Source organism: Aplidium turbinatum, chromosome 2 (assembly GCF_918807975.1).
Source record: "Aplidium turbinatum chromosome 2, kaAplTurb1.1, whole genome shotgun sequence".
Taxonomy (NCBI): Eukaryota; Metazoa; Chordata; class Ascidiacea; order Aplousobranchia; family Polyclinidae; genus Aplidium; species Aplidium turbinatum.
Window position 1 is genome coordinate 29207442 of NC_137473.1, and position 108420 is coordinate 29315861.

A 108420-nucleotide genomic window follows, 5' to 3' on the forward strand; every position below is an offset into this window, starting at 1 on the left:
GGGAAAATTATCTCACCAACGACGCAATCCTTGATGGCGCTAGGTTGCCCAGTTTAGAAGTCACCATATTGCAACACCGCCTTCGCTGGACAGGACATGTCGTGCAAATGGACCCAACGAGGCTCCCTCGAATAAGAATTATGGTGAGCTAGAAACCAGGAAAAGACCCCCGGAAGACCAAAAATGAGATACAAAGATCAGCTGAAAGTCTCCCTCAACCATGCAAACATTGATCTGGATTCATGAGACAACTTGCTGGTGACAGATCACTCTGGAGAAAAATAACTAGGGAAGGCACGAAAACTTTCGAAAAAAAAAACAGGACACAAAAAGCCCAAGAAAAACGAAACATTAGAAAAGAAAAGCTAAAACTACCACGCCTCCCACCCTCCATACAATGTGCCTTTTGCCCACGTCTTTTCCATCATAGGCTGGGCCTCCAAAGCCACATACGACATTACCATCCAAAGCCAAATTCGATTTGAAGACAAACCAATGCTCGGACACGAGCTGGAGCCGACGAAGACTTGGTTTACTTATTGCTATGGCACAAATTTTTGGAGCGTGACTTCATTGCGGTGCAGATACTCACGTGACCGCACATCAAGCACGCCACATCTTTGAGATTGCAAGTGGAGACGAAACGGGCTGAAAAAACACTCTGAAGAGGCTTTCTCAGGCTGACGATTGATGATTCCGCAATCAGTCACTTGTTTCCTGCACTTATCTTTTTTTACAGGATGTAGAATAGACCTTATGTACCTTGATGTATTTTTTAGTTAAAAAGTAAAATTGTTTTTCGAATTTTGATGATTACTTGACAGAAGTAGAGGAATAAAGCAGTAGTTTGCAATTCAAGATTCTATTACAGTAGGCTACTTAAATATTTTGACAGTAAAACCATCAATGCCTCTGCGAAGTTAAATATGTTAAACTTATCTTTAAAAAGGTGGTATGTTTCTTTTTTTTTCAGGTTTCAGGTTAATTGATTTTACAAATTTAGCACAGTGACGGACGTTGTTCAGTGATCTAACGTAATAAGAAATCGTCAGGGAGCACATTATTCATCTGACATTGGATACCAGAAATCGGGCACATATATTTCAGTAGTACGATGACGCAAGGCCGGTGTTTTTTTACTTTTGAAGACCAATAGACTACACTCCGAGACGCAATGTCCGCTGTAGCTAAAACAACAAATGATTACAAACACAAAAACGCAAGACAGGTTTGATGAAAGCGACCAAGATATCACCAACCTCATTGAAATTAAACGTTTGTGCACCACCCACACAGTGGCGTAGCCAGGAAAAAAATTTGGGGGGGGCCAAATATTTTATGAATTGAAGAGAACAACAAAGTGTTTGATTTAAGACATCGCCACCTGATGTGCAGTGGCGTATCCTGGTGGGTTGAGCAAGGGAAGCAATAAAAGTGGTGGGAGGTTAGAGCGTGCCGAAGGCACGCGTATTGTAGGGGGGTCCGGGGGCATGCTCCCCCGGAAAATTTTTTGCAAAATTACACTCAAATATTGGGTTATAACGCTTTCTGGAAACACTTTTAGGGTAATATTTATATGAAATTTATTAGCAGATAAACAGCTATTAACTTATTAAAGGTAGCTGTTACACACGAACGGGCAAAAATTAGAGAACACAAAAACTCAGCTACACAAAAACCCAACAGAGTAAGCGATTCTGAAATTGCTTCCACAGATTAGTTTAAAAAAGAAACGTAAATCGCGTGAACTTTGCGCGATTTAGGATTTGCAAAATGTATTAGTGTCTTTCTGTGTGTCTAAAACAAGTCCTGGGGGGTGATAATAGCCAGATGTCTTGGAAAAGTCGGCAGCCGTGGCCGAGTGGTTAGCGCGTTGGGTTCGCAGTCGAGAGCCTGCATGTTCGACTCCAGCCACCTGCACTTGCTGTTGTTTCTCTGGGCAAGAAACTTAACGATAATTGCCTCTACCTAGTGATCGATTTCGAGTAATGGGTAGTACCAAATTTAAGTCATAAGTAAAGTAGACAACCGGAAACTGACATTGCCGTCGGCTGCAGCGTGGGTCATGTGTATGTCGGAAGGCGTATCCCAGCCAGCAAGCCCATATGGGCCCCATATACTATTTTAATGGGCTTGTGGGCATGTGGGTTTTATGTGGGTTTTTTTGTTTTTGCCATATGCGCCCAATATGGGCTTTCTTGCAGAATGTGTTGCTAAATGACAAGGTGGAATATAAAACTTCCAATCTTCAAATGCGTGATCATATAAATGCATTTTAAGAAATTTAGCCACATAAAATTATTGATCATGGGCTAAGCATGAAATATTGATGGGCTTCCCACTTTGTTTATGGGCAGACCATGGGCTGCCCACATTTTTTATGGGCAGAACATGGGCAGCCCACATTTTTTATGGGCAGATCATGGGCTACCCACATTTTTCATGGGCAGGCCATGGGCTGCCCACATTTTTTATGGGCAGACCATGGGCTACCCACATTTTTCATGGGCAGGCCATGGGCTGCCCACACTTTTTATGCGCAGACCATGGACTGCCCACATTTTTTATGGGCAGACCATGGGCTACCCACACAGTGATTCAAAGGTTTGTGGGCAATCCATACTAATATGATATACACCTCGATCAGCATTTGTCTAGACTTTGAGATTTTTTAGTTGTCTCAAACGACTTTTGTTGCTCTTTTAAACAAACACAAAATGAAATTGAACAAGCAAAATTACTGGAGGCACCTTGCTATGCATTGCGCAAAGCTCACTGCTTGCAGTTGGAGCACTTTGGCAAGGTTAGCAGTAGTACTATTTTTTGTGCTTACGTACCACAAATAGGAAAATGTCACATGGAGCTATATACCTACTCGTGCGTTGTTGATCAAAATAGCATCGTGTGCACTGTCTGCAGTTGACGCTCTTGGCTTACGCCGATTGAGCACTTTACTGGGGGCACCTTGCTATGCATTGCGCAAAGTTCACTGCTTGCAGTTTGGCACTTTGGCATCTGTCTGCAGTTATATACCTGATATACATATTGGCAGCCTGTATTAGATTTATGGGTTACATATGGGCAGCCCATATTAGATTTGTGGGTTGAGTGTGAGCAACCCATAAATGAATATGGGCAGCCTATATGGGGGCAATGTGATGCCCGCGGACACAATGTGTATGGGCCCCATATGGGCATCTCACATGGGGCCCGTACATCAGCCCATATGGGTCCTCATGTGGGGCCCATATAGGCTTGCTGGCTGGGACACCGATGCATAGCGCTCAAGTCCGCTTTCCCGCAATGCAGAATAAAGATAAACAAACAAACAAAACGATGTAAATTTATACAAATTATACCATATTTTCAGCAAAGGGTTCAACTTCAGAATCCAAACTTTGAAAATTTGGGGGGGCCATGGCCCCTTTCGCCCCCCCCCTGGCTACGCCTATGCACCCACACTTGAGCACAACCCTTCAACCAACAAACCAAAGTATCGAATAGCTGCGCATGCCAAGAAGGAATTCGTAAAGCCTAAAACAAGTGGTGACAACAGAAAGCCGAAGATCTGAAGTCATCGGTGGGTAGCTTAAAAGACGCAGCTGTCTGAAACATTACACTGGTCAACAAAATATTTGTTATATTTATACCAACACTTGTTCTTAAATAATTTGAAGGCGCTGATTCCAAATCTGATCCCTATTTTTTTCTGCAAGCTCTAGACCAGCGGTTCTTAAACTGGGGGGCGCGCCCCCTTGGGGGGCGCGAAAGGTTCAAAAGGGGGGCGCGAGCGATGTCAAACTATGTGACTAAACGCATGTGACTAAACGTCGCGTAATGAAATTTTGAGGTTGTAATGAAATATTTTAATTTAGTCTAGTGCCGTTACCAGCTGCAATGAAAGATAAGCTTACAGTAATCATACGAGCCGTCAACTTCGTCAAAACCAGTGCCGTCAATACGAGACTGTTTACCAAGCTGTGCAAGGATATGGATTCGAACCATGAGACTCTCCTCTTCCATACATCTGTTCGTTAGTTATCGAAAGGTAATATGTTAGCCCGCGTGTATGAAATGAGAGATGAACTGATGCTATTTTTGGAAGCTCATGGGAAGCAAGATCTCCTTCTGCCATTTTCATCAGAGAAGTTTCAGCTGGAGTTGGCATACCTCGTGGACATTTTCGAGGCCCTCAATAACTTCAATCTTCTCTTGCAGGGCAGAAATACTAACCGGATTAATAGCTATGATTCCATTCGAGCATTTGTGGCAAAGCTGGGGATGTGGCACCGCCGAATACAGATAGGAAATGCAGCTTCATTTCCCAACCTAGATACTGCACTTGACAAATAGCAACTTGAACTGGAAGGTGAGCTTAAGGCTGAAGTGGAGGCTCACCTTCAGCTTTTGAAACAAGAATTCGAACGCTATTTCCCAGACTTGGGTGACACCGACCTTCCAGAATGGAAGATGACAAGAAATCCCTTTCGTGCTAACGAGGACATTCTTCCCGACGGTTTGCAAGAGGAATTCTTGGAAATAAAGTGTAACTCCACTGCAAAAGACGATTATGAAGCAATGCCACTAACTGATTTTTGGGTTAAATATTTGCACATATACAAGGGAGTGGGTAGCGTGGCGATACGCACACTTCTTCCATTTTCGTCCACTTATCTGTGCGAAAGTGGCTTTTCTACACTTTTGAACATAAAAACAAAACATCGAAACAAGCTTATTGATTGTGAAGCCGATCTGAGGTGTGCATTATCAGCTACAAAGCCTCGAATTAAACTTTTGGTTTCCGAAAAACAATTACATCCCTCACATTGATGAAAGCTAAATATAAATTCCTGCAGTCATTACACATTAATGTTTGCTAATTTGTAGTTTGGTGGGGCGCAAGTTTGGATGGCACGTCAAAGGGGGGCGCGGCTCAAAAATTTTAAGAACCCCTGCTCTAGACTCTAGAGTTTTTGCAAATTAAGATATAGTTGGCTACATTTTATTTTTACAATATTGGTCATTCCATACCATATACCCATGGAAATGTCACCTCTCAAATTTTTCTTAAAAGTTTCCATATTATTTCTTAGGTCCCAAGCGAGAAAATTTCAAGCTTTAGATCAATATCTCAAACGGTTGGTCAATGACGGCTATTTCAATACCCGGCGAAATCCTCGTTATTGACTGGTGGGGGTTACATGATTGATTGATTGAATCGTTATCCTCGAACTGGGAAAGCTTCTTGCAAAGCTTAATCCTGGCAGCTTCGCATACTTGTAGAGGCTTTGAATCACTGACGCAGGCCCGGTCACCGAGATTGTCAGAGTGAAGTTTCCGATTGTTGAAGCCTTGTTGCCGGGGAATTATTCCATTCATTAGGTGCCGCTGAATGGAGAGCAGTCCTTATAACGTGCGTTGCTCAAGCGCACACTCCAAGACTCGAACCAGCTCCGCTTGATCTTGAAGCTTGTTCGTTCCAGAAGTCAAGCGCTAACCAACTGAGCTATCGGGGGTGATATCTCGCAATTTAGATATTTTTAGAGCCTTACAACTTATATTGTAATAGTGATGAAGGACTAACGATTTCTGTGTTAGTTCATTATAAGCTATACCACACTACTACTGCAGCATCATAGCCGATGCGGCCTTTGATGAATTAGATGCTTAGTTTGCAAATTCTTCCAATGTTCCCTTTGTCGTGCATTGTCCCAAAGTGTTCTTGGTTGGCTGATGTTTTCGTTGAAAACTAGATACAAATGTTGTTCGTTGCCTGCCAGGAGCACGTCTCCCGAGAAGGCGATCGCTTAGACAAAGATTTTCGAATTCTTCTTTTCTGATGATGTGACCGCGAAATTTGATTTGCCTTTGAGTAATGTTGTTCAATAGTTCCTTATCTATGATGTACCTGGTTTAAAACTTCTGCATTTGTGATGTGATCGGTATATGAAATCCTGAGCATTCTTCTGTAAAACCACATTTCAGCTGCTTCAATGTTACGCCTAGTTTCTGTGTTGAAGGTCCATGTTTTACAACCATATTGGAGAACAGACCACATCACCAACACTTTCAGAAGTCGCACTTACAGAAGAATAGAAAGCTTGCGATCCAATAGATTAGGTCGTATAGTCTAGTGGTTCCCAACTCGTTTTTAAGGCGACCAATTTAAAACAAAATTCAGTTCGGTAAAATCTTGCGACCAAGCAAATTGTCGTAATATTTTAAAAGCCATAGCCTACAAGATTGTGTTGCAAACAAACAGCACTACAAAAGCAGTAACTTTTTCCGAAAATAATATGTTTATCAAATCACTAATGAGATAGCTGTGTTGGCTTGCTGTCAGTGAGTTTTTGAAATCGAGGCGTTATTTTGCTTAGGCATAGCCGCATGTCGGCTTTAACTTCCAGCCGGTTTCGCTGTTCAGTTTTCAATACACACATGGCGCTAAATCCAATCTTACAAAGCCAAGCTGTTGCAAATGGAATCTGTTTTTGAATCCCTAATTGTGAAACTGCGGGATACACTTTGTACATGGACGCCCAAACGTGGATGTTTGCCGAATCTTTGGGGGTACCTATTTGTCTTTGAAGGACGCAAAAGAAATACGGTTTGCTACTTCTGTCGTTACCGTATGTCCATAAACTATTCTGCAACATGGATGGAAAGTTGAGGCAAATCTTTTCCAACAAATGGATCAATTATTATTTATCCAATCATTTTGGTTATTAAGTGCTAGAGATTCTCCATAGTAGTGCACAAACTTTTTGGCAAACTGTTTCAGGTGTCTAATTATCGTTTGCTTAATATCAACTTCATTGCCACAGATATATTGCGTTAGCTGAGGAAATATATCGTAGTCGTACTCATCTGTGGTGATATAACTTTTCCAGAGTAGAGTTTTTTGTGGTAAGCAGAAACTTTTGCGGCGCGATCAATCACCGTAAAATCGTTAATTGCCTTGCATATATAAATTTAGAAAATTCAGAGAGTCAAATATATCGGCAAGGTAAGCAACTTTTGCATTGAAATCTTCTTGCAAAAACTTCTCGGCTAATCTCACACAGTTCTATTGCCTCAGGAAGATAGCAATCTCCTCTCGCAAATTACAAACTCGCTTCAGGACACGACCTCGTGACAACTATCGCACTTCTGTGTGCAACAGCAATGCTTGATAATAATCAGAATCCACATAGACGAAAACAAATGCCGATTTAGTGGACTTGTTTTGATGAAGTTTACACACTTAACATCATTCAACACTTCGTGCAGCTCTTGAGACAGCTTTTTTGCATCAAAGGCCTCTCTGTGGAGAAAGCAATAAGTCCATACAGCACTTGGGGTTTTGTCTTTGATGCGTTTTACCACACCAGACTATGCGTGGTCCAACGTGTGGAAAACTTTGTCATAGTTTGTCCAACATAGCGTTCGTGACATATAGTGCACGTTACAATATATATCCCGTAACTTTGTCAAGTTAATTTATGTTTAAGACTGAAATTTTTGTTGGGTTTACATTTAATAATCATAATAAAAATAATAAAAGCGAAAATTGTTAAAACTTATTGCACCACGATCATGCTACCAAGCTTTCCGATGTCTCGACATGAAACGCTTCATGACTTGTGTTTGTATTTTTCAGTTTTGTGATCGATCTCATCTCGTTTTAAATTATTTTTATTGTTATTTATTTTGCCCAAGATACAATATGCCTGAAAAACAAGCGACCCAAAAAAATTATCAGGCGACCCAACTTTGGGTCGCGACCCATGAGTTGGGAACCACTGGATAGTCTATTAAAAGCGTCTTTGGCTAGACCTATTCTTCTTCGTATCTCTTTCTTACATCGTGCGTCCGCTGTTAAGAGAGAACCAAGTGAAGTGCAAAGTGGAGTTGAGGATTTTGCTTTGAGATAGTCATGCATTTTGTCATTAATTTGGATTCCATATTTGAGCTGATGTCTGAAATTTTGTTAATTAGTGTTTGTAGACCGTCCGGGGATGTCGCTATGAGCACAGTGTCATCAGCATAGCGAATATTGTTTAATGAGATGCTGTTTACTAAAACTCCCTTATCAATGCCTTTTATTTCTCTGAGAACCATTTCACTATACAAGTTAAACAGATCTGGTGACACCACACAGCCTTGCCTGAGCCCACGTTGAATTTCAAAATATCTAGATAGACCTTCAGGTAAGCGAACTGTAGCTGGTTGTTGGTAATACACATTCTTAATTATACGCAGGTCCTTGTCATCAACGTTAATGTTGTTCAGCGTCTCAAAAAGCTGTTCGTGGTGAACTTTATCGAAGGCTTTTTTGAAATCTACAAAAACACTATCCAACAGTAAAAGACAACATTTTTTGATGCATACGTGTTAGGTATACTGTAGGTCATCAAATTTTTTATGTTTTTGCCCCGTAGCCTATATGTGTTTTTTTCAATTTTTAAATGCTTTTAAAACCATATCAATCGAAATATTTGTAAGCATGACAATATGTAATATTTGAAAACTTAACTTCTGCCTATTTAAATATGAACGTTGTGGTGCCATTAAAAGAGATCTTGTTGGCTTCCGAAAACCCTATCAGGCAGAAATGGCCCCCTTTTTAACTCAATGTTTGAGCCCCAAATGACTGTGTGGGCTTTTATGGTAGTCATGGAATTAATACTAGACAGACACGTACAGTACATTCATTCTTTCTTTTTTGCCTATATAATAAAATCTTTCACTATGAAATTCCTTCAATTTAAGTTTTATGTCATTACGATGTGACATTTTGGTCATTTTTGGCAAATAATTTCAAGTTCAGAATGTAGGGCTAAGAAAACTCAAGAACGATTTAACAGGAAAAAAGTGAAAATAAGTCCTGTGCTTAGTTGTCATAAACAGTTTAATGCTGACAGTATTGGTTGTTAATACATGTTCAAAATGATACTTTCACCTCTTCTCACCCATGAAAAGTACCCACTGCAATCAAGAAGCTATTATGTGGAGATAATATTGTATGAAACTCATCCAAATGCTTTAAAAAAAAAATTGTTATCAGTTTGTACAAAAACTCTGCATTATGCAAAATGCTTATAACTTGACTTATAATTAGTGATATATTTGAGGCAACATTTTTGGTTATGAAGTCTACAATATTTTTATAGTTTTGAGGAGTTCAAAAAACATTTCTACCTTTCAATCAATTGCTCCTGAAACTCGCGCACCTAATGTCTCGGTTAAGTTAATTAAATGGGCTTGACCTAGCAATACAAGCGAAAAAAATTTGGAAAACGGGAAAAAAATTACATCATGAGTTTTCTCGATTTTTTTCTAACCAAGTGCCCCTCCTGGAACATCTACTGAACGCCACCACGTGCAAGTCATTCTACAAGCTCTCATCCTTGCGAATGTTGCCACCATCCCTTCCAATGTTCTCCTTCCCCAAACACTACTCTGAGTCTACTGCAAAGTTACCATATCTGAAACATGCAACGCAGACGAAACATGCAAGGACTTCTGCAATGCCATAATAACTGAACCATAGGCATACGAAGCCGAGCAACGTGATCAAGTTTAACATCTTCAAGTTTATTACATTTACATAAACATAAAACTACGCAACAAATTAAGTATGGAATGTTTTCGACATCACAAGATGTCCTCTTCAGGAATAATATACATACAACTTAACTAGCCTACATCTGAAAAAAATACAATGGTTAACTAAATCTATAAGCAGAAAAAGACAAAAACTGCACAGTACTTCTGACCAGCTCAAACTCAACGATATAGGCTCCACGAGAATCAAAGGTAACTGCATCAAAAGGTGTTAAACAAGTCACATGATATGGTAGAAAGGCAAGGTGCGAAAAAACTAATTTTAAAATACAGAGAGCAAGAAAGACGAGCCGCAAGCATACAATTGTCTGTTTAAAAGTGGATTGTGACGTTTTATGTACAAGGCTTCCAAGATCTTAGTTTGATACTCAGACCTGCCTCTGGACATGATCTCAAACTGCTTGATAGAAACGTTATTTTGGCATTCTGTACATGAAAAAATGTGATCTTTAATTGCGCTTTTCTGTATAGAATTCAAATTCAGGTGTTCCCCAGCTCTGGTCGATAAATGTCTTGTTGACATACCGATGTATGTCAGGCTTGCATCACGCAAACAACTGAATTTATAAACGACATTAGAACATAGAGCAAAGGGCGTAGGTGACTTCAGCTGAAAATATCTGCCTACTTTGAACGTTCTATATACAGGGTAAATGTCACAATCAAATTTCTTTTTGACAATTTTAGCTAGATTTTTTGAAAATCTTACCGAATCTTTTCCCAAGAATGGTATATCAAAAAAGTTGCTAAAATCGTCTTCTTCGGGTTTATCTTTCGGTTTCGTATCCAAAAAAGCTTTTAATATTTTATCAAAAAAGTATGACGGGTATCCATTTAAATGTAGCATATTTTTCAACTTGTTAGTTTCATTGTGGAACAACAAGTCCGTCGAGCAATATCATAAAGCCGTACATTCCCAACACTTACATGCTAAATTCGACGAAACAATTTATGGAAAAACTGAAGGATTTTAAATGTCCTCCGAATAGTGTTATGATGAGTTTCGATGTGACATCGCTATTTACTAACGTGCCGCTTCGAGAAACCATCAATATTATTGCTGATCACATTTTTAATGACAACCAACCGCATCGACCACTCATTGAGAAAAAAGGATTTCATAAAATTGTTAAATCTGGCCACTGAAGGTATGTTTATGTTTAATAATCGCTTGTTGAAGCAGATTGATGGCGTCACCATGGGTTCTCCACTTGGTTCAACTTTGGCCAACTTCTTTTTAGCGCACTTAGAAACGAAAATGTTAGAAGTGTTCCGTGATTTTTACCCTAAAATGTATGTACGTTATGTTGACGATATTTTTGCAATTTTTGACAACGATCAGTTTTGTTCACAATTTTTAAACCTTTTAAATGCTCTCCATCAAAACATCAAATTTACTGTTGAAAAATCTGATGACACTATTGCCTTTTTAGACGTTGAGGTAAAAATAAATCACGACTCGTTTGACACACAAATCTGGAGAAAACCCACCAACACTGGCCTACTTTTAAATTACAATGCTTTTGCCCAACCACTTATTTGGGCAATTTGGGCTTTTGCCCAACCACTCAAGCGCCTGGCAAACTCCAGCTAGGGATGAGAGCTGACACTTTGCGTATAGCAGCCCTAGCCCTTGTCTACTCAATTACTGTGCACCTGTTTGGTGTCGAGGTACTCACTGCCACAAACAGAACCCTGCGTACAGTGACCAGATGCCTACGTCCTACACCATTGGACAATCTCTCCATTCTCGCTGGCATTCAACCTGCTGAGATTTGTTGTGAAGAAGCCACTCTGTCTCTCGGTCGACGAGCACTGAAGCCTAACCATCTTCTCTACCACAAGATCTTTGCTCTCCTAAACGAACACCCTTGTCAACTGAAATCAAGAAACCCATTCGTGCCAGCCGCTCAACTTCTGATCAACAAAGCTGATGAGCAAGACATCTCTGCGGCTACTTGGTCGGACCATAAATGGAATTCTGAATGGAAATCCAGTACCACCAGACTCCATTCGTTCATCTCCGACGCCGACACACGCCCCATCAGTCTGACACTACAAAGACAGGCATGGGTGCGCCTCAACCGTCTTCGTCCGGGCGTCGGATTTTCCGCTCAACCATGCACCAATGGAGAATGGCCTTTTCCTCCTCCTGTGAATGTGGTGCCGAGGAACAGACGCATACCACGTCATCAATGACTGCACCATCTTCAAGCCACCTACCGGAGTGGAAGGTCTGCTCCATAGATGATGAAACCAAAGACTGGCTGCTCTCTAGTAATCTTCCAGTGTAGTCCAGGAACATCGTGAATCTGGAGTGGTAAAAGGATAGGCCCTCGGCCCAGAGGCTCACACGACGACGATCTTATAGTCCGGTATTCAGATCTGCCTTGAGAGATGATTTTGAATAGATCGATGGATCAATCGAGACATCGTCTGTGCTCTTTAGTTTCACTTTTAGTTGTTTGTGTTTTAACATGATCTATGTAAAACTCCTCTGGTGCGCTGCAGGGATCCAAAAAAATTGGGTGGTATTTGGTCACGTGCCCCCCCCCCCCCCAAGAAAAAAGAACAAAAAAAAAAGTAAACCATGTATTTCTCTTAGTTTCTTTAAAACACTTTTAGCTCGTTGCGCTGCTCAATTACGTTTCATCTGCCCAACCAGTGGTACAGAAATCGGGTATTTTTAGCAGTATAGATAGCCTACTGTAGCTTTTTAAAGTTGTGCATTTTTGTGCCCTTCAAAACAGTGGCGGATTGAAGGAGCGATTGCCTCGTAAAACACAAAAAAGTAAATATTCATGGTGTATTTGCAAAGTCGGATTAATGCAGGCCTACACATCGTTATTTTTTGTTGAAGTCGCTCCCACACCCTAAGACCACTTGCTGGACCCCCTTGCCTCAAAAACGGAGCAAATACAGTTCTTCGTACTAAAACACATTGTTTACCCAACTAACTAACATATAAATTAATCTATTTCAGTGTTAATAAAAGTATGAGTTCAAATTTGCCTTGTGTATCTACACTTTGGTAAGGTGGGGCAACAGCGGATAAATATTACAAATTTCTTTAAAGGACTGTTTGATACCTACTATAGCCTACAAGAGAAGACAAAACTTCTTTGAAAAATAAGTTATTGAAATTCTTTTTTAGCCATGAAAAAGGGATTGGATAGCCTACTTAACTTCAATTTTAAATCCAAAGTTTGCGACTCCAATGTCTGAAGAAATTTTCTTTTTAGTTGGATGGATTTAATTAAATAAGCTACAAAATGTGACTTTTAAGTGAAAAAGTTAATGTTGGAACACAACACACGCAAAAGAACATCAAGACACAACAAAAATTGTCAAATTTTTCTGGGAGCTTGCCGCCAGGCCCTCTGTCAGTCTTTTCGTTATTTATTAACCACAGCATTCGCATTGTTCAATTCGCTTAAAACGTTTCCATACTTGAAAATGTAGTGCCACCCTTAACTGTTTTTTTAGATCTACTACTGCAATGGTTCGAGTGGTACGATTATAAACATACAAAGCAAAAATGAAGTAAATATAGATTATTACTACTACTACAGGCAAGCATGATTGACAAAACTTTCTGTTATGCACAGCAGCTTGTACTTCAAATGTTACATGATAGTACCTGCAAGAAGGAAAATAGGCCTACACACATTTTTGCAAAAATTTGAAATCAAAATTATAAAAAATGGAGGGTGGTGAAGAAAACGGAGTTCATATTCGTTCTCAGCGCTTAGAAAGTATCCAGAAACAAATCCTTGCTTTTTTGAATTTTTTTTTTGTGTGGTGCAGTGCTATCAACAAAAGTTCTGAAAATGAAAACAACAACTCACTTGTTGTAAAGCGTTTCATAAACTGTGAGTTTGTTGTGTTCTCTATTCTTTTCATTCACAAGAAGTAGAAACAGGATATTCACAGAGGCTTGAAAGATACATCAACGGGTAGTCTATAAATGTTTATCGGAAACTGTCCAAGACTCTACCAATCACTAATCTCATGAAACTTTATCGCGGAAAGCCATCGATAACAAATATGCTTGATTGTTAGAAATGATTCACTGTGTTTGTACCAGAAAACAACAAACAAAAACAGATTCTACTTCTCAACGCCGCAAATGATGATCGTTTCCATGAAATGTGTCACGAAATGACGGAAACATTTGAGACAAATTTGAGTTGATTTTTGGGAATTTTCATCTGCAAGCTCTTTCCGTTAGTGGCAGAACAATCAGCGGCTATTTTTGGTACCGGTACTTAATCATCTTCTAAAGACAAAGTTAAGTATCATGTTTCTACCCAGACTTATTAGCTTTGCAAACACAGCCAAGTGCTCGGTTTTGTAGCTTAGGGTTTTCCAAATACAAGATAAAAGATACATTTGTGCATTGCGAGTCGACAAAAACAGGTTTTTCTGCAATGTCACCAACTCTGCGCACATTCAACATTGTTGTTGTCTTGCATTGTGGTTTAACAAAAGGTTCGGAAATTTAATCTTTCAATATTCCATTGTCCTCACTCTTCTTGTGTTAAAAACCACTGCACGATTTTTTGTCTATGTTGACTGCTATAACCAAGTCTCACTCATACCATACCTTCAAAGAAAACTGCTTTTGATGTAAGTTATCTCCACACGGAGATACCACGAATCACTGTAAACAAGTTATCAAGTTTTCTGAAGGAGCCTTTCCAAGCAGAATAAACCAGAAAAACTATATTTCAGCCCACCTTTAAGACAGAAATTCACCCTTATTAGGCATTTTTAGATTTTCAAGTGAGATTCCGAACGTGTTTGGCTTCCTCGGGGAGAGTTAGATCAAGGTTCCTTCGTGGGGAACCAAACACTATTGTGTCAACAACTAAAAACGATGTTTTTTGTTATTATGGACGTTTTAAGTAAATTTGAAAGACCTAAATCAAAATTTAGTTTCAACTTTCATTCCTAGGCACGCACACAAACAAGGCTACCAAATGATACCAAGCCTTTGCAGATATTGAACAAACAATACAACGAAATTCACTCCAGCAAGGTTCTAGTCAGCGGAACAAGAGTTTCATTCGTCCGAGTTCATTGTAGGCTAATATCATAGCTTATTCTAGTATTGTTTCTTGGTAATATAGTCTACTTAAAATCGCACTCAAAATTTAATTTTCTAGTAAACGTTTAGTGTCATTTCCATAATTTTTTTGCAGTGATACTTTAATTTTTTGTTGAAATACTGTCACAGTATATCTCCGTGAATACGCAATTTCAAGATCGCAAAAAACTTTATATTTACAAGAAACAGTTTACATAATTAAATAATTAAGTAAATCATTTAATTATTACAATTTCAATTATTTATTAAAAATATCTGTTTATATTTCTACCATAGCTTGAAAGGAAGTAGTTAGGCTCATAGCTAGCTGTTAGAGTTATAAAACAAGCAGGATTTTGGGAAGACATCGCTTCAGTTTCATTGTGTTCATAGCCTACGCTCGCAGTAGGCTATCACTTGCTTGAGCTTAAAAAATTCACGACCAATTAAAATTGAGGAACTGAAACTGGTTTAAAGCAAGAAACATTTTTATGACTTTCATGGATAATACGTACAATCTTTGATAGGCTGTAACAAATTATACTTTTCAGAAGGTTGTAGAAATTGATTTAGGCACAAAGCATTCTTAAAAATGGAAAAATTTTCGTGATTTCAAAAGTTTATAAAGTTATTTCTGGCTTGTTTTGAAATAAGGTCTTATCTAACCATACAAATTTAAATAGCATTTTTATTTGCTTATTTTTAAATTTTCTCCGAAAAATTAAAACAAGTGGAATTTTTGAAACAAATTTGATGTAAATCAAAAGCATGCTCAACGGCGGTGAACACGGTCACCAAATCCATGATAATACTTCACAAAGTTTGCTCAAGGCTACATATCAGAATCATTGTATGAGGACTTTTTGAAAAGAAGGATTAGGCTAAACACTAAAGTTGAACGCAGGCCACAAACATTGTGGTCATCTTGGCTCAGCCTGCTTTGCACGACTCTTGTGGAATAATTTATCACTCAGCAAGTTACGTGACAACTTTTTTAATTGTTACCAGAGCGTTGGCTTCAATGCATTCCCTTTCAAAAAGAATAATCACTGACCGTTTCCGGGTGTTTGGTATGACTAAAAGTCCTTGATTAGTTATATCGAAATGTTTTATGATTTTGTTAAAACAACTTTTTCGATTATTGTAGAAATATTCAATGTATTTAAAGCTTCCAATTCATGTTTAAGCAGCAAAAATAAAAAATAAAAGTTTTGAACTTTTTATCGATTTTGTTGCTCTTTGTTATTGGCAACAATTCAGATCTATCAGCCAGAGTGTTGAACGATATTAGGTTACTTTTTGCATTCTCATTACGAAATAAATCTGTTTATAAAGCTCGATGTAGATTTAGAATTAGATTTTAGGAAGTCTACTTTTGCATAAAACGAAGCACCCAAAGCAATAATAGCCAATGTTGTTTTCGTCTCGAGTACAAATTACACGTTGCAGAATAAAAGACAGCCTAATGTTGCAACAACATAATGTTCCAATCCAGCAGCAATGCGAGTTCTATTTTTAATCATACTGCAGCTGCAAGGAGCAAGAATTGATAACAGCATACGTCAAGCTTTTCCGTTGACATTCAAAAAATTTACGTTTGCCAGAAACCTTTACTTTCAAGATTATTCTTATTTTGTTTGTCTGATTAAGAAATGGTTAATTAATTCTTGGCATATACCTACAGCGACAAATGCGTAGATGGTGAGCTTTCCCTGTTAGGTGTACCAATAGGACTGGGCTACTTCTGGTCCTTAAAATTATATTCTTATTCGACAAAATCTGACTGTTTGAAAAAAAGATTAATCAATACCAGCTGAGAGCAGTTGAAAAGACAGCATTCTTCAATCGGCTTCGCTCCAGTTCCGGACAAGGTTATATTATTCACATTAATAATAATAAGTGTAATACTCATTGATTTTTCTTTAATATTAGATTTTACTGTAGGCTATGTCAAGCGATAGCAAGCCTGTAAATATTTCCGTTTTTGCTATCATTATAAGCACTTGTAAACACGCTTTTAGTGATAAATGATCAGACAAGATATTAATCACCTTACTCCAATTAAAAAATGCATTTTAATGGCCGGAAATACATTTTTTGATCTTATACATGAAAGAAAACAAAACCACTTCCTTCTCAACTATTTTTCCTGATCTCCCAAAAATACAAAAAAAAATTCCCTGGCAAAACTATTTGCAACACATTAGTAAACCTTTGCAAAGTTTTTTTTTTGTGTGTGTTAGTCTCTAACACAGCTGTTAAGCCCTAGTTTCGAGCTATCACAAGGTTCAATGCCATGGTTTATGAAATTAATTATTATTCTTTCAAATGCTTGAAAGAACACGTAGCCGGCTGCTACTGATCTTGAATCTTATAGAAATATCCCATTTATTCAATGAAACTGAACAATGAACACCGGTATACGTTTCACGTGCTAAATGTGGCAATAAGAAGATTGTTCAATCGTTACCCTTTAAAACGCTTGACAGACAGAAACTTTTCTAGAAATTAAGCTATGCGAAATTACACTAACACCTTGCTCTAAGTCAAGGGTGTCCAAAATCCAGTCCGCGGCCAAATCTGCCCTGAATAAGAACCGCTTGAGATCAAAGCTGAGCGACTACTTGTTGTCTACCATTAACCTCGAACCAGACTTGACCCGCGTATTGACTATTGAGATGAAGACGTCACTTTCATCCTTCGCATTGACACAGCTGTGCTTTACAAAGCTTTTGGTTTTGTTAATTTCTGGTGGATGAGCAGATAACTAACTTGTCACATCCCGTCATATGTAGCCTATATAAGAAAATATTTAAAGTTACATAGTGCTTTATTGTATGAAAATGACACAACACCACACCACTATAAATGCATTTTTTACGCAAAACAAGATCGTCAGAAGCTGTTGGGCTGCGGGCACTTCTACATTGTCAAATCTGACCCGCCTGAGAAAAAGTTTGGACACCCCTGCTCTAAGTCTAAAAGGTTTCTCCTTTTTCGAATATAACTTATTGGAGTTTATCGTTTTCGTCTACACTTTAAATTAAAAACACGAATGATGAATCAATTAAATTAATTTTAACGAATTAAAATGATGGTTGCGTGAATGAGTTTAGGTATTGCAAAAATTTTGATTGGTTTTTTGTTTCACAAACTTTACTTGAATTGTTCATCCCAAAACGCTATGATAATGGAGAATGTATTTGTTTCATGTAGTGATCGAACTAACTTTGAAAAATTCCCATGGCGTGTTTGTTTAGCACTTAATTATTTTTATATGCTTAATGACTAGGAATGTGTTGGAATTATGTAATTTTGCAACTAGTTTGGTCTTTCAAAACCAATTTTTCACGAACTGTTTACATTTTCATAGACTAGAAAATGAAACTTCGTTGTTCCGCTATTTACTTTTGCCCTGGCAACAGAAGCGCAGCCTTTTTGAGCTATCTACTAACTACTACTCAAACAAACATGAGATTGCACTTAAGTGGTTTTTCAAATACAGCGTTTATGTCAAGAAAAATGCTCACAAACGTACAGTAGCCTAGATTACACTTTATTCATTGTTTTAAGCACTTTTTTAAGAATTAAAAAAATATCATGCACATCTTCTCCTGCCGCGACATAATAGCTTCTCTCATTTGATGAAATTAATCAAGTTGCTTGGAGTGTAGGCTAGTGCTTCAAAAATATCAGCATATCTTGTTAAAATAATTGTAAACCTGTGGCTGTCATCTTTTTTTTATAGTTTTAGAACTTTTAGCATAACTTTTATAGTTTTAGAACGATTCATAACAAATTTATTTTTTTTTCGGAAACAACAAGGAGGCTGCTCGTAGCCCACAACGCCCTTGAATTTATTTAGCATTGTAAGAGGTAATGACGCGCCGTCGTAAGCACAAACAGTTTAACTTGCTAGGGAACCACAATTATGACGTTGTGCTTGTTCAGTAATATCTACTGTATATGGCATCTCTTCAGCAGGTTTTCAACAACAAAATGTACGATGAATTGTACAGGTGAAAACAAAAACTATTTTAATACGTCATGTCAGTTAAGTGTTTAATCTAACAAAACGAATACGGCACAGAGTTGCACGAGATTAAATGATTTATAGAGAAAAATAAGGCAGACGTTTGTGCGGTGTTTGTTAATCTATCCCAGCAAAGACGAACAACCACTTAATTTTCAGCTATCATTAATTAATTTTTGGCAACTCATAAAATGTCGTCATAGCTCGAAGCGGCAAAAAATCCCACAACTTGATATAAAAACGCCGCCAGCCGCAAGATTGAACAGACGACTAAGACGAGATAAAAACGTTTTGTAAACTTGTTGCAACAAAGAAGTTGCAAGCTATATTGCAATCACAGTTTTACGTTCTTTGATGACAAGTAGCCTACAGGTCATTGCGCCTTTTGCTAAATTTATGGTGCATGGGCTTACATTAACCAATTAGATTAATAATAGCTACCGATCAAATTTGAATTTAAACAATCATTTATAAACAGAGAAATGATTTTTCGAATTAAATTTTATTTGGTTTGTATGCTACCTTTGTGGTCATGGACATTTTATACGATGTAACGACAAATATAAGTTTAGCATTTCTGGGTTTCTGTATGCACTTATTTAAAACATTCAAGATGACCACTTGCTCCAATGGTATCTTCACTTCTACAAATAGTTAAGAAAATCCTTTTTGTTGCGAGTCTGAATTGTAGAATCTTACACAAATAAAATTTAAGCAAAAGTGAATGCATTTCATTGTGCAACTATTAAGTATAAACGTTTTTTAGGAAATGATCAATAGAATGTTTAGGAAATGATCAATAGAATGTTGCTTCTGCATTGTGTTTTGGTTCTCTACGTCTTAAGAGAGACCTCCGCTTCTTGCAAGCCTCCTAAAGCCAACTTAGGCACTGAAGTCTACTCAAGAAATTCCTTGTTTAGACGTTACGTTCCTTCTTATGATGTAGGATCGTCAGTCACTTACCGGTGCCGCATTAGCACATGTCGGTTGGTTGGTGCGTCCAGAAGAACATGCGGAGTTTTGTATGATGGTTCCTATGGCTGGGCTCCTCGAGCTCCTAGATGTGATTGTAAGTAAAAACCTGTTATTGTTCTGAAAATTCTACAGTAGTTTAATATGGGTAACATATTCCAGTCTGCAAGGCCTTTCTTCGTTTATTGTGCATGTGCCGATGATAAATCAGTTTAAGATGGGTCTGATGTGCTGGCTGAGCTAATAAAACAGTTTTCAGTTTTGTTTAAACCAAATTACATTGTCGAACTGGAGGCTTCTGCCACCATTTCTTCGTTATTTTGCAACACGGCTGATTTGTTCTTACTAGTAACTACAAACATTCGCCTCTTTGAATAAAATGTATTGATCCTGCTATACAAAAGTCTTTAGGGTTGAAGCATACATATAATCACAAGCGATTTGTTCTCTGACTTGAATCCTACGTGATTTCTAACACATTTCCACATTTTTTTTCCATCTTTTAGGCACATATTCATCAACGAGGTATGAGCCTCCTCCAACACCAAGTGCTTACTTTTGCAACAGGCCAAGTGACCCAGTGTATGGATCAATACATGCATATCCAAACTCAAAGCGACGATTTTCAGTGGGGGAAAGAATCAGCTATGTATGCAACGATGGTTACCGATTGAATGGAATTGCGGAGGTTACTTGTGGTCATCATGGATGGTCACATACGCCATCTTGCGACGGTAAGTTTCTTTTCGTTTTTTATTGATAAGTAACTTATTTTTCTGGAGAATGGCTGGTAGAGGTGAATAGATACACCATAACCTTTTTCTTGCTTCTCTTTCAAGTATATTTTCGTCAGTCATCGGATGACGACATAGTCAAGCTTTTTGATTACTGTCGCTTTGCTTAGATAAAAAGAAATCTTGGTCACTTCTAAGTTTTATGTAATTTTTTTTCTATTTAAGGACTGAAAAAGTAAAAAAATGCAGTTAAAAAAAATTAGATTCTAAAAAATTGACTGTAACAGGTTTAATTTTGATTTAATAAAATTTAATTTGACAGCATTAGCTGAGTGGGTTTTGCTTAACTCAATCTAATTAATTAAACTATATTTACTTATTTATCAGAAATTTTTGGATGCAATCGGCCTAGCGACCCGCAATACGGATCAGTCAACTCACCTTCGTACAAACGTCGTTATGCAGTCAATGATTGGGTGACTTACAGATGCAATAATGGATACTGCATGAACGGAGATCCTAAAGTATACTGCAGACGCTCCGGTTGGACACATACTCCAACGTGCAGACGTAAGTAAAGAATATACTTGGCAACAGATGACGCTGTGGCTCACCACACAGCACAGGAACAAGCAACGCAAGAAACAATCTATCAATGATAGATGCGCTGCCTAGAAATGTGTAAAAATTCGTTACCAATAAACATGTTTTGTATAGTTTTTTAGAAAATATAATATCTTGCCATTATTGAGAAAGCACTGCAGTGATGTTTTCATTAATATAAATGCAAACATTATTTTATAAAACAGAAAACTTTATCAGTTCCAAACACAACGAAACGCCTTTGGTGTAAAAGAAATTAAATTTTCTTTACCACATAAACATCTCGAAAAAGTACTTTTTCATAACTTACGAGGCGTTTTGAATTTCAAATTTGTGCGGAACAGGAATATTTTAAACATTCTCTAAACAACAAATTACACCTTCCGCTTAAATTCAATCAGATAATTTGACAAAAACGAACTGCATTGCCCATTGGTACGCCCATTATTAACTATCTTATGGCATGATATTATTTCTTGCACGATTTATGAGTCGATTCACGACTATTCTGTGATTTTGCAAGCCTTGCAAAACTTACAAAAGATTGTTTGTTATTATTAAAATTAAATTGTAAAAAAAATTAAAATATACGTGAGATAAATAAAGCAATTTATTAGACAAACGACAAATAGGTAAGAAATACAGAAACAAAAACTTTTGTGAGATTGTTTAGTCATTCTGTTCTAAGACAATTTGCCACTGCCAACTTCATTAATTCTTTTGCAATCAAGCGTTAGGCCTATAGTTTTTGATAGATACAATCTTTTTTCTTTATAACTTCTTCTTTTCTTTATTAGTATAGGCCAGGGGTGCACAACCTTTTTGCTATTGGCGGCCACATTCAGATTTATTCTACAAAGCACGGCCGCTACGGAGTTTTAAATGATTTTTTTTTTAATTTGCGTTATTTAAGAGAAGAATTTATCCGTTAATATCTACTAAAGTTATCATGCTTATACCTAATAGTGTCATGAAATATCAAACACTTTTTGAAATGAACTTATTCCGTCTGCGACATTGCAACTAGTAACTCCCTTGATTTTGCATACGAGCAGATAAAATTGCTAATCTGGGAACCTCGCGAGATACAGTCTTTGTTGAGACTCCAGGTTTTCCTCCAACAATCGCGTTCGGTAGGCTACTCGTTTTTCAGGTACTTCATTTAATTGCAAACTTGCACACGTAGCCTAAGTGCTTCCGAAAAGAACAAGAGTTACTCTTGCCAATTCTCGCAACATTGGATAATCAAGTGCACTTTTCTACATTTCCGACACAGATTTTCCTCGACTCGCCTTCCAATTTTGCGTAATTGTGTGACATATGACGACGAAAATGCTGCTTTGCATTATCTCCTTTAACAGTTTTAACTACTTGACTGCATATTAGACACATCATAGTCTACTATGCGCTGCCGTCTCGATCATAAAATAATCCAACTCCCATTTGGAATTGAATACCCTTTTCTCCTCTGCTAGTGTTTCTTTTTCTTTTTAAGGACACAATGCAATGTATGCTAATGTTACAATGAAATTGGGTCGAGGAAAAACTTTTGTCTCTAAACGATTTTAACAATATAGCCTATAGCCTACAAAAACTTATGATGAAAATGTTTTTCAAGCTCTAAAATTTGAAATACTATATAGGCCTATAATTACAAGGGTATCCAGTGGTTCTAGATATCCCTATAGCCTATAATATTTATACAGTAATACATTTCATTTTTTTAATGAAATAACTTTTTCATTTCAACAACAGGGCACGGCCGCCAACACATGCTTATGAAATTACGTGTTAACGGCCGCATAATTATTCATCGACGGCCGCATGCGACCGTACGGCCGCAGGTTGAACACCGTTGGTACAGGCGTATACGACAAAATACTCCCCTGCACGGAACACATTATTATTGTTTGAATTGATTTAAGTTTGAAAAGATAAAAGGATTTTTTTTTCAAAAATCTCCAAATTTCTGGAAACTGTTATTATCGGATTTGTGTTATAGTGTTTCATGTCATAACCAAAACAGAAACTCTTTCGAATGAAACCAAACTCATCAAAGACTTCAACATGTCATGATAATATAAGTCATGATCTAAAAGCAGGGGTGGGCGAACTACGGCCCGCGGGCCGCATGCGGCCCGCGAGACCATTTTATGCGGCCCGCCGGCACTTGCAGAAACTACTACTCATCACTTATTGTTTTAATTAAACAGGTTACATGACAAAATATTATTCCCTTTCCGAGCGTGTTTTTCTCTTCACTTTCAGTGCGTAAACACACACACGTCAGTCGCGCATGTATTGCAACATGCTTTCACGCATTGTTTGATGCAATTGTTTGATCATAAAATACAAATACGGTAGCGGCTACCGTAGGCCTACCAGTACTTCTACTTTCCTCCAAATAGCTTTTCATTATTATTTGAGACGCACTGTTTAATGTTTTCTACTTCGACAGGATTTTTGTTAAAAAATAAAAGATTTATATTTTTACTCTGTTAAAATAATGAGTGCTGTTAAGAAACGAAAGATTGAAGATGAAAGTCGTGTTTTCAATAAGGAATGGACTGTTAAATACTATTTTATCGAAATTGGGAATAAAGCAGTTTGCTTGTTGTGCCGTGAGTCCGTGGCTCTTTTGAAGGAGTACAATTTAAAAAGACACAACCAAACCAGAAGACTGTGAAAAACTGTGAACAGTTGCACAAGTCTCATTAACTTTTGTGATGATGATTGCATAGCTTTAAACGTAACTGAGTGTGAAATACAAAAATTGTGTTTAATATGAATATGCGTTCATTTACACACCGGGTAAATTTTCCTACTTTGTAACGAGAGTGTGCGGCCCTCCGGCTGCAACATTTTTTCAAATGTGGCCCTCAGTACAAAAAGTTTGCCCACCCCTGATCTAAAAGCATACTTCTTTACACAAACGCAACAACAACTGAAACCTTGAGACAACAATGCTGTGTTGCTCTGAAAAACATCAATTCAGTGGTGACTGGTAGACTGAATAAGGAACAAACATTAAATAAGTTTCATTTAAAACTGTCAAGCGTAGAAATTCAAATATTAGTTTATTTATCAAACATATTTTTGTCGAGCTGTCTGCCTCCAGACCTGAATCACCACATTTAACGGCTTCCACAAATCTTAATTTTTTATTTTGAAAATAATCCACTAAGTTGCGTTTATTTTCAATTTGTATTAAAACATTTATATTGTCCATAAGAAGCCTATGTTTAAAAATTTTATTTTTCATAACTTTGAAAGCCACAAAAACATGCAGTCGACAAGGTTGTTAGAAAACGACAATTTACTTCGCAGTAATTAACTCGAAAAACAAGTTTTTGTTTTTGCAATTTGAGTTAAGCCGTTTCACGAAGTGATACTTCACTCGTATTAATGAGCACAAAACAAAGCATGTGATTAAAGAGGAATTAAGTTCAAATTGCACGTTTTCGACAAACAAAGTTTGAGAGTCTTTCGTTTCTATAGACTGTTGAAATCACAACAATTTTTTTTTTGTCATTGACTATGGTGCTAAAATCACAAGTTTCATAAACCAATAACAACATTTAAAAAAAAAGTTCAGAAAATTGATTTAAAATAAAATTTTGCATCAGCCCAATTTCAATATAATAATAGGGTTTAAAAATTTTAAATTAAAACTTTTAAACATCTTTTTGTATTTATTAATATTGTATAATTTCGTTTAGGCTTTTTATACACTTAAAAATGCACAAGTGAAATGCATGTACTATATGGCTCGAAAAAGTTATCATATTAGCCTAAGAAACACAATACAAGTGCAAAAATAAACCTGTTATTGGCAAGGATTTTTTTCTACTAAAGTATTTTTTCTAGTTAATTATTTGGCTTTTGTCCAGTTAGGCCTACACAAAAATAAACGCACCAACATGCTGTATGAGCAATATAAAGTCCAATAAAGCATTTCGTATATATTGGTTTGTATCTGATATATGGCAGTAATTTTATTTAACAGACGGATGCGACAAAAGAGCAGCTCCAGACTATGGAACATATTCAGGAAGCAAAACATATTGGTGTCCTGGGGATAACGTGAGGTACTCGTGTTTGCCTAGTTTTGAAATGGACGGAAACGAATACTCGACTTGTGGAAACAATTACAGATGGAATAACGATGTTCCTAAATGCATAAGTAAGAAAATCTAAAACAACATGACAGTAGCACGCAGATATTTATAAAATAATGCGATTGTAATGAGCTAAAGGTAGTTTTTGTTACAAGTTCTGTTTATACAGAAGTAGCCTATAAAATCCGTAATATACTCATTCAAAAGCTATGTTTCTGCCATATCGGCCTCAAAAGTTAGTTGAAAAATTGGCCAAATTTTGAATTCAAAGGATTCCTCTATACTTTAGTTTAAAAGTAGCAAAGTAACGCTCTTTCGCCACGGCTGCAATATGCCAAAAAAAGAAGCGCTCCCACTACTCGCTATCAGTTGATGAAAAATAACGCACTCTTGCTACTCGACTAAAATTACCGGTCATCCCAGACTCACTTGCTTCTTCTATGCGCTACTTCTTGTCTTGAGCTTACACTGGAGGCTGTACACAAGTGCCAAGGTCGTAAAAACAAAAACAGCTTGTTTAATCACACAGCTTGTTCAAGCCAAATTTTTCTGAAACAAAATGTTGATTTTTTTATACGGAAAAGTAGCGGATAGCAAAATTACAATTGCAGTGAGAGTAGCGGTTATCCTACTACACTTCTAAAATTATCACCTCTCTGTAATCGCTTACTTATTGTTAAACAAATACAGCGCTGCTTCAGCTACGGCTACTAAAAAAGAAGTAGCACGCTACTGCCCACCTCTGCTTGGAAAATTATAATGTTAAATGCCTAAAAAAATTGAAAAGGAGAGATGAAGTTGTTCCACGCAATCCTCTAGACTAGAGCAAGTAGAAACTTATTGTAGGTCTGATCTGTAAATATGTTTTGTACAAACACAAAACAATAAAAGATGATTTTATGCACTTTTAGTTTGCGCTAATTCAAGGGTTGTATACGCCTACATAGTCATTTTTGGGAAAGAAAAATGCACTCATAATCGATGTGTGCAACAGGAATAATGTGCAACGACAAAACCAACACCAACATAAACCTTATACACACAACAAACGACCGGGAATCTTGGAAACTTTTTATGCAAGAGGCAGTCAATGCTTGCTTGAGAGGGAAAATTTGAAAATTTCAATTTCCGAAGGTCTAATTAACAAGGTCTAACTGGACACATCATTTTACGAGTCATAATTGCTCATGTAATCATGTTGATTTTCAGAGATTTGTATTCGCTTGGGAACACCCAGATATGCTTTAGTGAGTTCATTGCCAGTCAACAGACGGCGCTACAGAGAAGGCGACTATGCAAGCTACAGATGCAACACCGGTTATTGCATGCACGGAAGCGCAGATGTCTATTGTAGACACGCTGGATGGGATCGCTCGCCTGCATGCCGACGTATGATTTGTTTGTTTTCATTAAATTCAACTGCATAAATATTTTTTTAAGTTTAACAAATCTGTTGCTGGTACTTAGTACACAAACGTACGCCGCTTTGGCTTACGTTGGTTTTTCTATAACTACAATTTATTTTATAAACTTGCCAACACTAATTCGTGCTGCATTGTGCACGCACCTAGGGCGGTTGAAAGGCTATTTTGGGCCTGGTAGCAATGATATTCTTGGGCTCTAAATTTATAAGAAAAACTCATTGTATCCAAAGAATATGGTTTCTTCATGTTTGTCGGCTCCTTGGTAAGGTTCTAAGCCCCTATAATTATTTCAGGCCCGTGCCCAAAAGTACTCCTTGTCAACGTTACTGCACATTATACCCGCTGTGTGATTGTAAGAAAAATATGTGAAATCGTCCGTTTGACATCCACTTAAAACGCGTGTTTTTTGTTTATGTTTCAATACAACACTGTATGACGTGCGTTTGCTGATGAACGTAAAAGTTACGTTATTTTTTCTTTGTTCCATTTCGCTTTCATTCAATTCTTCATCACTAGGCATAAACCTGCACTCCATAAACAATAAATAAAACAAAAATTTTACTTTAAATTAATTTGCACACTATTTGTAGTGTACTCAGCTTATCAAAGCAGCACTCAACTTATTTCAGTAAAAAACTGAATAAAGCAAAAGAGTAGAATATTTAGCTTCTATTGTTACAATATCAAGGACTGGTTCAGCTATATTCTTACGCAAGTAAGTTTGCCTTGTGATTATTATATAAACATGTATTCATAATTTTTTAGCTGGATGCAAAAAAAGAGATCCTCCTCAGTATGGTTCTTATCGTGGCAATAAAAATTCCTGGTGCCCGGGAGATAGGGCTCGATATGGTTGCAATCCCGGCTTTCGAATGGATGGTGAAGAATATTCAGCTTGTGGGGCGGATGGTTCTTGGGAATACGATGTACCAAAATGCAGAAGTAAGATTATGCATTAGAAAATTCAACCTGTTTAGATTTTTTCATCTCCGTGTTCAAAGACGTCGGAGAAATGCAAACTAATCTCAGGAAGATTCTACCGATTTAACAAAGGACTGAAAAAACAAAAGATATTAGAAAATCTTTACCGCAATGATTGTAAGACATTAGTTGGTCTGCTCTTAATCTGCATTTGTTGTCCAAACAAATTTCTTTGCTTTGTCTTTTGCTTGACATCACTGCTTCACAAGGTGTTTTTTTTTTCATACAAGGGTACTTACGAGCCCAAATATATGTGCTACAATTTACAAATACATTTTTTTTTTGTCTAAAACAGTTTGAGTTGTCAATTACAATTTTGTTAAATTGTTCAAACTTTTTTATTTTTTAATATATTAATTCAGAGATATGCAATCGTCCATCTAATCCCCGCAATGGAAGAATTGTTTCCAGGCCTTCTGACAAGACTACTTACATGGAGAATGAGTATGTTACTTACCACTGTAATCCTGGATACTGTCAGCGTGGTTCTGCTGATGTTTACTGCAGACACAGAGGCTGGGATGCAGCTCCGACTTGCAACGGTGAAATCAAGCACTTTATATACCATATTCGTACATATATTAGCCTATATTCTTCCACCCCGATAGCTCAGTTGGATAAACGTCTGACTTTATGAAAGAAAAACTTTAAGATCAAGATGCACTGTTTCGACTCTCGGAGTGTGCGCTTGAGCGATGCGTTTTAAGAACAGCAGGTTCAGCAGTAGCCAGTGAATGGCATTATTTACAGACAACACTTCAACTACTGGAAATTCCATTCTTTCAAACTCGATGACCAGGGCTGCGTTTGTGGTTCAAAGCCTCTAAAAGTATGCGAAACTGCCAGGTTTAAGCATTTTAAAGACGCTTTCTCAGTCCGAGGATAAAGATTCCCTCAATCAATCAATCTTTATACATTTATGTATTTATTTATTATTTGTAGCCTATAGGTTCTTACATTTATTACACATTATAGGTCAATTTCATATTATATAAAATTGCTCAGTATCATAATATTTACACAGCAAAAAACAATTTTTGTGATAAAAATATGTTTTGATTGACGTCTTATGTTTTTCTTTGCCAATTTATGTAGACTAACACTTTTATGAACCATAGAGCCATAGGCAAGCAAAACAAAGTACCCTTAGCGGGTTTAACATAACGTATTACACACAAAACAAAAGATACAACATAAACGTTTAACAAAACAAAATAAATGACTCAAACGTTTTCGAGACGTACGGTACGTGTGTCCTCATCAAGAGTTAAATCTGCAATATACATAAATTGAAAAATTGTAAGATAAATTTGGCTTTAGACTACAAGTGTAAGGACACTCCGGACAAAAGCATAAACTGAACAAATGATACAAGAATGATTACGAGTAAATTATACGGTGGGACACAGATCACATGAGGTGTAAACCAGTGATTCTCAATGTGGTCCAGGTGGACCACTGGTGGTCCACCTGGAATTTCTGTTGGTCCACAGAGAGTTCTATAAATCCTTTATTAAACGTTCTTCAAAATTGTATCATCTACTATATACTACAGTAAATTATGTAAGGACTGCATACAGGTGTAAGAAAATTATGAGGCATGTATGATTGTATGCCAGCGTGATGTAATAATCATGTTTACTTCGTGATTTTTGATCAATTTTTCTGGAAGTGGTAGAACGGCGTAGACTCAGCAGTGTTTGAACTTATTTTACTAGTTGACGAGTAGACTATTGAACTGTTCAAGGCATAAGTGAAGTGCCGACGGGCATAATCAATAAATCATATGTTGCTGTAACTGTTGTGGTGTCGTCGGTGTAATGTTCATAACTTACGTGTAACGGTAAGTTGATCTTTGTGGGCTCTTCGTAAATCAAGATGAAGGCAGATTCATTTACTCTAAAATCTGGTGACCTACCACAGCTGTAAACATCACATAATAATGAATGGTTTGATCGGCACAGTGCAGTAATCAGTGGAGCGTGTTAAATCCACATGAGGCAGTATTGCTTATCTGTTACACCTCCCTTCTTGCAGGATGTTCTTAAGCATTACTAATGACATTCACAACTGATAACAAATCACAAGCACGGTATAAATAATTCAATCACGATATCTCGCAGGTGTCTTAATATGTCTGCCAGATCGTGTCGTGCGATTAAGAGTATTCTCAACAACCTGCGGAGTAGTTTCATTTGGTGGGGACACTAGGTTGCTCTGTGTGGATGACACTTGAGCATTGTGTGGGAAGCTGGATGAAACTATGTCATCTAAATAATCATAGTTACGTACAGGTGTTGAATTACAAGCTTTGTACAAATCACGCCGGTTTCGTCTAATTTGTCCATGAGAATTCTCAATGACGTACGAACGAGGCTCATCTCTTTCATTATTTACCATAGCTTTTTCCCAATAATTGTTTTTACGATAACGGACTTCATCTCCCTTTTTCAATACAGGCAATGACTTAGTTCCACGGTCATAATAGTGTTTCTGACGACTTTGCCGGTTACACAAATCATCATAAGCGTCAACAATTTGCGGTACAAGCAACTTCGTCGCGATAGGCAATTTTGTACGTAGTCTTCTGCTCATCAACATTTGTGCAGGTGAATACTGCAATCCAGCAATAGGCGAGTTACGATACTCTAACAATGCAATATACAGATCAGTATCATCATCATACGCTTTTTTCATCAAATTTTTGACAGTTTGGACAGTTCTTTCAGCCTGGCCATTACTTTGACTAAAACCAGGGCTAGATGTTGTGGACTTAATACCCCATTTGCTGGCAAATTGTAAAAACTCTTTACTACCAAATGGCATATTATCCGACACAATTTCCTCAGGAATGCCATGACGTGAGAAAATTTGTTTCAATTCATTAACAACACTTTTTGCAGTTTTATCCACAAGTTTCACTACTTCAGGGTACTTGGAGTAATAATCTACTACAACAAGATAATCAACATTGTTAAGAGTCATTATGTCCGTTCCAACTTTAATAAAACGTCCATTCGGAATCACATGAGAGATTAATGGTTCTCTCTGATGACATCTTTGATACTTGCTGCAAGTTTGACAGTTTGCAACAACATCTTCAATGTCTGCACACATTCCAGGCCAATAAAGCAGTTCTCTTGCCCTAGATTTGCATTTTTCACCACCTAAGTGGCTTTCATGAATTAAAGTCAACATTTCAGATTGTAACTTAGAAGGAACAACAATACGTTCATTTGAAAAAACAATGCCTTCAGAGAAGTGCAATGTGTTCTGCATATCCCAAAAACGTCTTGCTTGAGCCGGTACGCTTTTTCGTAGACTTGGCCATCCATTCAAGCAGTAGTTGGATATGGTTTGTAAGGTTGGGTCTTCCCTTGTAGCTTTTCGGAATTTTTCAAGTTTCGGAGAAGAAACAGGTAAATTTGTAATCAGTGAGTGTATAACATACTCAAGCTCTTCATTCAATGCATTGTCTGATGTCTCCGGTAAATATGCTCTCGATAACGTGTCAGCCATATACATGTACTTTCCTGGTACAAATTTTACTCGAAGATCATATGGTTGCAATCTCAGCATCAGTCTTTGAAGTCTCGGTGGAGCCTTGTTTAAAGGTTGCTTCATGATTGTTTCCAGCGGTTTGTGGTCGCTTTCAACAGTCACGTCTTCTTTTCCATACACATACTGATGGAATTTCTCGGTTGCAAACACAATGGCAAGCATTTCCTTTTCAATTTGTGCATAATTCTTTTCGGCTGATGTCATTGTTCTGGACGCATATGCAATAGGCTTACCCTTTTGCAATAAACAAGATCCTAACCCACTCTGTGATGCATCGCACTGAATTGTTACCGGATTGTTTACATCATAAAACGATAAAACTGGCTTACTTGTTAACACAGTTTTCAAGTGTGTCATCGCTTTGTCGTGTTCATCTGTCCATTTCCATTCAGCGTTTTTCTTTAAAAGTTCACGAAGGGGTGCTGTAATCGTTGACTCATTCGGTATGTACTGCGATAAATATTTTGTCATTCCCAAAAATCTTTGCAGAGATGCAATATCGTTTGGTTGAGGCATGTCTGCAATGGCAGATACTTTCTTGTTGTCTGGCTTCAACCCATCTTGTGACACGAAATTTCCCATGTATTCAACAGTACTGACTTTAAATTGAATCTTGTCCTTGTTGAATTTCACACCCTTGTCCTGTGCTCTGTTGAGCACACTTCGAAGAATTTCGTCATGTTGTATTTCATCAGTGGCTGCGATAATCAAGTCGTCAGCAATAACATGTACACCCAGTAAGTCGCCAAACGTTTCTTCGTTTCGTTTCTGCATAACTTCACTGGCGGATGAAATACCGAAGGGCATTCTTAAAAATCTCTTTCGACCCCATGGCGTGTGAAATGTTGTGAGATAGGATGATTCGTCACTCAGCTTCACATGCCAATACGCATTCTTCATATCAATAACAGTGAAAACATTTTTTCCTGATAACTTTGCTTGTACATCTCCTGGCGTCGGGATGTTATGACGTTCGCGCATGATAACCGCATTAAGTGGTTTGGGGTCTAAGCATATACGCAAGTCTTTGTTTTTCTTCTCAACTACCACCAAGTTGCTTACCCATTCTGTTGGGATGTCTACATTCGCAATGATGTCATCCTCTTCAAGCTTGTCCAGGACGCTTTTCAGTTTGGGCTGTATTGCATATGGGACTCTACGGGGTGGTTGAACTACAGGTTGTGCATCAGGCTTTATCTGAATGTGGTACTCCTTTGCATAGGTACCAACGCCGGTGAAAACATTAGCATAATTAGTGTTTACGCTGTCACGTGATAAGGGTTCACTACATACATCCACTCGCTTAACTAAATTAAGTTTCGCACACGATGATTCACCCATTATCGATAAGTTTACAACATCAGTAACATAGCACAATAAATCAAAGTAATCACCGTTCTTATTTGCACATTTAATCACAGTAGTGCCTAAAGGCTTCACATTTAGATTTCCAAAACCACAAAGCTTAGTGTTGGTTTTAGTTAGTACTTGGCCAGTCATGGCACTAAACAATTTCAACGGTATCACGTTGGCTTCGGCTCCTGTGTCTAGTTTAAACAAGACAGAAAATTTGTGATTATCTCCATCAATAACGGTAAGATGAGTTTTCATTCTGGATGTAAACTCTTCGTTACTGTTAATTGATGAGATTCTCAGGAAACCTACATCCTCACGAATGGAAACCTCCGAATGGAGGCGTGGGTTCGAATCCCACTTCTGACACCATGTAATGTTCATAACTTACGTGTAACGGTAAGTTGATCTTTGTGGGCTCTTCGTAAATCAAGATGAAGGCAGATTCATTTACTCTAAAATCTGGTGACCTACCACAGCTGTAAACATCACATAATAATGAATGGTTTGATCGGCACAGTGCAGTAATCAGTGGAGCGTGTTAAATCCACATGAGGCAGTATTGCTTATCTGTTACAGTCGGTGCACGAAGATTGCGCTTCTTCATGATACAAAGTTTCTATAGGGAGAGTAGAGCTATTCGCTGTTTCACTGAATGTTAATTAAATTATTTTATGAATGTCACATGTTATATTTTCTCAAACGCTAATTTAAGTACTGTATTCTGCAGTGCTTTCAAATTAACAAAATGTCAGAAGCTCCTGTTGCTAAGAAAGCAAAACTGACAACTGAGACATTACCATGACATTACCATTTTATTGAAACATGTTGTTTTGTTAGAATAAAATTTAAAATTAAACTTATGTGTATTAGTATTCAAGTAGATAAGGTTGAGTGTGCAAATTAAAAGGGTTTACTTAATTAGTTAATTACGTATTATTTTATTAAGGACTAATATTGAACACGCCCTTGAGTTTTCTGACCTATGTGCAATACAGTTTCGACTAGTGGCGTTCATGAGGAATAAAATACATAGCAAAGTGGTCCATCGGATATTTTTTTTAAAATATGGTCCATGAGCCAAAAAAGGTTGAGAATCACTGCTGTAAACTACAGGGATTTGACAAACAATTAGAACACACACAAAAGGAACGATGGCGAATAACTGCCGATTGAGAGATGGATTGTTACGTTTGATTCTTAAGGCTACCATAGGCCTAATCTTAGTCTGAAAATCAGATCTGCTTCGAGAGATGATTTTAAATTGGCCGATCGAGACTAAATTGGTCAATATGACTTGAGCAAAACTAACTTTAGTGAAAATCAATATTTGATCAATTGGTGTACAGCTGGTTGCAAACACCGTAAGGCACCTTCATACGGTTCGTCATATGGAAACAACCAACACTGGTGTCCAGGACAAAGGGCAAGGTACCGATGCAATCCCACGTTTAGAATGGAAGGAAATGAATACTCAAATTGTCAATATGATGGATCATGGAGCCATCCCGTACCATATTGCCGAAGTAAGCAGCATGATTAAAAAGTATAAAAAGACTTTTGGCAACAACAATGTGGATGACTTATTCAGTAAAAACAATAAGGTTAGGAAACGAGTATTACGGTATTAGATGGAACCTCGTGTGTGTAACAATGGCTAATACTTTGTCTTGATTGGTTTTACAAAATTAATTAATAACCTCACCACAATGCAATATCACAAAAATAAATAAAAATTATTTATTTTTTCAGAGATTTGTGATCGCCCGGCCAATCCTCAAAACGGTTATGTCGTGTCTGACCCGGAACGTAGGAACAGCTTTGCAGAAAATGAAACTGTCAGCTACCAGTGTAACCCTGGTTATTGTCGCTATGGCAACGCTGATGTCGTCTGCAGACACAGAGGATTTGATGATCCAGCAACTTGTAGAAGTAAGAATTTGCTTTGAAATTACATTTTATGTTAAACAAAAACCATCAGATTGTTTTAGCTATTACTTCCATCATAGAGATGATCACCTGCACAGATCCGCAATTCTTACACAAATTTCTGTCTGATGCAGCCTCTGCTCTCGCAAGTTTTTCTTTTTGTCAATTTTTTATTCATCACTCACGCAGTAGACTACGGTACTTTCCCTTTATCTTTGACCTTCGCTTTCTGATCTTGCACTGTTGCATTCTTTGTCTCCTACTATATATAGAGCAATTCTTTCTTATCACCGTAGCCTACTCTTATCCTGGCAATCGGCAAATCTTGTTTAGGCCTACCTTTTCTTTAGTTGGTCCAGCCAAAGCCTACTCGTCTTCTGATAATCTTTCTACTCGCTGCATCTACTCTTATGAGCCCCAAAAACCGTTTCACTCCGCCAAGTACATCTCGTCATGTGCCTTCATCGCATCTAATTATTACATTCCATTCAGCATTGTCTTCTATATATTTTCTTTCGTGACGCGACAATTTATCGAAAGACAATTTATCGAACGACAGTTCATCGAACGACAGTTCATCGAACGACAGTTTATAGAAAGACAGTTCATCGAACGCCAATTCATCGAAACGACAGTTCATCGAAACGACTGTTTATCGAAACGACAGTTTATCGAACGACGAAGCACATATGCAATGGAATACTCAGAGGTTTGGGGTTAAGGGTTAGGGGCTAGGGGTTAATGGTTAGGGGCTAGGGGTTAGAGGTTAAAGGTTAGGGGTTAAAGGTTAGGGGCTGGGGGTAATGGTTAGGGGTTAGGGGCTAGGGGCTAGGGGCTAGGGGCTAGGGGTTAGGGGTTAGGGGCTAGGGGCTAGGGGTTAGGGATTAGGGGTTAGGGTTAGGGGTTAGATGAAGTTAGGGGTTAGGAGTTAGGGTTAGTGGTTAGTGGTTAGTGGTTAGTGGTTAGTGGTTAGGGGTTAGGGGTTAGGGTTAGTGGTTAGTGGTTAGTGGTTAGTGGTTAGTGGTTAGTGGTTAGGGGTTAGGGTTAGTGGTTAATGGTTAGGGGTTAGTGGTTAGTGGTTAGTGGTTAGTGGTTAGGGGTTAAGGTTAGGGTTAAGGTTAAGGTTAGGGTTAGGGTTAGGGTTAGGGATTAGGTTTTCGATTAACTGACGTTCGATAAACTGTCGTTTCGATGAACTGTCGTTTCGATAAACTGTCGTTCGATTAATTGTCGTTCGATAAACTGTCGTTTCGATAAACTGTCGTTCGAAAAACTGTCGTTCGATAAACTGTCGTTCGATAAACTGTCGTTTCGATGAACTGTCGTTTCGATAAACTGTCGTTCGATAAACTGTCGTTCGATAAACTGTCGTAGTACCCTTTTCTTTCACTTTTTATCGCACAAATCTCCTGCAATACTTCATCCAACACTGCGACCTGTTTTTTCTTATATTAAGCTTATATTTTATTTATGATCTTTTTTTCTTATATTTACTTACAGTAGTATGGTACAGTGGAGCAAATAACTAATGTCTACTATCCTTTATAACTTCATATCTATTCTACCCAGGGTGTCTCACAAAATATTTAACCCATTCAAATAGCTTTATTTCATGAACCAATCAACATAGTTACAAAAACTAAACTGAAATGGAAAGCTGAGATGTTAACAATTCTGAAAAACAACATGCCTACAATGTAATACTACATCCACAGTAGTAATACAGCAGTTCATAAAACATGCTCCAGATGGCCACCGTTGCGCTGGAGGCATATTTGAGCACGGTGAGCGAAGTTGTCAATGACCCGAACACATTCTTCCTTTGGGATGGCCCTGATCTTCTGGGTGATGGCTTGTTTTAGTTCAGGGATGGTCTAAGGACTATCCTGGTACACATTGTCCTTCAGATAGCCCCACAGATAGAAGTCAAGGAGGTTGAGGTCCGGAGAATGGGGGGACCACTCAGAGTATCTGCGGCGGATGATTAGGCGGTCTGGGAACTTCTCATCCAACCATGCCAGGGTGACATTAGCAGTGTGGGGGTGGCACCATTTTGCTGGAACCATTGCTCTGCTCTTAGAAACGGGCTTCTTCCTCTGGCTCTGTTTCTACGCCCCAGAGCGGTCCAGAACTGCTGGAAGACCACAAGCTAACACTCCTTGTTGACGGTGACTGCGTTCTCATTTTCATCTTCGAACCAGATTGGGCCAATGATGCCATGTTTTGAAATTGCAACCCAGGCAGTGCATCTGACTGAGTGCAGGGGCCTCTGTAGCACTTCATCAGGAGGAGAGGTGTCCCAGAACACATTGCTTTTACTGTTGACATACCCATACAGGGTGAAATGAGCCTCGTCAGAGAACCAGAGGTTGTCAAGGAAGTCAGAGTCCTCTTCGACGATGTCCATGAACCACTGGCACATGGTAACTCGCTTAGCCTTGTCTGCATCAGTAAGTTTATGCTTTATCTGGATCCTGTATGGATAGAGTTTCAAATCTTCCTCCAGAATCCTCTCTACAGAGGACCGGGTCAGACCAAGCATTTTGGGCCCGTTTACGGATCGATTTCTTTGGACTTCTCCCAACGGAGTCTCTAACTGCAGCAATGTTCTCTGGAGTCCTAGCTGTCTTTTTTCTCCCATTTTTTGGTGTTGTAGGCATTGTCTGGTTGTTGTGAAGTGATCCAGTAGCTTGAAACTTTTTGACCCAATAAAAAACGAGTGGTTTTGATGGAAATTTGTTGCAGTCATACTTTTGCCTAAATTTTGACTGCACTTTTTTGTACGATTTTGACTCCAAATACAAAGTCACACAGAAAATTTTCTCTTCCTTGGTGTACTTCATCCTTGCAGATCTACATTTGTTATGGGCTAATTCAGTTAAATCTGAAAAAGAATGAAAAAGCATTAAAATTGACAAAGTTACGTAAGGTTATACGGGTTAAAAGTTTTGTGAGACACCCTGCACTTCGAATGAAAAAGCTGGTCTATGCAACCTTGATGGTGCCACAATGATCACACTCCAGACGTGCGAGCCAGACGTTCGAGAGTAGATTACTTTTCTTAAAAACATTATGATACAAACTGCCAATAAATTTGCAGAAGCATGCCCACACCGCAATCCTCCACGATATGGTTCATACTACGGAAACAATAGAAGTTGGTGTCCAGGTCGCAGAGCCAGATACCGATGTAATCCAACCTTCCGAAGAGTTGGAAGTGAATACTCTACTTGTCAAAACAATGGGAAATGGAACAGCAATGTTCCAAGTTGCAGTAGTAAGTAAACGGAATGCCTAATAAAAATTTATGAAGTGTGAGAATGCTAATCATCGAAGTAAACCTTTTAACTCTCTGTCTATCGTGAAATCCAATGAACCCACTAGCGTACGCAGGGGGGGGGGCCATTGGGCCATGGCCCCCCCCCCCTTAAGATGTTGTGTGACGTCACGATATTGAGAATGATGCTTTCAATCTCTTTATGCTTGGGAATGATGCTTTCAGTCTAAAAAAAACTTGCCTAATTGTAAACAAAACTGAATTAAAAGAGCGAGTTTTGCCAATACCAAACATTCAAACATCTCAGCCAGGAATTAGCAACAAGAAAACGTAGAGACTTAGCTTTATTTCCGAAAAATGCCGAAGAAAACATGATCTTATCCTTTTGCTATGCCACCTGACGCCATCATTTTACAGGAATATTCATACTCACATTTTTGTTAAAAATGCTCTCAGAATGCACCAAATTCAAAGTAATTTTTCAAAATTTTCTGGGGGAGACCCCCCAGACCCCCCCGCTGGGTGTCGTCTTAGGCGAGAACGCCGTCGGGCTTCGCCCGCCGGTCGTCAAACCCACCCTTCCAAATTTCCTGGCTACGCTACCGTTAATGCCCCCCCCCCCCCCTTGAGAAAATCCTGCGTACGCCACTGAATGAACCCCATAACAACCAACAACCTAACAACCTACCAACAAGTAATAGCTGTTGTGCTGTCCTTGAGACGACACTTCAGCTACAAATAATGATGATCCGTGATATGTGGATTTTTGCTTCTGAGAAACATGTGATTGGTGGATCAGTTCACAATCTTTACAACATTCCTTTCAAACCACAAATATATTCATTCAACCACTTTCTTAATATATTCTAGAGGTTTGCAGCCGACCTCCGAATCCAGAAAACGGTGAAGTTGTTGCTAGTAAAGATAACTACAATGAAGACGAATACGTCACCTACCGATGTAATCCTGGTTACTGTCTCTATGGCAACAGTCGCGTACATTGTCGACACAGAGGCTGGGAAGATGCTCCAGTTTGTCGAAGTAAACTTGTTACACTTTTTAAAATAATTTTTAGTTGATGGTACCACAAATATAATTTTCATGGCACTGCCGAAAGATTTAACGATAACTCCTGCAGTCAGCAATAAGCAATTTTTGGTTCTTCGAATAAAATTACAAAAATAAGAACGAACAAAGATTAAAACTGTATTTCAAACTCTTATTGTTTTGGGATTTTATTTTGTTAACTTTCAACATGCTATGGCAGAGTATTATGCTGCTATAGCTTAACGTTTTATTCCTAAAAACTAAAATGATGGCATACGCAAGATCGGACAGTCGTGATCATCTGTCAAAACTTGACTTATCAAAGTATCTCCAACAACATTTTAGAAACATGCGCACATCGACCGGCACCTTCATATGGTTCCTATTATGATGATAACACCATATGGTGCCCTGGACACAGAGCTAGATTCCAATGCGATGATACTTTCCAGCGAGTTGGCGATGAATATTCTACTTGTAGTGGAGAAGGAAGGTGGCTCAGTAGTGTTCCCATTTGCAGAAGTAAGTAATTTCAACAGAACGATAGGCCTACCACACAAAACACTTGGTATAAGTGACATTTGCTAAGCTATTGCAATTGAGCGTTAGGGGCGCGACAGTGTAGCAGGCCTATAGTGGAACGATAATCTTTTAAAATTAAAAAAAAATAACTTTCTTTATTGAATTGATGCTGCTTTTTTTTTACTAATTATACACCTCATCTTTAAATTAAAAACGATTTATTTTACTAATATCCGTGTAACCTCTCTTGTAGAAGTAGCTAAAACTGAGTAGTAGCTTTATCAAGTAGCCTAATAAACCAATAGAGCTAAAGAAGCTGTTGAGTTTTCTGTGCATGTGCTGAAATTATCGATATCCTCTACTTTATAAAACTGTCCATAAATAGGCAACAGCACAATAACTTTAAAATAATTGTCACAATCAATGTGCAAGGTCTCGCGACGGCTGCTTTGTATTCTAACGAACGTGATGTTTTGATTGTGGAATCCTTGAGCGATTTGTTATTATCGGTTACTGACCTGTAGAGTGACCTCTGATTGCGAAGTTTTTATTATGTAATGTATTTCCAGAACATTCATTCAGAACAAACCTAGAATGTTTTTTTGTTTTTCACAATTGCCAAATGTCGTGACGTCATAAGGATGTTTACCAGTTAGTAGATCTGTGATTGCGAAATCTTTATTATGTAACGTATTTTCTAGAACCTTCTACCCTACGTGGCAATCTGGAAGCTTCTTTAAACTTGCTTGTTTACGTTTAGGGCAACTTGACAGAACAATGAGTCCTTATAATGTAACATTATGTAACCTTCTCGAAGTTACTAGACCGAACAACCTTCTATAAATAGTGATGTAATTTGCCTAATTATTATTATGAGTTGATTATGAGAGTTGTGTTATGAGTTGTAGATTGGTAATAAGTGCAGACAGGGCCTCCAAGAGCCCTGCCGGGCCCCGGTGCAGATGTTGCTGCCGGGCCCCCCAGCGCGACATGTCGCGTGATATCTCACAAATCACAAGCAAAATTTGCGGTGCGCGTTCTTACAAAGTATAAATTGGGTTAAAGTATTAACACTCCATTATTTCACAAAGAATGCACTATTGTAAATATGACTTTAAATTCACAGATAGGGGAGACCGGGGATAGCTCGGACGATTTTTTGAAAACAGCCCATATTTTTTTTAAATTACACAGCAAGTTCGTAAATGTTATTTTGTTGTAAACCTTAAAGCTTTGCCAAAAAAGGGTAGGAGTATCGTTTGTTTCAGAAAACCGGAAATGCTTATAAAAAGCATAATTTCTATGGTCCTCAAATGTCCGAAGTCACCCCGGTACCGGGGTAATTTCGGACGTGCCTGGGGTCATCTCGGACAGCAATTTTATGCAGACATTTTGAGTTGATTTGACAGTTAATACAGAATATTTGTTTTTCTTTTATATGTTCGAACTATGATGTCTTTAAAATCCAATAAATTATTCAAAAGATCTGAAAATAAGATTTTGTTTAAGTTTGATTTTTTCCACGGGGATACTTCGGCCATTGAATCCGAAGTATCCCCGACCACGTGACTACAGGTAAATGAAGAAAATATGGCCACCTGATTAACTGCTGGTCAAAATTATCACTTGCTTATCTGAGTATAGCTTTCTAACTACAACCTCAATCAATAAAAAGTTTGTTTTGGTTAACTGCAACGGAATTATGACCTTACACGTACAATTTTAAAATCTTGATATCACTGATAAAATTACTTTTTCGGCCTCAACTTTCTAAGAAAACCAGACATACTTGCAAACTTTATCCTGATTTGTAATGGAGCCACAAAGCTTTGGTAAACGTGATTTAACAATACTCTACTGTGACGTCAAATGCCTTATCCGAGGTATCCCCGCGTCCGAACTATCCCCGGTCTCCCCTACACACTATAGTTATACACAAAGATAAAATGCTGTGGCTATATTTGGCTATATTACTTAATAGCGTTGCCAGATATGGAATTCTGCCCTAATTTGAGGAAAAGTTTATAGCTGTTGAAAACAAAAACTTGTATTTTGGAAATTTTTTTTAGTCCTGGGAAAAATCAAAACCCTAACCTTATTCCTAACTCTAACCCTTTTACCTTAACCCTTCCTAACTTTAATCATAACTCTGGCAACACCTGATTGTAACCATGGCAACAAGTGCGTAAAATCAGCCATTTCGAAGATAAAAATACAATACCATTTCTGACCTTGAAATCTGCAGAGAGTAGGGGAGCAAACTTAGGATGAGTGCATTGCTATTGTTCATGACATTAAGAAATACCAACTTTATATAAGAAATACCAACTTCATAATATAAAAACATTTTATGCGAAATTGACCTTAACACGCAAATTTAAACATTTTATCGGGCCCCCTGAACGGAAAAAATTGAAAATTTTGTTGTTCTAAAAAAGGGCATGCCCATGAGGGGGCCCAATCAAAATACGAAGCTAATATAAAAAACATTATCTTATGCAAAATCGTTGAAATCAATCTTTTTATCGCGTGAATTTAGACATTTTGTCGGGCCCCCTTGAACTCACCGGGCCCCGGTGCAATGCACCGGTTGTCTCCCCCTCTTGTGGGCCCTGAGTGCAGAGATTATTGTTGATTGCGATTTAAAGTAATTGAATACAAGTAGATGAGAATTGGTGCTGATATAAATTGTGTTCGAAATTAGAGTTATTTGAGAAACGTCCTTCGTCAAAGTCTTTCAAGAATTTTCATTATCATTTCACCAGTAGAACTATTCGACATTTAATTGACTGCCTTTCGGTAATATTACATTAAACTATGTCATTGAACCTTTCCAAATCTTTTTCCTGGTAAGAGATAGAAAGAAACCGTGACAATACTAAAATATATAGGCTTCATGTGTGAAAAATAAAAGAGAAGATGAAATTTTGTACAAGCAACAATCAGAGCCGTGTTAACCGCCCCTCGTACTCCCGGCCGGGGGAGTCTGATTAGGGGCCAACTCATTTTGGTTTGTTTAATGTTTTTTGGCTGTTTATAAAAATAAAAAACTACTACAGAAGCTCGATAATCAATAGATAATTAAATCATGTAGGCTAAGGCTGTATTTACTGCTTTGCAAACCCCCGACTGGAGGCCTACATCTAGCTAGGAGCTCACTCATATTTAGTTCGTGCAGTGTTTTTCGGCTTAAAATTGTACGGTTTATTTTTTCATTTTTGAAAGGCTTTTTCGGTCGCTTCGCTCGCTCAACCACATTTCGTTTATCTCGACGATTTTGAGCAAGTGTCGTTAAGGAAAGAGAGTGAAAACTTTTTTGTGACTAAAAAAACTAACAAAATGATGCAATATTTCGAAGTAAACACTACTCACTCAAATAGCCCAGTTAATTAATTATACACAAATTGATAAATTCCAATGCACATCGGGATAGGTAATGAAGTAAAAATGTTATCTGTGAAGATGGAGACACTTCAGGTAAAATTTTCGAAGTTCTAGCCTGCTGAAAGGCTACAACACACTAGGCTATTGAACTTTCAAGAAATAAATTATTGAAATCCTTCTGTGGTTGTGAATAAAAGAAGTTTGAAATGGTAGATTAACAGTGACCAAAAACAAGATTATATTTGTCAAAATTTTCTGGCGTCAAGCCCCTCACTCCCTTTCCGTTTCATTTATTTGGACATGAAGTTTTGCATTGTATTTTTCATTTACGTTATAAATTTTATTTTGTTAAAACTCTGGTCCTTTCCCAACTTTTTTCTTTTTCTGCATTGTCGGCATAGCCTATTAATTTTTTTTTTTTCTATAAAATCTTAAAAGTTGTTTACTCTTTGCTAAAAAGATAAATGTAATTTTTTCCACATTGAAAGAGATTTCCGCTGTAGACTCTTTGTGGTCATATTTTAAAGAGCAATCACTAAACATAGAGGCCCATTAGTGGATTTCAGGGGGAGCGAGATGGTGCTCAAACGGCACTGGCAACAATGACCTTGCAGTGCATTGTTTTAGACTCGATAGCTTGACAATAACGCAAATAAACAAATGAAATATTATTTCTCCAGAGATTTGTGATCGCCCGGCCAATCCTCAAAACGGTTATGTGGTGTCTGACCCGGAACGTAAGAACAGCTTTGCAGAAAATGAATCTGTCAGCTACCAGTGTAACCCAGGTTATTGTCGCTATGGCAACGCTGATGTTGTTTGCACACACAGAGGATTTGATGATCCAGCAACTTGCAGAAGTAAGGCATCACTTTGAAGTAGTATTTTATCCTAACCATTAAAATAACATTCTTCTTGACATCATCCTCGTTTTGAAGAGGTCTTTCGCACTTATCTCATTCCTCCTTATTATTTTGTCCAAGGATTTCTCCTCTGGCAATTACTTTATTTCCAAGTTCTCATTGCTACAATTTGCTATCCTAGCTATGCTTCAATGCTTGCTTTGTGATTTTTCTTAAAAACATTAAGATACAAACTGCCAATAAATTTGCAGAAGCATGCCCACACCGCAATCCTCCACGATATGGTTCATACTACGGAAACAATAGAAGTTGGTGTCCAGGTCGCAGAGCCAGATACCGATGCAATCCAACCTTCCGAAGAGTTGGAAGTGAATACTCTACTTGTCAAAACAATGGGAAATGGAACAGCAATGTTCCAAGTTGCAGTAGTAAGTAAACAGAATGCAAAATTAGAATATATTGTGAGTAGTAATCTTAAAAATGAGAACCTTTTTGGACGGTTCTCGCAGTTTTACAGCTATTGTATGGAACTATTGGCAATCTTTACAACATCCTCTCTGAACGATAAATAGGATTTCATTCAACCACTTTCTTAATATGTTGTAGAGGTTTGCAGCCGACCTCCGAATCCAGAAAACGGTGAAGTTGTTGCTAGTAAAGACAACTACAATGAAGACGAATACGTCACCTACCGATGTAATCCTGGTTACTGTCTCTATGGCAACAGTCGCATACATTGTCGACACAGAGGCTGGGAAGATGCTCCAGTTTGTCGAAGTAAACTTGTTACACTTTATAAAATGAATTTTTAGTTTGAAATGCATTATAGCCGATGTGACTTTTATGACACAATATTGCCAATTGTAGAGTGTAGACCATAGATCAGCGGTTCTCAACCAGTAAATCATGGGTCATTTAAACATTTTGAGGTGGGCCACAAATCTATTTGAAAATTTGCTAAATTTATTGAAAAATCTACTTTTATATGTGTCACTATAGTTAATTTTATATTTGCTTGTTTGTTAATATGTGGCGCTATTGAAACGAAATAAATTGACTTGACATACCAATATAATTGTTTAAGTCAGCGTGGTCCAACTACAGGCGTGCGGGCTGCATGCGCCCGTGAGCTTTCACAGTATTGATTTAATTTGTATTTATGTCACAGAAAGTAATTTCAATTAGAACATCTATAACATTTGGATAAAAAGTGTCAAAAATTTAATTCAAAGTTGTAGACGGCAGGGCTTATACTGTTTCAATCATTTATTACGTTTCTAGAAGAGTTAAATGCAGAATTCAATGATTTCCCACTTTATACAAATGTCAGATGGCTTAGTGCTGGAAAAGTAGGCTACTGCAACACTTCTTTGGTCTTCGGAAGGAAATACTATCATTCTTCAAACAGAACAATTGGGTGAAACACAAATGTACCAAACTCATTTATGCGACAAAAACGTCCTGTGCAATCTTGCTTTCCTTGCAGACATGATTATGCACTTGAATGTGTTAAACCTAAATTTGCAGGGGCGAAAGCAAACTATTTCACGTTTAGTTGGACACATTGAAGCTTTCCAGAGGAAGCTGCGCCTTTTTGCTATATACTTGAAAAATAACGATCTTTCACACTTTGATTCTTTGCATGCACTTGTGGTAGATGATTATGAAGTGGAATGCTCCCGTTTTGTGAAAAATATTAAGGATTTATCTTGTGAATTTGACAATAGATTTAAAGATTTTGACAGATTAAAACCTGATCTCCATTTGTATAACCATCCTATGGATGTTAATGTGGAAACACAGCTACCAGAACTTCAGCTCGAACTCTGCGAGCTTCAGTGCAACTAATTCATGCTGTCAAGGAAAAATGAAAGCTCAGAGTGCTTCAGCTTCTGGAAATTAGTCAGCAAGGATAAATTTACCAACCTGAAAAATTTTGCAATAAAAATGCACTCAATGTTTGGAAGTACATACATGTGTGAGAGTACATTTTCTAGAATGAAGCAAGTCAAGTCTAAAAACAGAAATCGAATGATAAACGAAACACTAGAAGATAGTCTCCGACTTGCTACCACTAACATCGTAATTGATGTAGAAACGATAGTATCAGAGAAACCTCGACCACAGGCATCTCACTAATAGAGATTTGCAATAAATTTCTGTTTGTTATTGTTTAACAATTTCGATTACTCACTCACTATCATTTTATTGGAAATGGCCCGCAAGTTGTCACGTTTTTGTAAAGTGGCCCGTAAGTCAAAAGTATTTGGACCACGCTGGACTATAAGTTCACTGCTGAACATACCTACCTAACTGTAAAGAATTTTTATCCCCACACATTTTCTTAGAAAACAGTTGCATAATGCCATATGGCATAAAAACTACAAAAGTGGCAAAAGCGGCTTTTCTGGTTACGGCGCTCTTATATTTGCTTGCTAGTCATCACAATTTCATATAGGCTGCTGTACAAAATCCATTTTTTTGAAATTGTGAGTATTTACTACACGACTGCAATATTGTTTCTCTATAATCAGTTTATACCGTGGCTAACGACATATTTTCAACCAGCTTGCACTTATTTTCAATCAACAGAAAGAAAGCGGTAGCCTACTTGAACTTTTGCAAATCCGTTGTTAGTATTCTTTTTGTGAATTACTGTGGCAAGGAATTGAGACTTTCTAAAGAGGGATACAGCACGAATGTTTAGAATCACTGTAACTACAAGTTGGCCAATAATGTTCAATAGAAGTAGGCCTATAAGCTACTCACTAATCCTCGGTTGGATAAAGAATCTGCTTTGAAATATGATCTGCTGTTTTGTTTTTATTTTTTCAAGCCTACTTTGTAGTTTTTCCCTTGCATAACAAATTAATAGGCAACAGAATTTTTGTGCAACAAAAATGGGCCAGCAAAGGAAAAAAAGGTTGGGAACCACTGCCCTATATTAAAAAGAATGGACAATAAAATACAGGAATCTTGAATAAACAATTCATGTAGGCAATCTTTAACATCATTTTATACTCAAATTTTGCTAAAAGAAAAGGATATTATAACTCTATTTTGTAGCCTACAGTGATTTTACTTATTGTTATATTTTTAACATTTCCTCTGCTTTAGCATAACTTCATGCTGCAACCTGCAATAACCATTTTTTCTCACAAAGTACAATTTTTTTCTTACTTAAATTTGAATTACGTGTGATTGTATGTGTATCGTATGGTCATCTAAAAAAAAGTTAACGTAAAAATTATCTTTGTTCTTACAACGTTTATGTTTTTAGAAACATGCGCACATCGACCGGCACCTTCATATGGTTCCTATTATGGTGATAACACCATATGGTGCCCTGGACACAGAGCTAGATTTCAATGCGATGATACTTTCCAGCGCGTTGGCGATGAATATTCCACTTGTAGTGGAGAAGGAAAGTGGCTCAGTAGTGTTCCCATTTGCAGAAGTAAGTAAACTTTAACGGAATATTCTATGTATATTTTATTCAATATTCTAACGAGTTGACACAATATTCTCATCACGTTTATCTTCTAAGCTATCGGATTTGATTCTGATATTGATCAACGTTTAGTTTGATGATCTGCTTTCTTCAAGAAGGATGAGGATTGAGGAGCCTTCAGTAAACGAAATAAAAAAAAAAAAAACGTGAAAAAAGTTAGCTCTTTTGCCACAACATTTTTTGCTTTGTGTAATCTATTTGCTCATAAAAAAGTTTTCCAAAATCTTAGTAACACATACGGAGCCCACTTTACTTACAATGTTAGAATCATTTTTAGCACGTTTGATAATTTTTTTTTATACGAGTTTCATTGTATAGAAATATGCGTACGACCGTCTGATCCTTCCAACGGATTCATCCTCTCAACTCCAAGAGTAAAATCCAGATTTAGTCAAGACGAGTCTTTAAGTTACAATTGCTTCACTGGGTATTGCCTTAATGGTGACTCGGATGTGACGTGTCTACATACCGGATGGGCAAGTGAACCTACATGCAGAAGTAAGTATATTTGTTTAAGTTCTTAATTCATATCAATTTTGCTCTTTTGATTTTCGTGTTGTTGTAGGTTTAAGGCCAGATCTTCCTCTGTGTCAAACTTTATCGGATGTTTGAGTACCATATTTTTGTTGTTAATACGTTTTTGGATAAAGTGCTTTTCTTATTAAAATAAAGTTTTTCTCTTAATTTAACGTTAGCACCCCTTTCACTACCGGTAACTTTAAATCCGTGTGTAGGAGGATGTCCTTTCCGAGAACCACCAAGTTACGGATCCTACAGAGGAGAAGGAAGAATTTGGTGTCCGGAACAAAGAGCTGAGTTTGCATGTGATGCTACTTTCCAAATGGTTGGAGATCGTTATTCCTCCTGCAGAGCAGACGGCACTTGGGCCAGTGACGTTCCAATGTGCAAAAGTAAATTTTTGATGAATTTTTTATTTTATTAAAGAAAGCATGAGCTCACGAACATGAAGTACGCCGTTCCTTCAACTTTACAAACAAACCAAAAAAGAGAGAGGAGTGTGTTGAGTATAACGCACATGATTTCTTTGTCTACTATTTTGCAAAACTAAATTCTTGTGGTCTAATTTTCGTGAGAATGAAAATTACACAAATATTAAGAAGGTTTTTGAAGACTAAAAACCATGCACTTTTTTTGAAGAGGTGTGCAGTCGTCCGGAGGACCCACAATACGGATCTGTTGTGTCAACTCCCCCGGACAAGTCTCGATACAATCAAGATGAATCTGTGAGATACATTTGCAACGTTGGATATTGCCTTGACGGAGATCCGGTTGCTTATTGTAGACACACAGGCTGGACCCAACCGCCAACGTGCAAAAGTGAGCTCTTTGCAGTAACAAGCTAAGTCGCTCATATGTGGTGTATTGGATTAAGCTTATAAACTTGACCTCAAAATTTAACCTAAAAATATTTAAGGCAGTCGCTCCAAGCTAAATTTGGGTCTTGCTGGTGATTAGTTACAAGAACAGAAATGCTTTGCAGTGACCGAATAATGTGTTCATTACTTTTGTCGAATGATGAATATTCGAACATAATAATGGGACTGGAATACAAAAAAGTCAATCTTAATCAACTTCCTAGCATGATGTTAATGATTGTAGGTGTGTGGCAAGACTGGTCACATTTTGGTTTTATTGTTTATACCTTTATAAAAGGTTAAAAATTCCAAGTTTTTATCGAACCGTGATAAGGTTTCCTGAAAAAAGTTAGCTGAAAAAAAATTGAATTTTATTTTTAACTGGTGTTGCAACTGCACCATGTGTCATAAAAGGTCAAGGTTTTGTCCCTTAAGTGGGGTAAAACAGATCAGTGTATGTTTTATCAAAAATACGTTATTGACACATAAAAGTAAAACAAATCTATTGTCTTCAGTACTCGATTATAAATTAAGGAAGAGCAAATTCTACACTACTTGCTCCATTTCAAGTGTTATAGAGCAATTTTTTGCAATTGTGTCTATTTTTGTCAAGGTAAAAAAATACAACTATTCTTTAACATAAATTTAATGTGCTCAGAATGAAAAATATTATTAACTTAGAGACTGCAAAGTTTATGCACAAAATATGCACAAAAATATGTGCAATAAATGCTGCCGTGGGCCTTTGCTAGCTGCTTTGTTTTTGTAAATGAAATTCACCATTGGCCTAAAGAACTCGTCAAAACAAAACGAACGATTTTTATTTGTCATCAACAACATCAAACTTTGGTAAGAATTCTAAGATATTATATGTCAATGAAGTGTTACAATGAAATCAAATAACAAAAAATAAATAAAAAAAACATTTTAAATACTTCCAAATTAAAAATACAAATGTTTTTATAGGATTTGTACAATAATCACTCCTAAACTATATCATTTTCTTACCTGTTTGTATAGTTTTTATGTTTTATGTTGCCTTGTTTTGTTATTTTACTGTTATGTATTATGTCGAGTATTGTGTATTATCTGTATTTTAATTAATTTGCTGCCATATTTGTTGTCAAAATCATTTGTGTTTATTGTGTCTTAGATATCTTTGTCTATTACCTAACAAAACAAATATACTGAACTGAAATTCAATCATGAAATGTAAACGTATCAGACAAAAATTGTCTTCATAAAGACAACATTCATGATTTCAAAGTTAATCAGCCACAAATTTTTGCCGTGCTCTTTTCAAGGCATGTTGCAAGACACATATATTTTTAGATTGTGGTTTAAACTAAAGTGAGCTGACTTTTGGTAAAAAGATAACTTGCAAACTATACATAAGGTCTGCACATTTTGGTGTAACAGGTGGTATGTGCACGTTCTGTTTTAACAATTCAACATTTTAACCCATTGGAGCAAAATGTTTATTAGCCTTTCACCATTTCGTCTATGACTAATTTGTTTTGCCCCAACCAAAATAGCAATAACTGAGCAAAAATTAAAGCTCAATAAAAATAATTTTCAAAAAACAACATGACAAATACTTTTCAGACATGGTATTATAGTTGTAACATTGTTTAAAAAAGAAAAAAAGGTTGGTTTAGTTAAATATTATTCATACAGTAACGCTCAGCTTAGTCTTTACTACAAAAAAGTTAGTCTAAAAAATAAAGGGAAAATTCACTTCATTTGAAGTTTTGAAGCGTAGTCAAACACAGAGAACAATAATTTGGCAGTGTATGCTATTGTCACATCAGGTATGGACTACTATTTCAGTTATTTTTTTTTCTAAATTGAAAAATTATGTATGATCGAAATCAAACAAACCTTTTCGTTCACATGTTGGCCAGAAGCACTTGCAGCTTGACCACTAGGTTCCATAGCTGACTATAAAAGGTAAAGGTGAGGCCCATACTTGATCCAAGTATCGGAAGATAAAAAGATAAAGTTCTCTATACTAAGCATTCCGCACCAACGAGAGTAGGATGGCCACTGGCCAGTCCCTTTCTCTCGGCCGCCCTTCCTTCAGCAACTTTGTACATATAATTTATTACACCCTGGGTAGAGGTGAACGGTGTTTTTCAACAACCAACTTAAGCTGGGAGTCGAACCGAGATTGCATAATTAGAAAGCGAGCTCCTTATCCGCTGCGCCATCTCACCGCAAGCTGACTATATCACATAGAATTTATCCCTCAGATTTATATAATTACTTAATTCATCACACAACTCCCTAAAACTTGGTTCATTTTAGTTTTTTTTTGCGTTTCAACTGTCTCTGCGTATTGTGCAAACGCCAGGAAAAAGAGCAATAAAACAATGTTAAGTACAAATGAAGACTTATTACGGAACGACATATTCTGATTTGTAAAAGAACAAAAAACGTAAAATCTTCAAAAAATAGTAAAATGAAAGTGGGAGCATGAACAATAGTATGAACCTTCACTCAATATATGAACCTTTTAAAATGTTTCAATTAGATGAGACATAACAACCATGCTACATGATATAGGACATTTCATTACCATTGTAACAAATATGAGGCAGAAACGATGACAAAAATACGTTTGTGTATAGGTATTCAGCAGTGCTGGCAAGAACGTGGAGGTGGACAGCGCTGTTCCTCTGAACCACATTGCTATCACATGCAGTGATGTAATATAGGCACGTAGGCTGGTGTTCACAGTCAGGAAAAAGTTACGTAGTACGAAATAAAAGACTTTTGTTTGTGTTAAAAATGATACCTAAACAACAAAATATTGATTTTTAGGAGCTTGTAGCCACCGCAGCCCTCCTTCATATGGTTCTTATGAAGGTAACAACACTCAGTGGTGTCCTGGTCAAAGAGCGAGGTTCCTTTGTGATCGGACATTCCAAAGACACGGCAAAGAATATTCAACTTGCCGGCAAGATAGTTCTTGGGACAATGATGTACCAAACTGTAGAAGTAAGAACCAGTTATAGCCTACTACCATGAATACTGGTAGGCTACTGCGTTGGATCTATGTAATAAAGCATCGCTATTCTCACAACAATGAACTAAGCAAAAACTGAATTCACACTGAAAACTAAAGATTAGTTTTGCATGAACTTTTTCGATTTCTTTCTTAGTGAACAATATGTATCTGAAGCACCCGTGACTCAGTGGTTATCGCCTTCGGCTCTGGTGCTGGTAGCCCTGGGTTCGATTCCAGGTCGAGTCATACCAAAGACTTTAAAAAGGGTACCGATTGTGTTCTTTCTTGCATAACGCAGTGAGGATTAATCGGGTAATCTGGTGACATATCACCCTCTTCCAATCTGCCTTGAGCCAGCATGGAAGCAGTACGGCTCATAAAATCACATGGAATCCTGTCAAGTAACCCATGTTGATGCGCAATCCGCTGCAAGCGGAGATAGCGAATGATTATTATGTATTTGAAAACACTTCTGTCTTAGTTGATATATCAGCACAATCTAACCATTTTCGAAAATTTTATTTTTCCATTATATAATTAACTTCAGGCTTTATAGGCTACTGTTAGTGTTTGTTTCTGTTTTGTGCTGCAACTTGTGATACAGAAATAAGTCTGGGTTAAAAAAAATTACGTTATAACCTACAAACGTTTTTGTCGGTTTAAACAAGGTAGGGTGACAGAAAACAAGAAGGTTCAAAGGGTAATTTTGGATACGAGCTCGAGATAAGATTGGGGCCGAAAACATTTTTATGCTGCTCGGAATCTTGAAAAAAATAACGCTTATTTCGTTTGCTTTACTGTATTTTCATCAAATCCGTTTTTATTTCGTGCACAGTGTTTTAGCGGTGTCTTTTTCTAGAGGTACGGGAATGTCATGGGTACCGTACCAAGACCGAATTAACTTCTCAAAGGCCCTGAGTGACCATTTATCACCTCACTCATTCTATAAAAGATATCCTACTTAGTCGTGTCTAGTTTTTTTGATTGATTGATTGATTGAATTTTTATCCTCGGACTGGGAAAGATTGATTGAATTTTTATCCTCGGACTGGGACTGCGGACTAAGAGATAATTTTCCATACAGTATTGATGTATTAACTGTATGCCTGTCTGATATAAATAAATGAAATGATGCGTTTTCCAATAGTGCCGACCCATCAGCGCAATATACATCCAAAAAGATAGCCTACAATTTAAAGCACAGAATATCACAAATTATTTGTGTTGTATCGCAATAAACACGAGGTAATTCTGACCCTATCAGGGCATGATTTCCAGTTGATATATATCTGGAGGGTAAAAATGTTCTCATACTGTGTACGAATATACTAATATATAACATTTGAATGATTCTGATAAAACAAGCGTCTGCTCAACGATGTCTCTCAAACAATGCAGTTCTTCAAGCAGGATGAAACAAAGTTGGATACAAAGCAATAAAATTAACCAAGAATAAGCAGAATAGCTAATTAAACGTGGTGATCACGAGACGAAAAAGCAGATAAATATTGGTGTTAATTGTTCAGTGAAGCAAAGCAATATGGTACTTCAGCTTAGCAAATCGGTCTTACGTGTTACAAGTGAGATCTCGATAGCGTGTACAACGGTGAGCTTACTGTAGGCCTATCTGCATCTCCAGTGCTGTGTTAAGCCCTTGGTGGGCCCCGGGGCCAAAATAATTTTGGGCCCCTTATCGGCAAGCAGACTTATGATAATATAGTGTGTATGTTAACTGCACTGATATGGAAAGGTGGTTCACTTCACTAGACTTTCTCACCAGTTGAGAAAACAATACAAATGTAAATAAGAGCAAACGCAAGTCTATCAAGTCATAGCTACAGTGCTACACTGCTACACCTTTGCTTGCAATGAAAGCCAAAATTGTTAACGATTTCTAAACATACTGGCAACGGTCATGAAGCGTAGGGGTCATTCAACCCAGATCTTATATCACATAGTAGAAGTTAGCATAAAAATTTGACATGCTTAATTGCTTATCACATTGAGTTCATACAATTTTTTACATCGAACAAGAATTGACAAAATTATGAGAATTTTAAATTGGTTAGTTACATTTGAAAGCAATTTTTTCCAAAAGTTACAATTGGCATTTGAAATTTCACTAACCTATTATTTTTAAATGTATAGCCATAACATAGCAAAACAGTTTAGAACTGCAAAAAAAAAGTGAATTCCCAAATGCCATAACAAACAACATTTTAACACTTTCACCAAGTGGTAATTATGTTTTGCCTTATAGGATCACTGGGGTGGAGGCTGACTTGGTGACCTCATAAGGTCTTTCGCTTCCTTCCTCTCTCACTTTTATGTAGTGTACCAGTGCATTTGATGTAATATTTTATAAAAAAACATAAACCAGTGATTGATTGATTGAACCACTCACCATTACAATACTTTCAAAAAGCTACCCAAGTAGCCTACCCATTCAAAATGCTAATATGAAAACTCAAGTGTACTCAAAACTCAAATGTGCATAATCAGGAACTTTAGTATGATAAAAACAGTAGTTACCAATCTAGTGATATACTTTCAATTCACAACAGAACAGTGTTAAATTATAACAGCACAGAATGGCGTACATGGTTTATTAACTAGGCCTACTCACACAAGATACACTATTATTAGAAACCTGTTGTTAATCGTGCTATATTTCACTAAAACATTTTTTTTATTAATTGCTTTATTTTTGGAACATTGTGGTTGTTGAATTTAAGAAGCACAATTATTATGAGCAGCAGTTGCTGTAATCTAACTGTTGAATTAACTTTACTACATGTAATTATTTTTTTCATATGCAAACACCATTGAACATGCTAAAAACAGCTGTTATTGGAATGGTGCATGGGCATGAATGCTGACTTATGTAGATGAAGTTTAATAACTTTATCACATGTTGCAACTACTTCACAGGAATCACAGCATATATACATCAGAAAATTACTATGAACTTTAACAAAACGGAGCAATATTTACAGTGCAACACTAGTTAAGAGGTTTCTAGGTAAGATCTATCAGCTTCATTACTCACTGACAACTTTGCAGTACTCAGAAAGCCTTCATAGGTTACTAGTGCTTAATGAAATGTTGTAATGCTTACTGTACAATAACTATCATACTACCTAGTTAAACTTTTATAACTTCATAAACAACGATCAACCCAGCAGTGTACAGAACACAGCAGAAATATAACTTATAGTAAACACAGGTCTATCAAGTTATAGCTTCATCTTTGCTTGGATTGGAATGAAAGAAATGAAATATAAAGCAGCAACGATTTGAAATCACAAACAAAATCCTGGCAACTGTCCTAAAATACTTATTATACTGGTATCTAAATGTATGCTGGTTACACTTGCTGATAGCTACCTCTGTAAAGTCAGGGATATTTATAATTACGGGATTGTAAATGCTAAAAATGAAATGCGAATTAATCTATGAGAAATGTTATTTTGTTTACTGTTTACAATTTTTTAGCAGTAAACAAAATATGACTGCAGAAATGGAATAGGCTACAAATAAGACAAACATTTTTATGGCCTACTCAATGTCCGCTGTCCGCTTATTACTTGCTGACCTTTGAGGTCAGTTTTTAAATTGTTTGCCTTACTTCCTTTGGTGGTCGTTCTTCAGCTTGTGGCCTGCTGGTCACTTTATCTGGTTCTTACCACAGCAATTAAAGACATGAGTAAAGATCGCATTATATGCTTCATGGTTTCTGGTACATTCAAGGTTTAACATTTGGCTCAACATAACTTTTGAAATAAAAAACTATGCAAAGAGCTTTGAGAAAAACATTCCCTTGTTTGGAACATCTGCAAAACTTTTGCAGCACGTCTGCACCATTGGTAATCATAGTAAACGAATGTACTTCAATGGCAAAGCAAAGTTTGCTTGGTTCTGACAAACCTCCATGGTCAGCCATTTCAAAGAATTCCGCTTTGAGAGTTTTGTTTATAAATCTGAAATGTTCAAAGCAAGAATGTCGCTAGTTCAAACAAGACATCTTCTTTATGAAATGCTGAATAAAATCTTGGTACATAGCAAGGTTACACCATTCTAGAACTAGACTACCAGTTGTAAACCAGTAACATTCACTTTGAAGTTAAGCTTAAGAAAAGAAAACACCCTGTAAAACCAAAACGTTAAGCTAAAAGTGCAACAGCCTTAATGCAGCTTATGACACTTCAAAAAAGACTTTTACCTTGCAAGTTATACCAGTAGATGTAGAAAAATACTTTATATATCAATAGATCAACCAAACTTTCAGCTAGTCCAGTATTACAAAAAGTATTTTATGTGTCTTGTTTAGTTATTGGCAGACTTCAAAATCAATCGTACCTCACTCTTAAAGTTTATGCTAAAGAGAAGCTAACCTACAAAACATGAACGCTTTCACCTTACCCGGTATGCTAAAAAAAGGTTTCAATCTATGCTTTTGCAAAATTTAGACAAGGCATTGCAATTAAGTTATGCAAATGTCTTTAATCTTTAAATGTCTTAATCGTAAATGTAAATAAAGTAATAGCAAATGTCTTTAAATGTCTTAATCAAAAAATAAACAACCAAAATAATTAAAACACATTTATCTTAAACACACCTTTGTGGGAATTGGGCCCGTCTTGACTTCAAGTATTCAATTGCAACCAACCTGTTTTATTTAAAATACAGGTAATTTCAAGCTACTAATGTTGTCGGATTTTAACTTTTCCTTAAGATGATGTGGTGTTTTTAGAGATGTTTTGGTATAAGGGCCCAGCATCTCATTAGTAGGCCTACCGGGCCTAAATTATCTTCTTAATGGACAAGTAGGCTACACGCAGTAAACTTTAACAACTAAAAAACACATTGTTACTGAAACGCAAAAGTCTATTACCTGTGGGCCCCCTGAAATTCCATCACAAAATAACTACAACACATTTATTTTAAACACACCTTTGTGGGAATTGGGCCCTTCTTGATTTCAAGTATTCAATTGCAACCAACCTGTTTTGTTTCAAATACAAATGATTTTACTAATGTTGTCGCAGCCTATTTTAACTCTGATTCAAGATAATATGGTGATTTTTGAGATATTTTGGTATAAGGGCCCAGGCCCGGCATCTCATTGGTACCGGACCTAAATTATCTTCTCAATGGAATTACACGCAGTAAACTTTAGCAGCTAAAAAACATGCCACTGACGCGCAAAAGTATATTACCTGTGGGCCCCCTGAGATGGTGGGCCCGGGGGCCGGGCCCCCCTTGGCCCCCCCCTTGACACAGCACTGTGCATCTCGCTGCAGCAGATGGAGTGTTTTGACCGGTAGACACCTTAAAGATACAATTTTCCTTATGAACTAGCTGACTGCAGTCCTTGTGAACCCTTCTAGCACTCAGACAGAAAATTGATTTTTGCTTTGAAATTTGTTTCAATAAAAGTAATGGCAGCGGTGGGAATCGAACCCACGTCATCAAAATGATTTCTTTCTGAACTCCATCTACCAAACCACTATGCCAATCTCTGGATGCCGAATCGCTCGTTTAATTAACTTAATATGAAAAAGTTTCGAGAAAAAGACTAACACAAATCGAACTTTTTAGAGTGGTAAGCCAGTGGTTGTAGCTCACCTTTGATTTCTTGAATCAGGCAGCTTCCGATGGCGATATTGGTTGCGTCTCTTTGTCATATTAGTTTCGCCCCTGGTTGAAGGAAATTGAGCTTTGTAACATCAGTAGCGATGCGCTTGCAGTCTTCACTGGCATACAACTCTTTGACAATAGGTTTAAGTCCCAATGACTTGTTTCGAACATCGCACACATACTTGATCGGCCCAAATTTCTGATGGAAGTGGCTTAAATCTTGGCCCAAAATTTCACGTCGAAGCATATCACTCCAACGCTGTAACAGCACTGTAGTTGACTGTGCCAGATATTAAAACTTCTTCAAGCATTTGGTGAGTTTTAATTCCTTCGCCATTGAAGCGGTGGGTGAGACCTTGCATTATGCTGTCAATAGATGCATAGACCTGCCTTCTGTCACACATACATCACGATTATACATAGCGCATTGTGATGCGTATATTTTTGAAAAGATACATAGTTTGGCGTTGCCTTGCGAGTCAAAGTTTCCAAGCAAAAACTCAAAAGTTGTGCAACAAAATTTATTCATTCATAGCTTGTCACGCCAGTGTCGGAGCCAGGTAAGATCAATGTTTGTGATGTTTTTGAGGTCGTTGTCATCACATGAAGGGCTAAGGGGGCAGTTGGTGAGAATGTGCTTCATCGTCTGATTGTCTAGGCCGCAATCACACGTTGGGTCAGGAGTCACCTTCCATCGGAAAAGGTTGCTTTTATTTCTCCCGACTCCGCAGCGGGTTCTATTTAGGCGGCACCACTCTCTTCTCTCAAGGGTGGGAGTTTATTGAAGACATTCGGAAGGACTTGGGATGGCAGGATGTTGTGTCCTATCGGGCTCAGAGGTCCACATTTCTAATCGTGCAGCTGCCGCACTTGTGTGTTCCAATGGGCCGACTTTGATGAAGCTCTTGCGTGACTTGAGTCTTGTTGGAATACGTTTGTGTTCATAGAGAGGGTGGCGTTGGTCGGATATTGGTTTTACTCTTTGCTTTTTTGTAGCGAGGTCTTTTCAGATATGAGGTGGAGCTATAGTTGCTAAGATATAGAGGTCGGAGATTGGTGTTGGACGGAGTGTGCCAGTTATGATTCTACATGTTTGGTTTAATTCGGAGTCAATTACTTTAGTGTGGCTTGACCTAGCCCATACTGGAGCGCAGTATTCAGCTGTCGAATAACAAAGAGCCAGTGCTGTTTGCTTCAGTGTGTGCTCATCTGCTCTCCAGTTCGCGTTTCCCAGCTTTTGGAAAAGGTTATTGCGAGCAGATAATTTTTTCTTAAGTTTCAGTAGGTGTGTCTTATAGGATAGGGTCCTGTCCAGTGTTATGCCAAGATATACAGGAAAGGAGGTAGGCTATATTGTAATGCAGTGTTTTCCCAATTGATGATAAGTTTTTGGCTAGCCTGATGATTGTTCAAGTAAAAGCATGTTACTTAGGTTTTGGAAGGGTTTGCATTTAAGCTCCAGTAGGCTACTTGTAATAGGTGGAATACTCGAAGAGTGCTCCTGTTAAGGTCTTTTCTATCACTGAGAAGTTTTTTGATTGGGTAGCTAGGCAGAGGTCGTCGGAGGGTAACTTTGCATTAGTTACCCCCACTCCAATTGGTGGTGGGGTAATAACCCTCCGGGCCTCCTCTAACGGAGTCCATGCTGCTCCCTTTTTACCATTTAACATAGGAGCTGAGATGAAAAAATACAAAATTTGTAGAAAATAACGTAGTGATAGATTGCTACAATACATTTTTTGCTACAACAACTAATTTTCTGTTGGCTTTTAAAGCAGTTACCTGCCAGCTGTAGTTTTCGTCTTCTAATTGTCTCAGTGAGAGATGGAAAGTTATCATAAAGGTTTTTATTTGTGACTTGTCGTTTCCTGCTAATGTTGCGTGCCTTTCTTAAAAGTCTGGTGTAACAGCCATTGAGGCGATTCTACACATGCCCTTTGTTAGAGTCCAACTTTCAGCACCGCATGTCAAAACGCTTTCAACTGTTGCTCGAAAATATTGTTTTTTTTACGTTTTTAAAAATGTCTGATTTCCACATGAAATTTAATTTATTAGCTGCTGCCCAAGCCTTTACTTTTCAAGACTTTATGTCATTTCATGTGGAATCAATCCAAGAACCTAAGCATTTAAAACCATGACTTCTTTTGATGTGAATTTTTTTATATGATGGATCATGCCGTCTTGGTTGTAGGATATGAATTCTGTTTTAGTTTCATTCATTTACAGTCCGATGTCTAATTCAGCAGATTCTACTAGATGTAAAAGCTTTTTGCATCAGTAGTGGTGTGACATGGCAAAGCAACGTCATCTGCAAAGTCAAGTGATAAATGTTTCAGAATATCCATGTTTTTTTTGTTTCAATATGAAACCCAAATGTAGATTTTGCTCAATAGCTATCCTCAAGGCATAATCAAGCACAATAATAAACAAATATGGTGCAAGGGTGTTCCCTTGTTGTGCACCAGTGTGGACTTAAAAAAAAGTCTGTTTGACCATCTTCGGTAGCAACTTTTTCTTCTGGTATTTTGGTACAACGCTTTAATTGCACCAACCGTTTTTTGTGGGGTATCATACACTTTAGAATGTTAAACTTTTTTTTCTGTACTGAATCAAATGCTATTTAATATCTACAAATGTGAGGACAGCACCCAGTTTCCTGGCGTTGATTTCTTCTATGATTCTTCTTATTGCTAGAATTTGGCTTACAGTTGGTCTGCCTTCTTGAAAACCATTCTGTTTCTCAAGATTAAGAATCATCTTACTGAAGACTTAGCAGCAGTGGACGTGAGGCTGATACCACGGTAGTTTTTTGGATCTTTAAGATCACCTTTTTTGGTAAGATTGCTACTTCGGTCCACTTTGAAGGTGATGAATCATTTTCGAGAACTTTGATGCACACAATGAATAGTTGGTGGTTGAGGGCTTCACTTGTCCATATTTCTGCTGGCATCTCGTCTTGGCCTGATGTTTTATTATTTGCAAAAAGTTGAATGGCATATTGCTCTTCACTCATGGTGAATGGATTTTCACCAATAGGAAGTTGCGTATGTATTATGGCTATCAGTTGTCATCTTCATAATTTGTTTTTTTTTGCCCAGAAGTTTGCTTGAATGGTCCTGCCATTGGGTGAGTTTATGTTTGTAATTGTTATTATTCAATTTTTTTTGTTACTTATTTCATTAATGGTTTGCCAGACTAGTTTCCCTTGTTTTTGACATGCTGTACTATAGAATATGAGTTTTTTTATTTGATAAAGGCTTCTTGCTTTTTCCTGTACATGTCTGTTACTTCTTTCTTTGCTTTTATTATAACATCATTGCATTGTTTCGAGTTTACTTTGGTTGTTTGGTATTCTTTTTTCACATGTTTTCTTTTGGCAATTATATCTTCATCTTCTCATCGTGCATTCTTTCTTGTTATTCTTATCTAAGGTAGGCCTGATACATCTTCAGCGGCTTTTTGAGTTGCTTGTGTCATTGACTCATAAATAGAATGAGCACATCATTCATCATCCAAAGCATCTAGAAGAACTTCATAGCAGTTTCGTACTTCTACGCTAAATTTTTCTCTAATTTTGAAGTCTGTTTGGGCAGTCCAGTTTAGTTTTGTTTTCTTTCTCGCTTATTTGCTTGTAAACTCAAGCGAATTTTTGCTGTGACCATGGGATGGTCTGAATTGTGTGGGAAGATGATGTGGTAAGATTCGTAGTCTATAGCACTATTTTTCCATTTCTTAGAAGAATGTAATCAAATTGAGATTTGTAGCCATTTGGATACATAAAAGTTTGAAGTTTACTTTTTTTCTTTCGAAATCTGGTGTTAATGGTTATCATTGATTGTCTTTCTAGAATATTAGGAAGGCATTGTCCATTTTCATTTGTCTCTTGGTGGTATGTCTTTTGGCAAAATTTTGCATTAAAATCATCAGCAACAACAGTGCCATCGTGGGGTAGAATTTCTTCTAGCGTATCTCTCAAGGTTTCATAGAAATCTTCAGTTTCATTATTTTGGGGATGCATTGGTTGGGCTGTAGCAATTCAGATTAGTCGTTGTTGGGTTTCCATTGAGTATTACTTGATTGTAATAAAAAAATCATTGGTTAGGTTATGGGGCTACAAATGTTTAAACAACAAATTATACAATAAATAAAGCTGCAAATTAGGCCTACAGACCACCTGCAACACCCGCTATAAAATTGAATTGTCTTGCAGAGGTCTGTGAACGCCCAGCCAATCCACAATACGGATACGTTGTGTCAAGACCTTCGCTGAAGAACCGATTTTCCGAAGATGACTCAGTTAGATACCAATGCAATCCAGGTTACTGCTTGCAGGGTGACCCTAATGCTCGATGCAGACATACAGGGTGGGACAACACACCACGATGCATACGTAAGCAAAGCTTTATTGCTTTTTGTTGCCCTGCTATGATTTCTTTATGAGTTTGTAAACAACACACTTGTTTAGTTGAAACAAAAACCTCAGTTCTTGAAAGTAAAAGACTGCAACTTGGAACATAATTTTTCTGGGAGTCCTAAGCAACTTCCTAGTTTAACCCCATAAAAGGTTTTGCTAATTTCATCTTCAGTGTTGCCTGTTGCGCTTTCAGATATATTGAAAGTGGACTATCGTAAAAACCGCACATTAACTTAGTTTGTTTATTGGTAACTTTACAATGATCTTCTTGATTGCAGGAGGATGTCCGCATCGTCAACCACCAGGCTATGGATCACAGTACGGTAACAAAAAGGTATGGTGTCCAGGCGACAAGGCTTCCTATCGTTGTCAACAATACTATGAGATGAACGGATACGCCAACTCAACTTGCAAATCGGATTCTTCGTGGAACAACGCAGTTCCGTCATGCGACCGTAAGCAGGGAAAAATCACTTGTTGAGTCTTTAACAAATTCTATGTTGAACATAAAATAAGCTCTGTGCTATGACCTTAGAAGATAGATGACAACATGCTACTATTTATTTATTATTTGATTCAGGTGTTTGTCATCGCCCACGGAGCTTTGATAACGGCTGGATTGAGCCAGTATCGAAACGTAAATATGGAGTCAATGAGTATATGACATTCCATTGCAACAGCGGATACTGCTTGCATGGCAATCCAAACTCTTACTGCAGGCACAGTGGCTGGACATCATTTCCCAGATGTAGACGTAAGAACCACCGCATTGATAAGTAGCCTAAACAATGTTTCAAATTTGATCTACTTGGTCTTGAATCAATCTCAATAAGCTAGCCATTAAATGATGCGTTTATGATTCTTGATAATGTTTAGCCGGCCTAACAGAAATAAGTTACGTTAAAAAATAACTTGACGACAAGATAGGTTAGTGTATACTTCACAGTGTAGATTCAAACGATCTGTTATAGCCTGATGCTGCGGGTTCTTTTTGGCAATATCAAATTACACTAGCTTTCGGAACACTTTACTATTGTTTCAAGCAACTACATAGGTTAGTGTAGCCTACATTTTAAACTGTTTAATTTTGGTGACATTGTTGCAATCTGAATTGTTTTATCAACAGTGGTGCTTGATAGACAAATTCATATCATAAGCAAAAGTTCTCTACCCTACTTGATTGTCATATTAATTTTTCTCAGTCAGCAGAGTCCTTCTCCATAATGCTCACTTGTGCAACCTGATAGCATTTAGTCTACTGTAGACTTGTATTCCTAAGCGCCAGAGCATGGGATGGGATGGAATGGAAGGGAAGGCATATTTTGGGAAAGATGGAAAATTTCAAGGATGGAAGATTTGGATGATGAGATGGAAGACAATCTTCCAACATTCCATCTCAATTCCATCATTAAGTTTGCACCGCCATATCAAGACATACAAAAGTTGAAAATAAATTGAGAAAAAATTTAATTTCCTTTTTGATTACGTTTTTTAAACAGAAATATGTCGATTTTTTGTTATTGAACCAGCGCGGCTATTGGCGGACGATTGTTCAAGAAAGTGAGAGACAATGTTTACACTTTGTGAGTATGCTAATGACATAGCCTACTTTCAGTTAAGTTTCGACATTTAAATGCACTACATTGAAGAACCTCGCTCTTGAATGATTCTACTGTACTTCTGTGAACACTTGAACAACTGATCAAAGAGTGACAAACAATGACATTATGTGGCAGTACGCAAAGCGCTTTAAAAACTAAAACTTAAACTGTGATTAATAAAAAATAAATCAATTAATCAAGTTCATTTCAGTATCATAAACAATTGACTGACAGTAGCTTAATGAGATTAAATAGCATTATTCAAAAAAAAGATTTTGGGGTGTCAGGAGTCGGCTAGTTATAAACCGAGAAGTCAGAGTCGTGCATTTTGTGACTGACTCCACAGCCCTGGATTTTTCTCGTAGTTGTAAGCTAACTTATAATACCAAACACTACGTAATCCTCAGAAAAATATTGCTGTAAAATTTTTAGCTGAAATTTAGCTACAAAATTTGCAGATGAAAGAAATTTTTGAGATGGATTGGAAAATGGAATAGAAGATTTCTATGATAGAATAAAAGAAAATCTCACGATGGATGATGGAAAAAACGCTTTCCATTCCATACCATCCCATACCCTGCTGAACGTAACCTACACAAACGAAGCAAATTTCAGTCTTGCAGTTAAAATACTATGAACTAAACAAGGCTCTTTGTAGATCAAGACAAACAGTCATGGCAAAGACGTGTTTGTTGTCATCCTATGTAGTTTAAATAACAGCACTAAAAATGTTAGATCAAACACAACAAAAACGCGACTCATTTTAGGGTATTTCGAGGCCCCCAATTCCGAAAATGCACTTGTTTTTTTCGAATTGGCTCTAGTTTTTGAGATACAGCAAAAACATTTTTCTCGAAATTTTGAGCCCCTTAGATTTAACGTTGTGTGGTTTATTACATAGACAAAACTGAAAGTAATTCCAGGCACATTTCTGAGTTGTACAAAGGCTATTTGGAACCAATCACGTTGATTACAACCCATACAAACAGCTATTTAACGTTTACTGGTCCAGTAACAATCAAAATACGACGTGAAGCAAGCCTGAGGATACAAGATGTAGAATATATGACTTGTGTTTTGCGTTAATATATTTGTTGACTTCAACAGTATCAGATTTACTAACTAAGCTACTAAGTACAAACAAATAGCATACATTGTTTTGCTTAACAAACTAGCTAGACAAATAAGCAAACAAAGCTATCGATGAACAAACGCAACTCTTTATTATGGTAAGCCTACTGAGCTACACCCCATCAAGGTATGAAGGCCATTTACGTAATTACAGAATACAAAGTTATGTCTTTCAGTAAAGTAGCTGCTTAGAATTTTATCCTTGTTGCGGAAGAACGTAATCTTGACCTCGGAGTCAAGAATGTCACGTTGATCGAGATGAGGAGCCAAGATTCCAGCTGCCACTTTTGATAACTAAATCTCTAACTACAATAGGTGGTAGAAATGGTTTTGAAAAAAAAGCTTGACCTTGCTCCAAAACATTGCTGAAGGTATTGAAGTTACTCTCGGTCATTCCCGTTTTACTATTGTTTCAAGCAAATCCCCGCACTTGAAACAAGAGAGGACAAAAAAAAACATAAATGGCAACGTCCATGCAATGGCCGTCTTGCACACTCCATGTAAACATGATGCTCCAACTTCGTTTGTGACGTCTTCATTCGAACATGTTCACCGTACAGAAGTATCAATAAGGTGATTCCACGGCTCTCTTTACGCCATGGCACTCTGAACTTCTTCTTAGCTCTGAGCCCAGAAAAGGGTTTGAGTGTAATGTTTGCATACTTTAGGAGGAAACCAGGACTTATCTTGATCAACCAGTTTCATGTCAAAGTAATAATAATAATGCTTGTTTTTATATAGCGCTGTATCCATCGCAGAATGCGTTGCTCTTCAGCGCTTTACAAAGCAGACAGTGTCAATGCAGCCTTTTAGAGGACAGCATCCTACTCGTCAAAGACATATTTTATTAGCCCATGCCATTTATTAGCCTATAGATAAAAAAAAATTCTTGCAGCAAAGACTTGGCCTTAGCAAAGGCTTAGAATAAAATTTCATTTGTACAAGTATCCATTTCAGTAGGCCTACCTTTTTCAATATAAAGCCGCATTGATAAACACATGACTTTCGGCTATTTTTCTTGTGAGGTTTCATAACTGTTTTCATCGAATATTCATGTCTCCCTTACATTAATCACAATTCATTTCGATCCTTGCTGGCATTTTGAAGTTTCGTACAACATTAACCAATTGAACTAGACAAGTGCAATTATGACATCACAATGGTAAACAGGGCTAAAAATAAGTAATGTGCCAAAGAAAAGCTTTTGAGTAACGATTTCAAAAATATTTTCATTGTCGAATATCTCGAAAACTAGAGCCAAGTCGAAAAAACTAAGTGCATTTTCGCAATCAAGGCCCCTGAAATACTCTAAAATGGCTCCAACCTTTTGTGCCAAAATGTTTTTGTTGGCCTGTGAGTAAAAGAAAATGTCCTGTCAGAATCAGATTTTCAGTTGATTCGACAACTTTAACAGTCGATCGCTTTTGTGTCATTTACCATTAATAAAACAAATTAAATAACATTAATTAATTTAACATTAAGAGTAAGTCGTAGAATTTTCCAATTGATTTTTTTTGCTACAGATGGTTGCCGCAGACGAGATCCTCCAGAGTACGGATCGGAATATGGAAACAGAACCTACTATTGCCCCGGTGATCAGGCCAACTATAAATGCCAGCGCTACTATCAAATGTACGGTGAAGCTAATTCTACTTGCCAAGACAATGGAAACGACTACAGCTGGAATTATGATGTACCAAACTGCAGACGTATGTTTGGCACGTGATATTCTGTCAATAAGCAATATTTTGTTTGGTATCTTTTCCATCGAACCTTGTTTGATGACTTTAAAAATGTGAATGATCAAGCAAAAATGGTTAAGCTTCTAAAAGCTTCATTGACGTTTCGTGTATAAGTATCGCATGCAAGTAGCCTATAACCTATATCAAGAAATTTTAAGCATATGGTCTTATCACTAAAAATAAACAAAAGTCCGTGTTTCTGTCTTACCAGGTATGTGCGATCGACCAACCCACCCCCCAAACGGACGTTACATGAACCTATCACCTTCAAAACCAAGATACGCTGTCGATGAATACGTCACTGCCACTTGTAACAGTGGATACTGCGGAAGTGGGAGTCGGTATTGCACAAAGAAAGGATGGGGTCCCCACGTTACGTGCCATCGTAAGTAAACTACATCACTTTTTCAGTTGTGGTCAACAGTGAAATCGATCATCTCCAGAGATAGGCCTAAACGAAATTATCTAATGACCGGTTAAAAACGACATTTTTTTAACATAAATCTGCTCGCAGTAGAAATACTTATTCTGAATTGAAATTTCATCAAGTTAAGCCATTTAAGGTTTACAAGTTTTTTCAACAAAATGTAAAACATAGTAAAGATATGTGTACACAGTGGCGTACGCAGGATTTTCTTAAGGGGGGGGGGGGGCATTGAGAGTAGCGTAGCCAGGAATTTTGAAAAGGGGGGTTTTGACGACCGGCGGGCGAAGCCCGTCGGCGTTTTCGCCTAAGAGGACACCCAGCGGCGGGGGGTCTGGGGGCCTCCCCCAGAAAATGTTGAAAAATTACTTTGAATTTGGTGCATTCTGAGAGCATTTTCAACAAAAATGTGGGTATGAACAGGCCTATTCCTGTAAAATGGTGCTGTCAGATGACATAGAAAAAGGATAAGATCATGTTTTCTCGGCATTTTTCGGAAATAAAGCTAAGTCTCTATGTTTTCTTGTTGTTAATTCCTGGCTGAGATGTTTGAATGTTCGGTATTGGCAAAACTCGCTCTTTTAATGCAGTTTTGTTTAAAATTAGGCAATTTTTTTTAGACTGAAAGCATCATTCTCAATATCGTTACGTCACATGCGTGCCAAAGTGGGGTTGTAACCCCCCCTCCCCCCCCTTGGCTACGCCACTGGCCATTGATATCCCAGACGTCTTCATAATATCCCAGTACGGTATGGTTTTAGTTTAGACTTTATCCATTTCTCTCTCCCTAATCACTATAATGGGCTTACAGAACACTATGCTACAGTGGCATACCTGGGGTGATTGGGCCATGTATTTCGTATTGGCTTAGTTTATAAAACAACATTGTTACAGTGATTGCTTTGAAAGAGCAATGCAAAACATATTAAATGCCTTAATCTACGTCGTTAACTACTAAACCATTTTAAGGGCCCCCCCCCCCTGCGTACGCCACTGTGTGTACACTATTGTTGAAGCACTCCATCTCTCATTACAATAATCAAAGTACCCCAGTAGTTTCTGCATTTTTAGACGCGTCAAAAGCATTTGACAGAGTCAATTATTATACTCTATTTGCAAAGTTAGTTTCCCTTGACATTCTATTGTGTATTGTGCGATTATAAAGTTATTTGTACCGCAACCAACACATGCAAATACAATGAGGAGCTGCCCCTATCTGATTCATTTACGGTTGCATGAATATTATTATATATTTATTATTAGGGTGGAATCCTAGGCCCTCATCTTTTTGCGGTTTATACAGATGAATTAACAAATTGACTAAATGCATGTTTTGTAAGCAAGTGAATTTTGACGTTCGATTAATTTTTCACGTCATCTGAGATACATATAGGCCTATGCAGCAAAAGTCACAGCTAAAAAATACTATTTGTAAGATTCAGGTTATGAGTATTTTGCTATACCCGTAACTTTTTTCAATAAGGAAGCTTTGACGAGATCATAAAATTGATTACACGAAATATGATTGAAATTGTACAGAAATGCTAGAAAAGGACTCGACTAATAGCGGTTGTCTCTTTTCTTGCGTTGTCGGGGCTGCATCATATAACAAATGCGTTCCACATTTGCATTATTAGCAAGGATGCCAGAGCTTGGTTTTTCCACCTAGATCTGGGTTTTTTTGACCACATCTGGGTTTTAAGTTTTTTTTTCAAATTTAGGTAAATCTAGGTTTTTTTGGTTTTTAACTTTGTACAGAGCTTGCATGGTGTTAAGGCACTGAGATCTTCGATAAATGGTCCACACTGCAACACAAAAATGATAAGGTACCGGTAATGTTTTTTGCATCAGCTACTGCAGTCAATGAGGTGCAGGATGCTGAAGAAATGATCAAACTTTATGAAAATATGGATGATTAAAAATTGGAGTAGCCTAGTACAACTATTTGTCTTACTGAACATTTATGTATTGTGAATTTGAGTTATTCTTTTCAACATCATGTTCAAATGAAAAAGGCTAAGCAGGGTTTATTGCTAAGAACCAAGTTACCGTAGTTGTACACCAAACTGTAAGCAGTAAGCAGGCATGATGATTCTCTTCAGCCGCAGTCTACAACTCACACAGCAAAAAGTTTAGTTCAAAAGTCAAAACTAACCTTAATGGCTAGCCTATACACTCATACAGTGGCGTACGCAGGATTTTCTCAAGGGGGGGGGCCATTAACGGTAGCGTAGCCAGGAAATTTGGAAGGGTGGGTTTGACGACCGGCGGGCGAAGCCCGACGGCGTTCTCGCCTAAGACGACACCCAGCGGGGGGGTCTGGGGGGTCTCCCCCAGAAAATTTTGAAAAATTACTTTGAATTTGGTGCATTCTGAGAGCATTTTCAACAAAAATGTGAGTATGAATATTCCTGTAAAATGGTGGTGTCAGGTGGCATAGCAAAAGGATAAGATCATGTTTTCTTCGGCATTTTTCGGAAATAAAGCTAAGTCTCTACGTTTTCTTGTTGCTAATTCCTGGCTGAGATGTTTGAATGTTTGGTATTGGCAAAACTCGCTCTTTTAATTCAGTATTGTTTACAATTAGGCAAGTTTTTTTTAGACTGAAAGCATCATTCCCAAGCATAAAGAGATTGAAAGCATCATTCTCAATATCGTGACGTCACACAACATCTTAAGGGGGGAGGGGCCATGGCCCAATGCCCCCCCCCTCTGCGTACGCTAGTGCACTCATACATCTAGTCAGTTTTAGAAATTTTGGTTAAACACACACTGAACCTTGCTAGCTAGACGCTTTACCATAAAGGTAATTTTGAACCAAAATCTTTGCTGTGAGCCCATATAGGCCTACCAAGCTCTTGTTTTTGTATATAGTTATATTACATCATAACTACTGGTACCATACCAACATAAGCATGTAGCCTATATTGTATAATTATATACGTGTTACTATTTGTAGCTTTCTGAGGCTTCTGTGTAATGATTTAAAATGGTGATAAAAGCACACCCAGGTTTTTTTAACCGCTTTACTACATATTTTCTGGACCTGGTTTTTTTTGCCTCATTTGGGTTTTTTTTAGCACCCAATCTAAGTTTATTGGAAATTTGTCGCTGGCATCCCTGATTATTAGTTATAGCCTATTGCGGAGGACGAATCGCAAGTTTTTTGACAGTTCACTAAGATCATCTACGGTTCCACAACGTTTGAAATATTTTGTCCATTTTTTACAAGTCTGTGGAGTCGGAGTTGTGGAGTGGGAAGAATTATGGCCTGTCCGGAGTCGGTCGTTAAAAAACGGTTGACTCTAACTCCGGCTTGATAACAAAAAACAAACAAAAATTGTTTGCAATTTTTTTCGATATATTTTTTCTTGTTTTCCGTGTTGAGCTCTACAGTACAACTTTACCAGAAAATTAAAGCGTTTGTTTGGGTAGTTTTCGAATGATCTCTATTTCAATTTAAAGTGAAATTAATTTTTAAAAAAATTAAAAAATATGGCAACCCTCTAAAGTCTGGCAACACTGAAACCGGAATCAAAGTTGGCCAGTTACAGTTTATAAATCGAGGAGTCGCACATATCTTGCCCGACTCAACAGCCGTGATTTTCCATGCGCCATTATTTCAGAAAAGGCGACTGTAGCCTATCAGTTTCAAGGCGCCTTTGCACAGGTTTGGTATAGATCGAACAGTTTAGCATCATCAATGGTTGATTTGGTTTTGAATCTTTATCCTCGGAATGACAAAGTCTTGACAGACTATTCCTGATAGTTTCGCATACTTGTAGAGGCGTTTGACGCAGGGGCGGTTACCTAGAATGACAGAGTGAAGTTTCCGATTGTTGAGGTGTTGTTGCCACGGAATTGTTTCTAGAGATGGTAGAAGTAGGGGATTGCTCATTCAAAAGGAAAATGGACAACTGGAGGGTCATCGTGTTATGACAAAATGTGGTACAACCATAGATATTTTACATATAGATATGCAACTCAGTGGTGCGTAACGATGTTTGAAGGCTAACAGCGTAGCTATGGCTGTATGCATTGACTTCAAACTTGGCACAGCAAAACAACTTTATTTTTAATATATTTTTTTTGTTTTTGTTTAAATAAAACTTTCTTCGTTTTCAAGTTGACGTATGGATTGCTTGTGATGACGTCACATTCTCGTTCCGCATGGACTGCTTTATGGAGATTGTGGCGATTGAAAACAAATCACAGTCACAAAGGGTACCTCTAAATACCTATTGTCAGGCATTGTCGGGCATTGTCAGGCATTGTCGGCTTTTTGGAGGGTTGTGGAGCATTTTCAGGGGTTGTCGAACATTTTCAGGGGTTTCAGGTATTGTAGAGTAGGCTAACTACTTTCAGGCATTGTTGGGAATTTCTATGCATTGTGTAGGATTTCCAGGCATTGTCGATCATTATCAGTGGTTGACAGGCTTGTGAGGCATTGTCGAACATTTTCAGGCATTATCGAACATATTCAGGGGTTGTCGAGCATTTTCAGGGGTTGTCAGGCATTGTAGAGTAGCTACTTTCAGGCATTGTTGGAAATTTCCAGGCATTGTCTAGAATTTCCAGGCATTGTCGATCAATATCAGTGTTTGGCAGGTTTGGTAGTCATTATGGAACATTTTCAGGCATTGTTGAACATTTTCAGGGATTGTCGAGCATTTTCAGGGGTTGTCAGGCATTGTAGAGTAGCTACTTTCAGGCATTGTTGGGAATTTCTAGGCATTATCTAGGATTTCCAGGCATTGTCGATCAATATCAGTGTTTGACAGGTTTAGTGGTCATTATGGAACATTTTCAGGGATAATCGAGCATTTTCAGGGGTTGTCAGGCATTGTAGAGTAGCTACTTTCAGACATTTGTTGGGAATTTTCAGGCATTATCTAGGATTTCCAGGCATTGTCGATCAATATCAGTGTTTGACAGGTTTGGTAGTCATTATGGAACATTTTCAGGGATTGTCGAGCATTTTCAGGGGTTGTCAGGCATTGTAGAGTAGCTACTTTCAGGCATTGTTGGGAATTTCCAGGCATTGTCTAGGATTTCCAGGCATTGTTGATCATTATTAGTGGTTGACGGGTTTGTCAGACATTGTCGAACATTTTCAGGGGTTGTCTAGGGCTAACAGCGTAGGCTAACAACCCCTGAAAATGTTTGGCAATGCCTGAAAATGTTCTATAATGCCTAACAAACTCGTCAACCACTGATAATGATCAACAATGCCTGGAAATCCTAGACAATGCCTGAAAGTAGCTACTCTACAATGCCTGACAACCCCTGAAAATGCTTGAAAATTTCCAACAATGCCTAATAACAAGCCTGTCAACCATTGATAAGTAGGTAAAGACCTTTTTTGGAGCTGTAGTTCCAGGACAAGCTGAAGTTTTATTCAATCAATCTACTGAGTGTTACCAAAATGAAAGTTACTGCTGGCTACCGAAAGCTGTGCTATAGCATTTGGTAGCCTAGTTATGGTGTGTACCAAACATTAAAATTGTCTTGGTTTGGCGGTTGGATCCGTGATGCTAATGAAGCTGTCTCAGCAGGGGGGAGGATGCCCCCTGCCCTCAAATTTTCTCTGGATGGGGGGCAATGGTGCCCTTTTAAGGTCATGTAAGCTACTGCGCAAATTTTGCAATATAGGCTAACAACTTCTGCTATTCGCTTTTAGCCAAATTATAGGGCCTATAGCCTACAGTAGGCCCACACAAATTACCCCGTGGACATATTTTATACTTTGCAGCAGATTGTGATGCTATGAATGTGAAATTTACCTTTCGTTTCTTGTTCAAGCTATTGCAATTATTCATCTGTCTCACATTTCGACTTTCATGGCTAATAGCGGGAAAACGAACGAGTTGCCCAGCATTATCGCTATATCTCATCCTAAAACTCTCGTCCTAAAATTGTTCCGGCGCCCCTCTATCTCAAGTTTGTAAACTGCCTACAACAAGCTTTAATGAGTCACTGGAAATAAGCTTAAATGATAGTTCCAACGATCATGAAACAGAAGTTGCATAACCTACGTGAAGAAAGATTATTGTCTTGATTTTTCATAGTAGGCTATTCTGTGAAAACTTGAAATATACGCCAAACAACATATTCCAAAGGAGCTCAAAAGCCACCACTCGCCAAGCCCAAACCGTACAATAATAGCCTACCATAGATACGATAGCCAAGCTGGCAACCTTGATTGTTGATTGTGTCCATAAAGTCAGTCGAGCGTGACGATAATTCCACGATTGCTGAGTTGCATATCTACATGTAAGATAGCCTATCTATGGTACAACTACAGCTTGTGGTTTACCGCCATATGTCTGCATTATACAGCGTATGTGATCTGTCCACGTGATGTGTACAAAGTGTGTATGGCCAAAATAAATGTATGGAAATACGTGATATCATGTTTATTTAATACAATTCAAGTCATGATAACAAAGCGGTAGACTTCACGCTGCAGTGGTAACGGTAGATAGCCCGCACTGTTGCAGTAATGATCTACCGATGTTCTAACACCCAAAACTTAAAGCAAAATATAACATTTCATTTGATGAGAACAAATTTACGTGAAAGCAAGGAAATCATTTTGCAGTTCTGCAAATTTTTGACTTTTGCAGTAACACTCCAGCTGTCCATGTCGCTAAATCAATGAAGTGAGTCATCCCGGTATTCCACTATCCCTATTTATTCCATTCATTAGGTGTCGCTGAATTGAGCAGTCCTTACAATGTGTTGCTTAAACTCGCACCTCGAGAATCGAACCAGGGCCACTTGACCTCGAAGCTTTTTCGCTCACGAAGCCAGCCGCTAACCAACTGAGCTAACTGGGCGGACATGCTTGCGAAGATTTTTCTCTGCCAGATACTTTACACACAGCTGAACGATATCCTATTCTTTGTTTAAACATTAAATGGATGAAAGCATTAATCAAAACACATGAAGGAAGTGGTCTATTAATCCAAGTAGGCAAGGCAACCCAGGCGTCATACAATGAAAATCCATCTGATATGGTCATCGAGGCTAACACTGCCTTTGTTTGCCACACAAGTAAATGTATGTCTACCAGGCTATATCCCAAAGTAATGTATTCATCTTCAAAGTCAATTATAAGTTCTTTTTTTAAACAAGGATTCTTCCACCACAGAAAAAAGTTTGAATATTATTACTTAGCCTTATTTAGCGTTTGCCGAAAAGTTGCATAAAAAATAAGATTCCGTTGGAAATATAAGCAAGAATATTAAAAATACAAAAAATGAGGATACTTGAGCATTTTCGAGTGTCGTCGGAAGACAATTTCTTCTTAAAATGAGGGAAAATCCTCATAAGAGGAAGTATGGTAGCCCTAACAGGGGTGGGCAGCCTTTTTGCATGCGCGAGCCAAAGGAAGTAGTGATAATGTGGAAATCCAATAACAAAAGAGTACGTAAACTTAACTTTAAGTATTTAATTCGTAGTTTGTCAGTATGAAACGTATTCTCGTATTGTCTTTTTTTTAGCTCCTTACAGTTTTTTTTTTGTGTCCTTTGAGCTCCCTCATATTCACAGAGATATCTTCATTTCGTCTTGCAACTATCCTTGGAGGAACTGATGGTTGTTCGGTTTGTTCTCTGGTTTCTTCGGTTTGTTCTCTTGGTTCTTTTGACAAACGATTTCTGCAACTACTATCAAGCATCCTTTTATACATTCTCCTTCCACACATCTTTTCTGCTGTCAGCTTTAACTCTGCGTCTTGCTTCAATCTTTCTTTCGCTTTTTGAGCCTATCTTTGTAAAGAAAAAAGACTTTTGCTGCAAAGATTTGCGAGTCTACAAACTTTATCTTTTCTGATCTTCTGCCCACTCAGACAACTCTATGACACAGTTCTAATGCACACATGCACAATAATTTACAATGAGCTATCAATTTTAATAATGTACTGTAGCCAGGGCCTCCAAGAGCCCTGCCGGGCCCCGGTGCAGATGTTGCTGCCGGGCCCCCCAGCGCAACATGTCGCGTGATATCTCACCAATCACAAGCAAAATTTGTGGTGCGCGTTCTTACAAAGGATAAATTAGGTTAAAGTAGTAACATTCCATTATTTTACAAACAATGCACTATTGTAAATATAACTTTAAATTCACAGATACACACTAGTTATACACAAAGATAAAATGCTAAAACACTACATAGTGTAAATATAGCCTCAATAGCGTTGTCAGATTTGGAATTCTTCCCTAATTTGAGGAAAAGTTTATAGCTGTTGGAAACAAAAACTTATATTTTGGATATTTTTTTTAGTCCTGGGCAAAGATCAAAACCCTAACCTTTCCTAACTCTAACTCTGGCAACACCTGATTGTAACCATGGCAACAAGTGGGTAAAATCAGCTATTTCGAAGATAAATATTGCAATAGGCTACATACTAAGGCGATGTGAAAATCAAAAAATTTTAAAAAATCAAAAATCGAATTATCACACAGGGTGACTATTGCTATGTAGAGTATTTCTGTAAAATTTCACGCAAAAATATTCAGTAACCTTAAACATGTAGTCGATTTTGTCTTTGGCATTTGTTGCCAGCACAGAGTTGCCAGGTACAATTTTTTTGAAGAAAAAACTTTGTTTATTTTTTTTTAAATTGTAAAAATTTCGAACTTTAACAATCACAACAACAATGACATATGATGCGACTGCTAGTTGCCCTTTTAGGTAAAGTCTGGCGGTGTACGGTAAGATATTAAACAATCACCTGGCAACCCTATTTTTGCTTGGTCAGCAAAAACTGATGATATTAAAGCCTTTTTCACTTCCATGGCAAGAGTAGGAATGCACTGTGCATAAGATGACAGTTTGGTTTTGTTGTAGTAATATGTATTACATAATCACACAACGCACTGCATTAATATTCGATTGTTTTCGCCGATTTACATTTGTTTTTTGACAGATATAGTAACTGCAACTCTCCAATGGTAGCTTACACATCAACCAACCAACTTTATATGTGCTTGTAAAACGTGCACAAACGAATGAAGAATAAAGACAATGAACAAGAAACAGTGGTGAATATCAAAATATTATACTGCAGCCAATGAAAGAAAGTCAGATTTCGTGTTTGCTTTCGGCAAGACCCTACGCGAAGCAATTCTCGCCCGAATGAAACCATCCCGTCGTTGATGGCCAGCAATACTTCCACAGTCGTTAGTGACTTCCCAAATGAGACGCTGCACAGCCTGAGTATGGGAAAGAAAATGAGGGTATTCAAACTTTGTGTTTATCAAACCCTTTAGTTCATCCATGGTCAAGTGTGAAGTAAGGACAGACTCAGTAAGCGTGGCATGGTCCCAATCAAAGAGAACAGTGAGCTGGCATCCAAATTTAATTTTGGTTGGGTAAAAGTGCGGACAGAAACATCACAAGAGTTACTGCCTTTGCGAATATTTTCTAACATGTTCACAGAAAAAGATCGCAGAGCGGAATCATCACTGAATACCGGGGCATTGTCACATTCAGATGTACCAAGTGCAGCTGGTTCGAAAGGAGAGTCAATTTCTTCATCAATTGCTGCAGAAAACTGCTGTTTTTTCCAGTTCTCTTCCTCTATCACTTTTGACTTCTTTGCTGCAGCGAAATCATCTCCTCGCTGTTGTTTGAGGCTCTTGAAAAACAAGTTTTCTGTGTGATTGATAAATGTAAAGAACACAAAATAATCCATGTAAATCAGTTCAGTTTGTTTTTATTTCTGACTGTCACAACGAAAAACAATATATACCAAACATAACAATTAATACTCTTTCGGACAAATGGCAGTAAAAATCAGTGATAGTCAAGAAAAATCTTCTCGCCATAGCACGACTAGCTTTAGTGAAAGCACAAGCCTGCCTTTACAGACGTAGAAATCAGAACATCTGAATCACTTTCCCACGAGGAAATGTTTTAGAAAATCGAAAAATCCTTAAATCACCTACTATCTAGAGTTGGTTGAACTACATCTGCAATGGTGAAGTGGGGTTGTAGAATTGGCAGTAACCCATTCTCCTTCTCATATGGCTCCATTCAACAAATATAACAACAGACCAACCCCAGTACACAACATGGGACATGTCTATGCATGACCCTGTTATCAAAGAATATACTTATAAAAGCCTTACATTTCATAGAAAATTACTAGACAAAAAAGTTTGAAAAGATACCGTATGTAAGAACTTACCTTTTTGTTAACTCTCTTTTGAAGCGTTTTCGTTGTCCTTTTGTCAAGAGGCCCAATTTGGTATAACGGTGCTTCTACTCTACGATAACGTTGGGAGAGGAGAAACCTCAATTGTTTTAGGAATGCAATCTTCATTTGAAAAGAGAATAGTTAGCTTTTTTCCAGCTTCCTGAAAAATCAATTCCTTATGAGTGCTCTGTCTCTGTAAACGTGCAATTAATTATTTCAACACATTAAGGTTTTGAAAAGTGTCTTCTAGTTGGTTATTGTAGCCTACGTGTACTGTTCATTCATGCAAGCTATGTGTTAGTATTTTTAACAACTACCCTTCATCCATACGAAGATATACGAGTTGGTCTATGTTTTATGTCACTACCAAGCTTAATTAAAACCAGTCAGAGAAAAACTTGCAGTAATAAAGTACTTGAGTATCACCTTCAACAAAGTACAGAATGCAAGAACATATCGTAGTGTTGGTAAATCAGCAGTGGGAAGCTCCTTGGAGGGTCCAATGACAGAAGAGCTTTCCATGCTTCTTACTCTCTTTTTAGAACTTTTAGGCATGATTTAACAGTTAACAATACTACCCACAACAAGGTCAGCTTTATGAACTAAAGATAATATGTGAAGAGATTAATGCATTTTTTGAAGAAAAAAAACATAGCCCACTTACAGGCCTACGGTACACAGAACTAAGAATTTAAGTGCTGAAAACTTAGTTGTCTGAGCCTTCCGTAACACTATGAACTTTATTAGTGTCATTCTCAAAGCTACATATAAAAAATACAGAACCACAAACAGCAACTTCACCTGAATAAGCAGTTCTTATTCCAAAAGACCTGATAATTACAGACACTGCCTCTTAGGCCTACTTTACACAATTTGGAAAACCTAGCCTAAACTAACTTTGAACTGAAGCCTGAATGATTATTTAACAACCAAGCATAAAATCATAGCAAACATTTCGGCTGAACACAACTTCTTATCTGAATTTTGCAGCCTTATCTTCAGTAATAATCAGCAATTCAGCATCTCAAGGTATAAATCTCTCAGCAGCAGACAGCAATCGCTCGCGCGCGCGTGTGTGCGGCACACAACGCGTTTTCCCCAACTAGCCATTCAGAGCACGCTATCTGGATCACGTGGATTGATGCGTTGTGATAGTATTTTTTGTGGAATCACCTTGCAAGAATTAGAAAATACTAACCTTAAAACGCTTACATGTTTACGGATACTGGATTTTATTGCATAAAACTTCACAAAAATACTCTACACAACAGTAGTCACCCTGTGTGATAATTCGATTTTGTCAATTCAAATTTCACATCGCCTTACTACATACTATCCGACATGGCTGACATAGCATTGCATATGTATGCATACAGCTTTACATTAACATACAATACCATTTATGACCTTGAAATCTGCTGCAGAGACTAGGGCAGCAAACTTAGGATGAATGCATTGCTATTGTTCATGACATTAAGAAATACCAACTTCAATATAGGAAATACCAACTTCATATAAGAAATACCAACTTCAAAATATTAAAAAATTTTTATGCAAAATTGAACTTAACACTCAAATTTAAACATTTTATTGGCCCCCTGAACGCAAAAAAATAAAAATATTGTTGTTCTAAAAAAGGGCATATACCCATGAGGGGGCCCATTCAAAATACAAAACTAATACTGTATTCATATAAAAAACAATATTTTATGCAAAATCGACCTGAGCACGCAAATTTAAACATTTTGTCGGGCCCCCCTCAACTCAAAAAATTAAAAATTCTGTAATTTAAAAAAAGGGCCTAGGCTACCCATAAGGGGGCCCCATTCGACATACGGAACTAATATAAAAACAATATTTTATGCAAAATTGTTGAAATCAATCTTTTTATCGAGTGAATTTAGACATTTTGTCGGGCCCCCTTGAACTCACCGGGCCCCGGTTGCACCGGTTGTCCCCCCCTCTTGTGGGCCCTGACTGTAGCCTACAGTGTACATAGCCTGGCACGTTCATAAAACTAACCACTACGTCTGTAGGCTTATCAGCATCAGTGGTTAGTTTGAAAAGTTTTTTCGTAGCCCTAAAAACACGTTAACAAGTTAGTACGTAGGCTACTGTATGAGAGATATGTACCATAAATTCTATTCGGCCGACTAGGAAAAAACACCGATTTAAAATACGGTCATGGAGTTGTGTTGAATGCTGTCGCGGGTCGCACAAAAGCTGCGCTCGGGCCGTAGGTTGCCCACCCTTACCCTAGTACAGTGCTTCCCAACCGGTGCAGTGGCGTAGCCAGGAAAAAATTTTTGGGGGGCCAAATATTTGATGAGTTGAAGAGAACGAGAAAGTGTTCGATTTAAGTCAAGACATCGCCACCTGGTGTGCAGTGGCGTATCTTGGTGGCTTAAGCAAGGGAAGCAATAAAAGTGGTGGGGTTAGAGCGTGCCGAAGGCTCGCGTATTCTAGGCAGTGCTGTGTTAAGCCCTTGGTGGGCCCCGGGGCCAAAATAATTTTGGGCCCCTTATCGGCAAGCAGACTTATGATAATATAGTGTGTATGTTAACTGCACTGATATGGAAAGGTGGTTCACTTCACTAGACTTTCTCACCAGTTGAGAAAACAATACAAATGTAAATAAGAGCAAACGCAAGTCTATCAAGTCATAGCTACAGTGCTACACTGCTACACCTTTGCTTGCAATGAAAGCCAAAATTGTTAACGATTTCTAAACATACTGGCAACGGTCATGAAGCGTAGGGGTCATTCAACCCAGATCTTATATCACATAGTAGAAGTTAGCATAAAAATTTGACATGCTTAATTGCTTATCACATTGAGTTCATACAATTTTTTACATCGAACAAGAATTGACAAAATTATGAGAATTTTAAATTGGTTAGTTACATTTGAAAGCAATTTTTTCCAAAAGTTACAATTGGCATTTGAAATTTCACTAACCTATTATTTTTAAATGTATAGCCATAACATAGCAAAACAGTTTAGAACTGCAAAAAAAAAGTGAATTCCCAAATGCCATAACAAACAACATTTTAACACTTTCACCAAGTGGTAATTATGTTTTGCCTTATAGGATCACTGGGGTGGAGGCTGACTTGGTGACCTCATAAGGTCTTTCGCTTCCTTCCTCTCTCACTTTTATGTAGTGTACCAGTGCATTTGATGTAATATTTTATAAAAAAACATAAACCAGTGATTGATTGATTGAACCACTCACCATTACAATACTTTCAAAAAGCTACCCAAGTAGCCTACCCATTCAAAATGCTAATATGAAAACTCAAGTGTACTCAAAACTCAAATGTGCATAATCAGGAACTTTAGTATGATAAAAACAGTAGTTACCAATCTAGTGATATACTTTCAATTCACAACAGAACAGTGTTAAATTATAACAGCACAGAATGGCGTACATGGTTTATTAACTAGGCCTACTCACACAAGATACACTATTATTAGAAACCTGTTGTTAATCGTGCTATATTTCACTAAAACATTTTTTTTATTAATTGCTTTATTTTTGGAACATTGTGGTTGTTGAATTTAAGAAGCACAATTATTATGAGCAGCAGTTGCTGTAATCTAACTGTTGAATTAACTTTACTACATGTAATTATTTTTTTCATATGCAAACACCATTGAACATGCTAAAAACAGCTGTTATTGGAATGGTGCATGGGCATGAATGCTGACTTATGTAGATGAAGTTTAATAACTTTATCACATGTTGCAACTACTTCACAGGAATCACAGCATATATACATCAGAAAATTACTATGAACTTTAACAAAACGGAGCAATATTTACAGTGCAACACTAGTTAAGAGGTTTCTAGGTAAGATCTATCAGCTTCATTACTCACTGACAACTTTGCAGTACTCAGAAAGCCTTCATAGGTTACTAGTGCTTAATGAAATGTTGTAATGCTTACTGTACAATAACTATCATACTACCTAGTTAAACTTTTATAACTTCATAAACAACGATCAACCCAGCAGTGTACAGAACACAGCAGAAATATAACTTATAGTAAACACAGGTCTATCAAGTTATAGCTTCATCTTTGCTTGGATTGGAATGAAAGAAATGAAATATAAAGCAGCAACGATTTGAAATCACAAACAAAATCCTGGCAACTGTCCTAAAATACTTATTTAGTTAGGGCAATATATGACAAAATATGACCTTACCCCAAAAAAATTGCAACAAAAGGTTTTTCAACTGATTTGATTAGTATTGGGTGTCAGTATTGACATATTCAAAATCTTAAGCGATCCAACTTCCGGAAAGTGGTTATTTTCAAGATGGCCGCCAAACCGTTAAAATAACAGGAAATTGACCATAACTCGGTCATCATATGACCAAAACATGGAGTTTTGGTGTCTATATCTAGGTTTTTATACCCTGTGAAGTCAATGAGACCATTCTCAGAATTTTTGAATTATCTGATAGCCTATAAATTGAATATGGCAATCCAAGATGGCCGCCAAACCAATAAAATAACAGTAAATTGACCATAACTCGGTCATCATATGACCAAAATATGGAGTTTTGGTGTCTATATCTAGGTTTTTATACCCTGTGAAGTCAATGAGACAATTCTCAAAATTGTTGAATTATCTGATAGCCTATAAATTCAATATGGCAATCCAAGATGGCTGCCAAATCAATAAAATAACAGTAAATTGACCATTACTCGGTCATCATATGACTAAAACATGTAGTTTTGGTGTCTATATCTAGGTTTTTATACCCTGTGAAGTCAATGAGACAATTCTCAGAATTGTTGAATTATCTGATAGCCTGTAAATTCAATATGGCAATCCAAGATGGCTGCCAACCAATAAAATAACAGTAAATTGACCATAACTCGGTGATCATATGACCAAAACATGTAGTTTTGGTGTCTATATCTAGGTTTTTATACCCTGTGAAGTCAATGAGACCATTCTCAGAATTTTTGAATTATCTGATAGCCTATAAATTCAATATGGCAATCCAAGATGGCTGCCAAGCCAATAAAATAACAGTAAATTTACCATAACTCGGTCATCCTATGACCAAAACATGTAGTTTTGGTGTCTATATCTAGGTTTTTATACCCTGTGAAGTCAATGAGACCATTCTCAGAATTTTTAAATTATCTGATAGCCTATAAATTCAATATGGCAATCCAAGATGGCTGCCAAAACAATTAATAATGAACAATAACAATGTATTTGTAATGGTTATTAAAAAACCTGGTGAATTTCTATATATATTTGAGTAAACTAAGTAAGCATAAAGAGTTCATACGATGTGGTTATGTACAGTAGACTCTTGACATAATCAGCATAAAGAAAGCATATGGATCAAGTATTACTAAAGCTCATCGCTGTCACTCTTGATGTCATCGTCTGTAATTATGTGATTGCTGTATGGGTTGACACATGAACCAGTTTGGCATGGTCCACATCCAGCATGGCATGGTAGCCCATATCTTCGGCAACTACAGTGAAGTGGACACGATATCAAAGATCCTTGACGTTTAATCACAACCGGTGAATGCATGAATGAAGAGGAGCTGTGAGCAATGAGCATAGGCTATATCTGGCCCGGTGATTGCCTTCAGTTTGTTGATGTCGTGTATCTTGGTTGAGTAAGCTTTGTCGGAGCGAAACTAAAGGTCTTTAATGTGTGGGTCAGTGTTAGCATAGCATAGTAACAATATTAAAAGAGCCGTGTCTTCACCAATTAAAGTCGTGCCATGTCGATGAGGGCTGTCCATCTGCCGTCTTGGCGATGTCAACATCTGCATCACCTGGTGCGCTGATCACATTGCAGCTTTTATTCCTCAGTTGAGCAGAAATTAGAGAAATTAATCCTTCCTTGTTGGAAGCTCGAGACAAAAACTGCTCCTTCTTTCCAATGAACTTGGTGTCTGCAGTAAAGTGAACAACCCGGTGGACGTTCATGCCGCGTCTTTGATGGGTATTGTCTTTGATAGACCGACCACCATATGCATCAAAGACCACCGTTGCTAAGCGATAATGACGAATGGTATAATCTGCATACGACTGTACAATAGACCCACAGCTGTCTCCAGCTTCCCATAGCACTCGATGCAACAAGAACCCCCCATCAAGAACGTAGTGATCGGTTTTCGGGGCAGATTTTTTCACTACTTCATAATCGCCTGACGTCACACTGCTGGCATGTTCTGTGATGGCGGGAGCTATTTGAGACTTATCGGCTTCTCGGAAAAAATGTCTAGCTTCAAACAAGGCGGGTTGGCATGTACTGAGCTCGTGCTTTATCACTTCCTGCATGGATAGATCACCTGTTTGATTAATTTAAGGATCTTGGAAACAAAGCTATGATCGTTATGTTTGGCAACGATGGCAGTAGTAACCTGGAAACACAGCGCTGCAATACATTGGTCAAGAAAATTACAACATTCAAGTCCTTTGTTCACCCTGAACATTTTCCACCTACACCATCCTCTACCAAATTCCACTGCCTCAGAGTTTACTACCAGATTATGGTCTGGATGGGTAAGCTACTGACGATCGTGTGGATGCTCTAGACTGGGGATGGAAAGTAGACAATAATCAGATGGTTCCAATCATGACGGACATGAAAGCTGCCCCGGACAACCTACTGAAAATGATACACTGCAATTGCGAATCGTGTCCACCTCACTGCAGTTGCCGAAGGTATGGGCTACCATGTCATGCTGAATGTGGACCATGCCAAACTGGTTCATGTGTCAACCCATACAGCAATCACATAATTACAGACGATGACAAGGAGAGTGACAGCAATGAGATTTAGTAATACTTGACTCATGTGCTTTATTTACGCTGATTATGTCAAGAGTCTACTGATGTACATGACCACATCGTATGAACTCTTTACGCTTGCTTAGTTTACCCAAATATGTATAGAAATTCACCTGGTTTTTAATAACCAATACATTGTTATTGTTCATTTTTAATTGTTTTGCCAGCCATCTTGGATTGCCATATGGAATTTATAGGCTATCAGATAATTCAACAATTCTGAGAATGGTCTCATTGACTTCACAGGGTATAAAAACTTAGATATAGACACCAAAACTACATGTTTTGGTCATATGATGACCGAGTTATGGTCAATTTACTGTTATTTTATTGGTTTGGCAGCCATCTTGGATTGCTATATATTGAATTTATAGGCTCTCAGATAATTCAACAATTCTGAGAATGGTCTGATTGACTTCACAGGGTACAAACACCTAGGTATAGACACCAAAACTACATGTTTTGGTCATATTATGACCGAGTTATGGTCAATTTACTGTTATTTTGTTGATTTGGCGGCCATCTTGGATTGCCATATTCAATTTATAGGCTATCAGATAATTCAACAACTCTGAAAATGGTCTCATTGACTTCACAGGGTACAAACACCTAGATATAGACACCAAAACTCCATGTTTTGGTCATATGATGACCGAGTTATGGTCAATTTCCTGTTATTTTAATGGTTTGGCGGCCATCTTGAAAATAACCACTTTCCGGAAGTTGGATCGCTTAAGATTTTGAATATGTCAATACTGATACCCAAAACTAATCAAATCAGTTGAAAAACCTTTTATTGCAATTTTTTTGGGGTCAAACCATATATTGCCCTAACTAATTATACTGGTATCTAAATGTATGCTGGTTACACTTGCTGATAGCTACCTCTGTAAAGTCAGGGATATTTATAATTACGGGATTGTAAATGCTAAAAATGAAATGCGAATTAATCTATGAGAAATGTTATTTTGTTTACTGTTTACAATTTTTAGCAGTAAACAAAATATGACTGCAGAAATGGAATAGGCTACAAATAAGACAAACATTTTTATGGCCTACTCAATGTCCGCTGTCCGCTTATTACTTGCTGACCTTTGAGGTCAGTTTTTAAATTGTTTGCCTTACTTTTGGTGGTCGTTCTTCAGCTTGTGGCCTGCTGGTCACTTTATCTGGTTCTTACCACAGCAATTAAAGACATGAGTAAAGATCGCATTATATGCTTCATGGTTTCTGGTACATTCAAGGTTTAACATTTGGCTCAACATAACTTTTGAAATAAAAAACTATGCAAAGAGCTTTGAGAAAAACATTCCCTTGTTTGGAACATCTGCAAAACTTTTGCAGCACGTCTGCACCATTGGTAATCATAGTAAACGAATGTACTTCAATGGCAAAGCAAAGTTTGCTTGGTTCTGACAAACCTCCATGGTCAGCCATTTCAAAGAATTCCTCTTTGAGAGTTTTGTTTATAAATCTGAAATGTTCAAAGCAAGAATGTCGCTAGTTCAAACAAGACATCTTCTTTATGAAATGCTGAATAAAATCTTGGTACATAGCAAGGTTACACCATTCTAGAACTAGACTACCAGTTGTAAACCAGTAACATTCACTTTGAAGTTAAGCTTAAGAAAAGAAAACACCCTGTAAAACCAAAACGTTAAGCTAAAAGTGCAACAGCCTTAATGCAGCTTATGACACTTCAAAAAAGACTTTTACCTTGCAAGTTATACCAGTAGATGTAGAAAAATACTTTATATATCAATAGACCAACCAAACTTTCAGCTAGTCCAGTATTACAAAAAGTATTTTATGTGTCTTGTTTAGTTATTGGCAGACTTCAAAATCAATCGTACCTCACTCTTAAAGTTTATGCTAAAGAGAAGCTAACCTACAAAACATGAACGCTTTCACCTTACCCGGTATGCTAAAAAAAGGTTTCAATCTATGCTTTTGCAAAATTTAGACAAGGCATTGCAATTAAGTTATGCAAATGTCTTTAATCTTTAAATGTCTTAATCGTAAATGTAAATAAAGTAATAGCAAATGTCTTTAAATGTCTTAATCAAAAAATAAACAACCAAAATAATTAAAACACATTTATCTTAAACACACCTTTGTGGGAATTGGGCCCGTCTTGACTTCAAGTATTCAATTGCAACCAACCTGTTTTATTTAAAATACAGGTAATTTCAAGCTACTAATGTTGTCGGATTTTAACTTTTCCTTAAGATGATGTGGTGTTTTTAGAGATGTTTTGGTATAAGGGCCCAGCATCTCATTAGTAGGCCTACCGGGCCTAAATTATCTTCTTAATGGACAAGTAGGCTACACGCAGTAAACTTTAACAACTAAAAAACACATTGTTACTGAAACGCAAAAGTCTATTACCTGTGGGCCCCCTGAAATTCCATCACAAAATAACTACAACACATTTATTTTAAACACACCTTTGTGGGAATTGGGCCCTTCTTGATTTCAAGTATTCAATTGCAACCAACCTGTTTTGTTTCAAATACAAATGATTTTACTAATGTTGTCGCAGCCTATTTTAACTCTGATTCAAGATAATATGGTGATTTTTGAGATATTTTGGTATAAGGGCCCAGGCCCGGCATCTCATTGGTACCGGACCTAAATTATCTTCTCAATGGAATTACACGCAGTAAACTTTAGCAGCTAAAAAACATGCCACTGACGCGCAAAAGTATATTACCTGTGGGCCCCCTGAGATGGTGGGCCCGGGGGCCGGGCCCCCCTTGGCCCCCCCCCTTGACACAGCACTGTGCATCTCGCTGCAGCAGATGGAGTGTTTTGACCGGTAGACACCTTAAAGATACAATTTTCCTTATGAACTAGCTGACTGCAGTCCTTGTGAACCCTTCTAGCACTCAGACAGAAAATTGATTTTTGCTTTGAAATTTGTTTCAATAAAAGTAATGGCAGCGGTGGGAATCGAACCCACGTCATCAAAATGATTTCTTTCTGAACTCCATCTACCAAACCACTATGCCAATCTCTGGATGCCGAATCGCTCGTTTAATTAACTTAATATGAAAAAGTTTCGAGAAAAAGACTAACACAAATCGAACTTTTTAGAGTGGTAAGCCAGTGGTTGTAGCTCACCTTTGATTTCTTGAATCAGGCAGCTTCCGATGGCGATATTGGTTGCGTCTCTTTGTCATATTAGTTTCGCCCCTGGTTGAAGGAAATTGAGCTTTGTAACATCAGTAGCGATGCGCTTGCAGTCTTCACTGGCATACAACTCTTTGACAATAGGTTTAAGTCCCAATGACTTGTTTCGAACATCGCACACATACTTGATCGGCCCAAATTTCTGATGGAAGTGGCTTAAATCTTGGCCCAAAATTTCACGTCGAAGCATATCACTCCAACGCTGTAACAGCACTGTAGTTGACTGTGCCAGATATTAAAACTTCTTCAAGCATTTGGTGAGTTTTAATTCCTTCGCCATTGAAGCGGTGGGTGAGACCTTGCATTATGCTGTCAATAGATGCATAGACCTGCCTTCTGTCACACATACATCACGATTATACATAGCGCATTGTGATGCGTATATTTTTGAAAAGATACATAGTTTGGCGTTGCCTTGCGAGTCAAAGTTTCCAAGCAAAAACTCAAAAGTTGTGCAACAAAATTTATTCATTCATAGCTTGTCACGCCAGTGTCGGAGCCAGGTAAGATCAATGTTTGTGATGTTTTTGAGGTCGTTGTCATCACATGAAGGGCTAAGGGGGCAGTTGGTGAGAATGTGCTTCATCGTCTGATTGTCTAGGCCGCAATCACACGTTGGGTCAAGAGTCACCTTCCATCGGAAAAGGTTGCTTTTATTTCTCCCGACTCCGCAGCGGGTTCTATTTAGGCGGCACCACTCTCTTCTCTCAAGGGTGGGAGTTTATTGAAGACATTCGGAAGGACTTGGGATGGCAGGATGTTGTGTCCTATCGGGCTCAGAGGTCCACATTTCTAATCGTGCAGCTGCCGCACTTGTGTGTTCCAATGGGCCGACTTTGATGAAGCTCTTGCGTGACTTGAGTCTTGTTGGAATACGTTTGTGTTCATAGAGAGGGTGGCGTTGGTCGGATATTGGTTTTACTCTTTGCTTTTTTGTAGCGAGGTCTTTTCAGATATGAGGTGGAGCTATAGTTGCTAAGATATAGAGGTCGGAGATTGGTGTTGGACGGAGTGTGCCAGTTATGATTCTACATGTTTGGTTTAATTCGGAGTCAATTACTTTAGTGTGGCTTGACCTAGCCCATACTGGAGCGCAGTATTCAGCTGTCGAATAACAAAGAGCCAGTGCTGTTTGCTTCAGTGTGTGCTCATCTGCTCTCCAGTTTGCGTTTCCCAGCTTTTGGAAAAGGTTATTGCGAGCAGATAATTTTTTCTTAAGTTTCAGTAGGTGTGTCTTATAGGATAGGGTCCTGTCCAGTGTTATGCCAAGATATACAGGAAAGGAGGTAGGCTATATTGTAATGCAGTGTTTTCCCAATTGATGATAAGTTTTTGGCTAGCCTGATGATTGTTCAAGTAAAAGCATGTTACTTAGGTTTTGGAAGGGTTTGCATTTAAGCTCCAGTAGGCTACTTGTAATAGGTGGAATACTCGAAGAGTGCTCCTGTTAAGGTCTTTTCTATCACTGAGAAGTTTTTTGATTGGGTAGCTAGGCAGAGGTCGTCGGAGGGTAACTTTGCATTAGTTACCCCCACTCCAATTGGTGGTGGGGTAATAACCCTCCGGGCCTCCTCTAACGGAGTCCATGCTGCTCCCTTTTTACCATTTAACATAGGAGCTGAGATGAAAAAATACAAAATTTGTAGAAAATAACGTAGTGATAGATTGCTACAATACATTTTTTGCTACAACAACTAATTTTCTGTTGGCTTTTAAAGCAGTTACCTGCCAGCTGTAGTTTTCGTCTTCTAATTGTCTCAGTGAGAGATGGAAAGTTATCATAAAGGTTTTTATTTGTGACTTGTCGTTTCCTGCTAATGTTGCGTGCCTTTCTTAAAAGCCTGGTGTAACAGCCATTGAGGCGATTCTACACATGCCCTTTGTTAGAGTCCAACTTTCAGCACCGCATGTCAAAACGCTTTCAACTGTTGCTCGAAAATATTGTTTTTTTTACGTTTTTAAAAATGTCTGATTTCCACATGAAATTTAATTTATTAGCTGCTGCCCAAGCCTTTACTTTTCAAGACTTTATGTCATTTCATGTGGAATCAATCCAAGAACCTAAGCATTTAAAACCATGACTTCTTTTGATGTGAATTTTTTTATATGATGGATCATGCCGTCTTGGTTGTAGGATATGAATTCTGTTTTAGTTTCATTCATTTACAGTCCGATGTCTAATTCAGCAGATTCTACTAGATGTAAAAGCTTTTTGCATCAGTAGTGGTGTGACATGGCAAAGCAACGTCATCTGCAAAGTCAAGTGATAAATGTTTCAGAATATCCATGTTTTTTTTGTTTCAATATGAAACCCAAATGTAGATTTTGCTCAATAGCTATCCTCAAGGCATAATCAAGCACAATAATAAACAAATATGGTGCAAGGGTGTTCCCTTGTTGTGCACCAGTGTGGACTTAAAAAAAAGTCTGTTTGACCATCTTCGGTAGCAACTTTTTCTTCTGGTATTTTGGTACAACGCTTTAATTGCACCAACCGTCTTTTGTGGGGTATCATACACTTTAGAATGTTAAACTTTTTTTTCTGCACTGAATCAAATGCTATTTAATATCTACAAATGTGAGGACAGCACCCAGTTTCCTGGCGTTGATTTCTTCTATGATTCTTCTTATTGTTAGAATTTGGCTTACAGTTGGTCTGCCTTCTTGAAAACCATTCTGTTTCTCAAGATTAAGAATCATCTTACTGAAGACTTAGCAGCAGTGGACGTGAGGCTGATACCACGGTAGTTTTTTGGATCTTTAAGATCACCTTTTTTGGTAAGATTGCTACTTCGGTCCACTTTGAAGGTGATGAATCATTTTCGAGAACTTTGATGCACACAATGAATAGTTGGTGGTTGAGGGCTTCACTTGTCCATATTTCTGCTGGCATCTCGTCTTGGCCTGATGTTTTATTATTTGCAAAAAGTTGAATGGCATTAGTGGTGTGACATGGCCATTTTTTGGCTGTGCCAAAAAATGGCGAGGTTCATGGATTTTTCCTTAACTTTCTGAAAATTTGTAGTGGACTTTTACAAACACAAACATGAAACAAAATTGAAAATGATGACGTCACACGGTCGCGCTGGGCGTTTCTATGGTTACCAGTACCCATTTTCATAAAAATTGTCATATTTCGAAAATCACTGGAGATAAAAAGATGAACGTTGCATCAAAAGCTGCAGAAGTGGCATGTTTTTATCTGCTCTAAGAATATTTTTTTATTCTAGGACTATTTAAAAATATTTATAAGCAAAAAACTAAATTTTATTATTTTTTTGTAATAGGGGAGATGCAGGCATAGGCGTAGCCAGGGAGGCGAAAGGGGCCATGGCCCCCCCCCCCAAATTTTCAAACATTGGATTCCAAAGTTGAGCCCTTTGTTGAAAATATAATATAATTTGTAGAAATTTATAACGTTTTTCAAGACATCTAGCTATTAACACCCCCAAGGACTTGTTTTAGACACACAGAAAGACACCAATAAATTTTGCAAATCGTAAATCGCGCAAAATTTACGCGATTTACGTTTCTTTTAACTAATTTGTGGAAGCAATTTCAGAATGGCTTACTCTGTTGGGTTTTTGTGTAGTTATTGAGTTTTTGTGTAGCTGAGTTTTTGGTGTTCTTTAATTTTAGACACAGTTTTTGTCCGTTCGTGTGTAACAGCTACCTTTAATAAGTTAATAGGCTAGCTGTTTATCTGCTAATAAATTTCATACAAATATTACCCTAAAAGTGTTTCCAGAAAGCGCTATCTATAATCCAAGAAAACAAATCAATAGCTTTTTTTCCCTAAAGTCTGAACCTGAATTCATTTGTCCAGGCAAACACTCACAATAGTATTTCAATAAAATTTAAAATTTAATTTATGTCGTGGAACCGGTTTTCGTTCATTAGAACTCTTCAGCACAACTGGATCGAAACAAAATTACTTGAAACAAAAATTAGCCTACAAAATTAATAGATGTCACTGTCAGCATAACTGTACCAAAACGAACGAAAATTTACATACGGTATTAATTAGATAAAATGTTCATGTCTTCCATGTTCTTTTCTTTTTTTCTTTTCCTTTTCTTCATTTTTTAGCAAAAACGCAACTTTCGAATACTATAATTTGACCTAGCTTGGTATAGGCAAACAGTTGAAAATTCAAATAAAATTTACTAATCAGGAGGATAACAGAAATGCTTTGTCAGTGAAAGCTAGAACAAACGCTTCTATTACATCATCATGCAAAACTAGCATACGCAAAAGGTTAAGCATTCAATGCGGCAGAAATAGGTGACAAGGGAATGGAAAAACTAAAAAAACCGTATCTATGATCAAAAGTGGGAAGAACTAACTGGAAAAGGTGATCTGGTACTATGACACTTCCTCAAATGGGCGATCTACCTAATACAGAAAGCATATCACTAAGAAAACAAATCAACAGCTTTTTTTCCCTAAAGTCTGAACCTTAATTCATTTGTCCAGGCAAACACTCACAATAATATTTCAATAAATTTAAAATTTAATTTATGTCGTGGAACCGGTTTTCGTTCATTAGAACTCTTCAGCACAACTGGATCGAAACAAAATTACTTGAAACAAAAATTAGCCTACAAAATTAATAGATGTCAATGTCAGCATAACTGTACCAAAACGAACGAAAATTTACATACGGTATTAATTAGATAAAATGTTCATGTCTTCCATGTTATTTTCTTTTTTTCTTTTCCTTTTCTTCATTTTTTAGCAAAAACGCAACTTTCGAATACTATAATTTGACCTAGCTTGGTATAGGCAAACAGTTGAAAATTCAAATAAAATTTACTAATCAGGAGGATAACAGAAATGCTTTGTCAGTGAAAGCTAGAACAAACGCTTCTATTACATCATCATGCAAAACTAGCATACGCAAAAGGTTAAGCATTCAATGCGGCAGAAATAGGTGACAAGGGAATGGAAAAACTAAAAAAACCGTATCTATGATCAAAAGTGGGAAGAACTAACTGGAAAAGGTGATCTGGTACTATGACACTTCCTCAAATGGGCGATCTACCTAATACAGAAAGCATATCACTAAGAAAACAAATCAATAGCTTTTTTTCCCTAAAGTCTGAACCTTAATTCATTTGTCCAGGCAAACACTCACAATAGTATTTCAGTAAAATTTAAAATTTAATTTATGTCGTGGAACCGTTAGTTCTTCCGTTAGTTAGTTGTGTGTTTCCCAAATACGCCGGAGACTAAAGTTAGTTGGACCAGTTAGTTCTTCCCACTTTTTATCTATAATCCGTTATTTAAGTGTAATTTTGCAAAAATGTTCTGGGGGAGCATGCCCCCGGACCCCCTAGAATACGCGTGCCTTCGGCACGCTCTAACCCCCACCACTTTTATTGCTTCCCTTGCTCAACCCACCAGGATACGTCACTGCACATCAGGTGGCGATGGCTTAAATCAAACACTTTGTCGTCCTCTTCAATTTATCAAATAGGCTATTTGCCCCCCCCCCCCCCCCCCAATTTTTTTTCTGGCTACGCCACTGGATGCAGGGCCTATTAGACTTTTTTTTTGTTTTTGGTCTCATTTCTTCAGCTTATATCAAATTAAGACAGATTTTTTAGAGAACACGGTCAAGGTCAATGTTTATTGACTGTGTAAATATCTTGACATAATGACAATCGAATTTATTTTTGTAAGGTTAAAATTTATACAAACTTTTTGGAAGAGTGTATAATCGGTTCTGCCCTGAAGGACCTAGTGTACACAAGCAAACATTGAAAAACAAAACATGTTTCTTTACTTTCATTGCAAAAACAAGAACATAAAAATGTGAAATAATAATACTTAGTGTCTATAAACATTTGAATTGCCAAAGTATAATCAATTAGCGTTACATCAATAGCTCTTAACTGTGTAAGAGACGTCTTCATAAGGAGGGTGTTAAACTCTTTTCCGCCACGGCCAAAATTCACTAGTTTTGTTGAAATGACTTTTGGGAGCGCACATGTAATATAATGTTGCTAAAAAAGTAAGCTTTATTTTTAAAACGTACAAAAGTTTATTCTTTAAGTCCCCTAACTCATTGTATAATAGGTTTTGGACGTTACTGTTTAATAGGGGATTCATTTCAAAGGTGTGAAGGTGTGAAAGAAAAGCTTGGAAGTTTGGCGACATCATCAGATCAGGTTACTAAAAAAGCCATTGCCGTTGTTGATTATAACTGGAGTTGACGTGACAAATACCAAGGACACATTTTCGAAGTATTGCTTCATGTAGACTCTTTAATGACAGACATATTGCAATTGCTTGAAATTGCAAGATTTTAGCACTGATAACAATCTTTTATGTCCGTCCATAAAGAGTTTACATGAAGCAATACTTCGAAAATGTGTCTTTGGTATTTGTCACCCCAACTCCAGTTATAATCAACAACGGCAATGGCTTTTTTAGTAACCTGCTCTGATGATGTCGCCAAACTTCCAAGATTTTCTTTCACACCTCCACACCTTTGAAATGAATCCTTGAAGAAGGACCTATCAAACAGTAACGTCCAAGACCTATTATACAATGAGTTAAGGCACTTGAAGAATTAACTTTTGTACGTTTTGAAAATAAAGCTTATATTTCTAGCAACATTATATTACAGTGTTATTACAGTATTATATTATACATTACAGTATATATTACAGTATTATATTAAGTATTATTATTTCACATTTTTATGTGCTTGTTTTTGCAATGTAAGTGAAAATATAACGCTTTGTTTTTCAATATTTGCTTGTGTATAGATCATTCAGGGGCAGGACCGATTATACACTCTTCAAAAATGTTTGTATGTATAAGCTTTGACCTTACAAAAATAAATTCGATTGTCAAGATATTTACACAGTCAATCAACATCGACCTTAGCCGTATTCTCTAACAATTTTGTCTTATTTTGATATAAGCTGAAGAAATGAGAGCAAAAAAGAAAAAAATGTCCAATAGGTCCTGCATCTCTCCTATTACAAAATAATAGTAAAATTGAGTTTTTTGCTTATAAATATTTTTCAAGTAATCCTAGAATAAAAAGTGTTCTTAGAGCAGATATAAACATGCCACTTCTGCAGCTTTTGATGTAACGTTCATCTTTTTATCTCCAGTGGTTTTCGAAATATGACAATTTTTATAAAAATGGGTACTGGTAACCATAGAAACGCCCAGCGCGACCGTGTGACGTCATTATTTTCAATTTTTTTTTCATGTTTGTGTTTATAAAAGTCCACTACAAATTTTCAGAAACTTAAGGAAAAATCCATGAACCTCGCCATTTTTTGGCACAGCTTACTAACTATCGATGCTCTATTGAGAAAAAAATTGTATAATTTTCTGTCACGCTGCTCAGACTACGAAAATAATCTAATTTGCACCCTGCTAAAAACTGATATCTATCTAAGATCAAAAGTTTGTGGTGTTGCTTGTAAATCGTTGTACAAGGAAGATTGAGATGTTTGTAGTCTTTCCCTTGTAGGCTACGTGTATTTTTTTTCCTTTATATATATTATATATATATAACTGCAGACAGTGCACACCGGGTGTTAAACTGTTTGATTCGCATCAACAGCGCACGGGTACAAAGGATTGACACGGCGAGAGAGCACAAACAAACATAGCCAGGTCGAAGACTTTTCGAAAACCGGCCTGCCACACCCCGCGGCGGCGGGGAGCGGCGTGATTTAGGGGTGACGATGCACCCGGAGGGGTAAGTCTACCAGCTTAGGTCGCGAGGGCCAGGCTGGGGAGTCGAGGTACCTGTGGAGGGAGAGTGTGGATCGAAACACTATATGGCCCGTCCGCAAATTTAGAATGGCGTAGCGGGCCAGGGAGACAGGCTTTTTCTGCATAGCCCAGAAAGAAGCCCTGCGACGGACCGGGCGACCCGTCGCGTGTGGACGCTGGAACCGGCAGTAATTGACCGCCGGGCAGCGCTCACGTCTCCTTCACGCGTCCTCGCGCAGGTACTTTGACTCTTATACCCGGTCTGCCAGTAGGCAGAGCGGATAAAATTGGGGTCTCCCACGAGGAAGAGAGTCGAACCATTTAAGGATAATTTGGCTCTCGTGGCAGACGAATATTCAATAAAAATGTGGAGCAGAGGCTCGATGAATCAATATACTGTAACCAAAAAAAAAATATTTATATATAGATGGAAGTGTAATTAATACTCACTGGAGAAGAGTAAGCTTTCATTCGGCGAGCACGGATGTGCACTGGCCAGACGTTGAGGCAGGTTCGCCCAGCTGGGTCGGGGAGGCTAGCGATCGAAACCAGAGGCACTGATAGGCTACATTACCGGTAAAAATAGAAAATTGGGGTAAAAGTTTTGAGGCTGCATCGAGTTGATCAGGGGATCGTGTTGAATGCATTGAAAGCGGAGCGATGTTGATCCGAGCGGGCAAGAACAGCGTTACAAGGCGAAAGCAGCGTATGACAGTTCGAAACAATTGATTGATTAGTTGCCAAAGTGCTCAAACTGCAAGCAGTGAGCTTTGCGCAATGCATAATAAATGTGTAACGTGTGTGCATATGTGAAGCAAATAAATAAAAAGAAAACTATTTCCGCAAAAGGTTGATTTAGCTACTATAAATGCAGCGTATAAGCCCACATACTATTTATCAAACGCATTGGTTGTTGTCTGAACAGCATATTCATAGAAAATATTTTGACGAAATAAACAATTCAATTAGAAAAGATAAATATGATAAATAAATAGATAAATATAATATATAATAAGATAAATAAATACATCAAGAAATTAATAGAACAATTATTTTCCAATGTTGGCTTTTGTTTTCTTGGGTATTTGCAATCATTTTGATGATGATCATGTTCCTAATCTTATACAGACGTTGGCGCTCATGGTCTTCCAAGCCTCTCTGTTCCCAGACAACCACTTTATCTGGTCCAGATCTGGTCAAATCTGTACCCGATATGATGAAGATCTGGACCTGATAAAGATCTGGACCAGATAAAGTAGTTGTCTGGGTTATTTGCAATCTGCATCGAGTCATTGGTTTTTTGACTGTTTGACTGTAGTGTTGGTGGCCCATTAACTCAGTTTGTTTAAATGTGATAATGGTAAGTTAACATGTGCTTTAATTCTAATGGCTTAAATTGTGTCCAGATGGGTGTCCTAGTCGAAATCCTCCTCAGTATGGTTCCTACGTCGGAGATCGGAAATACTGGTGCTCTGGGGACAGTGCCACTTACAGATGCCAGCATGGTTATGAAATACGAGGTCATTCTTACACAATTTGCAATGACGATTACACGTGGAACTACCCCGTGCCTACTTGTGCAAGTAAGTTGTCCTACAATTGAAATAACTCACGGGGTAGACTCAGGGTTGTCGCTATTTTACCCGACCCAAAAAAACCCGGGTGGGTTTTTTTAAAAAAACCCAAAAAAACCCAAAAAAACCCATAAAAAAACCCAGAGCAGCATATTTGTCCAGTTTTTATTAGGAAATTAAAAAAATGAACAAAAACACTACAAGGTACTTAAAACAAACTTTAAATTAGGACTTAAGGATGTGATTGTGAAGTAAATTTCCAAGAATAAACTGAAAACGCAGTGGATATTGTACAGTACACAAAAATCAAGTAATGCCACTTTGTGTATACTACACTAAAACTCATTTATGCAAGAAGGCCTTATAGTTAAACTGGTGAAAGTACTACTCTACTGTAGTCTGTATATATGATGTGAAATGCAATTTAGGAGGCTATTTACCAATTACAGATTCTGACGCATGGCTGTTTCAGAGCATTTGCCTAAATGGCCACGCAATCGCTCAATTGCTCATCCATTGCTATATATATATAATAAATAAATAATATTTAAACATGATGGCATAAATACTCCTTGCCTTCATATCTAAAGCAAATGATGCAATAATGTAATTTTTACCACAGTAGCATCAACTTGGTATAGAAATTAGTGGATGATGCAACATCCAACTTGATCTTGAAATTAATGGATGATGCAACATTCAAGCAACAACTACCCTAGTGCATTATTTTATTGAGTTATGCAAGCATGTACTGTGAGTGAAAGGCACTTCATTCGTAAAAAGTAGTTTTGAGGTGAAATAAGCATGAATCTATCTTTTTTTGCGTCTTTTTTAAAAAAAACCAATAAAACCCAAAAAAACCCGGGTTTTTTTAAAAAAACCCAGGCGGGTTGGGCTTTTTTAAAAAAACCCGGGTTTTTCTCAACCCTGTAGACTCGACTTGTGTGTTCAGTAAAGGATGTTGGAATAAAATATTGATGCTCCACAGCTTGACTCCAAACATGGACAGAGAAAGTAAAAGAAATAAGCTAACCTGTAAAAACATAGCCTACGCTTTAGCTTGAGGCGCCTGACAGAATATTTATGTCGTCAAACTTTTATAATAAGACGAAAATGCTAAAAGTTAAGTCAGATGGCCCAATGATGGCACTGTACGATAGTAAACTGAAGCCTGCATATTTTACCATTTTACATGTCTAGGTCGGTGACTTGCTATTAGATTACTGTACAAGCCTAAAAGCGCTATAGCCTATCTCTTTAAAAAAATCATAATTTTCTTCATAATCTGTTAGGTTTTACTTATTGAAAAGTTTCGACTGAATATTTTTACAACCATTTTATTTTCTGTTTTACGGAGTGTGGCAACCACGTTGTTGACATGATAGATCAGTGGTTCTTAAACTGGGGTCCGCGGTCCTTTTGGGGTCCGCGAGACAATTTTCTGGAACCGCGAAGCACCTTCCAAAAAAATTAACACAATCCCGAAGAAAAAAAAATTGTTGAAAGTAAAAATTTTCAGGCAACTTATTTTCCAAACCAAAGTTAAAAGATATATTTTATTAAGCTGACTTGGCATCCTTTCACGCAGCTTTTTTAAGCCTGGTCTTTCGTTTCATTGTGATAGCCTTTGTTTCGTTTCTATCGCCCTTGTGACATCAAAGAGTGCATATTGCATAGTGGTGACGTACTCCTACAACACTCGTGTTTACCAGATCAAGAAGAGAATTACGAAATATACTTGACTAAAAAGGAGTTAGACGAAGTTGATTAAGGCTGGTTATTTTTAATGATGTAAGTTTTGAATTGAATGCTTTTCCAAACTTTTAGCTTTTTTAGCCTTAGTCAAATTAGCCAAAAATTAATAACTTTTTAACTCTACTAATGGAATTTTTAACTTAAATTTGAGTACAAAAAGTGAAAATGGCTCAGCCTCGAAAAAAATGTTAAATTTGGTTTCATTGTGATACATTCTGGAGGAGAAGAAAAGCCGCAGTGCGTGCTATGCTGTAAAAATTTAGCAAGTTCTGCTCTAAAACCTAGCAAGCTTAAAAGGCATTTGGTAACACATCATCCAGATTATCAAAACAAAGATGCAGATTTCTTTAAACGGCAAGTTAATAGTTTAGTTAGGTCAAGATTTGATAGCACTAGTGATCAATAGAAGGAAAATACTGCAGGGTAAAGGGCCTTCTACGAAGTTGCAATAAAAATAGCTATCGCTAAGAAGCCTCACACCATCGGAGACAACTGATCTTCCCTTGTTGCCAAGTTATTGTATCAAACGTTTTGGGAAAATCTGAAGCAAGTGTCTCTGTCAAACGACACTGTGAGTAGGAGAATATGCGAGGTATCGGAAAACATTTTGTCGCAGGTGATGTTGGATGTAATGCGTAAACATGTCTCAAAATATCTCAAAACATGTTGGATGTATTGCGTAATATCAAGATCATATTGAACCAAACGGAGCCTAACATAGAACTGATAACACCCAACAAGGTGTGCCCATTTTATTGATGTGTGCATTTTTAATTGCATAGGCTACGTAACAAATGAATTATTATTTACCGTTTTTGCGCTAATTTGCCTTAAGCTTTTGGTGGACCGTGAGTCGTTGAAAAAATCGCAAGGGGACCGTTCAACAATTTTTTTGAAAAAGTTTGAAAACCACTGTGATATATGCAGCCCACAAATACGTTTATTTTACGAAAATAATAAGTGAGTAAAAAGGATAATAAAACAAGCAACCGTTTTCCAAAATACTCATTAAAGTGATATTATTAATAATTCAATAGAAAAAACTTTTACAATTCACAGAAATCTGCTTTCTTCCTGAGCCTCCAGCACACGGAATGATACACGCCGAACCTCCCAAAAAGTCCAAGTTCTCCATTGACGAATGGGTAATCGTGCGGTGCTATGAGGGTTACCAATTGTCTGGTGACTCTAGTGTCTACTGTAGAAAGAATGGCTGGACAGATATCCCAACCTGTAAACGTGAGCAAGACGTTGTTATGTCGTTTTGAAAAACAGGGCTATTAACTTCAGCTACTTTTCCTTGAAGACAAACAAATTCTAATTGTACGAAAAAGGTTCGCTGCAAAACGATGTGTCTATAAACCATACAATGGCGACGATCGACGATTTAAAAAACATTTTTTTTATGTGAAGATAAAACGAGGAAAATTTTTGTAAAATAAAACATTAAAAAAGCTGTACTGAAAAAATTAATTTTAGATTTTTTTCATAAAAAATAAAAGCTGGTTAACGCTTGTTTTGCAGTGTAGTGCTTACATTTCGTTACTTAAATGGGTTGTGAGCTTATCTTTCAAGATGTTTTGGTCGAAATTAATTGCCTTACAAACTGCCGTGACAATCGCGTAGACCTAGCTTAGCGCTTAATACGGTTAGTTACAGAGCCGTTGAGACGGTAGTTTTGGCTCTGTACCAACAAAAAGCCCAGCGCCATAAACAAAATATTTCTAAATAACAAACAATAGGACATTAAAGAATATACCATGCTGTTTTGTTTCCAGACCCATTGGAAAAATGTCGGGCCCTTAAAGTTATCTGTTGCCCAAGTTAAAAAGTACCCCCATGGGCCATGGACCCCATTGTCAAACCACTGTTTAGCTACATTCCTGAAAAGTTTTGAATACAAACAGTCGTTTGTCTGTTTAAAAAAAACTCTCATTTTTGCCAAGTTATCTATTGCTTTGTTTAGGGATATGTACTCACCGAAATCCACCCAGATACGGCAGATATGAAGGAAGGCGACCAACAACTTGGAAGTCTGGAGATGAAGCAAGATATGGTTGTAACGATGGGTATCGTATGTATGGGAGCCCAACATCACGGTGCCAGTATGATGGTTCATGGTCGTCAGATGTTCCAACTTGCCAAAGTGATTATTTTATATGTTTACGCCTTAACGTTATAAAAAGATATGTTTGATGACACCAGAGATGTTTAAACACTGGTATCCCTTGTCTGGTATCTCTGGATAACACATTTCTACATAGCCTACGTAATACAATCGTGGGGTTACAACACTTAGATTTTAAACATGCTTGGGCAATTATTGGCAAATGAATTAAAACAAAAAGAAAAATAGCGAGATAGCCAACAGTAAAAACTAAAGCGCTCAATAATACTTTAGAATCATTAGATATACGTTTTGCAGATGCTCCAACTCAAGGCCCTTACAGAACAATCACGCGTCACTACACAACAACTTCGACATACCAACATAGTCGCTCTTGTCAGAACAAATGTGACAAGGTGAACGTTGGTGGCTGTAGTTGTGACAGCCGATGCTCTCAGCCACAATACAATGACTGCTGTAATGATTACCAACAATATTGTGGACAATCAAGTCGGCCAAGGCCACATCCTCGGCCTAATCCGTACTAAGGAAATCTCTAAATCCATTTAAACAGGTAAACGAATTGTTTTTCCCCATTGTTAAACTGATCTCTTTTACTGATTCTTGAACACATAAATTGAACTCGCCTGTCTGTTTTGCAAGAAGGCGAAGTTGGCCTCCGAGCTATCTCCCGACTACCTTTGTTTACATCAGTGATTTTTTGACTGAGGGGCGTGAAGATTCTTTAAGGGTGCGCGAATGTGGTAAGCTGTTGCACTAGATGCCACTGTTGCAAGTCGTAAACAGAAATTTTGGTAACACACCTTACATTGTATCACGATTAATGACAAGAAATGTGACCTAGTTTTAACTTTATTTTCCAACGTTTATTCTTTCGGTTATTGTCACCGATCAATTGTGGTTGGTGATGTTTTTTTGTGTGAATGTGCTTTTCTACACTTGTAAGCAGAATTCTGGAGTCGGTGAAAAATATACGACTCCTACTCTACAGGCCATACTTGATTGATTGATTGAATCTTTATCCTCGGACTGGGAAAGCTTCTTGCAGAGCTTAATCCTGGCAGTTTCGCATACTTGTAGAGGCTTTGAATCACTGACGCAGGCCCGGTCACCGAGATTGACAGAGTGAAGTTTCCGATTGTTGAAGTCTTGTTGCCAGGGAACTATTCCATCCATTAGATGCCGCTGAATGGAGAGCAGTCCTTAACGTGCGTTGCTCAAGCGCACACCCCGAGAGTCGAACCAGCGCCGCTTGATCTTGAAGCTTCTTCGTTCTAGAAGTGACGCGCTAACCAATTGAGCTATCGGGGCGTATGAAGTACACTTGCAAGTATGAAGACACAAGCTCGAAACAAACTTAACTGTGAGCTTGACATGTGGTAGGCACTTTAACAAGCAGATTTCTAATAATCCACGCGCGTATCCAATCCAACCACGAGCCAATGAGATGCTACGTTATCTGCTATTGTGACCATTCCAGCATTCAGCCAGAGAATTAATAATTACTTTGAACTTTGTTTGGTAATTACAGAAGAAAAAAGAGCTATAGCAGAGGTGGGAATCAAACCCACGTCGTTGTAATGACTACTACCGCCCTAACCCAATGCGCTAAGCCAACCGATGGCAAAGCGATGATTTAATTTAGCTAGAATTTGCGTTTTTCCTTTATTCTTCCTAAACGCAATCTTGATGACGTCATGAAAAGCGCAGCTTCTGATTGGTTCGTGCTGGATTGGATATCTGCATGTTAAAGTGCCTACCTTGACATGTGATGTGCATTGTCTTCTACTAAGCCACGAATTGAACTGCTGGCATCGAAATGCAGCACATCAGCAGCCCCAGACTGATGTGACAGTTACGACCAGGGGTTTACATCAGCAGCCTCGGACTGATGTAAGACAAGTGAACAGAGGTAACAAGAAGAAAAATAAACAAATATTCAACCTATGCACATACAATCCAAGAACAATCAATGACTTTTAAACAATCACGCACTTGAAACAATGATCCATGAACTCGAAAATGTGAATTGGGATGTGGTCGGTCTAGTTGAAACCAAAGTCATGAAAAGCCAAATTACAATTCATAATACCTCTAATCACAAACTGTTCCTATCAAGTAATGAAACCTCTACATCGAACGGAGTCGGCTTCCTGGTACACAAATCCTAAACTCCCTTTGTGGAAGGATACCAACTAATATCTGACAGACTTGCTGTGTTACGTCTTCAAGGAAAATTCTCAAAACTAGTTTTCATACAGTGCTATTACCCTAAAGTAGGAGGCGAACCTCTAATCACAGCATTGCTTCACCTCTTCAATTCTATCTTAACAACGAAAAAGATACCCAGCAATTTTAAAAAAGCTCTAATAATTGTAATCTACAAGAAAGGCAATAGACTCGACTGCACCAATTACCGTGCAATAAGTCTATTCAGTCATATATACAAACTCTTTATCGTTATTATTGCGGCACGCGTAAAAAATGACCTGTATGCATCCCTCCCCCCTACACAAGCAGCCTACCAACCAGGAAGAGGAACAATCGAGCAAATCCGAGCGCTGGAACAAATTATAGAAAAGTCTATTGAATTCAACAATCCCGTCCATATCACCTTCATTGACTTCAAAAAAGCATTTGACAGTGTTAAATTACCCTGCCTTTGGTAACTTCTGGATAAAACTTCCATCAACAAAAAATACATCAACCTCTTGAAAGCAACGTACGACGACTCGAAAGCACTAATCAAAACAAACATCGGAACAACCAGACGAATCGATATTATAAAAGGTGTTAAGCAAGGAGATGTCTTGTCTGCTATCCTGTTTTACATCGTAGCTGCTGCAATAATCTCAGAAACAGAAAATGAGTGTAGGCTACAACTGGAATCACCATCGGCGGTCATGTAATATCCAACTTAAGCTAAGCAGACGATATGGCCATTTTGAATAATTCTAAACTGAAAATGCAGGAAAACCTAGATGCACCTAGATGCTCTGTCAAAAAATGCTGCTAAATTCGGCCTCCAAATAACTGTGTCCAAAACCAAATGTATAACAACCGACAAAACTAACAACACACTCAATCTCACTCTCTACGGAAAACAAATAGAACAAGTACCAGAATTCATACATCTTGGCCACCGACTATCCGCGACCAACGATGGTAAGACTGCAGTGCAACGCCGAATTGGCTTAGGCTGGGCAGCATTTGAAAAGAACAAAAAGATTCTAACATCCAATAGACTCCCAATCAAACTGAAATCCAAAATTTTCAACACCTACGTTTTACCAGTCGTGCTGTACATTGTACAACCTAGAATGCGTAAATTGGACATCATCAACAATGAAAAAAATCACTACCTTCCAAAATCACATCATGAGAAGCATGACCAACAAAAGGCTATTTGACCACACGAAAACAGAAGATCTTTTAACTATGACAAAACTACATCCAATTGCAGCAATATTAAAATCAAAAGTTTTAAAACTGTTCGGCCACACTAAAAGATCACAATTCGGAATCAGCAAAGTTTGCACAAAAGGCAAGGTAGAAGGAAAAAGAAAACGTGGCAAACAACCAAAACGATGGCAAGACAACATCCAATCATGGTCCGGACTCAGCTTGGCGACACTGAGCGAGTTGGCTCAAAATCGCCACTCTTGGAAGCAAATAACCCATGTTGATACGCAATCTGCTGCAGGCGGAGATGACGACTGATGATGAAGCCACGAATTGAACTGCTAGCATCGAAAAAGCAACTACGTCTCCTCATTAATTGGAGGAAAACTAGATTGTGATCCACTTGGTCGTTTAACTTATGTATAAAGGAAAAAATCTTTGTCCTAAAATCAAAAACATGTAAAAAGTATGTAGTTTGACTTTGATTTAGGCTACAATTTAAAAGGTGAAAACGGGGCACAAAGTAGGATTACAAGTGATTCAAGGGAGGGTGCAACCCAAAAATTTGAAGAACTTTTGGTCGACATGTTAATAAATAAATTTGTAGGATCTTGTTTTCAAACCAGACTTACAGTAGACAACTCGATAGGCTAACTCTAGTTGCATAATTCAATGATTTAGACATTAGAGCAAAATGTCCTTAATTTTAATTTCAATCTACAGTAATTTGGTAAAAACTTGTTTACTCTAATTAAAGTTCTAATATAATCTCCGGTTTTGCTAAAAATTTCTGTTTGTCCAACAGTATTTTTCTATCGCTTATAAGCAGCGAAGTCATTAAAAACTCGATTAATTCATCAATTTAGTTACTTCGCGATGTGTATTATGGTGTAAGTGGTTTTAGTGCTGTGATGGTGGAATCAGGGTTACCATATTGGCGTTTTTAATGCCAAATTGAAGAAATTTGGCGTTTTTTTATTCGTTTGGCAAGCTATTTTTGGTTTGGCATGTTGATATCTTTTGGCGTTTTTTGAAAGTTGGTTTTTAGCATTTGAAATTCTAGTTTATAAAAGCCCGTTTTATCTATTTGCAATATATATAAAAATCAGTTGAAATAGCAACCTCTTTTCTTTAATCCTAATGTAGAATGATACATTGATTTAGATTCGTCATATTAGCGTGTTTACTCAAATAGAAAAAGATATTTGACAACTGTGTTAAACTAATTTTAATTAATGTGGTTTAAATTCTACTCTGAAAACTTGGGTAGTAGTTCTAATTCTAGTTTAATTTGAAAATTTTAAATAGGTCTAATATTATAATTCTATTCTAATTTTAAAAAAGCTAAAAATTCTAGTTGTCCAAGACTGTAAATTCAAACCTATGGAGAGGTTGTTGAGATTAAATTGGACTATTTCGTTTAAATTGTTATTATAGCAGTGATGCTTGTTTCTCAATATAGAAAGCATGATGTAGTTTTTGCAATTGCAATATTCCTTGCCTTTGTCAATCAGCATCATTTTGGACCATTTTTTGTTACAGTGGAGAGTGAAGAAAAGAGAAAAATGCCTTGAAGACAATATTGACATTACCGTAATATTTTTTGTTGATTTATTGCGTGTTGGATATTAAAACTTATCGTTTTTGTGCATATTATAATATTGCCCGGTGTAGCCCATGTAAACTATCCAAGAGTATAAAGACGTGTCACAAAGGAGCTGTTGCTACACACTTTTCCTTTTAGATGCGGAAGCGTATTGAATTGTATTAAATCAGACTTTAAAAAAACTCTGTCAAACAAGCAAGTGTGTCACAGAGAGCTTGTTGGTCAACGCTTAATGTTCTTAACAGTTTGCTGACTAAGATGGTTTTTATTGCAACCACAAGATCATTGATTAGCCTAATACGTAGATTGCCTGATGACAATAAAATCTTATCGCTTTGTGCTGTGCATCATTGCCAAACAACATAACCGTAGAAAAGTAAAGCATTTCGGGGGGGGGGCAAACAAAATTTTCCCAAATTTTTGTCTTTGCAAATATACTTTCAAAAACGCAACATTATTCACAATTTCCGAGGTGGTGTATAGTCTAATACAGCCGTCAGGAACCTTGTTAGGTAAAAGAGCCATGAATGATGAAAGATACATTTTTGGAAATGTAATCCTGTAAGAACCATGCAATGCCTTAACACAACTAACGTGTAACGGCATAAAAGTGGAGCCATGTGCTTACTGAAGATGATAAAAACAGCGGGGGAGGGGGGGGGGGGGTAGGGGACCTTCCCCGGAAAATTTTGAAGAAATCCATTTAATTTGGTGGATTCTGACTGTAGTTTCAGTTTATGTTGTAATGAAAAGTTAAGATAAAACTTTCTGTCAGCCAAATGCGTCACAAAGAACCATGGGTTCCCGACCCTGGTCTAATAACTCCACAGTCATCAACTTGACAGTGTAAGAAATCACAGTCAGCAAAACATTCAACTTAGGTAAACAAGACTGACTTAACTTTAATCTACATTCATAGACCTCTTTGTGTCTCAATTACCGTAAATAAACCATCAAACGGAATCTTCCTTGCATCAATCTTGCACTTTTGAACACAACTACTTTTATTATTACAATGAAATTATAGTCAATGTTCTTTCAGTAGCCTACCACCGTTAGGCTACGTTAATAACTGGACATTTTTTCTAAAATATGTTTACAAATAATTGCATTAGTAGGATATGGACAAAAACTTAAACAGGTTTCCGGTGCTGAAACAGAAACTTCATAAGGTTACCAGTACCCAGCAAGCTTTCAAAATTGTACAGATGAAGAAACGTAGGTTAATAATCCTATACTGAATATCTGAAATAAGCTTACATCTGTGACGTTTCAGCTCAGTGGTTCTCAACCTTTTTTCATTCGTGGCCCATTCTCGTTGCACAAAAATTCTTATGGCCCATTATTGTTTATGCAAGAAAAAAACTGCAAAATAGATTTAAAAACAAAAAAAAGCAGAAAATATTTCAAAACAGGTTATTTATTGAACCGTGCATCAATGAGATGCGTGCTCCTGAACGTTATTGACCAACTTGTAGTTAGAGTGGTTCTCAACATTAATGCCGTATTCCTTCTTTGAAAGACACAAGTATTGTCAATTTATCCCCACAATAATTCACAAAAAATACTAAAAACAGATCTGCACAAATTTCAGTGGGCTACGGCTTTCAGTTTGGCTATGACTAGATGGTAATCACAAAGTGGTCTATTACATCATAAAGTGTTGTAAAAACTGGACGTTGATCAAAATCTATGTGCTCAGTCATAAATAACTAACCATTTCAATAGATTATTTGGATTAATTTACATTTGATTTACATTTCTTTCCAAATCCTTTCAACACGATTATTCCCCCCTTTAAGTTAAAAATGTCTCCTTGCGAGCCAAGTGGCTCCCTATAAGAACCGCACTGTTGTAGTTGCTTAAAATCAACGTTCGTTTATTGTGCAACAGACGGCATTGATTACATCACGCCACCAATTATTATTTCAATATAATTAGAACGGAAATTACCATTCTGCAACAAATTACAGCAGCACTATTCATTGTTGCTACAATCAAAACAACTAAACAAAACACACAAGTGTAAAATTAACTTTAGTAACACAAATGAAACTAAATTTTTCACTAACTCTGGCAAATTTTTAAATAGGCCTGTGGCCCACCTCAAAATCTTTCCATAACCCACGAGTGAGCCATGGCCCACCGGTTGAGGACTGCTGTTCTAGCTTGATTTGATGATAGCTGCGTATCTGGTTGGGAGCTGAGATTAAACAGCCGTTGATGTCAGAAAGTAAATTTTTGTATTGCGCCACATGTTGAAGCGATCAGAGCAGAGCTAGAAACATCACGTCCTTCCGCCAGAAGTAATGCATGTTGATCTAAAAGAAAGATTCATGCTACGCGAATCAATTTGTATGCGATGTGACGTCAGAATGTCAATGGTTGCGTCAGTGCTGCCAGACGCAATGAAGATAAGCTAAAGTGGAAAGTAAAGAGCAGTTGAATATATGAGAGCACTGGACTGCACTGAATAATAACATAAAAGTGTACAAATGCAAAGCTGCAGTCGGTACACATCTGCTTACCAATTGCATTCATTTACTTAATTTCTGTTGATACTGAATCAAAGCTTAACATGCAAATACAAAAGCTTCCAAAATTGATAATGCTACATTTTACATTTATAAAAAAATGTTGATGTATTTCAAAATACAACACTATAGGTCTATAGCCTACAAAGGTCCTAAACTGGTAAAATGTTGAAACATTGATTTTTCCAAATAATATAAACGTTTTTTTCCTCAAATGATTTTATTAACTGCATTAGTAGGATATACAGAAAAAAGCTCATAAGGTGCATGGTACCCAGCAAGCTTTTGAATCCTACCAGTAAATGCAGTGATAAAATGTAGCTTACATGCTAGTGAATAAGCCTACCTCTGCAAATGTTGAATCGAAACTAATCATTCTACTGAAATTGTAATACCACATGTAGCCAGTGGCGTACGCAGGATTTTCTCAAGGGGGAGGCCATTAACGGTAGCGTAGCCAGGAAATTTGGAAGGGTGGGTTTGACGACCGGCGGGCAAAGCCCGACGGCGTTTTCGCCTAAGACGACACCCAGCGGGGGGGTCTGGGGGGTCTCCCCCAGAAAATTTTGAAAAATTACTTTGAATTTGGTGCATTCTGAGAGCATTTTCAACAAAAATGTGAGTATGAATATTCCTGTAAAATGGTGGTGTCAGGTGGCATAGCAAAAGGATAAGATCATGTTTTCTTCGGCATTTTTCGGAAATAAAGCTAAGTCTCTACGTTTTCTTGTTGCTAATTCCTGGCTGAGATGTTTGAATGTTTGGTATTGGCAAAACTCGCTCTTTTAATTCAGTTTTGTTTACAATTAAGCAAGTTTTTTTTAGACTGAAAGCATCATTCCCAAGCATAAAGAGATTGAAAGCATCATTCTCAATATCGTGACGTCACACAACATCTTAAGGGGGGGTGCCATGGCCCAATGCCCCCCCCTGCGTACGCTAGTGCATGTAGCCTAATAGTTTCCAAAATCGATGAGAATACATTTTAGATTTATTGGAAAATGTCAATGTACGTAGCCTATCTCATAAATCAGGGAGGCCCAACCTGTGGCCCGCACTGCGGCCCACTAATCATTTTCACTCCAAGTAGTATTT

General features: G+C 37.6%; 2 protein-coding genes across 3 annotated transcripts; one reads left to right on the top strand and one right to left on the bottom strand.

Moving 5' to 3' along the window:
- The first annotated feature begins 19498 nt into the window (after window positions 1–19498).
- On the top strand, window positions 19499–105129 carry LOC145786178 (sushi, von Willebrand factor type A, EGF and pentraxin domain-containing protein 1-like). 2 transcript variants are annotated; one of them, XM_082597826.1, is made up of 30 exons: window positions 19499–19797; window positions 20207–20434; window positions 20822–21004; window positions 25044–25220; window positions 26365–26544; window positions 27345–27521; window positions 27923–28102; window positions 33824–34000; window positions 34227–34406; window positions 37504–37680; window positions 38551–38721; window positions 39073–39249; window positions 43314–43493; window positions 43748–43924; window positions 44103–44273; window positions 46777–46953; window positions 47326–47505; window positions 47742–47918; window positions 48166–48345; window positions 51207–51383; window positions 61244–61423; window positions 61726–61902; window positions 62028–62201; window positions 65703–65888; window positions 66133–66306; window positions 95733–95909; window positions 98715–98894; window positions 99622–99801; window positions 100081–100336; window positions 104728–105129. In XM_082597826.1, exons 1-29 carry the CDS (start codon window positions 19521–19523, stop codon window positions 100308–100310), a joined length of 5361 nt encoding a protein of 1786 aa, XP_082453952.1. In that variant the 5' UTR covers window positions 19499–19520; the 3' UTR covers window positions 100311–100336; window positions 104728–105129. The 2 variants fall into 2 exon arrangements, with proteins under 2 accessions (XP_082453952.1, XP_082453958.1); XM_082597832.1 differs by lacking the exon at window positions 98715–98894.
- LOC145786201 (uncharacterized) lies at window positions 74514–76895 on the bottom strand. Its single transcript, XM_082597849.1, has 2 exons — window positions 76541–76895; window positions 74514–75988 (listed from the first exon to the last, which is right to left on the bottom strand). The coding sequence occupies exons 1-2, from the start codon at window positions 76673–76675 to the stop codon at window positions 75632–75634; spliced, it is 492 nt and encodes a 163-aa protein (XP_082453975.1). The 5' UTR covers window positions 76676–76895; the 3' UTR covers window positions 74514–75631.
- Window positions 105130–108420: the final 3291 nt, after the last annotated feature.

What these genes read in the sequence shown, in the direction of transcription:
- LOC145786178 (XM_082597826.1), top strand. Translation starts at nt 19,521, where the DNA reads ATGATCAATAGAATGTTGCTTCTGCATTGTGTTTTGGTTCTCTACGTC. An exon ending in TGCAGCTCCGACTTGCAACG is followed by an intron (nt 28,103 to 33,823) that starts GTGAAATCAAGC and finishes ATTGGTGTACAG; the next exon opens with CTGGTTGCAAACACCGTAAG. An exon ending in TAGTGTTCCCATTTGCAGAA is followed by an intron (nt 39,250 to 43,313) that starts GTAAGTAATTTC and finishes TTATTTCTCCAG; the next exon opens with AGATTTGTGATCGCCCGGCC.
- LOC145786201 (XM_082597849.1), bottom strand. Translation starts at nt 76,675, where the DNA reads ATGAAGATTGCATTCCTAAAACAATTGAGGTTTCTCCTCTCCCAACGT. An exon ending in AAAAGAGAGTTAACAAAAAG is followed by an intron (nt 75,989 to 76,540) that starts GTAAGTTCTTAC and finishes TTGTTTTTCAAG; the next exon opens with AGCCTCAAACAACAGCGAGG.